This window comes from Phaethon aethereus (assembly GCF_964289735.1).
Source record: "Phaethon aethereus genome assembly, chromosome: 4".
NCBI lineage: Eukaryota > Metazoa > Chordata > Aves > Phaethontiformes > Phaethontidae > Phaethon > Phaethon aethereus.
Window position 1 is genome coordinate 19271900 of NC_138578.1, and position 142567 is coordinate 19414466.

Here is a 142567-nt window from a genome sequence, read left to right on the forward strand (position 1 = left end):
AGAGGCACGTTTCTGTTGAGAGGTCATTCCCGAAGTAATCGGTGTAATTTGTCCTACTTTACTTTGAGATGAACATGTGAAAATGTGGCTTCAATGGTGTCTGAAGCACCATTTTTATACAAAACGGAAACACATAATAAAGTTTGCAGTGTTCTGTAAAGACCTTTAAATGCAACTCTAGGAGATGACATGTCCAATTTCAGTATCCAGTAGCAACTCTGTGGTAACTCTAGAGGTACTGGCTCTTTAAAGACAGTTAAGCCAGGAAGATCTAGCCTCAAAACAGGTAGAAGACTTAAAACTTACATAAACCAAAGTGAATCAGCAACAAAAAGAATTGGAAATAAACCAGTACTTACACCAAAAATTGAAATAGCGACTTGACAGTGCTGTGTACAGAGTCAGAAACCCTGAATTCCAAGTAAAATCCAGCTGGAAAGACTGCAGATTCCTGTCCCTGCATCACCTTGAACAGACCAACAACAAACAATCCTTTGTGACCGAAGTTTCACATTACCAGGTTGTTTCAAGTGACCAGGGAGAGCAGCAAACTTCTCTGCATTTAGTACCAGGGAAGAGGCAGCACAGTAGGAGCATAAGGCACGGTCATATTTTGCTGTTGAGTTACCATCATTTAGCTTTTCTGTTTCAAATGTCTTGCACTTTGGTAGCACCAAAGTGAATGGTACTGCAAATAATGAAATGTTGCAATAAAACACTTCTTGTACTTCAAAGCGCCTTGTTTGTAGTATGACTGGAGCATGCTCTTGTGGGGAAATGTTAACACATCGAGTATTTTTTGGTTTCCACAGAGGATAACTCTCAACAGGAAACCTTTGTCAGCAGGGAAAATCCTGCGTTACAGCCGTGAGCTGTACCACCTACCATCCGCGCAAAGATGTGGTCACCCTTGTGGCTCTTGGTCTGGCTAGGAGGAGGGGTGTAAAGAAGAGGTGCAGGTTCCCTCTTTGGAACCAAACAGGTTCTTCTATGGATGTCCTGGCTAACAAGAAAACTTAAGAAAAAGGCAAAAGGCAAGTTTTCCACAAAGTAACAGTAATCGTGAAACCAAGTAGCCTGGCAATGCTGCTTGCCAGCTGATACATGTCTCCTCTTGGTGGGAAAGTGCTCACACCCATGGGTGCTGCCTGTGAGTAACTCACACGGATCTGGACCACACTGACAGCAATTGCCTTCCAGGCACCAAAGGGAGAGGTGAGGGTTCAGCAGGGAAATAAGGTTATAGCAAACGCACTGGCACACTGTACGGTGCAGGAGGAGCTCTACTGTCAACGCTGTAGCTGAAAGTCAAATGGTACCAGGTCTGAACACGATTGTAAGGCAGATGTTGTATTTTGTTTCACACCCCGCCCCCAACATTATTTGTGCTCAGGCTTCTGGAGGCTGGCAGGAAAACTGCAAAAAAGGTTTACAAGGAACAACGTTCTTGCCAGTACAGTGGTGTCCACATTATTAATTTTAGATGGCACCAGAACTACAAATACTTTGTGCAGAACTGTTTTTAGAAACACTATTGCTGGAAACATGATGTCAAAGTATAATAAAATGTATAGGGTCACTGTGGCAACAAACTGTAATGACTTACCCGCCTATAAAGCTGTTGTGATTTAACACCAAAAAACTCGTTTTTCTTCTTCCAGTACTTGGCAACAGGGTAATGATGACAAAGAGGCAGCCGCACTCCGGCTGAGGGAACTGCACCGCCCACCCTGGCTCCCCGTGGTGAGGCAGCCCTCCAGTGGCAGCAGGCCCCAACTCCCACACAGCTTCTGATTCAAAACTTCAACTCAGGGTTTGTGTAGCGAAGTCTAAACATTCAGGATCATGAAATCATTGCATCTAAACATGATGCGCGTCGGATCCCAAATGTAGAATTGTTACTGCTTCTGTTAATGATATTTTTCCTGCATTTTGACCTCACCCATAAAAATCATAAACCCAAAGATGTCTATTAGTACACCCTTTAAACACAAAGAAAAAAAATCATTTTGGAAGAATCACAGAATCACTAGGTTGGAAAGGACCTTCAAGATCATCAAGTCCAACCACTAATCCAGCGCCACCATGTTCCCTAAACCATGTCCTGAAGCGCCACATCCACATGTTTTTTGAACACTTCCAGAGATGGCGACTCCATCATCTCCCTGGGCAGCCTGTTCCAACGCCTGACCACCCTCTCAGTGAAGAAATTTTTCCTAATATCCAATCTAAACCTCCCCTGGCACAACTTGAGGCCATTTCCTCTTGTCCTATCGCTAGTTACTTGGGAGAAGAGACCAACACCCACCTCACCACAACCCCCTTTCAGGTAGTTGTAGAGAGCGATAAGGTCTCCCCTCAGCCTCCTCTTCTCCAGACTGAACAACCCCAGTTCCCTCAGCCACTCCTCATAAGACTTGTGCTCCAGACCCCTCACCAGCTTCGTTGCCCTTCTCTGGACACGCTCCAGCACCTCAGCATCCTTCTTGTAGTGAGGGGCCCAAAACTGAACACAGGATTCAAGGTGCGGCCTCACCAGTGCCGAGTACAGGGGCACGATCACTTCCCTACTCCTGCGGGCCACACTATTCCTGATACAGGCCAGGATGCTGTTGGCCTTCTTGGCCACCTGGGCACACTGCCGGCTCATGTTCATCCGGCTGTCAACCAGCACCCCCAGGTCCCTTTCCACCGGGCTGCTCTCTAGCCACTCCTCCCCAAGCCTGTAGCATTGCATGGGGTTGTTGTGGCCAAAGTGCAGGACCCTGCACTTGGCCTTATTAAACCTCATACAGTTGACCTCTGCCCATCGATCCAGCCTCTCCAGATCCCTCTGCAGAGCCTTCCTACCCTCCAGCAGATCAACAGTCCCATCCAACTTGGTGTCATCTGCAAACTTACTGAGAGAGCACTCAATTCCCTCATCCAGATCATCAATAAAGATATTGAACAAGACCGGCCCCAGAACCGAGCCCTGGGGAACACCGCTGCCAGCCGGATTTAACGCCGTTCACCACAACTCTCTGGGCTCAGCCATCCAGCCAGTTCCTCACCCAGCGAAGAGTAAACCTGTCTAAGCCACGAGCCGCCAGTTTCTCCAGGAGAAAATCAATCAAGTGTGGTCAGTTACTAACATCAGAGTTTCCAGCCTCCTGACTTTAACCACGTCATGGGCTTCTAGGAGGAGCAAGACCAGACTCTGGACCACTCTTGATCAGCCCCCTTGGCCACGTACCTCCAGCCACGTATGTGCAGCCAGTGCCTAGGAGTCACCCACTGTCTGCCCATCCCAGCTTCTGGGACACGCCACCTCCCCATCTCAGCTCTCCTGGTGCCCCACAGCAGCCCTCGTGCATGATGCTGGTCCTCACCTCAGGACTTGGACTGTGGCTTCCCAGTTCCTCCCCCAAACCATACCACTGCCAAGAGCAGCATGTCATCTGCTGTGGCACCCACAGCCATGCTTGTCTTCAGGAAATTTTAGTCTGACCACTTTTATGCATGGAAGATCAACACAAAGGTTTCCCTTTAAGTTAGATTTCTGATCGCTACATTAAAATAGTAATTTCTGATTGTATTTTTTTTCTGGGCATGCCATAATACCACAATGATGCAAAGATCTTGCATGTATAAGTGTTTATTTCAATTTTGTTAAGTATGTCCTTTCAAAAAAAAAATCTTTAAATTCATACCTTATTATTTATATTCAAAGGAGGTTGTGAGGATTTGGTTATACTTTCACAGCTTTGAATACTTTTTGATATTGCTCTTCCCCAAAGGCATCTCATTCCTAACAGAGCCATGGTTGCAGCAAAACTATTTGGATTAGATATCCTGCTAAAATATTCACATGTGGACAGAAGACTTTAGAAGGTGATGCATGTGCTGCTTGCATATTTTGAAACGTAAACAAAATATATGCATGCACTCTTAGTCCCATCAGAAAGACTACAGACTTTCCTCCTGTTTGAACCTGGGCTGACAGAAACGGCTGCCTGCAGAGGGGGATGCAGCCCTGCAAATAACCAAGCCTTCGCAGGGGGCTTTGTGCACACCCTGTATTTACGCAACATAACCAGCAGGCAATCAGCCAGTGGCCTCGGGCTGCCGCAGGGAAGCAGGAGGTACCAGAGATCCCAGCCAGGCGCTGGAGAGATCCCGTGTCAGTCTCCAGGATCTTCTCTCGGATGCGGTGGGATCTGGGGGTAGCTATTCCAGCGTCAGTGCTGTTAACCCTTGTGCATGCATGCAGGGCAGACTGAATGCGTCAGAAGCAATTTATTCATCAGACCCAAGGAACTTGCCTTGCTCATGATCCGCTAAGATGCTGCTTTTTTTAGAGCAGTGGGAAGGTAATTAAATAAAAGCACAATTGCCGCCAGCATGACTGGCAGCAGATTTTGAAAACAGTGCTCGGGCTGAACAGCCTACTTCTCTATGCTCAATCCAACTAGTTGCTAGCAATAGGGATGCAGACAGTCCGGCAGCAATAAGGTTATCAAAGAAGTTTATGAGATCGCTTTGCTGCTCTGAACTTTTGTGTGCACTTACCTAAAATCAGGCTGCCTTCCTGTGTCCCAACTGCACGACCTCAGTTCTGTGTCTTACCTCCACTTGCAACAACATCTTGACTCTAAAGTGATTCCATCTCTTCTAGGAGCTGGAAACAAGCTGCGTAAGAAAATTCATGTCAACAGGCAAAAACACCTACAAACAGCAAACACTGAGGAATGGAGGCAGGTCTCGCCGACTCAGGGAAACTCCTGAGCAAATAAAGGTTTGTTAAAGATAAAAGGGAGTACTCAGAATGCCACGCTGATTGTGCAGCTCCCAACAACTCCAGCCCAACGTAACTGCCCTGAACCACAACGAGAAGAGGAAGCAGCTGCATTTACGTCACTTGCTGCCTGTCCGCTCTGCCTGCCGAGACGGCTGCAGGATGCTCAGCGTGATCTCGTGAGATGGGACCACGGCTCTGACACCAAATGACACTGAGATCCATTTTACAAACAAGATGCCATCAGGCGATCAAAATTCACCCAATTAACCTGTTCAAGCTTAATTAGAACAAATGCCTGGGAAGTCCATAACTCCAGATTACTCCCACAGTTAAATGGGGCTTTTATCTTCATTTAGGCTGAAACTCCTTTTAAAACTATTTTCAACATCGCTGCAGTGCACAGTTTTGCAAACCCAAGTACTTTATTCCAGATGTTCCACTTAAATTTTTTGCTGGCTGGTTTTACCACATCTCTGTTTTCTAAACCTTTGCATGCTCTCTCAACTGGAACTGGCAGCAAATAAAGCACTCCTAGCTAGGAGATGAAACTTATATTTGTAATTCTTTCTTGGCTCTGTCAGCAAGGTTGGTGTTGCTGCCACTTTGTGGCATTTCAGTGCAATTCCTTGGATTCCACACAGCTTCATTTTAAAGCTGTTCCAGCGCAAAAAAACCCAAAACCAAAAACCCAAACCAAAACAGTCAACAGGCAGCTATGTAATTTCTGCCATCTAACTTGTCTGGTCTGCAGGGGTTGTCGTGTTCCGTCATCACTTCAAGCAAAAAGGCCATGCAAATGCATACCTGCCCTAAGTTTTCCACCGAGATGGTGACTCGATCTTTCAATGAGCGCACACAACCTGCACCAGGTGCTGCGGCAGCCAGTGTCCTGATGGAGATATTAAGACATACGTGCACTGGGCTGCGACGAAGAGAATGTACATGTGGCTACGGCCGCCTGCCTGGCTTCTGAAGCGCCCCTGCTGCCTGGTAGTGTCCCACGGGATAATTTCTCTGATGCTTATTAAATTAATGGTCCTGAAAATTAACACTCTAAGCAGGCAACTATGCAGCTATAGCCATTTCTGGGAGTGGCAGTGAGGCTTGGCTCTCGTTACATAGCCAACAAGAAAAATTTTTGTGTCTTCATTTGCTTGACAGGTAAGACTTAACTCAGGCCAAGAATCACAAGCAAATTCTCTTTCCCTACACACATCTTCCAAGAAAGAAAAAAAAATAGGGCAGTGCAAGTCAGCACACCTAACTCAGCACGAGCCGCTGGGACAAAGTAGTTGCAAATTCACGCACTGTTCTGACACTGAGTCAGATCTCTGGCTGAACAGCCGCCAGATGAAACAAACAGCATGTTACAGCTGCCAATATGACTGCATTCAGATGTCACGTTGTCATCAGACATTATGCCACATGGCAACTTTCTCCTCCCGCTTCTCACTTTTCTTTTGCACAAGCGGCTGCCAGCTCCCCAGCCAAAATCTTGGTCAATGCAGGACAGAAAAGACAGGAATGGAAGAGCAGAGCCAAACAGCCCTTCTTTCTTCCTGTCCTCAGTGAACACCCTAGCTGCTCTCGCTACTGCCATCTGGTTCCCAAGGTCTTCCCCTTTACATCCAAGAGACCACCATGCCCCCCTCTCTCTCTACCTCTTCCTTTCCCAGCTCCTCACACCTGGCCCTGCTTCCCCCCAGCTGTCTCCTTGCTTTTTATCACTCCCCACCTGACATAGGTCAGCTAACCATAATCTGCCTTACCTAATTACCACCAACGATCTACAACTCCATGCACTCTTCTTTCCTGCTTGCAACGCCTGTACGCACACATACTTTGGCTTTCAGGCGAAGCCCATGTCACCTTGGCACAACACTGCTCCAAAGCATGGCAACACTCCCTCCACCCAAGCCTGTCAGAGGGGAAGAAAGGAAAGCCGATGCGGGCATACATTTGCGCTGCTCTGTAAAGCCCGCAGCCACAGAAACACACCGCACAGCCCTGCTGGAGTTACTTCCCAGGTGCTGCTATCTCCAACCCCTTGAGTCAGGCTGAGATTCATACCTCTGCATATGCGTGGTGCTGATTCACACTCACTGATGACTGGTTTTGATCAGGTTAGTTACTGCCCTTAATTAAAGTTTTCCTCACTGGAAGAAGGTCAAAGTTGCCAGACAAAACAAACCGGTAAAACAGAAGACTAATTCTGTATCCTTTCATGTTATCAACCAAAAGACAGAGGCAGCATTGGACTACTCTGCATGCAGTCATTAGGAGAGAGGAAAAAAGGAAAATAACATACGTACCAGGTATCCAGAGCTCCCGAGGACACTTGGTCCAGTAAAACATGCTCCAGTCTCAGGCAAAATAAATGGAATTTGGAAACACGCTTGAATATTTTGATGAAGTAGTACTTACAAATGAATCCCAGCATTGCAGATTCATCAGGATGGACACCTGAATTTCAAACTTCAAGGTTAAAAAACTTGAAACACATCATTTTGATATCTTCCTTCAAAAGGTGGCAATGAGGTGAAGACAGTGGCAAGTTCGTGCTGTTGAGTATTTCAAGAAATTCAGCCACATATCAAGAAAGATGTGTAGCACAATCACACACTGCATGGTCACATCAGCCCTCACCTCCGAGCGAAGCTGCACCCAGGGGCTGTGCGTGTGAGCACAGCACAGGGGAGGATGAGACATCTCGGCTTCAGATCAGGAAAAGAAGAAATTCCCCCTCCCCAGGCAGCTTGTTTTTCATTTAATCTTTACAATTTTGACCAACATCTCTTTCATCTAAAGAATTTGAAGACAAGCAAGTCAAAATTCATATTTTAATTATATATATATACACACACATATACACACACACGCAGCAATTCATCCTCAGTACAGAAGACAATCAAAAGATCTGCGGCACAATTTCTTTGGAGATTTTTTTTTTTTACCTTTTTTTTTAAGCTGTATCACAGATCTAGTTTTCGTCTTTTTCAAGGACTATAAAAGGCAGCTACTTCTAATTCACAGAAGCCTCAGAGTGCAGATTCAGTGCTGAAGTCAAACACATTAGTCTCCTCCCCTCACTTATTTGCACACCTTTTCCCACTGGAGACTGCATTTTGCAAGAGGTTTGGCATCCCCATTTCTCCATGGGGCTCTAAGACATCGCACCTCTCCCAAGCCCAGGCCACTGCTGTGTCCCAGCACCTGAAGAACTGCTGTGAGGGAGGACTGGTGTGTCACTCCCCACGGGACGAGGACCATTTAACAGATTTAAGACCAATGTTCTATCTTCAGGAAACCTGACAGTTACTTTTTAAGGACATTTTCAGTAAGAATTGCAGATTTTATTTATGCTCTAAGATGATGATTAAAGCAGAGTAAGAAAAAGAAAAAAACCAACCCTGTACGGTAACAGCTGAAATAGAAATCCCACAGAACTGACCCAGAAATGCATGGACAGGGTTGCTGGCAGCTCAACAGATGAGCAGTGGTTTGATTAGCATGCCACAATTCACGTGCTGCCTGGAAACCTGATGACACGAGCCCTGCTGGCGCCCACGGCACTACCGCACGGATTCATGTCGCAAAGAAAATGCCACCCATGAAACCTTTGAACTCTTGCCACAGACCACATACGGGCTGATACGTGCTTTCAAATATTCTGAGAGAACAGAAAAAAAAAAAAGCTATTCGTTTGTGATGCGGTTTTGCTGGCTCAACAGGAGAGGACAACGTTGCCACATTGCTATGATATGAAACACTGGACCCAAAGAAAACCTTAAGCTCAGCAGTATAGAGTAGGAGAGGAGAAAAACCCAGCGGGAATTCCAGGAACCCTGTACCTTGACAAAACACATTGCAAAACAGCAGCGATCGCACGCTGCCATTGTTACACATCAAGTCCTCATTTCAGGAACACAAAGTTTATGGAAACACATTCAGAAATGCTGATGATGGCCCAGGAACACTGTTGGGTTTGGGTAGTGACAGGGGTTACTAAAAGTGCAATTACAATAAAGAAAGCACAAGCTGCCAATGGGCTATTTTAGTGTTTGGAGAGCAGCACAGGGCTAAGAAACTGCAATCAACTTTAATGCAGCTGTTTTGCCAAAAATAACATTTGTCTTTGAAAAGGGTAAACCAAGCCAAAGAGAGAAAGCAAGCTAATCTATAATGTATTAAAAAAAATCTCAAAATAAATTAAACGTGGTTGCAAAATTAGGTTTGGTCAATAAAGGCTCAATAAATAAACAAACAACAATGAAATATTATTGGAAAATAACCCCAAAATATTTTTGGCTGTTTTAGCCCAGGGGGGCTGCTGCCCCCGGCAGAAAGCCAAGCAGGGCAGTCGATGCGTGCTGCAGACCCCCGGCCTCCTGCTCCCCATTCTCCCTCCCTGGCTTTTGGATGACCTCCCGGCTGGCACATCGCACCTCCTTCCTCCGCATCCCTCCTTCTGCTCCCCACCTCCATCACTAACCCTCCTTGCTTTTGCCCCAGGCAAGGAGTGTGGGCAACATACCTTTGGGAAGGAAATGGTGGGACAGAGGACGTGAGTGACCCAGGAAAAGCAGCTCCACCCCATCCAGCAGACAGGACAGCTCGTGTCCAACTACCCCTTGCACCTTACCGAAACCAGAACAAAATTCAGACGCTTAATGCATGTATGTACAGCCACAATGACAAGCTATCTTATCTTACCCTCCATGCATCTTGCAACCAACCTGGTTTCACGCCACTTGAAACACTAACTGATGGCAGTGAACCGAGTCCCCGTCCCACCTCGCCCGAGTAAGTGTACCACCAAGCTCCTCTTGTTTAGTCTGTAGCTAAAAATCCCACCAAATGCTCATCTGTGGATGTTTCACTTTTTTTTTTTTAGTAACTAGATATTTTTTCCTTTTATTCTTACTTCAATACCAATTTTGCCACTGTGATTTTAAGCGAGCAGTGAAAAAGTGCATTGACCCCCAAAAACATGTACATTTCTATATACAACATCTGTAACAGCAACATATCTAGCGGGTATTAAAACAGGTTTCAGTATCCTTTACAATTTACATACTACATTAGAAAACCACATCCATTATTAGCAAACATCTTAGGTGCAATGCCTGTTGCAGAAAGGACCTGAATTGTACACATGAATTATATCACAATAGTGCAGAGAGAGATGCAAAAATCATTCTTCCAGGAAACAGTTACATTGCCCAACATAAAACAAAAAGTGGGAAAATCCCCAAACAAGAAGCGTAAGGCCATTGCAAAGAGATCACCTTGTGCAACCAACAAGAAGCTGAGCTACCACGGGGCACAAAAGCCTGTGGGATTCCCCGAGGGAAATCCTCATCACAGCACTTCAAAAACGTACCCGTGAACTAGACCTGAGCAGATTCTCCTCCCAGCACCTGGCCCTGCAGCACCTTTGTGGAAAATGCAGAGCAGTATGCTTCAACCACCATTTCTGTGCCTTGTCTCCTTGTTTTCTTACTTAACTTGTTTGACTGCATGAAACCAACCCGTGGGATTTTCCTGCCAGCGAGCGCTCAGAGCCAGGCTCTGCTGGCTGTCAGCGGCTGACCCCAGCAGAGTCTTCCCTGAATCCGTTTCGGGAGGATAGGAGGCAGATGTCTTGAGTCATGACCCTCCTGCCACTCTGACCATCTGGATTTGCACCCATTCTTGTTCCTAAAGGAAAGGGCAAGGGGCAATAAACAGGGGAGCAATTGAAACAGAGACTTCTTGTACAGAAATTCATAGTCAAACCTCATTCGGAAGGGAAACACTAAGGCCATTCAGAGAGAAAAGGCAAATCACAATTTCTCTACAAGAAGCTGAGAACACAAGAACTCTTGCAACAACCCATAACAAATAGGCTACTTCATTTATTGTTTATTTCCCCATATTAATGAATCAACCATCTCGGAAACTCCATCACACACAGGGCAGAAAAAGTTATTTACAAGAGGGACATACATCCCCCAAATAAGTTTAAGATGTACAGATTTATAATGGGAACCAAGAGGGAGGGGAGAGGACAAAACCAAAAACAAGGACATTGGAGTCAGACTTTTGACTTTCTGTTACAGAAGAGATCTCTATCTCCATGTAAGTGGGGTTTTCCACTATTAAATAAAGGGCATCTTAAAAATAGAACATTTGACAATTTCAACACATGTATTATTTCTTCTAAATAAATATTGCATGGAAATGATGCTGCTTTGCCACCATAGCTGCCTCCTCTCCTTCTGGGACTCAACCATCACCTCCATTTTTCCTTGGATTCATGGTTTTGTTTCCTAATGGCAACTACTATTTCCTCCACTGTTACGTTTTGGTTTTTTTGGGGGGGTTGTTTTTTTTTTAAAAGGCCTGAACAGGCCCAAGTGAAAACAATGAGCATCTTTCCTAACCCTTTGCAGGCCTCTGACCTGGCTCGAGGTTGAAATATGATGGCTTTTTAAAAACTACCTATTATTTAAAGAGTCTTCTCCACAACCTGAAACAAAACATAGCTTCCTGCTATGTAGCTTGGTACTGATGCTTCCACAGACAGCTCTTGAAATGAGAGCCCCCAGATAGCCCCCCACAGGCCTGTGACACGAACTGCCTGTGATCTCATTTCCTCCGAAGCTTGGAGCAGTTTGCCATGGGAGCGGGAGCAGCACGACGGTAGCAGAGCACGTGCTGCCTTTTCCCAACTGTAAAGAAGCAAATGCCAGTAGTTCATCTGCCTTCGCTGGGTGTCTTCTTACCGACTTTGCTCGCCCGATGCCCTTGCATGATCTTTCCTAAGAGCCAGGCAACAGATTATCACTATCTGGGCAGTGAAATGCCTGAAGGGCGGGCGAGGACAGGACCTGCTGCACCCACGGGCTGCACCATGCAGGATGGCTCTGCCTCGTGGGTTGTAGCAGCTGGTCCCCCCAGGCGGGCAAGCTGCAAGCAAGCGGCTCTCCGACAGGAACCTGGCCGGGCAGCAGGGAGAGAGATGGGTGTACACAAAATGAAAGTGCCAGGGGGACAAGTGTCCCTGCTTCACCTTATGCATACCCCTAACACTCTGGTATGGTTTTTGCAGACTCCCACAGTGGCTTTCACGTTCAATAAAGCTTTCTTCCTTCCTTCCTCCTCCTCAGCTGTGATCCTAAAAACAGCTTTGCTTGAAGACAAAGTTAGAAGAAGGCATCGACCCACTAGTCTGGAATCGAGCTCCAAAGTGCATGTCAAGCCTTCAGGCAGGCTGGCCATCCCTGCGCTTCCTGAGAACAAAATAGTTAACGCTGAGCCTTTCTCTCTGTCCCTGGCCTACTCAGAGCAGTGGCTCCTCCAGGGAGGAGGAGCGCAAGTGAAGTTTGATAGGTAAAACAGCAAGGAGGGTACATGGACCTTCCTTCCACTGGTTAGGACAGCTTATCCCTGAAATGCACTAAGTCTTTTAATAAAGTGAACACAAAAGGACAGTCCCTTGAAGGTGCGGGAAGACCCAGCCAGGATCCCAGTGGTCCTGCACCGAGAGGAGAGAGCTCCCTTGTGCTCGGGAGTGGGCAGAGCCGCAGCACGCTCCTGCCAGCTCCTCCCAGAGGCATGATGAGTCCAGGCTTCCCTGTGGCAGGGGCCATGTCTACAGAAACTACTTTTGGAAATGCAGACCCTTTGCTGATATTTTTTTACTGTCTGTTTTCATCAGCCTCAAAATCACAAGCAGGTATTTTACAAAGGGGGTACTGCTACATGCATGCAGTCCTGTTCCTCCATCCTGAAATTATGTGGAAAAGGGAGCTAATTGTTTCCTGTAAACACAATTATTTTGGGATACTATCTTTCTCATTGCCACTCTCACGGGTCTGTCAGAGATAGGGCAAGGGATGCAAGAGGGGACCAGAGGGCTAAGGCACACTATTAGATACGAGGATGGCAGGACACTGCTGTCACACAACAGGAAATCTTTGGGTAGAGAAGGGTGTCATCTTACTGAATACATGAATGCCGTGGGTGCTGCCGTCAACTGTTACTGTCACCTGCAAAATTGCAATTTCAAAAATGCAGCTCCTGACAAGGAAAAAATGCTTGCAAACAGCTAATTACTCCCTTTTGTGTTCCCTTGACGGATTTCTAAGTCACTGGGCCTATCCTGTAGTTTGGTTGAGAAAGACAACATGAGTTATCTCCCACATGAAGGATGCCCTACTTTGGTACCAATTCCTGCTCTTAGATATTCACTGAGACCAGCAACAGTTGCAGGCAAATATCCAAACCGCAAAATTTGTCTTATGTTCCACATTCAGCCACTTAGTCCTTCCTTAAACAGAAGCAATTCCTCCCCATATAAGCTCTCAGAACAGTGTCCAAGCAATCACAGGGACCCAGTACACCTGTCCACCCCCACCCATCAAAACAACAAAAAGCAACCGGACAAGCAGTCCTCAGCGTGAGTGACGTCCCTCCACCACAGAAGAGAGGCAGAGCTGTTTCCAACCACACCTGGTCATTTTGCCACCCCAGCTGTGTCTGGTTTACACGGCTTAAACCAAGCAAGACTCTAAGTAACATAGTTCAAGTTCATAGTTCAAGCGATGACTTAAAAAGTGAACTTGCAGCACTGAAGGCAGTGGCATCCCCCGATTCTCAGGACAGCAGCTGGCTGACAAATGCTACAGAGTGAGGTTGGAAAGCAGGCAAGGCAGACCACTTCGTTGTTTTTATTGTAACGTAACGCTGTTCGGTGCTGACGAGGTTGCTACTTGCCATCTGAGGAACAAAAGACACCAAAGATTGCATCCGTGCTTGCAAAAACACTTCTCTGACGTCTCTGGGCACACAACTGTTGCAGACTGTGGGATGTTGCATAATAACCTCTGGAGGCAGATTTCCTTCTTGTCGGCACTTCTTCATGTGTGATTATTGTCCTGCTGGTTATTCGTAATAGAAATGTTTATAGACCATCAATACATTAAGCCATTCAGACAATTCATTGCACTTCGTCGTTTTAAAGGAAGGTGCCATCAACGCTGAGGCTTTCCTCCATCTCTTCTTTTTCAAGGCAGCAAAGTGCTACCCTAAAAACACAGTTCAAAGTTTTTCCAGTGTAACCAGATCCCTTCCTATTTTCCCTTGCAGGTGCTTTGTATCCAATGATTCAACAAGTCAGACTGTTTCTGAGGCTTCAAAAGTGCAAAAAAGTTCAAGGTACTTAACCACCTTGAGCACCAGTTAAGGCGTATTTGTTTCCAGTCTCAGCCACTGTAAACCCTGTCTAGTGTAGTGTATCAGTTCGGTCATGCTACTGTTCAGTGCCAGAGCGCAAGTCGCTGTGCTGAGTTCAGCAAAAAATTCTGGAAAAAGGGGAGGGAAAGAGAAAACATTTGGTTGGTTTCACACAACAGGCACATCTGACAGAGGGGGCAGTGAGGAGCGACAACAGCAGCACACTGTCAGTCGGCAAGTCCCATTAAACACGTTGTTAATGCAGAGAGGTCAGCAATATTAGAAGGCTGGGAAGTGTAACAAGCACACCAGGCAGAGCACATGAGAGAAAAACACACTCACACATACACACACTGAACCACCTCCCCAGGCACTGACTGTAAAAGGACATTGAGACTCCACGATAGATGGGCAAAAGTTTGGGTTTTCACACCTCAGTCCCTGCCACATGCTTCCCCCAGATTTTAAAAAGGCCAAATTTGAGTGTCTTTCTGAGCAATGTCCAGAAGCACACACAGCTGTCATCAGACTTGTCCCTTCCCTTCATTCCTCCTCAAATCTCAGGCACATCATGATTTCTCAACTGAACAGGTTTAAAAATTTGTATCACTTGCAAGGCTATACATCTCTGATTTGCGTTGCTTATAGCTGGGCATGTCAGGCAGATTTAACAGAGTTCTATCCTGTCCTGCCACCAACTTCAGGCACTGTGCTCTTCTTCCCACATGGGCAGGAGATGACTTTTGCAGCACACCTGAACCTGCCAGGAGGTGCCAGGAGGTGCCAGCAGGCTGCATGCACTGCTTTGTGCTGGCAATCGTCTGTGACAGCGAGTTATGGGAAATTAACACACCTATTCCTTTCCAGTCACTCTTCCAAGACATTCCTGCATGACTTGCCTTCCACTGACTTGGGCTCGTCCCAGTCCCTCCAGCCTCAGTTGTGTTGCCGGTATCTTTTCAGAAACTGGCCATTCTCAGCTCTCCTTTTTTACACACAAAGATTGAACCTGGAGGCTGAAAATTTCTGCTTGGCTGTGCAAGGAACTCTTCAGATGTAGACAGCACAAGTGCTTTCATGCTAATACTTTCCAGGTCAGAAGCAGAGAACATTTCCTCTGATTTTCCGGATTTTGTTTACAAAATGGGTATCCATTCCCTCCATGGGGAACAGAAGAGCTGCAAGCAGAGACAAGGAGTCCAAGCTCCCTGCCTGAGCAAAAAGAAGATAATCTGATCTGTGACCACAGCACTGTGTGAAAGGAGAGTGGCTTCACATGCACATATGCAACCTCAGCTTGTCCTTGCTGTGGGAGATCAGAGGCTGGAAGACAACCTGTTACAGCCTTGTGATCCACAGCGCTCCTCTGAATTATGGTGAGGATCTGGGTCCTGTGCTGGAAGCACCTGGTTGTGGACTCACCAGAAAGCTCTGCACAAGTGACTTGAACATCAGTTACAACTAACTGCTTTCCCTGCTTAAGGGAACTCAACAGCTCAAGACCACTGCTCTTTTCTCCTCTTGTTATGCCCTATGAATTGCATAAAAGAATCAAGGATGTGGCCTTTTTTCTAGTTTTATGTACTCATTCTCTGCTCCTCTTAGCATCTGTACATTACACCGAATATCAACAAGTTCCAGTTCTGAAACTTCTCCACCATCCTGAACAGTGACAACAACTGCCAAGCCTACATGAGTATTTACTGTTCTGCTACACAGATCCACTCCCTTGGGAGTATTTACTACCCCAGTCATTATTCCCCTACATTAAGATGGCAACACAGAGCAGGTTTTGAATTTAGTCTTGATTGATGCAAGATTGTGCTTGGGCTGCCCTCCCACAGGTTTTCTGCCATGACTCATTCCTCTGGCTTATAAGCAGCATCTACCACTTCTTCTATGTGACAGTCTTTTGAGGATATAATCGAAAATACTACACATGAATTGCTGCTACAAGCACAGATTTGCTCAAAGGACAACGAACAACTGGAGTTACTTTATTCAAAGGTGACTTGCAAAGCCTTTTGAATTTCAGCAACTGCCTCATTAGCATATTTTTAGAGCCTTCCAACAATTCAGCCAGGCACATCATGCTTATTTTCTTTTGCAATTTTGCCAACAGATCGTGGCAATACATCCCTTCACCCACAGTAGCTCACAAAACTCTGTGTTTTATGAAAAATTACACTGCAAATGCTACGTGGGATGGCAGGTCACAGACTGAACTGCACCCATGCTAGGGCTTTTGCTTGTATCACCGGACAATACAACATTTTTAACAAACCCCACCCTGTAAAATAAAACAAAGTAGCAGCAATTTTAGGAAATGCTGTTGGCAAATACTGGTCACACGCCCAGCAAGGACTCCAATTCAAGTGCTGCTCAGCTTCTCCATTACAGCGAGAAGCCAGATTCACTGTTTTCAAGACAAACACACCTGGAAGTTTGACAAACTAAAACACAAGGCTACAGGCCAAAAAGCTGTTTTTAAAGAAAATGAACCAACTCAGAAAAGCTAAGTGCCCCAAAGGAAAAAACCAAACAGCAAAAAACCCCTTATGCTTCTTGTGTTACCATGAAGTGAGTTGGCTGGTTTCCTGCACTTCATACCCTCATCCCTTAGCTCTGAGACATGTGAGGATGCCAAGACAACTTTTTAATTGGAACACTCAATGTAACACCATCAAGTATCTCTGCCAATAGCCTGCCAATATGCCACAGATGTCTACTTCAACATATTTAATGCTTTGATCTTTAGGTATGGTGTTTGCTACACTGAGTGTTAGGATTTAGACAAGTACATACACATAACCACAACTCATAAGGCAGAAAAGCCAGAGGGCAAAAACTTACCCTTATTCTTCCTGGCCAGTGCATCAGCCTGTTCCCAAATATCATACGCATAGAGGATATAGGAAGTGATGTTGACGTAGGAAGAGGTGATGCTTGGGATATTATAAGGGACAGTGACTGAAGAGCCAATGCTGTTGCCACTGCAGTTGCTAGTATTTGATCCTGGCTGAGAACTCGCAGAACCAGCAGGAGAGGGCATTGGAGAAAGAGGAGAAGGCATGCCTGTGCTTCTGCAGGAGGAAGAAACATCATCATGAACATTTCACTTTAGAACTGAAAGTCTTGCCACAAGACCATCTTATGCCAGGAGCTATCTGGTATCACCCAGGCCTGCAGTATGGAGTAGAGTGTTGAAAACTTGAGCTTACGTTGCTTGTTCAGCTACGTAACAAGTAATTGCCCTTTGAGTGCAAGGTTTTTGAAGTGATTTGCAACTCTGAGGACTCCTCTTGACAAAAGAAAATATGGGACTACACATCAGAAAGGGCCACCCATCCAACTTCCAAAATCTACATCTATTCATGGAAGCCTTCACCAGATTATCTAACTTTTTTCCTAACGACTTCCCCACCTATGGGGGCTGGAGCTTTCTGACAGTGAGTCAAAGCAGCCAAGTCGGCCTACACACACTTATTTATAGACCTAGGGAAGCTAAACGCGGTCAGCTGCCTGCCTTCTGGACATAGGCTGGCTTCATCACATTGCTTCACCCCCACCACTTCAACCAATGTAATTTTAGTCACTGGTACGAGAGGACTTCCATCACTCTTGGGAGACCATTTACTTCCCAATAAACTATACTGTCCAAGGTGGCAGAAAAATAACTGGAATTTCAGCATCACTATTAAAGACCAAACAACCCTCTCTCAACAGCACAGTTTAAAAGGGACAGACGTAGAGCTGAGTATCTATCTGCCAAATGCAATTACCGCAGCACACAGAAAAACTCTTTCTTACCCACTGTCATTAAAACACAGGCCCAGTCTGCTGGGTGTTCGGTCAAACACTGTTATGTGACAGCTTGCCTTTTACTTTTGCTGCTACATACACAGCAACACTGCTGCAGATGCACAGAAAGGACAAAATGCTCAGTAACTCATGAATGAGAAAATTAGTTTCTTTTTCTTAATTGGTGACGGAGCTAAAGAGAAAAATATTAAAGCATCACCTCGAAGTTATGCTACCACAGGGTGAAGGCGTAACCCTACTGGACAGTGGCTAGGGAGATGGGGATCTTATCCCATTAAGTCTCAAAGGACTTCTAACAGAACAAAGATGACAACAACAAGGGCTTTGAAACAGCGTAGTGATGATACTGCCCTCGCTCCTCTGACCTGCTTCTCTGGTGGAGAATTCCACTGCTTGATACGCAGTAACTTTGAACCTCGTAATAAAAAACAAAGCAAATCTTTGCAACGAGAAAAGACAGGAAAGAGGGAAGAAACATACTCATGGCCCTAACAGTATGATTTCAGGTGGCAAGAAAGAGTGAGTGGTGAGGCACTCTTAAATGCAGCTTACAACTCAAATACTCCGGCTACTGTTTTCACTCACACCCTCATAGGCATGTTACAACATATGTATTTTTAAATCTTACCTTGCAACACATGGAGAAGGTGCTTGTGTTACTCTGGAAGAACTCTGCAGCAAGGAACAGAACTCTTTGTTAGGTTTGGGCTATTCAGCCAACACCAGTAACTACTGCAGCTATCCAGCTGGCAGCGTAGTAATATGTGTGTCCTACCTTGAAGTGGTCATTCAGGATCCTGGAATACTTTACTGCAGTGTCTTTTTTGTAACGAAACATTGCCATGTGCAGAACAGACTGGCAGCGCATGCTGTGAACAGAAACACACGCAAGCGTCAGTGTTCACGCTCACTGCTGCCTGCTCAGCAGTCACCAGCCTTGTGGATGGAGGCAGGCACACATCAGCTGTACAGCAAAGTCAAGAAAGCTCAGAATTTCTCCTCCTTCTGCTCATCATAAAAAAAGACACTGTGGAAAAAATCACAAGGGGAAAAAAAAAACCAAACGAGGAAGGCCCATAAGGGCCATGTCTGGTCTGTTATATAAGCCAGTACTGAGACTCTTATTGGTGCCACAGGCTGAGTAAGCCCCTGTCCAAAAGTGTCTCAGCTATGTTCAGCTACAGCTACAGTTACACGGCTCAAACATGGGCAGCCAAACTGCATTCTTTCACCTTAGGTGAAAGCCCTTACATGCTCTCAAGTTACCAAATTTTAGAGCCTCTGCCTTCCACGTGTGGTCCCTTGTGATATCCCAGTTCACTTTAGAGATGTTCCAGTTCATTCTGGTTTTTATATTGTGTGGTTTTTTTCTTGCAGAACTCCAATTCCCACTTAGATCATTCCTTTGCCCCTGAAAGTACTGGGTTTTTCATTCTATCAAGTCTAACAACAGAATGTGAGTTACACACCATAACACGGCAAAGATTTTTTCATGAGATGATGCTGAGGAGTCCATAAAGGATTTCAATGTCATGATGAACCTAAGGAAACAAAATAAAGAGAGCCTTGTCAGCCATCAGTACTCTGAAGTCCTACTGTTTATGAAAAACCAGTGCATGCTGTTACCTCAAACACTGGTCCAAAAGTCAGGAAACCTGCCCTGAGTTCTTAGTCCTGGCATCAGGTGCTTTATCTGATCTTGAGCAGAGGACTCTGTCTCAAAATGCCTTGTTTTCCATGCAGCGGGAACAGATGTGGCCCCTTATGCAACTCACTCTCCTCCTAAGACTGATTAATGGGCAACATCGCTACAAGTCGATGCCCCCCATGGGCTACCTACAAGCCCGGGGCCCAGAAGAGATGGTCCAGCTACTGAAGGTAAACTATTAATTCAAGTGTTTCTGGACAAGCCAGACATCTTAGTGGAAATGCTTCCTTTGGCAAAAAACAAACAAGCAAATCTCCTTTTTGAAAACAAAGCAACAACAGTATCTTGGAAATACAGTCCATCAAGAGTAGAAAGCAAACAATGTAATTTCAAAAGTCTGAAGTCTACTACCAAAAGAAATCTGGCAGCTGTTTCAGCTTGAAGGCAAGAAGTCAAATCAGCTCTGAAAAACACTCACATAACCTGTAATTTCAATATGAATAAACTGATACCCGTCTCTCTTCTATCCAATGCATGGTTCATTGGGTTGTGCTGCATGTATATGTCATACTATCTACTATCTACATACATCTACTATGACTGGGAAACTAAATGGGGAAAGTTGGTAAAAGAAACCCCAATAAAGTGTACTGGTAGGAAGACACATGGAAGAAACCAGTAAAATCTGCCTTCAGTCAAGCTGCAAGACCTTGGGGCGCAAACTGTTCTTCCACACACCATCTCGTTGCTTTGCCTTAACTGAAATACTACTGAGCTCACATGCAAAAGCAAGTTCAGATCTGGATAAAGTAAAAACTCCTTCATGTCTTTGATTGTCATAACCAGTGTCCTCTGGTGTACCTCAGCAGCAAGGCTCAATTGCTGAGGACGACATGGTGCCTACTTCTTCTGATAAGTAATGCTGAAGCATTTCAAAGGATTTGTCTCTGGTGCCTCTGGATGGTCTGTCTCATACTTGTAGCACAACCTGAACTCCGCTCCATGGTGGGAATCCAGAGCCACCACAGTTGCAAACACATAATGCAACTAACCCCTCCCTTCCAAACATGCTGCCTAACCATCACACTTTGAAAACCGCTTACTTGATGAGATCTATGGTGTCGCTGAATATGCTGTAAGCTGATTTTGGTACTGGTGCATCCGATTCCAAGGCAATCCCATATTCAATGAAGGAAAGGGCAGCATCTAGGTACTGAAAGGCCTTTCCAGTCCTGTCGGTCTATTGGGAAGAAAATTCTCATTTTTAGACTAAGCCAAAAACTACTACCCTCAAGTGTACCTGAATATTTTTTCTCCCTAGTTAGGCAGGATTTGAAGAAAGAAAAATATGCAAGTCAGGCCTCTGAGTGGTAATTTCAGCGTTCTCAGGAGAACCCGTAATATGGTCCCAGTCATCAGCTTTGTGTGCTCTGGCTATTTGTATCTCTTCCTCTTGCTCAATGTTTTTCTCAAGTAATTTATTATCTTCACATTTTTTCAATATCACTGTCAGGACTTGGAGGCTTGCCTCGTGGGAGGCAAGATGGGGCTTTCCAGCTGCAGTATTCCCTCGCTTAATTTTCATAGGTAAAGGGCAAGCAGCAAATGTATGTTATCTGACTGAGCCATTATTAGCAAAAAATATGTTCATTCATGCATGCTGTTAAACTGCACATAGTAGAGAATGCCCGTTATATCGGCAAAGGGCACTTCCAAGGCTTGCTCACCAGCAACACAATTACTGTCAGGATCCTGACATTTCACAGTAAACTGTCTTAAAACTAACTGTTCGATCTATCTTCCAAGGACTTTTTGATAGCTCTGCAAAGCAAACAGGCCTGCTAACCTCACACAAGGTCAGTTCTGAATCCTATTCTCTAGGCATATTCTCTAGATGTGTTTGTAACAACGTGAATTGCCTGAACATTTGGCAAATAAAGACAGCCTCCCCACATACGACTTGAAGATACTCTAAATAGGGAGCATGGGAGTAATGTTAGCCAGTGAATCTTATTCACATGCACACAGGTATCAGGTCCAAATCCAAGAGCTGGTTAACATTTCTAGCACAGGGCCAAGACTTACCATTGCATCAGCTTTGTGCTTCATTCTCTTGGCCTCTTCTATGTAGTATTCTATTGGATGCTGTCTGAATTGAGGACAGAGAAAGGAAAAACAGAAAAAGGGTAAGGGTAATTATCAATTTTACCCTCATATGTAGGGGATGCTATGAGTCCAAACATCCTGTTTTGGTAAGCCTGTTACAGCCTTATCAAACACGTTACAATTATGACAGTTACTAAATGAATGTTGTCTGCATGTTCAGATGCACAGCAGCTGAATGCCCAGATAAAGTGAATTGATTTCTTTAAAAAAAAGTATGTTAGAATAACATTGAAAATGTACGTTTCAAAATAAAAAAAAAAAACCACTGGAGGTTAGGCTACTTCTTCGCTCCTATGGAAAGACAGTAGTTATGCGATCTCCTCACTCCTCAAGTACAATACCACAAATACATTTTGATCGAAACATACAGTAAACTTTGCAGTACTACACACTCATCTCAGACCAAAAGAGCTTGTATTCAAGTTATCTGCTTACAAGAGATATGGTCACCAACGCTTCTACAGGTCTTGGTCTCAATCAATACATAAATGATGATAAAGTTGGACCACACACATTTCTGTGCACTGGGATAATCTATTCACTGTGCAAGTGGCACACAGCAATCTGTGCACTAACAAAATGAGCAAGTAAAGAGTCATGCCCTCTCAGAAAAAGTCTATTGCCTGCCCAGCACCTTGTCACAGAAGAGTTTGCCACTTGACAAGAGTCAGAGAAATCAAAACCCATCACTTGTAGGCAGACACAAGAGACATCTCCTCTCAGAGTTTAAAAAGTACCTAATTTGCAGTGTAGCTTCCCTCAAACCAAGAACTGTTGTAATGACACCTTTGCTTTTTGGTGGATGGGGTAAGTCCCAGACACGAGAAGGCAGTACAGGGCAACACCTCTCCCTCTCTCCTTCTTCCCAAAAGAAGTGCTCATTAAGAAGCAGAAGCCAGGGTCACTGCAGGGCCAGACTTGCCTGGTGTCTTCAGAAAGCACAGATGAAGGGCGTAAAACAAAAACTTACTTTTCAAACTTGAGTTGAGGTCTCCTTGGCTTGGAGGTACCATTTGGCACAGAAGGCACTGGGAAAGGATTTGTGACATCCCCTGTAGATCCCTGAAAAACCACAGAGTAGAGATAAAGCTGGCTAGAGAGATACATCTAAACCAACTCCAAAGCCTGGCTTTCCTAAATTTCAGGAGAAAATGTTTATTTGTCCCAGGAACAGTCTATTCTCCAGGCTCTCCCCCTCTTCTTACCTTCTTCCCCAGCACCCCCTCCAATAATGGAAATGAAAACTTGGCTTCCTACAGTTAAAATTTTTCACAAGCATGCAGAAATTAAGTAGCAGGTTTCCTTGCACAATGGCTAAGACGGAAGTAAGGCTGCAAGCAGGACATTTTTTATGGCCACTAACCAAGGCAGGAATGGGTAATATCCATGCACACTTAATTCCACCTTAACCACACAGCAATTGCTGATTCTACGTTACTAACTACATTATCAGGAAAAAGCAAGCAGTTAGAAGCCAGCTAATACAGCGTGGAAAGTCTGGGTTAACACACATGACAACATCCTAGACCACACACATCCAGACACCAGTAAATAGCAACAGAATTGAATTTTATAACCCAAAAATGCAAAGATCCAGCTGCAAGGATCATTACCAATTTTGTAAGCAAGCTATAAAACCTTATACCCAGGTTGCAATCAAAAACACAGGTTGCTTGTTCCTTATTTTTAAGCAATCTGCTCTTTTTGTAAACACACTTATTTTTACAGCAATATTGTACTTGCAGTTGCCTACAGTCAGAAACAGTTACTACCATAATGATTATTCTCTTGCCTTTGGTTTTCACATGGTCACCCCTCTTCACTATGTTTCACTGGTGAGATGAAAACAGATGATGGAAAATCAGCAGAGAAGTTACAATGCAGGCTTTTGGGCTACCAACATGCGGTCACAGACAGCCATTAAAGGGGCAAAGCCATTAAAGGGACAAAAATGCTTCAATGAGCTTTCGCTGGTAGCTGGTTTATCTTCTTTCCTTTTTAATATCCTCAGAGTATGTTCCTAAAGAAAATCACACAGCACCCCATGGGTTGTGGGAAACAGCCTGCCAGTTATAACAGATACCTACTTTGATACCCTTCGACAGTTCAGCGTGACTTCTCTCCACTTTCTTGTGCTTGGAGAACACAGGATCCTTGTGGTTGCTCTTGTTCCTGGCAGTGCTATCCACGGCAGGCAGCTCACTGCTCTCACTTCTGGGTCTCTTTTGGGCCATCTTGGTTGACTTTGGTGCAGGAGATGTGGGTGGCAGTGGCGGAGGTAGCAGGAGATCTTTCTTCTGGGTTTCAAATGAAGCTTTTGATGCTCTGGAGATGGGAAGTGAATTCAGCAATTGGGATGAATATGGTGCAAGGATTTTTTAAAAACTTAGTTACATCATGTACCAATTCTGTTTAAATTTCTCTGGAAGTGTGAGATGACTTTTTAACATGAAGAATCCAACAAAAGCAAAATGAAACTTCAGGGACTTAATCATGCATTAGATACCACATCTTCAGCTGCCAAAATACAGGCAAGTTGCTTTTCAAGTAGCAATAAGCCTCAGGACTTGTCCTTGGAGTAAAAACTTGCAACCAGAAGGGGGGGAGAGGTAATTACAGTGACTAAAATCCCTGGCACAAATCACCCAACAAGGCAAATGAACTGCAGCATTGCCTCTCTCTCCCCATTATGTTAGAAGATATCTTCCATGGTCAGAGATACTCACCCTGACACTGATCCTGTACGTGCTTTGACAGAACTAAACTGAGTTGTTCTTTTAAGACTTGCCAGCTCAACTAGACAACACTTAAAAAGGTGAGAGGATTTGAGTGAGAGAGACTTAAAATCCTGCGCTTTTAAGTGGCAGAGACTATCACATTTAATAATATGGTGGCATATCAGATTTCTGATCATCTGAAGTTAGGATTACCAGGCAACTCCAGCAGCTCTAAGCAGCACCAAATAGCTTTAAACCTTGTTTTTACTACTACTCATGTACATCGCTTTTATTCAGCTTCTCAAAGTTTCCAAGAAAACACTGAGCAGTGAATCCTAACTCATGGACTGCAATATCAGAAGAGGAAGAAATTAAGTCAAACCCAGTGAGAAGACTGAACTGTGACACTGCACATCTTGCTTTGTTCTGCTGTGCATGGGACAGTCCTCTCCCCTCTTCCACAACACACTTTTCCCATGGTACAGTCCCAACTCACTGCACACATGCTCCCCAGCTTCACTACCTTGGTACAGCTGATGCTCCAGGGAGGACTATTTTACAGAGCACAGCAGCATCCCTCAACCAGAGCGCTCTCTCCTCCGAAAGGTACCCTATCCTTCCCACTCTGAAAGCCAGAACATGGCTAAAAGGGGTGCTTGTTTTCACTGAGAAAAAGAGAGGAATGAATCCCAGAATTAAAGCCCTTCCATTATTACCACAGCTGAAATATCCCTTTACCCAACTAAATGTTAGCCCCAACATCTCAGTGCTTTAAGAGTACGTCAATGTTTTCTCTGCAGAAAAGCAGTTTACTCATATTGTCAGGACACAAACCTCAATGCTACATACCAATCCAAGTCAATATCTCAAATTCAAGCCACAAGCAAGCAGGAACTGAACGCAGTAGCCCATGACTGACGCACAGGCCTCCCCTCTCAGGAACACTGCCCATTTGAAGACATGCTCTTGGAAGCATTCACTCTAGCAAAGACCTAGCCAAAATGCTGGCAGTACACTGGTATGCAAATTATGGGGTAAGTTTCAGCAGATCTACCAGAAGCACTGCAAATGCTATGCTGGAATAAATGAGAAATTCCTGGCCATAAAAGCCACCTGAAATTCCAGACAGTCATGATTCAAAAGACACACTGGTTGTGTGTCTGTGAGGTCACATACAAAAAAGACAAAGACAACAAGATGATTTTAGTGGAGAAGGGAAATGTTTACTACTGTTACCCACTTATATATACAGTCTATTTTCTGGACTGGGCTTTGCACATTTCACCCCTATACAAATTTGGGCCAGTCACAGTGAAAAGCCTTTGGCACTGCTGCATCATGGTTTTGTTAGAGAAAGGGGGAGCTGCATATCCACATGCTTCTGGACCATCCCAGTTCAGCAGCCTTGCACAGCAGCAAGGTGAGGAAACAGAGCTCTGCAACAGCCATCACATCCACCTCTGTATTCTCAGCTGAGAGAAGACAGGTCCCACCTAGCACAGACACTGTGTGCACCAGCAGCCAGCTACTAAGTGCTATTCAAAGCCAGTAACCTGTGACAGCAAACACAGCTGAGGGAGCAGACTACCAGCATTAACACTTGACTTTATTCTTTCATCAGGACCTGTCCAATTAAGAAAACAGCAATGATCACCAAGTCAAAATTTATGGACATATAGTTACACTTAGTACAATATCCTTTTCCAAGAGGCTGCCAGAACTCTCCCTGCTGTGGACATGATTGCTCAGTTGCTCAGTCACAGGAACGAGTCATGACTTCCAGGCCACATGTTTCACCTGTTTGCAGCACAGGAGCCTGAGCAAGTAACTCAATTTGTCTGGTCCTCAGTTTCTCCATATGCAAAATGTCTTTGCATCATCTTCTCACCTTACAAAGACCAAGAGTTTTAAATGCATGCAAAGTATCATGAATCTGATAAAAAGCCTTCTGCTGCTTCCCATGCAGTGAGACCACAAACTTCCCCAAAACAAGTATGACAGCAGAACCCAGAATGAGGAAGACATGGACAAAGAAAAAGAAATTCATAGAATCATAGAATGGTTTGGGTTGGAAGGGACCTTTAAAGATCAACTAGTCCAACTCCCTTTTAAAAAGCATTTTAAGGCTAGTTCCATTTCTCATGAAAGCAGAAATAATTGATACTTGAACTCTCAAGTCTCACACCTAGAATCCTAGAACAGAATCATAGAATAGTTTGGGTTGGAAAGAATCTTTAAAGGTCATCTAGTGCAACCCTCCTGGAACGAACAGGGACATCTTCAACTTAGATGGCAGGTTCTCTTGCCATTCCTTGAAACCCTTGGACTACTGTGCAGAACAAGCATACGCTACTCCCTGCAGAACAGCTGCCACCTCCCATATTATCTAGGACAATCACTGACAGATTACCACCACTGTAGTTTGGAGAAGTGGAAACGACTCCTGCATCCCAGCAGACAGGCAGTCTACCACACCGTTTGCGACTCAAACAACATACAATTTTTTTTGCACAAATCTGTTTTCTGCCTCTGGTCTGAAAGACAGCAGTGCAAATGGTTGCCTACCAGCTTAGAAGGAAAAGTAGTACGGACACAACTGGCAATTAAATTTCTTGCAGCATAAACTTTTATTTTGAGCTACATGTAATATATGGAGCAGAGCACACAGCAACGTAAGCTGCAGGATGGACAAGTTCATGTTTAAAATGGCGAAGTCTTCATTCCCATCTCACCTGTTAGAAATCAGGACAAAGGCCACAACATTCAATGCTGTTGCAGCAGTGTAAACCAAGTATGGGAGGATGACCAGCCACTGAAACATCAGTTTATGCTTGAATGGTAAGAACCATAATCCTCAGCATTAAGAAGGGACAGGAAGATAGGTGACACCCAAGTATCACTTCACATTTGCAACAAATAAAAATGCAAATAAATTACATTCCCATAGCCACATAGTTGATTCCAGGATGTAATGACAAATCTGCAGCAGAAGTTTCAGAAGGCACATTATGTTATAAGCAAATTCACAGGTATAAGCACAGGAGATACAGTTCCTTGCCTTAACCTTTTTAAGAAGATTCACTTTTATGCATCTTTCTGCCATCCCAGCACTGTATACTCACTTCAATTTATTGGAGTCTTTGTTAGTTGAAGACTGCAAAGATTTTGTTTCTTTTTCTGATTTCATTTTCTTCCTATCAATCTCCTTCTCCACTTCCCTCTAACAGAAAGAAAAAGAAAAAAAAAATCACTCAGGTTTTGAAAGTTCATGTAGAGACCAACACAGCTAAGTTTGATCAATTCTGGTTAAAAAAAGAAAAGATATTGGAGCTGACAAAGCAGAAACCCAGAGCACAATGGATATAGATTTCAGGCTCACTGACAAGTATCCTAAAATGGCATTTTATCTACTTTTGCTTGGATAGATTAATTATTTTGTAATGGCCGAGATGGAACTGCTAAACCTTTTGTTGCCAATAGTAATCAAAATTAAGGCACTTCCATTGCTGAAAAGAAGCATTTCATCTGTTCTGGATGGGCTTTTTTCCTCCTACTCAGTATGAACTGTACAGAAATGTATTCAGATTCCTCCTGGCAAAGTCATGAACTGCAAGCAATTGTGTTTTGCAATATGCCTTATCAAAGGGAAGGAAGAAACTGCATTCACAGGACAGTCAGGTCACCCAGATTCCCCAGATTACAGGGGTTTTTGGTTTTATTAACAGAAGTCTGATATAGGTGAAATTTTAAACAAGTCAGTTAAAATCACTGCCGCTGTCTTCAAGAAGAACAGGAACCATTAAGGCAGAGATGTCATAAAGAATACTTTTTAAATGCACTCCATAGATCTTACAATACAAATTGTGCAAATCATCAACTCACCTGACTGAAAAACTTCAGAATAATTTGCTACAAGCCAAGAAAATGTGAAGGAAACTGCACTTATATCAGGGATTCCCATAGTGTGCCTGGTGGCAGTCAAAAGCATTCCAGGACTTTCTGTCTCTCTCCCAAGAGTACACGCAGGTTTATGTCACTGTGATGGAGTTCAGTGGGTTGTGCTCAGCACAGAGTCTACCTCTGGCAGTGTGCTCAGGGCAAGGCTCCAGCACCTAAATCATGTCCTTAAACTGTTTCTCAGGCTGAGCTCCACACTGCCACAGAAGGTGTCTGACAGCTGTACCTGACCTAGCTGGCTGCAATGAAGCCTGAGCCTCCAAGGACACCGAGGCGCACTGACATAATACAGATGGCAAGACTCTGAAGTGGGTTTCCCTGCAATCAGGCACTCAGACTGCAAGGGAAGACATGTCTAACATCAAATTAGCTCCTCTCTTGGTCTTTGAGACAACAGGAGAAGCAACCGATTTACTGCCTATTTACCTTTCTCCCACTACTCTGCAAGAGGGGGTCTGCCGGGGTCTCTCAAGTTTCTCCACCATTTCCCTGCTCTTCTCGATTCTCTCCCACAACTATGGGAAGTTCAGAAAATGACAAGACTAAACAAAACCCACGCAGGAACCAAGGTTATTCACCCACACATGCTAAGCCACCTGGTCGTGACGAGGACCAAAAAGGTACACAGGCACTGAAATATCCACAGTGAATACCGAATTCACCATAAGGCCTGCAGGCAACTCTTTGTGCAGCTGAACCAGCTGGCTTGAAGTATATTCACAGTTCCCTTTGGGAGCCGGCTTTCCAAAAAACACTTGTGAGCAACCACCCCTCAGTTAAATATCGGGCTGTCTTATAATTCAAGGGAAAGCAACTGTTACAGCTGAAGGACTCTGCAAAGGGGTCTCTGGAAAGCCCCCTGCTGGACACATAAATCTTTTAAGCATTAGCGTTGCTGCTAGCACCACAGCAGCTCCAGGGAAAACCAAAGAAGTTTTCTATGCATTTATCCAAGCACTGAGATCCAAAGCAGGGTTTAGTGATGGTTGTTACTATCAGTGAACCTGGTTAAGTCCAAAGTTTGCACTTATGGAAAAGCAAAAGGCACAGGGCTGCTGCCATCACCCCTAGTAATAAGGGAGTTCACACCTGCAGAATTTGTTCCTCTTTGCATAAGCAAGCAATCACAACTGTTTCATGGAAATAAATAACTCCACACTACAGGAAAAGACTACACTACTCAGACTGAGGTTGCATGGCTGAAGACAGCAGAAGGTACACAGATGGACAAAATCAAAAACAACAGACCAGAGTGGAGAGGGCCGGTTCTCCCTCTGGGCACCCCCACAAACTGCAGGCAAGGTGCTGATCCACAACAGACATTAAATGGATAGCGCAGGTGACTGCAGCCTGGGAGGTGGTTCAGGTACCATGCTGCTTTTAAAAGGGCTGCAGGGGGAAGAGATACTGCAGCCCTACAAAGCTCTGCTGGGGTTGAAAGCCAGAGAAACCCACAAATGCTACCAGGTGGCTGGCCAGCCACAGCCTACTGCCGAAAGCTCCTCTGACATAGGAAGGCTGGGGTTTTCTTGTCTGAGAAAACTAGTGTTTTGAGAAAACACAGAAAAAAATGTTTTAAAACACCAAAGCATTTGTTAGACAGCTTACAGGGCTTTTAGTTTGCTCAGCAGGGTATTTGTGACAAACAAGAAACATCTGTGGAGAGTTTTGATACACATTCCCTTCAGAAGTTTGATAACAACTTTATAGGAGGAGCATAATGGGTCCACTCCCAACCTATGAAGCAGAAATAAACTCTCTGCATGGGTTTTTTCAAACACCACCTTGGTCCCTGTATAAACCCACCTCCACCTCTCACCTTCCTCTTTTGAAGGGACTTGTCACGAGTGTCCGTGGTTTTCCTTTCCAAGTCCTGCTTCCTTGCACCAGGGAGTTCCTTGGCCTCTGTTCTCTTCTGGTGACTGCCTTTCCCAGGGGGCTGGGGGACTCTTGACAGGAGAGGGAGATCTATTTTTACCATGAGGGACTGAGGTGTGTGGGAGTCCCTCACTGGCGAGAGCAATTTCTCCCTAAGAGGCAAGGCAGGCTTCTCCTTGTGAAAATCCTCTCTGGCCACCACAGCAGGCCTGTGGCCACTAGTCCTGGTGGGTGTTGTGCCTTGGCCTTGAGAAATGGGACTGAGAGCGAGATGCTCCTGAGCAGTGCCAAGCACAACATCTCTCATGAGCTTGGGGTCCAAGAAAGGTTTGGTGTTGGCCTGGTGGGAGCTCTTGTGCTTTCTCTTCTCAGGGGGCTCTTGCAGTGCTGGCTTCAGGTCTTTTCTGTCACTGGATTTTGGCTTCCCTTTCGTTTTGACTTTTGGCTTGTCTCTGGAAGACTGGTCTCTGACCTCAAAAGGACCAGGGTCACTCTCCACCTTCAGGCCTCCCTTGGGCCCCTCGTGCACTGAGGCCTTGCCGGGTCCTTTGATACCCACAGTCTGCCTGGGTGAGGGCTCCTCGGTGTGCACAGGAGACTTCTGGCAGTTGCGCTTGGTCGGAAGGTGAGTGTCCTGAGGAGTCTTGGCTGCTCGGCCAGAGCTCTTGTGATGAGGCTCCCTCGGCTCGGCATGCTGGTGGGAGGAATCGCTGCTGATGCCCTGCCCCTGCTCCTTGCCTTCCTCATGTCCATCCCCCTGGGCAATTTCACTGAGACTCTCTGTTGGCACTGCTGGTGGGTTCACCTTGGTTAGCCAATTGTCAAGCTGCCACTTATTAGAAGTTGATGGGTCAGGCTGCAGACAAAAAGAGAAAGGAAGGATGCAAGACTGATGCTTTTATGGGCTATTTCCACCCTGGCACAGCTTACCAGAACCCAGTAAAATTTCTTCTTACTGTTAGAAGAGCTTGAAAGTGAAAGACTATGAGACAGTAGGGATGCTATAGCTTGGGCACATCAACACTTACTTCAGAAACACAGACCTTGTTTTTGCACAGGATCAGTCAAATGTGTTGCACAGCACTCCTGGATCTCTACTAGCCCCACCTGTCACTCAGTAGGAGACCAGTCTACAGGAAAGCTTCACCTTAGTTTGCTAATAACAAAGGTCGTTACACAATCAGACAACATACAAAAAAAGCAGCAATTGTAAAAATGGTTTAGGTGCTGTCCTCGCAACGCTTCTGGAAAGTTATTTGCATACAGCACTGCTTTCAAAATGGATGAAGAACTGTGTCAGCTATCACATCTCATTGAAGTCTGACAGGTAGGCTCTCAGGCTCCTGTGGTTTAACCAAAAGAAAACCATTTACCAAAAGGAATTTTATGGCTAGCACATCAAGCCCACTCTTTTCCAAGTCCTCTGCCTACACAACCCAACACTTGCTTCCCTCTAGGTCAAGCAAGGCATAAGCAACAACCAGGGTCTGAAGGTCTCTCGAGTCATGGTCAGATAACATGTGGTTGCTATAAGCCCTGCCTAATCTAACAGTAGTCTGACAAGTTATGAGAAAACCAAACCAAATTAACCCTAAAATAGACAACAGAAGCTGCAAATCAGGGACATGATTCTCTGGAGACCATTTTGAAAATATCACGTGTGTGTCAGCATCACTCAAATTTGTAGCTCATCGTCTGGGCACCATCAGCTCACAGCTACAGTCCCACTCTCACTGATTCTTCCCGGTCACAAGTCTCATTTCTGAGAAGAGCCGCAACTCTTCCTTGAAAAGAGAAAGTCTACTACATGAAAGGTTTTCCAAGACTAATTAATCCCTTCTGTCATAATTTTCTTCTCTATCCACTCAACTTGCTGTATAACACGTGGATAAACAAGACATGTATTCAACTGTGTTTGAGTCAATCTAGAAACCTGGTTTAAAAACCAGTTTTGTTTTACCATGGGTTTGTAAGTAAAATTAAACTGCATATTCCATTATACTGTTCTGATAACACAAGTCTGATTTATTTTCATTAGAATTTTAACTGAAGAGCTTCTTTTTTTCTGTCAAACTCTGTGAAAACATGGCCAAAAGACTTAATAAACCTTGCTTTATAATGTAGGTAGCTATCAGACAGTGGCATACTCTGATCCTTTTCTAGCACTTCTACCAGCGGTTATCGTTTGTGATCTACACCATCATACGAGTTTTCATTAGGTTTTCCAAACAGAAGGGATAGTAACAGACTTTTTTGAAAAACAAACACACACAAAACAAAACAAAAAATCAACCCACCAAAAAACCCCCCAATGGAACTACTGCCTATAGCTCTTAAAGTATATTCTTCTGCATGTGAAGAAGTGACTATAAACAAACAGGCCATGTGCATTAACTTGTCCCTTGAGCACCACGGATGAACAGTTTGCTGAATAAAAAAGGGTAAAATGGTCAATAGCAAATAGCTAGGACTTCACTAGAGTGAGAAGGATCTTACAATGCAGTATTTTCAGGACAAACCAGGCAGGATTTGGTAAAAGACAAGAAGTATAACATCTATTTCCTTCCAAAGACACCCACATTGCAGAAGGCAAAGTCTGTAACTGAACTGCTGGAGGGTAAAGTGTATTAGATGTGAGATGAAAAGATATGCCTTCTCAAAGCTTGTTTTCTGCACATAGAGTTCTCCCTGTTCATGTGCTTCTGAGGCAAAAGAAAGGAAATCTAAGGCTGGGGGAAGGGAGGAGAAATAAATTACAAGGTTTCTGGGCTTTGTGAGAGTACCTCAAAACTGTCAGTGGATAGGTTTGCATCAGCTGTGGTCTGTACGATATAACCATGCACTTCCCACTGGCCTGAGAATGTTTTGTAAGCTGGAAGAACTGTTTGAAATCATGGAACATGAGCACTTCTGCAGCAGATTTTTAAAAAATGCATGGTCTCAATTATGAAACTTTAAGGCACCAAGTTCTGTTTGTTTGCTTTTCCCAATAAAAGCCTCAGAAATGCCAGTGCAGCACTACCCGAGCCAAATTCAACAGAAGCAAGTCTAAGCACATTCCAGCCCTTCCTGCAGGTCTGATCACTTCAGCTGTGATCTGGGAGAAGCTGAATCTGTCACTCACACACAGGAGCTGCAGGGAGGCAGCAGCTCCTCTTAACATATCAGGAAACTGGTCTCACCCTGAAGCAGCCCATAGCCTTGGCGCCCAGAAAAAGATGTACAGGCAGAGGTGGGCCCCAAACACCCCAGAGAAGCCATGCTTCTCATTTGCACCTTGCTTGTGTCTTGCCAGTGAAGGCACTAATTCCTCCAGGAGTGCTAGACAATGATGCCAAAGGAGAAGGGGGAACACTTCAAGATTAGGCATTTAAGAGTCTAATTATGCTGTTACTAAGGGTTATTTAATTGACAAACTCTAGAAGGGAAGCAAAGGGCAAGAAAAGTCTGATGATGCAGCAAAAATGTCAAGGGGACACCTGAACAATGACGGTATTTCAGGTCTCCTGTCCTGACTGCATTCAGACAGCAGAGAGTCTGAGGCAAAAGGCTGTATTAAGCAGCCTCTAGATTTTATTTGCATTCACCTCAGGTGCTGATGCTCTTCGAGGGTCATTTGCTTCACTGTCACTCGAGTTGCTTTCCGTCTCCGAGTCTGAAGAGCTGTCTGAGTCACTGGTGCTCCCTGATTCCGGGCTGCTGGAATGTGCTGATGCCACACTCTTGGGCTGGGACTGTAGGGCACTGCAAGGCCATCGTGAGATAAAATTAGAAAGCAGCATGGGTGAAGGTTACTTACTTATTATATTGACATTATATTGACATGGCAGGATTAAAAAATAAAACCAAAACCCTGTGTTCTGGCACAAAGAGGAGAGAGGAAAAGGCCAAAGGAATACATTGCCATACTCAAAAGATAAAGCACCAGAATAAAGAACCTCTGGAAATGGTAACACCTTTAACTCCAAGCCAGTCAGACAAACACATAAGCAGGACATCACTGCTACAACACAAAGCTGCATTTAGCCAATCAAAGTTTTAAAAACAACTGAAGCTGACAAGTGCTTTTCTGAAAGCCCCAACCCTCAAAAGAAAAAATTTCCAATAAAGGCTAACAAGACAGAAACAGACATTCCAGGATGGTTTATCTTTTTTGTATTGTCCCCTTTAAGTTTTCACTTCTTCATCTGTATTACTTGGTCAAGGTGCTGTAACAGTTTCATTAACAGCCATGTCAAGCAGCAGCATTTTTTGCAACACCCTCCCCTACTCAAAAGTGTTTTCCTCCAGCACTGACAATGGGAGTGGATGGAACTGAGGGAGAGCCAGGACTTTTATGCACAGCTTCTTTTTGTTTCGAAATGAGCTTATGAAATCAAAATGTTGAATTTTTTGCTTTGAAAACTGTTCCCCACATCAGTATCAAGACATTTGTGTGATTTGGAGACAAGCTCCTTGCTGATCCAGACTGATATCATGAGAACACTCTATTCCAAGAGCTTGCAGACGCATACCATGCCAAGAATTGGCATACCCTTCTGCAAGTCTGACTTTGTAGACCACTACCCTGTGCTTGAAGAATATAGATATCAAGCCAAAAATGTATGTTAGTGCTCTCCTATAGGAAAAATTCTGGGATTCTCCACCTTTCTTCCTCTAATGCTAGCACACGGCTGTTCGGTCTACCTTGAATATTGCTTCTGACTAACAACACATGGCAGGAACTGGTTACAATCAGCTGCCTTATCACCAGGAGCTGAAACAGCCTTAAGACTTCCTAACCCTCTTCCGTTCTTCACCCACTTGGCTGTTTTGAGCTTCCTTCTGAACTAAAACTGGACTCACACCTCACCCATCACTACTACAACTGAAAATCCCATTAGCTCCAGTGTGATCTACATATACACAGACGGGAACAGTTGAGGAAATACAATTCTGGTTCATAGGCAAAATCCAGCATGCCTGGATTACTCATTTCTAACGAGAGCTTTCTGTAAAACCCCACACAACTAAAGCCAATTTTCAACGGCAGCTTCAGGCAGCTAGAAACCAAAGTTTGTATCTACAAGGAAAACCAGGAACCCTTACCCATCTACCCCATATATAAAAAGTAGTTTTGTTTTTCCTCCTTATTTGGTCTATCTAGTAGTTTGGGAACAAATCTGTACCTTGGAGGAGCAGGTGAAGAAGGTGGCTTTTCAACAACCTGTTTTGTTCACAAACAAAAAAACAAAGAGGAGAGGGGGAGGAAAGGTTAGCTTAAGGAACTCAGAACAACACAAGAAGTCATGATAATTTAAAGGGATGTCTGTGTGCCTAGTGTATAAAACATCTAAAACTGACTTGGTCGTCACCACTCTCTTCACTATCACTGAGCTGCAGGTCGTCCTGGAGCATTCTGAAAGACAACCAGAAGATAAATATCAGCCAAGGCAGACACATTTTCAAGCAGCAGACACTGAAAAAGACTTGGCTTGCACTTGCCAAAACAAACCAACCTCCCACATCCTTTTTGAACATTCAGCATGCTCAATCCGCTAAACCCTGACATTACCTGAACGACTGATAAAACAGTAACGCACAACCTAGGCATTTTACTGTGCTTTCCAACTGATCTCAGGACATTTTGCAATGGAGGTCAGTATCATTGGCTGCTATCTACAGACAACAAAAATGAAGTTCTGTGAGGGGAGTGCTCCTCAGCAAAGGTTACCTAGCACACTAACACAGCAGGGAGGAGTGGAAGAAATCTGATCCTTGCACAGAAAGAGATTAGCACACTATTAACCTGCACAGGCTCCCCAAGGGGAAGAAAGCATAGTCTTTGCACCAGAAGCCGTGCATATAGACGCCCTCTGCTCTCAGGGGCTGCAAATATTTCTTCTGTCACAGGGGTTCTCTTTTTGCTGCTGAAGTCTCCTATCACAGATACGTAAGTAAATGCTAAGGTCAAGCCTATCTCCTGTTTCTTCTCTACACAATGAACTTCATGCTCCTGTACATCTCAGCGGTAACTGTTAACATGGAGCAGCTCAGATACTCAAAGCAGTTTACAAGTGGGGAGGCCAAACTCTGTTTTACTATTGCTAGAGAGCAGGCTGCCTGCAAACATTTCCAAAAGCATAATTTAGTCCTCTGCCTGCAGGTGGTAACTACTGCTTGCAATTTCAATGCATTACCGAGATCCTCAAAAGGCTGGAAAGGAAGGATTTGTAGGGAGGGACCCAGAGTTCTTCCGAATTGTTACCCCCATCTTTGGCAATCATACAGGCATCCCAAAAGGGAGTTGGAAAACATGCAACAGAAGTATAGTGATTCAAATCTTGAAACTAGCTAGAGACCAACTCCTCAACCCAGAGAATTACACAAGTGTTGTTCCAAAAATGGGATAAAAAGCTTGGGAACTGAGACAGGGATTTTAATCAATAAGCTCAAAACTCTGTTTATTTCAACCTCATTTCAAACTAAGGGGTCTGTGAGAAATTTTTCTCAGGCCCAAATAAGAAACATAAGCCTCCAACCCCTCATGACAACACATTTTATAGCAAGAAAACAAATATGAAAGATCCCCAGTGAACCACATCATCTTAAAAAAGTGAGGAGTGAGTGTTCCTGATGCTTGTTAGGAAAGGGAAAACTACACAAACCTTCACACTCTTTCAAGCCTTCGTGTCAAATTATGAACAAAGCGAAAAAGATTTACGGCTCTGTGGGTCATCTCTAACGACCCTGAGCACTTTGCTTTTATGATTCCGTGACAACAGAGGAGTAAAAACCTTGAATAAAAAAGTGATTCCCTTATTTAAACACTATCCCCACTAACTAGACAAATTATTTTACACCCATACCAAAACAACTGACATGCCTGAAGATACTTTCATTGAAACAGGATCATGTTTACTGCTGAAGTTGGCCACGGTCTCACAACGAACAATTCCACAAAGCAAAAGTGACGAATCTGCTCTTGTCCATGCAGCAGGACAACATGAAGAAACCCCAAAGGCTTCCTGTGGCTACCAGTACAGAGCCAAGCCCTCCTGCACAGGTGACACCACCTGCAAAGGTACTGATCCCACAGCCCCTGAGGACCTCTCATGGATGCAGAAGCAGCTCTCACAAAGGCTCTGTCTGATTACACTCGCAAAGACCTACATGCTTTCTTTGTTCAGGCATTTTGACTTTGCCATTCCTCTGTGACTATCTTCCTCCATCTCCCAGCCTCAACTGCCTCATTTCCTCACACACCTTTCTCAGTGGAAATCAACTCTTGCCTCTTCTTTTAGAGTAAACACTGAGGGGAAGCGCTATGAGATACCACCCTGGAAAATGAGGCCCCCGAATTTCCTACAGAAGGCAAACAGCACGCAGTCTGCAGCAATCCTGCACGTGTCAACTTGGCATGTGGGCTAGAGCCTAACTCACTGCCAGTTCACTGAGATACAAAAAGGAAAAAAGAAGAATAGCAACAATACAGCCACTCTCCACACTCCTGGGCAGTTTGGCCAAATGTCTACCAGCATCTCAATGAATTCTGTTTTTTTTTCCAACCTGTTAGGGGAAGTAGTCCTTCAAAGGTGATAATGAACAAACTTCCAGAGATGCTACAAAGTTCTGAAAATGTTTTCAGATTTTTGTTTTGTTATGCTTTAAGAATTGTGGACTACAAATGCATTTCTGTTAGACGTAAGAGTGTAACGCAAGGAAACACTACCTAGATCTTCTTTTAAGTCTGATTTAACTGTTTCTAATAAAAAGCACTGTCTTTTTCACCTGAGCTGCTGGTAAATAAAATACTTCAGCATAAAAGAACATTGCAACTACTTAAGTTCAATGTGAGATAAAGGAAGAACAACAACACTTTAAATAAGTCATACTTCTGCAAGGACAGACAAAGCCAGTTTCCTCAAAACAAGGCTTCAACAAATCGTTAAATAGCCTAGTCAAAGAAAATAAATGTGCTGTAATAATTTTAATGCTTTAATCAGCTCAGGAGTTAATAGATGTCAAGTTTTCATTTGCAGGACCTGTCCATTTGCAGCTTATATACACACCATCAATCTCCCTGTAAAGCTATTTAAATAAGAGCTCTTTTAGCGAGAGAAGCAGCTCTAAAATTAATATTGCTTTCCAAACAACCCCACTGAAAGTGCAGGCTGGTCCCTCTCTGCCAGCTGGGTTAAAGATGCATCACGAAGAATGAGCTTGGCATCCCCCCTTTTAAAAGAAGGGCTACTTCCATTCCAGCACAGCCAGGTGCTAACTTCAGGGCTGTATTCAAGAATGAAAGCCATCTGGGAAACACTTGCATGCTCTGTAAAGCTGAATGCTTAATTTGGGCACACAGATGCACTGGGATTTCAACTTCTAATTAACCAGCACAAATACTGTTTGTTTTCAGCCAGCTACACTCTGTAACGCGAGCTACTCTAGGCAGCTGCATTTTCAGACAGTCACGTGCATTTTGAACAGCAAAGAAAGGAAGCCCTGTTGTGCAAATGAAAACGAAAACAAAACAGAAGGGATGCATCAGGTCAAGGGAAGGATGTAGAGGAAGTCCTTGGACAAATCTTGCTTGACTCCATTTTGGACATAAACCTAAGCCACCCTGTTCCTCCTGCTTCAACTGCCTTCATCAATTGTGGGCACGCACGTCCCTCGTAGATGAGCGCTGGCTCTGAAGTGCCCGCGAGGTCACTGAGCGGAGAGGGGATGTTAGATAAGGACAGAGCTACGTACCATGCCAAATTTACAACTTACTTTTGGGCTAAGAAAGAAGTATTTTCAGATTCTTAGCTACAGTGAAAGTCTCCCCTCTCTCTGCCACCTGCACAAATGACTAAAGTGCTGGAAGGCTTTTTACAAGCAGCTGACAAGAGTTGAAATAAAGATGATGGTTGCAGGGTAGCTTAGGAGGAAGGCAGGGCCTGCAGCAGTTGGAACTAGTATTTTTAATAGTGCAATGAGAATTTCCAGAAATAGTTCAGGAGGAGCAAGCTGGGGTGGAAGAAAGAGAAGCAAAACAAAGAATGGATTAAGTGAGTTGCTGACTGCTCAGCAAGACACTATCCCACACTCCCTGCCAGTGAGGGCTCCTCTGCATGATGCTGGAACAATATGAAAAGGGTTGTTTTACAGATCTTAGAGAGTTTGAGTGCAAGATTCTACAATCTCAACCAAGATGGAGAGATGCTCTTCCTCTTACTTGTGACTAGCCAGGTTTTTGCGTGTTTTTTTGTTTGGGTTTTTTTTGTTCGGTTGGTTTTGGGTTGTTTTTTTTAAAATTGTTCATGATGAGGAAAAGGAAAACAAGTTGAGTGTAAGCTTTGCAGTCTGTAGTTTGCAGCCTTCCATGGAAAAACATATCACAGAGTAACATGAGATCTTTATATATCACATGAACTGGTAGTCTGGTTACTTACGATGTTCTTGGTTGAGAACTAGGCAACGTTTTTGAAGGTGCGTCATACTGTTCTGTAAATCAAAAATGAATCGGTTGGTTTTATTTGCCTCACTTGTAACGTACTTTACCCTATGGTCTCTGAGCACCTGACTAGAAAGTCACTTTCTTCCAGGACATAATTGTTTGCCATTGAGATTATTCATCACTCCAAATGGGGTTTCCTAATGTAAAACTGTTTGTTCTCTGCTGAACTGCTGCCTTAATTTCTAGGTAATGAATGTACAGAGTCTCAAGCATTTTCTAAATTTGTCACTGTTCAACAAAGCACAGGAAATCATGCTCCTTAATCAATATAAACATTTGACGTTCTCCTCAACATATAACACACAACACACAAAACTATCTGTCAATACATACATAACTGTGTTTTCTTTGGATTTCTACTTACTCTGATTCTGTGCTACAGATCCAACGTGCTGCGATTCCTAGAAAGAAAGGACAAAGTGCAAATTGAGAATAAAATACATCAGCTCTCTTAACAGCAGCATATCGATGATTTGCTTTCCATGTGTTACTGTAATAAATACTTTGACTAACTTGTCAAGTTATGACTTTGAAGTCTCCAATAGTTTAAGCTGGCCTGATGTAGCTTAGCATGGGCAGAAATGATATGTGCTACTGCCACCAAAAATGTGTTGCTAGCACATTAGTGACACAGGCATTTTAAAAGAAATATTTAAAAAATTTTATAAGACCTGCCAAATACTTCTGTTTAACACAGTCAGCAAATATTTTTGTTGACAGTAAAGGTGTAACGTCTTTTTGTGCTGCAACAAAGATGCTTAAAATGTTTCTGAAAAGTAGTTACATTTGAAGCCCACCGTTAGAACAAATGTGTAAGTCATTGAAACATTATTCATTCTTCCCCCACCCCGGCTCAAAACATCTTACAACTCTAAAAATTAAAGCTTGCTTAAAAAATAAAAAAAAAAAAAAAAATTATGCTACCATATAGCCCACTCAAAAACAATTACTCATAAGCACAACCTGATCTAATTCTCAGTAAAACGATGTGTTGCAAGCAGCTGTTATACAACTCGAGATCCATTGTGCTGCAACTCATCTGACTTCTAAAGATAATCTCTCCTAACAGCCTTTTTCTATGAAAGGGGGACAAAAATCAGATGAAAATGCATGCAAGAGCCAGAAAGCTCTCTCCCAATTTATCAAAAGCCCTGGCAAAAAGAGGGTGCTTTACCTTTGTTGGGAACGGAAATTTGGAAGGCTCTGCTGTACTAGGTGTATGAATAGCTGTCAGGGGAGGTGGCCATGAGTGGGTCATTTCCTGCAAAAACATTGAAAGAAGCGGCTTACAGTATTTCTGCTGATACACACAGGTGAAGTTTTACACTTAAGAGATTCATATGGATCTACCAAAAAAGTCCTTCTCAACCTGATTGTAAACCCAAGAGATGGTACCACAGATAGAAGCCCTCCGAGCACAGCAGCCAGACCATGGTGAGGACTTGCTCCTTTTCTGTGAGCATACTGGCATTACCCAAGTAACAGCCATCTCAGTGAAGCTTGTAGACAGTTAAGTACTTACTGTGTTTGCAGGATTATGCCTCAGCCTTACAGCTATCACACTTTATAAAGGGAAAAGTAAACAAAACCTGTATATGAGTAGTTCTGGGGTTTTTCAAAGTGCAGGACTTTCCTGTTACGGAAGTTCTTATATTTCCTTACAGCAACACTCCAAAAGGCTTTTCATAACTCAAGGAGGTCAGCCAGAGAGCTCTGACTGCCAGCCACTCCCCATGCTGTTCTGCCTGCAACACTGGCTTTTGCTCTGACCAAGACATCTTTGACGCACAGCTCCAGGACATGGTTTCAAACCAAAGAAAGAGACTGCCCTATGTGCTATGTCTTTAAGAATCCTATTGCCCTGTTCCCCTGCCCTTATTTTCACCCACCATCACAACCAGGTACTGGCTTTTTGGGCTCAGTCAGGTGAAAGCAAAGCACAAACACCATGGCTATGGGATAGGGGTCAGCAGGCAAGACCAGCCTCCAACCTGCCTCTTCTGACACCACAGCTGTGCCCAGATGAGCATGCTAAAACCTTGGCTTGCACTGCAACGAACACACATGAAAAGCCTACCACAGACAAGGATCTTTGTCTTGAACATATGCTAAAATATCTTAATGGGGGTTAATCTAGAAGAGGCCTTTGAGAAAGTTAGGGCTCAAAAATTTAGAACCACCTTGTTCAAATCATACAAAACAATTTTTGTCTCCTGATCCTCAAGTTTTAAATCCTGAAGAGCGTAATAGTTTCTCCAAGTAAGTGAATTCATATGGCCTGCCACCCTCACTGCCTTTCCAGGAATAGTTATCTCAGGATTTCCCCCCCAGCCCAACATCACCTCTGTACTCAAGGTGTGCATCCACCATCCCCATCCAGAGTGGCTGTCATCACAGTCGTTTCCTGCCAACTTCCCAAAGAGAGCAGCATGCAGAGTAACACAATACTGACACTTTGATCAGCTCAGAAAGTTAGAATTTATGTTCATGCTGAATGCATCTCATGACGAGCATGCACCATGCGGTTTGCTCAGGGGCTTAGAAGAAATTAATGAGGAACCTGTCAGTGCAAAGAACATGTTTGTACTTTTGGCAGCAAATAGACTGAACTGTGAAAATCTCTACTATTTCATAATTTACAAGTGCCGCTTTTTTCATCACGGCACAAATGAAAGTTCAGAAGTATCCCTAGTTTCTTTATCTATTAGGAATAATATGAAATGCAAAGATTTACAGGGAATTAAACCACATTGCTATCTTTGGCTCTATAAGCAGGGATCAGAGCAATCTACAAGGGTTTCTGTGCAAGAACTAGAAGCAGCCTACAACTAACCTGGGTAACTATTTCATCCCATTGTTATCTCTCTTGCCTTCTCTTTTCTCCTCTCCCACTGTTCAGTTCATTGCTCACTTCACTCACTAGACATGCAATCTTTCAGTAGATGATGAACTCCTCAATATACTACGCTATAGCTCTTCCTATACTTGTACATGCTTCCCTGTGGTTGCTACAAAGAGAGTTATGCATTACTAACAGGCAAGAAAACAGACTGTCTTTGTGAAACATGAAACGATGTAGTACTCATGCTGCAACACCAACCAGCACACAGCAGCTAGTGAGCCTCTGTGCACAACTACCTTTCAGTTAAAATGCTGCCCCAACAACAGCTTCTTGAGAGCAATAAAGGCATCAGGATTTTGCACTTGAAGCAACAGTAAGGGAAGTGAATCACAGAAACCAAACACCTCTGTTAGGACTTCAGTGTCTCAGTATTTGACGTCAAGGAACTGTCTTCTCAGTATCAGCATGACTGGCTTGCAGATCACAGTACATTTTCAAATCGTGCACAGTGAGCAGGTGACACGTACTCAGACCCAGCTACTGGGAGCCTGACACAAGGTTACACAGACAGTTTTGCACCAGAGCTGGCTTAGCTTTGCACAAATGGACTAGAATTACAGTGAAGGAGAAATAGCCCAGCAGCAGTGCTGTGCACAGGTGGGTGGGAAGGACAGAGCTGCATGCTCCCATTCAGGGCCACGCTATTGGGGCTGGCAGCATGGACAGGAGGCAGCATGTCCAGCCCCTTTGGAGGATGTGTGCTCAGTAATGGCTACCCCCTGACTTGATGAAGGAGCAGCTCTGGCTGTTTCAGATGACTTGTCAGTCTTGCTCTTGGACTGCACGAGACTGTATTACACTTATATATTGATAGAAAGACTGGTCTTACAACTCCAGCTGTATCCGAGGCTAACTTTTACATTTACTTCTTCACAGAGTACCCCAAAACACACTTTTAGTGATTACAACATCTGCTGGCAGAAGCAGAGCACTGTTTTTTCCCCACGAACTACTTTAATGCATGCAAAATATAAGCAAACACAGAGATCTATTATTTAAGAGCACCTACCTTCAAAATTTCTTCAATGGAGTGGACATCACTGGGGAAGGTTTGCTACAACAAAAAAAGAGGGAAGCAGCATGAGTTTGTTTTGTTTTTACTAACTGATATGAGACAAACAGATCCTCTCCTCAAACATTTGCTTATTAACGGTTCTAAAAATTTAATGGAAGTCCATTAATAATAAAATGCTAGGAAGAATTAAAAGCCCCATCAGTTAACAATGCACATCTACAACACCCATTGTTTTCAAGTCTTTAGTAGAAGATATATTCTAAGAAAGATGAGAGAGAAGGAAAGCAAAACAGAGCTTATTAAACAATTACATTTGTTAAGCTGACAGGATTCCCCTTGCTTCATGACCTGCGTACTTCTATGCACTCATGTGCACTCAGCAGAAGAAGAAGCCAGTATAAAGCCCTAAGCTTGGAGAAGGAAAAGCACAGGTGGTTTTAAGTGGAGGAATCATGCACCAGGCCCTCAAATGCCAGCTCTTGGAGTCATGGGAACATCAACTACCATTAAAAAACAGAAAAGCAATAAAATTGTAACTTCCGCAGTTCAGAAGAAAACCTTTAACATACTGCCAGATAGGAGCTTTCTGGAAAAGCCTGCAGGTGACCTGGATCTGGATTGAGGGATTGCCCTTGTACATCCTCTATGCGTTTCGCTGGAGCCCAGGCAGTGACCACCACATGCCCACCTGGCAGGGGCTGGGGCTCCCTAGCGCAAGCATGGTGAGGACCTCTGAAATGAGGCCCACTCCCTGGTGGTGCCTTGGCACTCCACCAATGCCACCTGAAGGGGACCAGGGAACAGCCACAGCAGCACCTGCACCTGCCTTCAACCAGGCTCATGAGCCCAGGCACAACAATGCTCTGGGAAAGAGTACAACGCAAAAGTAACACTAACATTCTCCAGTTATATAACAAACAGCAGACACTGCAGCTCGTGCAAACACATAAATCTGGTTTTAATGTATCAGCAAAACCACTCAGCAGCTCCTGGCAGGACATATGCCTGTACGCACACGACACTATGCACTGACAGCATGAGTACTGCTGCGCAAGGCAGGGGCTGGGACAAGCACTGTGAACGCCTCCTGCTCTCCAGGTGTGTGGGGATGAGGGTAACCAGACAGCCAGGAGCCCACCTGCCCCATGCCCGGGCCGTGCACGGCAGGAGAGGATGCAACAGCAGTGTCCTCCTTCCAGTGCCACCAGCAGCTGCTCTGCAGCCGGATCTGGACTGCTACCACACACTGACCCGCTACCTGGCCATGGGGAACACCACTTCGACAGATTGGCTTCTCATCTACTAGCAAGGCATTGTTTTGAAAGTACCTGTCATTTACACATCCTTTCCTAACTGATACCATTAAAGGAAACTGAAATTAAAAACAACCAAAGAGCTGAGTAGTTAAAACAAACAGAGTGCATATCCAAGACCTGCTTCTTGCCTATAAACAAGAGATTCAATGGAAACGTCCAGTGATCAGCATAATTGCTTAAAGGGAAAGGCCAGGAAGATGTTCCTCACATTAAAGGAAGAGGGCAGTGAGCTACAGTGCCAGATCAGAAGGATCTTCCCCAGAACAAGGTAAACAGCAAAGCAAGCAAACACTTTACTAAAGTCAAAAAGCATCGTCCTTAGCACTCTCACAGAAAGGTCATTCATCTGTTTCCCACATGCTGCACTATTTACACTGGAGGGAGAAGAGGAAATGAAGAATCTCTTCTCCCTGCAACATCATTTGTCTGTATCTACATAAAGCTCTCATCGAGGCAGGGCTCATTTGACAAAGATTTGACTTTTCTTCAGAAAATCACACATGGATAGCTGCTTCTGACCTTACTCACCCCAAGACAAATGGAAACTGAGGCATGGCCAGATGATTCATACAAATAAAAGCAAGGCTTGCAGGAACGCCTCACAGCAGGCAGGAGGGAGGGCAAACAGCAGGGAACTTATACCACGTGGCAAGCGACTGGGATGCTTCATAACTCATGGTGCCAAAAAGGGATCCCTCTTTTCCTCTTTTTCTTCCCAACAAGCTTAACCTGGTAGATCAACCACCTAATTTACTTCAAGTGGTGAAGAGCAGACACAGAAACTTGCATCTTGCTGTACAGAAAAGCAGCATGCAACTAGCACATTGCTTCAGAAAGCTCCTGAGACATCCCATTAGAGTACCACAGCAAAAACCCTTCCCACAAAACAAATAAGGAATCAAGATCCTGCCTGGATGAAGTACTCAAAAACTCTCCCTACAATGGATCGATTGCAACAAATCAAAATCAGTTTGATTCTCCTATTCCAGAAACTTAAGTTTTATGAGGTGGTAACTGATGACAAAAGTGGAGTTCAATTAACCTGAGGATCAGAGAATATCTGCAACAGCCAGTTTGGACCTCTCTTATCCTTGCCAAAGAACTCACACCCCTTCCTGAAGTTCTTTCAGATAAGCCTGAAAGAGGCTTTGAAATTGATACAGGTTTATGGTCAGGAGGATTTATTGTAACCTGGAAAGGCACTCTTCAGTGACTGTCTGCTGTTCTTCACAGGTCTTGGTGGCTTAGCAGAAACCACTTTCTTCTTTGTGGCACAAAATTTAAAGGAAAGCAAACCCATGACACTGAACAAGTACTGCAAAAGTCTGCATTGGCAGCACAAGGACCTCTATTTTCGCTTTTTTAAGACACAAGGTTTAAGTATGTGCCCCCAAAATACCTTATGCTCTGTATCTCCAGAGCTGCATGTATCAGGGATGCTCAGGATTGCTTTCATCTTTGGCTATCAGTTTACTCCCAAAGCCACTAAGACAGGACACACTAGGAAACCCATGCCCCTGACAGACATTCTCCCTGAAGAGCATAGGTTTTCAGGCACCTTTTGTCTTTGTTCTGCTATCCTGCTGCACCCTAAGACTGAAAAACTGAACAACACTTTCACCAGCAGTAAAAGGTGCAATGGCCAAACAAAACTGTTGACCACTAACACGCTTGCAACACCCATGTTAAATACATGGTGAAACATTTGCTCTAGAGATTAACGTCACAGACGGTTTGGGACATGCACGGAAAATTTGTTTCCAGTGCCAAAAACACAGCAAAACTGGTCAGAGCCATTTGACTGCACCGGGAACCCTCCTGCCTCTCAGGCAGGACTGAGACTGTCATTCCTACTGTGGGTCTGCAGCTGGTCGCAGTCCCTGTGCGCCAAACTTGCTGGCCCCGGAGAGGGTGGGCACGTACCCTTTTACTCGATCCCAGCTGCAGTGTCTGAGGACTCCTCGTCTTTTACAAAGCTACACGGCCAGTGCCTGAGGGAGCTGGGCTTTTCTGCATGATGAATAATTTTTGCCCCTTTTTTTTCTTCAAGTCACGTCAGCCCTGTTTCAGCCTGTACGCTACCATTAAACCACAATTACCACCGAGCTGCAAGGGCTATCCTTGCCAGTTTTAAAAGAAGAGTTTAGGGAAAAGGAAAAACACAATGTTGCTTGAAGAAAGTTAAAAAGCCATAAAGCCAAAGAAGTCACTGAAACGAGATTGGCTCCACTAAGGACTGTGGGTGTAGAAGATCAAATATTACATGTTGCTGTCTATCCCCGCTAGCAGTTTTACAGCCTTTACTGGGAACACTGTAACATACTTCCCCCAGACAACTCGATTTAAGCCCTGTGCATATTTGCTGGCTGACACTGACAGATGAATAATCTCCAGCTAGGATTTCCTCATGACACATTCATACTCCCTGTCAGTTTGGGAATGACGCAGACACCTCGCAGTGCCACTCACAAAACATTTTGATGGCCAAGATCAAGCTCAATCATGGGACATCCAGAACCATTGGGTTGAACCATTTGTTTTGGTTTTGCTTTTTAATGACAATGTTCCCATCCAAACTGATGCTGCGCTTCAATAATAGCCACCCCCCCTCACCCCCCCCCCCCATCAGTAATACTAATTTAAGTTCCAAAAAGTCTGGTTTTGCTCAAGCAAAGACCCACTCCCAGTGATCCTGCAGCCTCCAAAAAGGTCTGCAGGGCAGTATGCTTCTCCATTTACCATCTCCCCTGGCAGAAGGCACCACCAGAACCACATGTGCACATCCAACCACAAGCAATTACTGATACTTGACCCAAGACTCCAGCCCAATTCCTCTACTGATGCAGACCCACAGACTCTGGAGAGGTTAAATAAATGGATGTAACTTGGAAAGAGATCTTGTTAAGAAAGACAGAAAACTACTTTAAGAGAGCAGGTAAAAGAAACTGCCACCTTTGTAATTTGCAGTGCTTATCCACACAAATCTCAGGGAACAGCTGGACACAGAACATGTGTAACACGGTTCATGCCTGTTACGTGACCGATAATTTAAGGGACAAATTTAAAATTATACTCATATGAGAACATACAATGGGAGCAGAATCTGGACTAATGAATTTCCATAATAAGTTTTGTAAGGCTAATTTAATAGATGACTTCCTTACTTGCAAGCTTAAAAAGCAAAGAGAAAGGTTTGAAAAGGTCATCAAGACAGAATCAAGTATCTCTTTGATGAGTATTCACAGACTTAATTGGCATAACAGACATTTCACAATGTCAAGGATAAGTTTGGTTTTAAGGTTTTTGGAACAAAAAGCTGGATAAACATAAAGCCAAAGCCACTATATAAATTTTGACTACAGAAAAATGCAGAGAGTACCATTAACGTGGCTCTTAAGCCTCTCTTAGTTACTAAAGAAGTAGCGACATACTATTAAAATGGTGAGACACTGCCACATTCTCTCCTTTTTGTGATTTTTTGCCATTTATACATTTTTCCAATCCACCAACCTGCACAACTGGCTGATGAAGCCAAGTAATATTTTGCAAAGACATATCACGCCAAAGTTAACAAAAGACAGTGCTACATGGCAATATGCCTGAAGTTAAGTATAGCTGAAGTTGTCTGAAAAGGACTTCACTCAACTTCAACATAATGGTTCAGAGCATGACCTAAATCCCACATCCACTCTATCCCCTTGGTAGCTGCATAAAATCACTCACTTCCTTTTTCCTCACTATGAGTGACCTCAGCCAACAAAAAATCTCTATGCAGGTACCTGTGAAAGTTTAAATAAATAATAAAAAAAAGGTACCAAGTATTTTCAGGATATTGTTTTGATATGGTTTTTTTTGACAAAGAAGTTATGCACTTTCATTTAGCATCTACTGTAGGTACAACACTGGAAATCTCCAGTATACACAACTGCATTGCCCAGATAATGATCTGGGGAAGGACATGCAATTCAGAGTAATTTCAGACAGCATTGCTATACTTGTCTTCCTTCTGGGAACATGCAGTTGAGGAGGTTGCTTCAGAGAGATGAATTGATCAATCCCTACAGATTCCAGCAACTCCCTTCTGCTCCCTCACATGCACACAGCATGACATAACAATGTATCCAGAAAGCCAATGCATGGTTACAGAAAGCAAAAATGTATCACTCTCATGCTTGGTGATACATTTTAAAGCAATTTCTTTACCGGAGTAATAAAGACATTAATGCTTTCACTTTATCAAAGCATAAACAACTCAAAGACCTGCAGGAATTACCATCTGCATGATAACCTACTGCAGCTGACCAGATAAAGAGTATTTTGCTTTGCTCTATAGCATCATGCTCCCCCTGAGGAAGTTAAATGTTCATCTCCTGTGCCATAAGGCATTCAGTCACATGAAAAGTAGCTTTCCTTATGCTAAAGGAGGTGAAAAGAAGTGGAATTAACAGTTGAAGCATCTATTAGAAATTTGGCTGTGAAAGATTTTGTGTGGTCCCCTCCCCATACGTACTAGGGTAGCATATGATCTGCCAATTTGACTACGAGATGGGATTTACCCTTGCCCGGTGAAGTAAAAAAGAAACAGCCACAAAAGGATTCTATACCACTTTGATACCGACCTGAAAAGGACTTCGGGATTGCGGTCAATATAATTTCAAGCATCTATATAACCATAATAAGCCCTAGAAGCTATATGAGGAAGCAGTCTGCCTTTACTACAAGAGGCTTGCAAAAATGCACAGATCCACGTACCCGCAAATGAAGAGAGGGAGCTCTTAATTTAGAAAACAATTTAAAATCTGCACAGGCACCCAATTCAAGCTGCATAGCAACTGTGTGATGAAACTCTCAGAAATACCTCCAAGTCTTCTCTCTGTGAGCAATTCCAAAAGCCACGTGCTTCCATGAGCGCAAAGCTCTGCTCGTGCCCCAAGCCTTGCACAACTCTGTTAGACATGCTAAAGAGAGATGAACAAGGAAATGAGGATAATAAGAACCACCCAAAACCAGACTAAGCTGCTTGAGGATCCACTTGGTACACAAACAAGATGCCCCAAAGGCCATGATAATATGTGGGCCAGACACCTGACCATCAACCAGAAGCGGTGCCGTGCCCCAACCATCGAGTAACACAAGAAAGGGACAGCATCAACCCCCTTGGCACTGCGCTCTTTTCCTGCTGACACAGTTATGCCCGCTAGATTGTCACAGCAGGAGGGACCTGCAGCCTGCTCCTCAGTCTCAGTGTTGATGGATAGAGGGGGAAGGGGAAAATGAGAGAGATGTTGAAAGGATCCTTGCAAAATCCCAGCTTTCTTCTCTCTGACACAACACAGCCAACACCGGCCAAAGCTGGGAAACTAAAAAATAAAGTTTTGCCACAGATACTACAAGGAATAAGCAGTGGTGTTTTTTGTAATGAAGACAGCGTTGAAGAGCTTCTGAGGTTGCTTCTTTTTATAAAAGGTACTCCATTAAAAATTACAGCACACATTTTTATCCCGCTCTGCCACATGTGCCAAATGGAGCTGAAGGACTGTATGGCTTTTGTGCATGGAAGTGGGGGGCTGAAGTTTTCTCCCTGGTTTTTAAATAGCTTGCCTTGTCAGGAGGCTGTGGCAGAATAGTTTCAAGCAGGCTGTCAAAAAAATCGTCTCCAAGAGAGAGCTGGCTATGCATTATATCAGAAGCCACCGAGTGGCACCGCTGAGATGTGTGGGCTCAAACAAGGCCACCGGCGGCAACAGCGTATAGATTGCGCAAAGATGAGGACAGGAGGTCTAGAAGGAGATACTAACTGGAACAGATACAGGCTGCGTTTCAGGCAAGCATTAGGGTGTTGCAGACCTTTCTGTTCCTTCTCATCTCAGTAATTTCCACCTGACTGCTTATTTGCATGCCTCTGCTGTCACAGCTCATTTAGAGCTGCCCCTCTGACACCCTGTGCACAAATAAGCCCCGTGCTTCTCCGTCTCCTTCATCTCAGGTGAAACTGGTGCCTGTAGATACCCAGGCAGCATAGGTGAAGAACAGCTACAGCATGCGTTTCCTATGCTGCCTGGTATCTCCTCCTAATCAAAATGGATTTGCAATGTGTGTGTGTAGCTCAAGTATGCCAGCTATTGCACTTTGCCTGATTTCAAACTAAATTATTAGTGCTGAGAAAACCCAAGCAAGCAGTGCAGCAAGGATGAGAAAAGCCAATTATGAGTTCCATGCCCTTCATTGTGTTGTCCTTTGTTTCCTAATGAGAGCCTTGCCACTGCAACTATCAGCAGAGAGGGTCACCTGTTCATGTTAAAAAAAAAAAAAGTTCACATTTACAACTGCTTCCCATTTAGTATTATATTTTAATACGAATATTTAGTTTTCACAGTGGCACAGGCTTTTGCCACTTGAATGCAATGAAGATCACAAAACTGCACATACGTGAAGGGTTAGTTTGAAAACAACAGGCAGGACAAAAATCAGACCAAAACCTACCATCCTGTCCTCACTTCACCCATACATGCTTAACCAGCTCGAAGCAGGAGAAGATCTTGCATATTAGATGGACTCTCCTACGTGCACTCAAGACACGCTAGGGATAGCACGCTAACTTACTCTTCAAAGCAACTTTCCACCTGCATTTTTGTGTAGTTAAAAATCCGCCCTCTCCATACTATAGATAGATGCGAGATGCACACACACACAGAGACCACATTGCCAAAATGATCCAGACAACAAAAGAGACAATACGTATTTTAACCAAGCCTCTACCGATCTTGGTTACAGAGGCAATGATGTTCTGCCATGTATTGAAAAAGGCTGCCAAAATTTGAAGCTTAAATTACCTTATTGATCAAAACAAACACATAAACACACAAATTCACAAAGGTTTTCACATGCTATCTTGAGGAACACCAGACACCAAGCAGAGTCTCTGCCAAGGATATTTAAATGTTCCATATCACAAAACACATTAAAATACATCTATGATATAAAGACAGGTCCAATGCTCTGAAAACCTGGCTTACTCCATCCCCCTTTTTTTAGAGGATGTGGTGACAAAGCTGCTTTCAGGGAAAGTTGAAGCAGAATTCTTAGTTTTCTATTCAGGAGAGCATTTATCAGAACAAATATGAAGATTGTGTGAATACATTTGTGATTAAAATAATTTCTAGTCAAATAGGCACCATCCTGTGAGCAAACTATCAGCATGGGTGGTCATTAAACGTGATTTTAAAAGATGTTTATATTTTGCTGCAGACACAGTGCACTTGTTCAACAAATCTCTTTCTTTCATGCACTTACTGATTCCCAAAAGTGTCTGATGCACAGGGAACCCTTTCATAAGAGGGCAAACAAAAGGTTTTTCCAACTCAATCAACTAGAGGTTTATTTTGCAGATAGACAGGTTCCCTAACAATCCTTCAAACAGTATGCACTCAATTCGACAAAATTTTCTTACATGAGTAACAATTATTAAGATATAACATGCTTTAAAAGGGGAGGGGGGGGGCAGAAGTGCAAACCAAGACTAATTAGACAGCAATGCTAACATCATCATCATGCTGCTGAGGTTCACATTTTGATTTGTCTCGTATGGGTCTCAGCCAGCATTAAGCACAAACCTTACAGTAAACAATATTTGGTTTAGCAGTAATGAATCTCAGACAGAAGACACAAAAGGAAGTGCTATAAAGTAATCCCACCACCTAAAACAGTAGCCTTGAGGCAAAAAATCAGCCCTGCAAGTCTTTTGGGCAGGCGAGTCAGCCACCAGCAGAGTCACCAAAAGCTCTGCTTTTTGAGGTTTTTGCCTTGAGTGGGAGCCAGGGAGGAGAAGGGAAGACAAAGCAAAAATAATTTTGAAGCAGAAACAGCTCTGAGGCTCAAGGGTGAGGTTTGATGGCACAGGGAAGGCAATGCAGCCCTCAGTGGCTGCCAGGACAAGTGATTGCACGGTCCCTGGCCACATGCACCCCTCTGCTTCCCTTCCCTTCCCCTGGCACTGGCCTGAGCCTGCACTGAGACAGTTCAGGACTTAACCTGGCAGACAATCATTCCCTTTCTGTTGATTCAGCTCCTTTGATCACCTGGCCACAGCACCAGATGAATACCAGAAGTGGTGCAGCTGAGGGGGAAGGAGAATGCATTCCCACAAACGCTCAGCACACCTGGAGGGAGCCAAGGTCTTAACTTTACACAGCTTCCAATGTTTGGTAAACCCTTTGGATCCAGAGTCAACCACCTATGGTCAAAATTATTTCTGGAAGCTCACAGTTCACAGCTTAACCCTGCTCCTACAGGGGTAAAACTCCCATGAATGATGGTGGAAGGAGAGTTACAATTCTTCGCATTTTACAGATCTGAAGTGCCTCTTATATTGCACTTGGTACTTGCATAACTTGAAAATAATAATTTTTCAAACTTTATGGACTGGGTATTTTAGATTTAAAAAAAAACCACAAAGAAAACCTCCCATGCAATCAATGTATGTTTTGCTAGCAGCAAATTTCCTTTTCCCTAGAAAGCATGCAAATAGGTAAAATCGTGTCATGATGCTCCATTTTCTTGCATGCACTAACCTAGTCCAAGGCACTGTTTTTGCCTCAGTACTCTGAGCTACAGATCAGGGGGGTTTTAATTGCTTGTAGCTAAACAAATTGGAAACAAAAGAAAGTGATGACTTGCTTTTGAAGTGCAGGAGATGCTGGTGAAACTTATTAACCTCAACAGCTCTCTGGGGCATAAACCCACATTTTCATTTCCAACCCATGGGCTTTATCAGCATCCACCCCTTCTAATATAACTAACTTGTTCCGATCTGGCACCACCAACCACTTAGGTGAACCTGATTTCACCTACTGAGGGAGAAACCAAACAGCTACCGTCTGCTACCATGCCAACTTTCCCTGCCTGTAGGTGGGTTCCTCAACTTCTCAGAGCAATCTGAAGTCAAAAGCAAATCCTGCACCTACGTCACTGGTGAAGTATCGAGATCAGCAAAGAGCCCACACACAAGGAGCAGAGATTTTTAAGCCAGCTGGCTCCTCTTCACAGGGCTGTGGGGTTGCAGGGCCCACAGGGCTGGGAACAGTACAGAACAAGCCCTGGGCGCTCTGCAGGGCTTCACTAAGCGCAGCTCAGGGCAGCAGCATCCCGCATTCTCTACCGCATTCCTGTACCATCTGCAACGCTGCGGGGATTCAGGAGCAGCAGCAGGAGAAGCCAATTCAAAGGGCAGGTGGTTAACCCAAAACACACATGTGTAAAAGTCAAAATTATTCAGATATGTAACCTGCATTTATAAACATGTGTGTTCTTGCAAGAATATACGAAGGGAAAACATCGCTGTCACAGCTGCTGCAGTAAAAGACCCCTACAAACCACAGGAAAACTGACTACACTGGGGAAACAGCAACGCTGATGAAGAGAAAATGAAAGCAGCAAAACTGCATCAAATAAGAGAGAGGTGCAGGCAGGTAGTTATTACAAGGTTTTCTTCTAATTTCTTTCAGGTTCAGGAATTGTAGGTGTTAATTTTTTTGTTTGTTTCTTTTTTAAAGTTCATACAAAAAAGTATTAGCATTTTTAAAAGGAAAAATAGGGAATTTGAGCTAAAATTTACTGAGATGGGTAAGATTTTGCACTGTTGCCGCTGAGATTTGGATTAAGTCCATAGCAAATCAGATAAAAGAGTGTGCAGAGACTTTGAAAAAAGCTGTATTTTAAGGATGGGACCATCCTTTCCCTGACTTCAGTGTGGGAATACTTGCATACATTTAGGTTTTCCTTGGTGCTATTTTTGTATTATGCTCAAAAAAGTTTATTTTGGGGACTTACAATAAAAAGGGACTTTTATTATCTCGTTGTGAAATCTTTGTTGATATAATTCAAAATCTCAAATTGTGCAGAGCTAAATATGTCCTTAATGACTGGCTTCATAAATTATAGCTACAGATTTCAAAGGCCATTTTGTTATGCAGAATATTGCCTGAGGTTTCATTATTACTGTAAAATAATGTACAGATACTACTTGGCAGCAGAGTCCCTGTAACAGCAGCTTGAGCTGTTCTAGGAAATTCAAAGCTGCTGTCAGAGAACAACAAAACCATGAGAAGGGAAAGCAATTTTCTCAGCGGGTTGCCTAACACTAGGATTAATTTTCACGGCAGGTTAAAAATTACCGCAAGACCCATCATTTTTAGCACAGAAGAAGTAAGCTCACCTCATTTCAACAAAAACACAACAGACACAACAAGTTAGAAGAGAGAGGGACAAAAAGAGGACAAAGAAAGCTGAAATAGAAAACCAATTTTATAAAAACCTTGTTATCAGACTATTTTTGTGGAAAGAGAGGAAACTTGGTTCTAGTGCAGTACTAACAAGGCACTGCACACCACAGCAGCTGTGAAAAATAATGTTTAGGGATGCACTTGTTTGAATTTTGTTCTAGCTTCAGGTAACCAGCTGGGTGGATTTAGCAATGAAGGACGAGCAGAAACAAGCAACACATCCTATGCCTCCCCTCTCACCGACTTAGTTCTTCAACGTAATGGAGCGAGACTGGAATAATTCCAGCAAATCAAAGCAAAGCTAAAGGAGATCTGCTTGCTATTGCTTACAGCATTAAGTTTCACTTCTATATTTCATGAAGAAGAAAAACCATGTCATACTTTTTGCTTTATGCACACTAAAACAACTCTGAGGCACCACAGAAATGTACAGAAGGGTTCTGCCTCACCCAGTGAGACAAAATCTTCAAAATTACATCATAAATGTATTTGTTTTCACATTTGTGTTTATGCTGCTTGCTTGTTTTTGACACACAAGACTTCATTGTAGACTACAAATCTAATCCACCAGTCCCAAAGTCCACGGGAGCTTTCTAAAATCATTTCTCTGGGTGCTGTTTCAGGTCCTCTGTGGGCACTAGCATTTAACCAGCAGTTTGCATGCAGCCAAGTCCCCTGTGGACAGTTTCACAAGTGCACTTAACCCATTTGAGTCCACTCCTCTCCTTTCCAAGGCAACCTCAAAGTTATTCCACCGAAACAATGCCACACCACCAGGCACTCTCCTGCTTCTGCCCCAACGTCAGCTCAGCAGCCCAGCTCACAAGAGAAGACTGCAGCTCCAGCCTGCCACTGCCCTCATCACAGGTTTGAAAACAAATCAAACCATTTCCATGAACTTCTACTCATGCTTTCTTCAGCTGACACTGAATGATCCTAGCAATTTAAGCATTTTACATCAAAATGCTCAGTAAACAATGGTTGTACTGTCATGTTCCTGCGTGGGCGCCTGGAGGAAATAAACCATTCTTTAAAGATTTTACACGCTTTTCTAACTCTGAGATGGATTATTTTGCTCAATCTAAAAATAAATGCATGGGCCTCCTTCTTGTGTTCAAACAGCGTAAGAAAAAAGAAAAATCACTATTTTGTCTTCCTTTGTCTGAAGGAGCGAAGGGGTTTGTGTTCTGGGGGAATGGACTGTTGGTATGTTTTCATAAAGGATTCTTTAAAAATCTTGAGTCAATGAAAGCAATTCATGCATTCCTTGTTAGCCTTCATCTAATATAATTCAAATCCAAACTAAACATGAAAAATTAAGTGCAGCATCAACCAAATTATAGCCATGTAGACCAGAACTCCAGCCTAGGCTGATTATTTCACTAGTAAATTGCTCTACATAAAGAACCTTTGGACAAAAGCACCTCCCCGTTGTAACTACCATTTGTATAGTACCTCTCAATAATCTAATTTTAACCCTTTGATCCTGCAAAACTTTCTTACCTACTGCCCCCTTAAAGTCTTAAATAATTTTTAATAATGCTTAACATGAATCTAGTCAAGTACTGTGTCCGTAACAGGCTGGGTTTGTGTCCTCTTGTTCCCTTCAGAACAAACACAAAGTATCTTTCAATTAAGTGTTGAAGGTATGAAAAGCATTTGAGTAAGAGCAGCAAGCCATGATTTCAGGTATTTTCTCATTTCCAATACCACCTTGTCACAGTTTATGTTATTAGATAAACTTTTTACAATATTTTGAGTAGCCTAACTCCTAGCCTACTCTAGAAAAAGAGCTGGTCACTGCAGCTGATACAGATAAAGCTGTACAAGTAGCAGAGCTAAACAGAACTCATGTCACAAGAGACTTTTGTTGATAATACCTGTCAGATGAATAAAGTAAATCTGTACTCTGCTGACATAACTAAATTTACATATGATTTTTTGCTAATCTAAATAGTCACAGGAAAGGAGCAGGCCAGGAGGAGAAATCACAGCTTTGATATGATTATTCTGGTGGCTGAAGGGGATAACAGCTCAGACCTCATTGAAGGATAATTATTTTTAACCTTTTTCTAAAGAAAAATAGCATGAAATCATGCATTGGGGTGCATCAATGTTATCTGCAAAATTTAATACATGATCATTAGTAGGAATGTTGTATCAAGGCTAATACATATATCTGCATAAGTGATATGTATCAGCTGTAGGAAAGCTAGTTGAAAACCACAAAGTGCCATAATTAAACAAATACGCAGCACAAGTTAAGAAATTCAAAAGATGGGGTATATATTTCAAAGGCTTCAAGTCTCTCAGAAGCTCTAGCTTTACTTCCTAAAGTGATTTAACCATTTAAGGATCCATGTTTTGCTGAAGGCCAGCAGGAATTAGGCTTTTAAAAGCAAACAGCATTTTGCAAATAAATTCTATTCACTTAGATCAGAGTCGAGCAAAGCTACTTTTTGGTTCTCTTAAAAAAATTTAAAAAAAGTCTGTGCATTAAGATACTTGTTAACAACGTGAGTGAGTACAAAGGATGCACTTCGCTTCTCAAATGAACTGCTTTAACAAAAAAAAATCTAGCAACACTTGAAAATCTACACATGCTTCCCAAACTTCCATTCTTTCCCATCAACCCATTCTTGACCACTACTGTATGTCTTATGGATGCTCAATGCCAGTATCACAAAACCCTAGGTATTCATACTGAAAGTAACTTTGAATCACATAGGAACTACAGCTGTCAAGCAGGCTGACATCTGATGACTTCTGATGCCAACAATAACTTTCGCACTAGGATGGTTTCCCTTGCATGGAAACAGTAATGTAGTAGGCATTATTTTACACAGCTAGTACACTTCATTTTCAAACCCCTTAATGTGAGCTTGAGAAATTATTTGATGTAAATCCTGATCTTCTTTTGAGTTCAATGAAAAGGTAAGAAAACAGTAACTACATTTCTTAAGACCATCAAGGAAATTGGGGGTTTTAGTGGTGACAGGTGTCCTGTGGTTCCGGGGACCACCCCAGATAATTAACTGCTGCCACCTCTCAGAAGTTTTTTCCCTTTTCCCACTTTCCCCTTGGAAAAGGGGCCAGATTTATGATGGCGGAGGTGACACTTGGTGCACTTCCCCTTAATGACTCAGTAAACAAGACTTAGAGATGCAGGCTTTTAATACCTTTTTAATACTTAACAGGACTGCTTTTCCGAACCAAGACCTTTCATTTTTCTGTCTCTTTTGAAGACCCCATGCCACCTCTTTGCATTGCCACCACTGCAAATAAAAATCTGGAAAACAAAGGAACTGGAGAGGCAGGCTGGAGCCCTGGAGCAGCATCACCAGTCCCAGGCCAGCACCCGGCACAGCTCTGTGCTGCTGCCTGAGACAGACCACACAACTTGGAGGGGAGCTGGAAGGCATCAGCCACCAAGCGCTAGTGCATCAATACAGAAGGCAAGTGAATAAAGGGATGCTTGTTAGTGGGTCCAAGGATAGTATTCCCAAAGGACAAAAAGAAGAAAACACGTGTGTCCACAAGATAGGAGTTTTATCTCTCTCCTTAAGAAAGCAAAGTTCTTAACTCAGAAAGAGCCTAGGTGCTATTTTTAAACCTTACCAGAAGTTTAAGAAATATTTTTAAATGCTTCCAAACCAAGGAACTTAACCTGTGGGAAAAAAATAGCAGGATATCCTTTTGCTTGTAAAGGCAACTTTCGCCATTGTTTTACAACTGCCCTAAATGCAAACAGAATATTTCTAAACTTGATGTTTTGGTGTTGGGACAGCAAAGTGCCTTATTATTATTAAGTCATGTATACACAGATTAAATGAGTACTGGACAAGTCTCTCAGAAAGTTCCCCTATCTTGCTATAGAAGACTGGAAGCTACCGCAAGTCCTGTCCACCAGTTACCTGTTCACCCTTTCCAGTATACAAAACTATCTGTTGAAGTAGCTTAACTTAAACTTTCACCTGTAAAAGCAGTGTCCACAGCTGACAAGGCCTGCTCCTGGAAGATGATTATTATTACTCGACTGAACATGTACACAGACACTTTTATGCCCTCCCCAGCAAACAGCTTTGCCCACTCAGTGTAAAGCTCACAGCATGCTGAGCTTGCTTGCCAGGTGAGTAGAGAGGCCAGGGCTGGACACAGCCTTCGAGGGCCTGCTTTGCTCATGCTGTGCCTAGAACTGGTCTACAACTAGTATTTAAAATCTCTATATAGAAGATACTTACCTCTGTTATGATTCAAATCATAAGCTTCCTTAAAAGACATTTTTATCATCCCCTAAACTCTGCATTAAAGACTGCAGATGGTGTTTCCCAAGTCCCAGAAATTCTTTATAGCCAGGCTTATGTGCTGCAGAGCTGCCACATACAATTTTTATCTGCAGCTAAGTAAAGCAGGAGGTGCTGAGCTTATGTACCTGGCTGGCATTTTAGAAGTAATCCCTCTAAGTCAGGTGTATTTGGAAGGCTACGGGCCATCAGCCTCCCAGGCTCACATAGCTGTCAGAAAACAAAGCGATGCTGAGAGGACAGGAAAGGGTCAGTTCACTCTTTCTTTCCTTGTCTGTCTAATTTGGAGATAAGCAGAGGCTTTTTTGCTTATTTGACATACCATCTGAATGGCTTATAATGAAAATCCAACCAAGGTGAGATGGTTACAAGAGTTACCAAGACACCAGCCAATCTCTGCCTAAGGAAAAGCTTTCTGCACCTTTCCCTGAAGCAGCTTTTGAGGACAGCAAACTAGGGAAGACTTAATTACTTGTGGCTCTCATCCACTATGCTCATTTCCAGATTTTCTGTATTACTGTTTCACTGCCTATACTTTCCTTCATACATAAATGCTCATATGATGGCAATATCTGTCTGAAATGTTCCCATGAACCAGTGGCAAAATACTCACAAACCATTTGAAATACTTCAGAGATGTGAGCGGGCAGGTTAAAAATTTATAGTCACACAATGGATTGGGCTCAACACCTTTGTATACTTCAATTTGTTCTTTTATGTCCTCTCAGGCAAAGTCTCTACATTGTGATAGTTTCACATGCAATCCCCAAACAACCTCCAGCAAGCTACATGCGCACCACAGAAGGCTGTGGGCTGTAGGACTCCGAGGAAATGTCTAAGGAAAGGGTAGGACATACCCAAGGGGTTACTGCTGCCATAGCAAACAGAAAAATAAATACCACACTGCTTCTCTTCTTGCTTTCATTATGGAAACGTGTAGTATTACCGTGGTAACACGACTGCTGCATTAGCAGAGAGGGGAGGGAACAGAGCTGACCCTGCTCTGCAGTACACCAAGCCAAGGAGGCAAGGGAAGTCAGCCTGTCCTCTGCATCGGTAAAGCACAGATGGTACCCTTTCAGCACATCCAGCCAAGGATTAAGAAAACAAAACTGCAAATAGACAATCAAGACAGCCAAGAGCATCTTTAGTAAAATGCTTGCTTCAAGTGAAAACATTCAGCTGAAAATACTGCACCTTTCACCTGGCGTGAAACCAAGTCTGAATTACAACTTGGTCTGAACAGCAGTGAGCTGACAGACTGATGAAAGAAACCAAAATATTCCTTGTATAAGGAGGATTAGGTTGACAGGATCCAAATCTAACATGACTTTGTCTCCTGCTACAGGAATTCACCCTCCATTTTCCAAAACCTATAGCATTCTTCATAAGCCACAGCTACTCAAAATTCGATGTGTATAAGGCATATATAAAAAAAACCTAGTGTTTTTACGCCATGTTAAAAAAAAAAAAAAACAACACTACAAGCTTTAAAAGAAAAATATACCACAGCGTTAATAAGGAATCATTCCACACATTGTTTATTTTACAATAGCCTTCTAAAATGTGCAGTCACCCTGCCAGTGTGTTCATTCTAGAGACACAGAAAAATAGTTGTAAATACATAAAGCCGTTAGCCTTAAAAATCATGGGGAAGCACTCACTCAAAATTTTCCTGCTTTTCTGTGGGTTTGAGCTCTAAACTTTAGGAATTTCTCCTTTTGGGGGTGCTTTGTTTATTGAATTCAATAGTTCAATATTCAAATATTTGAATTTAGGCTCTAATTCAAGAGGAGTAAGTTCTCTCAAAATTCTGCTAATACAGAAACTTAATTTTCTCAACGTCTCTCAAGAAGACAAAAAAGTAAGTATTGATATGTTGTCACTATTCTTTCTAAATTCAAACATTGAAAGAGGAAGAGAGATCTGAAAATTTTAAGTTGTTTTTAATGGACACTGTTTTCTTTTGACTTAATGAAGCTTAATAAGCCAGGCGAGATAATATTTCTGACTCTGGCATAATCTAAGCTATAAAGCAATAGTTGCTACTTATCTTGAATAGCAATAGTTGCTACTTATCTTGAAAGGAAAGTGCACATCTGGATAAGTTACCCAAACTGGAGTTTCTGTAAGTAATGAGAGTTTAGATAAAGTTTCATTTTTCTACTAGTATCGAAGGTGACTAACCAGTTAAAAATTAGTCCATGAGTCCAGTACTATTGAGCTCTATTTCCTTAGCAGCCAAAGCAAACATCACACTTGTTCCTTCCTCCTTTGATTCAAGAAAAGCTCCATCGCTCCATTAAAGAATAGGCAGAAAGGCCAAAGTGATTAAATTCAGTATCCCAGAGAAGCAAGACTCATAGAAAGCAGTAATGTCTTTTATTAGATGAAGGTAGCCACAGGGAAGGGTGGGGGCAGAGGACACTTTCGAGCACCAAGCCCTTGCCGGGTCTGAAACAAACGCTAAGTCATGTCTATGGGCAACAAACTGCAGTTTGTTTTCCGTGTGGTTGGGTTATATGCAAAGGCAGCTGGGCTGATGGCAGAGCCTCTCTGGGAAATGCACTCAGACCTTTTGCCTGGAGCAGGATGGACTGCCAAGATCACGTCTCACACTATTTGCTACACCTGACTGCATGCAAAAAGAGCACCTCAATATCTAATGACATTTATGAACCCTTTGACCATTTAAACAATTTGGCAACAAAATGTAACACTGCTAACACAGCTTAGAGAGAGAAATTACTGTGTTGAAAAGCAGATCTAAAAGGTAGGACTATCACCTTTTCCAACTGGGAATTAAAATAATCTGCTGCTTAAAACAATTAAACACTGATTTATTGTCTAAGTAATAAATGTTCATCATTACGATGATGAAAACTGGCAGCTAAAGCTTGGGAGGGATCTGGATATTAAACATAATTCAAACAGTGACATCGTTAGACATCAGTGAAAATGAAAAATGAGACCTGTAACTTCAAAGCACAGAATAACCACACAAGGAAACAGAGGCATAACTGATAGAAAACAGACTACGCCGAGTGGTATGCCAGGGCAAGAATACTGCTACTTTCTGAATGTCATTTCAAAAATTAACATGTTGGTATAATCAAGCTTTGGAAACAGTACAGCATGTCAGCAAGAGATGTTGAAATTCAGGATTGATGTATCACCGGTTTGGCACCAGCCATCAGTTTCAGAAGCAGCCAGTACTGGAGACTGCAGAGGCCAGGTCCCCACACACAGGGCTGCTCACAGAGAGCCGGACCCCCACTCTGCGCCCATCCCTGTCAAGGATAACTAGAGCTGTGCTCTAACCAATATCGCTGCCCCTAAGGTGGCAGGGGGTACTTGCTGCCTTCTTCGGTGAGCTCTGGCAATCTCACACCCTACTGGGTAACATCGGGAACCACTTCTGCGACACAGGACTATACCAGCTGCCCTCTCAAGTTACTCTTCATCAAAAGAGCAGGAAAACTTTTCTCCCCTTAATACTTGTGCTCATTGAAAACCAGAGAGCAGACCAATACTTCAGTGTAGCAACTTCTTGCTGCAGCACCTGTGCAGGGCAAGAGCGCTGCAATCATAAGAAAGTCCAAGAAGCAAGAGCAGTACCACCAGACTTGTCATAACATGCGTCACTGTGCTGATGCAAACGATGCCTATGGAGCACCCTTAAACTGCAAAACGCCACTTCCACTGTGGTTCACCGGTACCCAGTTAAAATCCCATGAAGTAAGAAATAAAACACAAAGCGTGTTCCCTTCACTCAAACAATGCAAAGAATCAGATAAAAGACCAGAAGGTGCTCAGAACAGCATTAGGAGAGTATCAATGTGATGCCTAATATAGGAAGACAAACCTGTGTTTTATTCCTGAAAATACATCTCTTGAACAAGACACCGGAGGTATATCGCCAAAATAATTCAGAGGCTTGAAAGAGGCAAATTCACTCTCTGAGGAAACATCTCCAGTGGTATTCAGAACCACCAGAAGAATGCCCAAGCCTGGCAGTGCTGCTTGGCTGGGGAGCAGCACAACTATACACGGGTGTTTTAAGACTTGCCCTGTTTATAAGCTCTTTCATCCTTCAGTAACTAGAGAAGTAACTTGATTTACATGCGGCAGCCTGCAATTACAAGACTCACTGAAAACAGCCCCCTCTCCCTGCCAGCCCATCCATTCAACAACCTGCTCCCAGCCAGACACGAAAGCCGGACCCAGGCAAGGCCCCCATGGACTTCATGGGGCTTGGCCCGACTGCCTGGGTTTCACCTCCTCCCGCTGAAGCCAACGCCTGACATCGCCGCCCTGGCAGAGGCGGCTTAGTACCGAGCCATGTCTGTGTGGTACACTTACCTCCGTGAACATGTCTTACTGCCTTCCCACATGGCAAGGGAGATTTCCTGTTTTCATACATTCCCTTGTCAGCCCTAATCAGTGTCAATAGGTTATGGTGTCTTTTGTGCTGGCGGCGTCAGCCCTGACAGGAAAGAACTTTTAATCTCTTCCCTCGCACCGAGCCATGAGAAGCTGTGAGTTCTCCCAGGCATAACTCCCCTGGCTCCTCTCCGAAAAACGCTCTCTCAAGCACACTGTTGCTTAGCAATATTTGCCTTCCCCCTATACAGTTCAAATTGGCAACATCTGTCCCTTTGGCACTTTCCACTTGTGCAAGAAATGGTGCAGAGAGTTTCAAAAATCTACAGACAGGTTGGTGGAGGGCGTTTCACATGAGCTATTAGAGTGCTTTGGCATTTTATTGCTGGTTTATTTCCAGCCTGGATAAAACATGTGGCTTCTTCCAAAGGAGAGGCACACAAGGGAAAAAAGTCTTTTGCATCCAGTGGGACTCACCTGTTAAATCAAATACAACAAGTAGCTTTTTCTGTTTACATAATTACACCTGCATGCTATGGCTTAGTTTAGGGGAAAAAAAAAAACCCCAAAACATAGCACTGCCATATACAATTCTCCCCGTCCACTGGGACTGACTTCAATTTCTCCTAAGATACTGTATACACATCAAGTGAGAGAGAACAAGAGAAGTCAAAATCTCTTTATGTATTTAAAAACGCAAAAGCTGTATGCAATCCTGACCGCTGTCAAACCCCAAAACTGCTTGTGTCTATGAAACCAGCCCAAGGAGCCGTGATCAGGGTCAGTGCCCCTGGATGTACCTGAATACTGCTGCTACAGCAAATGAGCGGAAAGAGAAATTAATGTAAGAGCATAAATGGTACCAACTGCTTTCACTTCTGAGAGCAAAAAAGAGCCATGGAGAAGACTCAAGTAAAAAGATACATCTTTGGCCACTTGGTACTACAACAAGCAGCAGAGAATCCTGTAGTTAACCTTTCTCTGGCTGCAATGCATTTCAGCTCACGCTTACCACAATGTCTAAGGGTTACAAGAAAGGCCTTGGACCACACAGCTTTGGCTATTTGCATGCAAGTTATTAGAGGTGTTTACTGGGAATGATGTAGCTCAGTTTCAGCCCTTATAGTGAAGTAGAGGTTTTATTTTCTTTTCTTTTTTGAAAATTTATTTTACTTATACAAAAAAAAGTCAGAAAGATAAAATGGTGTTGATCAGACTAAGCACTATTAAAACAAGCCTGAGTAATGAAGTATCATTATACACACACTTGAAGAAACTATAAAAATACATAGTTTTGTCAAGTGATTTTTAAAAAAGTAATTAAAACCTCCAATCCTTCTAGAAACACATACAATCCATCCTCTTACAAAGATGCATGTGAACATCCCTAATGCCTTCCAAGGTGCCAACCACTATGCCCACTAAGAGGATAGTGGTGGAATCAAAGTTCAGTTTCTTCCAAGCAAATGACTTGTGTCATGTTTAAGAGCAAGTGCCATCTCAGATCTAGGCATTTTATGCCACAACATAAACCCCAATGACAAACTCCATCCTGGTTATTAAGAGATGCTTATAATGGGAAGGCTGATGAATGGGTAGCTAGCCATGTATTGTGAAAAGCTGACCTATAATCTATGGAAAAATAACTTTGGGAGCTGCCACCATGTTCAACCCCCCTCATCTTGCACACTGCACCCACTGCCCCCTGGTTTGGTACAGCAGGAAAGGGGGTAGGAGAGAAAACACTGGGAAAATCCAATACAACATAAATGCAGCAGAAGAGGAGGGAAAGAGGTGAAGGAATTGTGATTTGCAGTCTCCGATGAGCTGTTTATCCTTTTTTTTCCCCGTTGCATTTTACTGTATTAGAGGGTAAGATCCTGCAGCATTGAGGCTCCACTGAAGCATGAAGTTTTCCATAAAGGTTTCCAAAATATGCCCCAACCAATGCAGTCTGTGTGGCAGAGGACTGATGGATTACGTGAGCCATGACCAGGACAGAAAAATTTTCTATTTCAAACTCCAAAGGAATTCTTAAATAAATCATAAATCATTTTTAAACATACCTTAGACACAACTCACATTTAAACAGATATCAGGTCAGAAATAAAGCTACTCCTCAGCTTTTCATTTTAACAAGCTTATCACCCCAGGCTAAAAGAAAATTGTCTGTCGGTGCTGCCTAACATCAAGCGCAACATGGATTTTCAAAAGACCATGGGTTTGTGCTTTTGTTTTTGTGTGTTCCCCCACCCCCGAATAACATCTAAAATTAAGAAAAAAAAAAAATTATATCTCTTACAACTGCAGGATGATGGAGTCTGGAGACCAGGCAGAGAAACAATTGAGGCCACCACAGTCACCTCCTCCTCCTCTTCCTCTGAGATAAATGTCTGCCTTTAGTTTTGAAACTGGCAGTGATAAGCTGTCAGGGGCTGTGTTTTGTTTTGAGCTCATTAACATGCACATCACCTGCCACCTCTCCTTGCCTTCAGTGATTGCTTTGAAGTTGCCTTGTTGGAAGGTTTGGCTGTCATCTGCTCTTAGCCTTCTCCTCAGGCTTTCCAGGTCACTTTTCTTGTTTATTAGTTGTAATATTGGGCAGTAACATCATTATATTAGCAGTATGAAATACCTCTTGCGATTCTTCTGCTGCTACTCACAGCCGCCTTGAACTTCATTCATCACATGCACCCACAAGCAAGGAACCCAAGTTCTATTTTCACTTGCTGTCACTTCCCCACAACAATTCCCTCTGAGATGCCACTACATGAGGACATACTGCTCTGGATAACAGTTTTGCATGCCAGCAGTAACCACTGGAGACTCAGATGAACAATAACCAAAGATAAGGTTGATACGAAGTTTTCTTGTTTTCACATAGATTTTTAGTGAGAGTGTTAGACAATTACTGCAAACTATTACTATCCACACAAGGTTTGAAAACAACCACTTCAGCTTAACAAAACAGTTAAAACCAACCAAACAAACAATTCCTCCCTAACATGCCACCCCAGCAGCTCATAGTTCATTTCCACCCTTGCAAGCTTACTACCCCAAAAGAGCTGCTTTGCAAACCAGTAATGCTGATGCAACTGCAGTCCCCACCTGACAGTTGGGGAACACTGTTTCCATTCCAAAATTACTTTTTTTTTTAAATAATTAATAATTTTTTTCTGCAGTCTGCTCCCTTCATTGAATTTTGCTTTCCTTAAGTTGCTATTGAAGTAGCTAAGCTTTCTCAGCAAAGGCACAGACTGCCCCTGCATTTAAAAGATTTGTGCAGAAAACATCATTAGTAAAAAAAAAGTTAGAAATAATATTATAATAAATAATTACAATAAATAATATAAAGAATTTCCCAATTATTCTAAGTCAGATCTAGAGAAGCAGTAACATTTGTCATTCACCCAGCTAAAATTAGACACCTTGCTGTTCAGAAGCAAATAAAGCTGGCTATAATGCAACTACCTGCAAGGTACAGCTTGATGCTTGGCTTCAAATTCAGAGTACTCTTCAGGGTCAGGTAATTCATGCTGGTCTCCAAGCTGGGTCCTTCTGTCAAAATTTAACTTTCACTAAGTAGCTCTAGCAAAGGACTTTACCATCATCACGGGGGGCGGGAGGGGGTGGATGATGGGGGATGACAGGATACATGGGGAGGGACAGCACAGGTTTAAGTAATGACAGCAATGGTTAAGCCTTCAAGGTAGAAGATGGGACTCTTCTGGAAAAACCCTCCCAAAAAATATTTCAGAGGAAGGAAAATACCTCTTTTGTGTTCTGTCAATATAACTATTACAATCAGTGAAAGTGAAGCAATGGTATTTCTCAAGACACGTGATTCCAGGTTCACAGAAAGTGATACTACTCTTAGTAGACAAAGCGCTTTAGCAGAAAAAACAAGTCAGGCCTTCAGGCACACAAGCTTTTCTGAAGGACTAAAATAGAGACCACAAACTTCAAATGAAGCACAGCCTGCAGACAAGTTCTGCAAGTTTGATTTGGTTTTGTTTAGCAATTATATCACAAGGAAAGCATCATCATCTGAAATTCCTGCAAGATAGAACGACACTTAATCTGTTTTCAGCTGCCTTCAAATGATGCTTCCTTCCTTGCTTCCTTCCCCAGGACTCAGAGGCACCACCAAAGCCCACAAACTCCATGCTGTTCCTCAAACCACAGCTACCCTAACATAACTCCAGCCCCAGTGGCACATATTACCTTCCCCTCGCTCTCTCTAGCATGTACTAACTCACATGGCTGGCACTAGACAATCACGGCTTGAAGAAGAGTTAGGAAACCTGAGGGATCCAGCAAAATCGTCTCACTGACATTTTCCGTGCTCGCTCACAAGTCAGCCACTCATTCCTGCTGCCCTGCATTTCCAGAATATTAGCCTGACAATGTCAAGTGCTCGGGAGAAATGTGAGAATGTGTGTCATATAGATGTTTTGCCATTTGCTGTGTTAGACAGACAGAACTTTACAGAGCAGTTTACAGCACTTGCTAGTTTTCCCCTGACTTCCAAACTGGTTCTTGTTTGACTTACCAGAGCCCACTACTAAAACCATGCTTTCAAGACAGGGTTACCAATTTCATTTTGATACCTTGTCAGCATTACTACATCTGAATGTTTCTACGCATGTTTATTTACTCACCTTCAGAAAACTTGTGTGTGTTAGTCCCCATTGTACAGATGAAGGTTTGGAAAAGTACTCATACCCACAATTGCAGGATATTCATTTTACTTATTAACATACATCCATTGACACAAAATGGGTTATTACAGAGAAAAAAAAGTATTTGTTTACATACACAATATTTAACAAAAACTGATTTTGTTCTGCACAGCAACGGCAACTAACAACAGAAGTGCTCTTGAGTTCTCCTTAAGTTCAGCTTGTTGGCTCCCAACTTTGCAAACTGCAGAGGACTACAGGTTTTCTTTCGTTGGTGTTTTTGGGGTTTTTTTGGTCCCTCCTTTTTAAACACAGCACTCTTTACAGTTGCCAATGAGAAAGGCAATGGTCTAAATGTTGTGCTGGAATCATAACTGATTCCAGTAAGGATAGCTGATCACATGCCCTTCATAGAAAGAACAACAACCTAAAAAACCTCAGCCAAATAACTTCCCATTAATATGCTATGGCAGCTCTTTTAAGCCTGAGGTTCTCACAGAAATCTGGACGAGACACTGACTTCTGAGTCATCTGGAAAGATGCAATGCAGTTTATGGAAATTCTTGCCTGACCTTATCTATACTGCTCTTGTTTTCTGCAGGATTCACAAATCCCCATCTAACTACTCTTTCTCAGTCTCCCATTGCTTTGCAAACTGATGGATTTGGCAACCGAATTTGGACAAATATTCTGCAATGGTGCCCAGAGACACTCCATGGAGAGAAGTTTGGTGTAAGGCAAAGAGCTAAGTCCACCCATACGTGATGGGAGAAGCTAGCAAGGACTTAAAGGCTCTCTCAGAAACACTGTTTCTTGGCACACACCTCCTTCCCCTCCGCACTACACACTCCAGGCAGGTGGAGTATCTTCACACTGATACTCCTTGGGCTTCTGATCAGCAAGAACAAACACTGCCCGTTTTTGGTGACCTGATGGCTGGATGCAGCACTATGCATTCTTTTCCTTTTTTTTTTTTTTTTTTTTTTTTTTTTTAATTCCCCTATTATTTGGTATTTTACATAAAAGGCAAGCCCAGACCTTGGAGCCAAGTGAACAAGCAAGGATCTCAAACTTGAAAAGCCTTGCAGCTGAGACTTGGTAGTTTAACACTGGACCTTGAGTGTACCTTCTCCAAGCATCAAAGATGAACAAGACTACTTCCAATTTAGGACTTCTGCAGTCTGACACATGAACTTTGAATATCAGAATCTGGTTAAACAGAAGAAACAATACATGATGCCCTTCTGGCTTTTGAACCAACAACCTGCTCCTTGTGCCACACGCCTTCACCCTCCAAGCTCTTCCAGAGCACTCTGTTCTGGAGACCATAAGCAAACATTAAAAATCTAGTAGGAACAATTGTCATTTGTGTTTGATCTGCTTCTTTAGCAGTCACACACCAACAAAAAGACAAATTTACACAGTGCTTGTGGTGAAGCAAGGAAACTCTTCTCCAATTACACAAGGCACTTCTGACTATAAAGAGGGCAGCAGTGGAGACACAGAAGTAACACCTTATTACCTCTCTTGGTGCAAAGCACGGGAAAAAAATAAAAAAATTTAAAAAATTAAAAAAAAGAATACAAAGGGGAGAGAGGTGAAAACAGTCCAATCTCCCTTCTCTTCAGTAAATGATAAATAGATATAAGGTTGGTAGAAAGACAACAACAGTTGCTTAATGCTAAGTACTCTGGTACTCTGTATTCATTAGGTAAGACCAAATGAGAGTGCTATATATATATTTTTTTAAAGATTTTCATTTTTAAAGGATGCAGGATTAAAAGCAATATATTTATTTTTAGTTTATAGGGTTCACCTGTCTGACCATTCATGCCAGTAGAAAAGCTCAGTTGCCACAGAGAGTGAAAAATTATTTATCTAGAATGGACTTTTTTATTTCTGTCATTCAAACTTCTTTCTAGGTATTTAGTCATTACTATATACTATGCAACAACCATGTTTTAACTGGTGACCATTCATAAATGTTTACTGACATGAAGAGAGCTCTAAGACAGCAATCCCATTTTGAACAGAGAGATCTTTGTGTGCACCCTGTGCTTCACGGATAATACAGTGTTACTAAAAAGACTTAACATGTCTGGGCTCCTTCATTGTTTGTTGTTTTGGTTTTTAAAATTGGTTGCTTCCCTATTTGCTTCCCAGTTTGTAGGTGAAAGAGGAGATTCTGATGAGGTCTCATTACATGAGATAAAAGGAGCTACTGCCTAACATTTACGAAACTGCCAAGAAAACAAAGCCAAATCTTCAGTAAGCATCAAGTGCTACACATTCCTCCAGACACTATGCACTTAATAGGGCTCGAGGATTTATAAACACTCTCTCTGAAAACAGCCCCACTGCTTCTTGGCCCCGTCAAGCCAATTCCCTTTAAGACATCACAGTCTTTGTCAATGGAGGTAATACAAGGGTCTCTGTTGGCGCTTTGGCTCTCCTAAAGATGTGAAAAGAGAGAATGGCTTTAAAAGCATCTTTGTTTAGGTTCTGGGGGCAGAGGTAAAACCTGGCACACAAGACAAGGGATACATCTGAGCTTCACGTATTCTATGTTTTTAAGTCTTCTCGCAATAAATCTGGAAAGATGCCTTAAAGAGACAGGGATGACATCTGAAAGCAATGGTTTTTATTTGGGGAAAGAGCTGTTCAGCTTCTTTATGTGAATGCAAAGTGAGTCACTGCACAGTTATCCACTGTGGATTAATTCACTCTACAGTGAATCTGCTTGTCTATTCAGACTGAAAGGCTTAACTTGTCAGTGTTGCCATGAACAGAAGCTGTCAATAATGAATTCACAGCTGCAGGTGACACACGACTTAGAAATTCAATTAGCCAAAAAACATGTGGTAGAAGAAATGGCTTTCCTAAATGATGTCAAGGGAGATCACGGGAAAAACTGTATTTGGCATGTGGCTGTTCAGTACAACTGGGACGAAACAGTTCAAATAAAATCTGTAAAACCATGTAAAACCATGCTCCCAGTGGCTGGGAAGAAGCGGGACGAACAACCGAATTTCTGCTGGTCTAGACCTATTCACTCTCAGGGTCATGGGAGGGCAGGAGCCTCTCTGCAGCTCCTGTTTCACCAAAAACAAAAGGGAGGGCCAGCCTTTCAGCTGAAGGACTCCCCCCGCCACACACACCGCCCCCCCCCGCCTTAGCCTTCCAAGATCCTTTCTTTGGGTGAATCTTTCACCTGCATGGAACATACCTCACTGGATGTTTCCTAAAAGCCAGCCCACCCCTGTTCCCCAATCAACTCTCTCGCATTGTACATCCAGCACACGGGGAATATATCCATGTGTGCAAGGGAATATATCCAGGTGTACAACCACACTGTTTCTGCCTCATCACTCTCCAGGCTTTAGCACTGAAAGATCGTATCATGAAATATATGTTAATCATTGAAAGCAAACAGAATTAAGTAAATATGATAATGACAAGCCTGAAACAAGCAGAAAATGAAGTAATGGATTTTTCACTAGAGCTTAGAGCGCCGTTATCCAAAACTCCTATGCATAGCAAAGAGCCAGAGGTCACAGCCTAAAGATACCTACCTCAAATGAGGATCATTCAGCATATTCATAAAAGGTTTCATCTATCAGCTTCAAAATGTACTAAGCATATAATTAAACCCAGGGTTTTGGTTTGTGCAAAGCCATTTCTTTCATTATATTCCATTGCCTTTTTATTATGTTCTTACTCTGCCACAGATCTAATAGCGCTCCCGCACCAGCATTGGGTAACACTACTCATACTCTGGCAGCTGTAGGATTTTTATGGGCATTTGGATTCAGAGTTACGTGCTCAATGGAAAGTGAGAAAGAAGTTTCATTCAGCACACAGCACCATAGCTAACACTGCCCTATATAAAATTATATTAAACCAGAGATACATGAGATGACACAAAAAGCATAGGGATGGGAAAGGGGTAAAATGAAAATAGAAATGGGACCAGGAGTTGGGAGAGAACAGGGAATTCTCATTTCTGAAAAATAAGCATGACCTCTCAAACAACACCACCAAAAAAATTGCAAGAAGTTTTAAACCCTGAAATGCCCTTTATCTTTTTGGCAATGGATAATGAAGAATGATTAATGCAGAAAGAAGGTAAGACCCTGCACTGCTTTACTTCACCCCGAGGAGTAAAATACCCGGTCAAGCAAACAACGAAATACAGACCACAATGCACTTCCTATTTTGAGGTATGATGTGCAATGTCAAACCTACTTTGAAGCAAATAAAGTCTCTCAGCATGAAAATATTTTCACAACTTCTCAACAATGTCATTTTGCCAGCTTCCTCTCATTTTCCATCAGAAATTGCCTACAGCCATTTGCAGCTGATCAACAGCTTTTCCATGAAAAGCAGACCGCACCCACACTCTCCCTTTTTATTACAAAGGCAAAATATAATTTTAAAACTATCTCACTATCTCTCCTTGCCCAGCTGCCTTTGGTCAGCACTGTGGAATCCTACATCCCATAGGACATAGCAATATTCTCAGTGCTAAGATAGGCATGGTAAAACTGTCAAGTGTACCTGGGAACCAAGTGCCTTTGAGCTTGCAGGGAAGCTGTGCCACAAGGCAGGCAGAATCAGTGTGCTGGTCTCTTAGGAAAGCTGAAACAATGGGCTCTGAAGGGCACAGTGAAAAAGAGCATGCGTTTGCTGAACAACACATGTACAACAACACTGCCCCTCCTCTCCCACTGCTTTAGCAGTGCAAGCCTCAAGCCACTTTGACCTACAGCACACATCTAAAATCCAAGGCTTCTGCCTCCATCACACATGACAAATTGGTCTTAGGGTCAGTAAAAACAAGATGGACTACAACAAGGAATCTTCCTGCATCAAAATAATTATAAAGGAAAGAACCACTTCTTAACTGCCTGGTTAAGAAGCAACTATAATTCCAGCCATCCCCATCCCCTAAAGTTTCCTCATAGTCTCCTAAACAACACTCCTGCTCCTTGTGAAGCCACTGGACTTCAGGGCAGGGCGAAATTCTTTCTGAAGTCTTTGGAAAAGCCTTCCCAACCACTCTGACCACTACCCTTTTGTTTTTCTCTCAAGTGAAAGCTAGAACAGACTAACCCAGCTCAACTGTGCCAGTCTCTACCACACACTGCATATGATCTCTAACCAACTCAAGATGCAGGGAGAGCTATACCAAAAAAATCCATATTCTCACAAGTTTTCTTCCCTCTGGAAAGAGGGACACTTAAGTAGTACAAGAGCAACAGCATTATGTTCTGAATTGCACCTGCTAATCTGCAATACGCTGAACTCAACCCTTGCCGCAATCAATTGAAATGTCTCAACCTGGAAAAGAGCAATCCATGAAAATGGCCAAAAGAGCAAAATAAAAGATGAAAGAGCACCTGAAGACAGAAATCCAACTGCAGGTTGAAACTGCAGATTCTAACTAAAGATTGAAACCTAAACCCCAAAACACTATTCGTTTTTAAAGGGGGGCAAATGAAGAAGGTAGTGTTTTGCTCTCAAGAAAATAATACATATTAGAAAGAAGCGGTTCTCAGATTAGCAGGAATAACCAAAGGTTTACATGCAATACATTGTGGTCTTTGGATCAACTGCCATCTCTTCACTGCAACAACTGCAGCTTCTCACCCCACGTCTTTTGCAACATCCCTTTCAGTCCTTGGCAGAGGAAGGACAAGTGACTAGAACGAAAGTGTGCTCAAGCTTATTGCCCAGGCTGCCTTCTGTTGATAAGAACACATACACAGCAGAGTTCTGCTCATTTTGCTCGTAGTTGGGACAAGAAAGAGGATATCATCTTTGCTAGAATGCAAAATTTTACAGAACTTTTAGGATCTTGCTATCGTTGGGAATTCCACCACTGCACTAAACTTAACCTTTCAGAACTTGCTCAAAAGGCATTTCATGAAGCAGGAGACAGAACAGTGTCGTGCTTCCCAAGGAAGCTAGGCTAAATCCATCTGGCAGAAATCTACAGGATATTTTTTGTTCACATTAATACTTTCCTGAGGGTCTACAGTGAGGTCTTACATACTCACTTAGGAGAACCCTGTGGTGTTTGCAGTCACTTACACAAAGACCCAAAACCTTCAACCTACTAGTAAGAACTCACAGAACTCACTGCACAGTCAGCTGTCCCAATACTCAGTGAGGATTTGGCACTTCTACCCATCAGGCACTCAGACTGAGTACTGACACTCTGCATGTACTAACTGCAGGTGCATCACCACTTGACCTTCTCAGCATATCAAATCCCCCTTCTCCTTTTCAACAATCTTTATAGGCAAAACAAAAATTATAGCAACAGAAGCAGTCTCTCTAACCATAAAACCTGTTGCAGCCTCACTGAGAAAACCAAAGAATCATGGCAAGCATTGTATTTTCACAATCTGAACAGGCATCTCACCCACGTCAGCAAAAGCCAACCTTAAAGTGTACCTTCTAAACACGACAACATGTGCACAGCCATCATTGCTTCTGGTAGTCTCTGCCCTTTGATGACCTGTTCTCCCACAGCTGAACGTACCTTGCTGGCAACAAAGCCCACCAACAACTGCACTCACCTCTACGGGCTCAGAAGGGATTTCCAGTTTGGATAGTTTGGCTTTGGCATTTGCCTTCAAATCTGAGATTTTTTCATAGGGTTCTCCATGGTATTCCTCCAGAAGAGGTTTGAGCTCTGGTGATTCAACTGGTGCCTGATCTTGGCCATCCATTGGTCTGACATAGGCAGTTGGTTTCTGCTGCATTGCACTGGTTTTCGATGGCAAAGGTGGGGGAAAAGTCTGAGAAGAAGGCTGAGTGGTGCTGGTCAGGTTAATGGCTGAGCTGTCCCGACTTTCCTTCTCCTGTGATCCTGTCACTAGGTCCTGAGATGATTTTGTTTGACTGTAGGTCGGCCCATGACTTTTGCTGATGTTCTGTGACCTGGAATTGTTATGCTGGCTGGAATGTACAGGTGACAGGGGTGCCACTGGAGAAGACAAAGATGATAGCAATGGAGAAAGCGCCAAAAGGGAGGGCTGCAGTTCATTAGCACGACCTTCACCAACCACACGCCTGTCATTTCTCTTGTGGTGAAAACCTGCGTGACTTTCCTGGCCACCACGATCATGTTCTTGACCTTGGCTCTGACCATTGGATAAGCTGTGACTCTTGGTGTGCAAACCTGAAGCTGGTTCTGTTCTTGATTGTGCCTTTTGGTAGTGAATGGAGTGGCTTGGAGGGGGAGGAGCTACAACCATAGGTCCCATGGGTGGATGGCGGGTTGTGCAGTGGAATGAAGATGGTAATGTATGGCTGGTCTTTTCAGGGAAGTATGGGCGATCAGGCTTTCCTTGTGGGATCGGAGGAGCAACACTTTTTGGAATCCCTATGAGATTCTGATGGGATTTGTTGCTGATGAGCTCCTTGACCTCCTCATAATTGCCCAGCGTGTTCTGAATTCGGCTTGACAACTCATCTTCTTTATTAGTCTGCAACAGAAGAATAGAGAGGGGGAAATTTAAAAAGCATGGACCGCCCCACCCCAGGAGATCCAGCTCAAGAATATATATTCTTCAGGATCTTATTTTAATCACCATGCATCACCGTGAGTGAAGTTATGCAAGTTCATCTTGATCTTGTGTGCACTCTCTCCAAAGAGTTCTAGTTCTTCTAGAGAGTATTAGTTCTTCTAAGCCAAGACTGCATGTGCACCTGCAGTCTTCAGGAACACTAACATCAGACCAGTTTGTTTGAACCACACTGCAGACAGGCAGCCAAGCTGCCCTTCCGCACTCTCCCTCAAACTCCGAGACTACAGGAGGCCCCTAAGCGAATCTGCCCAACCCAAACGCTGCACTTGCACCATCTACAGAGCTTTAAGCACATATACTCTGATGGCTTAAGTTAAGCCAATGGGAAGATGCTATGTTTGAACGTATCATGCTCAAGTCTACTGTACCGTATGCAGAGGCCACAGCTCTCCTCTTCCATACCACCCCCTCCATTACCTTGTAGGGTTCTGCAAAGAGGGGAGTCTTCTCAGGGAACTTGTCTTTCTCCTGCAGAGCCTCCTGATTCCGTCTCTCTTTCTCTCGAATACGCAGCAAGTTTCTGTCCTCGTTGTACAAGCTTTAGGAAACAGCGAAAGAAATGATGGTTAACACTTTACACCGGTGCTATCAAATATGTACTTTGTGCAGAAACTGTGGTTTTTTCAGACAATAGTATAGGTCCAACATGAAACTAATTTTGAAATCCACGGGGTAGTTACAGCTGACAAATCAGTTATGTCAAGTATTTGCCATACCGCATAATGTAACATATAAGGTACAGCATGCATCCTTCTCATCTCTCATCCTTCTACTCTTTATATCATACATCAAGAAGGGTGGGAAAACTATCCATCCATTTAATTGTTAAACACAGATTGAGAAGTCAACACAGGTGATAAGCACATGAGCTGGCAAATCCAGTTGCAATGATGGATGTGAAAACTACCATTCTCATTCTCCTCCAGACTTCCACCCCCACTGTTCTGAGTTTTACTCTCTGTTTTACTGAGAGTAAAAAAGAATCCACTATTTTGAAGGTGTTGCCACTTTCAGAGATTGAATTTTGCCTACTTTATAAACAGGCTTGAAAACTTACTCTCTACTTTAAACAGACATTTGGAAAGCTGCTTACCTGTCAAACCATGTAGTGGCATTTAAAGCAATCACGTAAATGTATTTAAAGAGAAGGTCTCAGAAATTTGGAAGACATCAGGTTGAATGCCCCTGTTCCTCCTCAACCACATACACATGCACTCAGTTCCACCAGCGCCACATCAAAACAGCAATAAAGCTGTGTCACATGCATAGCAGGATGACTTCATGGAAAACCAGATCCTTTAAAATACACCTCCTCTGTGAAATTCTACTGCAAAATAAGGAAATCTACTGCTTTAATATTTATGGACATTTGGGAAGAAAAACCATGCAGGCACAGTACGTGGATGCAGGTCTTTCTCTCCTATTGTGCTACTGCATACTATTATGTCTACTGCGTACATACAATTCCTATATTCTTCTTAGTACACTCAACTTCTCAAGTGTCCCAGTTTGGAAGGGAAGAACCTTGTCTTTCCCACCACTGATTTGTTCTCAAATACCACACCAATATTCATCCCTAAAGGAGAGGTAGAGGACTGGCTTTGCTGCAACAGTTAACCAAGAGCTCTGACTACTGCAGAGGCGGTATCCTGACTCAATGTGAGCTCTGGAAAACGATGCTGTCTGATGGCAAATTTCCATATATGGAACTGCAGCAAGGATGTACTTGTGCCACTAAGACAGAAAAACACATATTCAGGGGTTAGACTATGCACATTTAAAATAGTTTCCAACTTTGTTAGTGCTGAATTGTTTCCAAACATAGCAAAACAGAAGTTTCCAGTAAGCCTGATGTACCCCACTTCTCCAAACAATGCAAGCAATTTTAAAAATTAGAAAAAAACAACCACACAGATCACCAATTCAGTAAATATGTACAATCATTCTGTTACAAGCAATATGTAATAGAAGCATTTCCTCTGTGCATCTGATGTCATTTTGCAAGTGAGCAATTTCATATGTATAATCAGTTAGTTGGTCAGTTGTCCTGCGTGTGCCAGGAAAGCTTTGTGCAGCCAGATATGGGAGATAGCAACTGCAGAAGACAAAAAATTGAGAGGAATTATAAGGCAAACTAGAAGCAATCTTGGCTACATCTACTACTTGAAATTGTATGCGTGCAAATGATTTTTTTAAGTGAATGCATTTCAAGTAGACAACATTTTTTAAACATATCTGTTCAAGTTAGCTGGAAAATTCTTCCTGAATGAAACACCATTTTCCAAACATTCCAGGAAGTAAAAACTTATTCTGTAAATATCCTTTATATAAACTTCAAAAAAAACTTGCTTAACAGCAAGCATGAAAAAAAACACAAAAGATGGTTTTAACAGCTAAGACGCTGGCTTTTAGCATGAAGGAGACCTCTGAAACCTCTTCACCAATGTGACACCATGGCCCAGTGTCAGGAACACTGACATCAACTGTAGAACAAAGTTTTGGGTTTTTTTTCATGGGAGTGATTTAACCTGGATCAATCAGCTACTTTTCCCCCACTGGTCCCCAGCCTATTTCCCCTGTGGCTGCACAAGCACGCAAGCCAACAGTAGGGACGACAAAGGAACAAAAACGCTGGCCTTGGTGGCAAGTCCTCATTTCTTGCCATTTCCCAACCTCTTTGCCTTGCAGTCATTATCTTCCCTTAACAAATTATACGACTCTTTTGCAAGGAGCTCTTCTGACGTGTTCGGACTGATCAAGACTCTTACTGCAACCAGGTGCTCAGCTCCATCTCTCCCACACCCACTTTGACTTTTCCCTTTTGAAAGCTACCACCAAGTATCTTTTTGAGCCTAACGACAGCATTCAGAGCAATGCTGAAGGTACAAAAGGACAGTTTTAAGTTGTGCTCCTTCAGCTGTTTTCCCAGTCATGTTTTTCCCTGTCAGTTCTTCTGCCATAGTTTTCATCATCCAACAGACAGAGACACACACAGGAAATTAAAAGACACAAAGGGGACCTACTTTTTACAAGTGTTACAGCTGTGTTAAAAAGAGCAAAGCTCCTTCTTCCACTTCGTGTCTTTTGATACACGTACACGTTTTGGTCTGCACAATGCCGCTGACACTCAGCCCAACCTGTTATTTCTGTCTTGATCCACACCATGAGTGCCAAGCACTCAGACCTACACAGTACTTTTTAATACAACTGCAACATTAAATATACATACTTGGTTTTGTTTGTTTTCTCCCTAATACTTATTAAACTACTCATGGCATTGACTGAGTACACAGCACACACAGATAGTATGCTAGCTTTCCCCAAAACAGATTTTGCTACTGCGATTTACAGATTGTTGCAGCACTTCAGATCCAGGCCTCCCAGAGACAAGCTGTTGACCTGGCACAGCTCTTTGCTGAAGCCCCAGATGATAAGAAATGAAAGCGGTTTAAAACGTGCATCTAAACAATACATAAGGACAAAAGTCACAGCCAATTCATCTCTTTTTAAAAATGAGCCAATCTCATTTTATCTTCCCAGGTAAGATATTGTTTGCCTTTTCCAGAGGTGACAAAGACAGACATAAAAGCCATGAGGTTGAACACAAGTCTCTTGGGGAACACTGTCAAGACTAAAAGAGTAACTTCTCTTCTAACAGACCTGTTCCCAACCTAACAACCCCAGTTACCTTTCAAAAACTCTAACGTCACTACTAGAGCATAACACATCACTTTATGATCTGCATTATTATTTAGTATGGCACATGCAGTAGTATTTGAATATTTGAGACCTTTCAAGGTGCACTACTGTAGGAGTGGCCATTCCTGTAAAGCACTGAGGACTTTGAGTAACAGCCTCCACATGCTACTACAGTCAAGTATCCTATCTTGTGATGACTTCAATACCCCCTGCTTGTCTAGCTTTCAACAATAAACTAAAATTTGATCCCTGATCAGCTTCTTCACATAGATTTTATTAGCAAGGAGATGACCCACTTAGTGGATGAGGGAAAGGCTGTGGATGTTGTCCATCTGGACTTTAGTAAAGCCTTTGACAGCATCTCCCACAGCATTCTCCTAGAGAAACTGGTGGCTCACGGCTTAGACGGGTGTACTCTTTTCTGGGTAAAGAACTGGCTGGATGGCCAAGCCCAGAGAGTTGTGGTGAATGGAGTTAAATCCAGTTGATGGCCAGTCACAAGCGGTGTTCCCCAGAGCTCAGTTCTGGGTCCAAGTCTTGTTCGATATCTTTATTGATGACCTGGATGAGGGGATCAAGTGCCCCTTCAGTCAGTTTGCAGATGACACCAAGTTGAGTGGGAGTGTTGATCTGCTGGAGGGTAGGAGGGCTTTGCAGAGGGATCTGGACAGGCTGGATCGATGGGCAGAGGTCGACTGTATGAGGTTTAGTAAGGCCAAGTGCCAGGTCCTGCACTTGGGTCGCAACACCCCACGCAATGCTACAGGCTTGGGGAGTGGCTGGAGAGCTGCCCGGCAGAAAAGGACCTGGGGGTGCTGGTTGACACACAGCTGACCATGAGCCAGCAGTGTGCCCAGGTGACCAAGGTGGCCAACAGCATCCTGGCCTGTATCAGAAATCGTGTGGCCAGCAGGAGTAGGGAAGTGATTGTGCCCCTGTACTCAGCACTGGTGAGGCTGCACCTTTGAATCCTGTGTTCAGTTTTGGGCCCCTCACTACAAAAAGGATGTTGAGGTGCTTGAGCGTGTCCAAAGAAGGGCAACGAAGCTGGTGAGGGGGTCTGGAGCACAAGTCTTATGAAGAGTGGTTGAGGGAGCTGGGGTTGTTCAGTCTGGAGAAGAGGAGGCTGAGGGGAGACCTTATCGCTCTCTACAACTACCTGAAAGGGGGTTGTGGCAACATGGGTGTTGGCCTCTTCTCCCAAGTAACTAGCAATAGGAAGAGAGGAAATGGCCTCAAGTTGCACATGATGAGGTTTAGATTAGATATTAGGAAAAAATTCTTTACGGAGAGAGTAGTCAAGCATTGGAACAGGTTGCCCAGGGAGGTGGTGGACTACTGGAAATGTTCAAAAAATGTGTGGATGTGACATTTCAGGACATGGTTTAGTGGGCATGGTGATGTTGGGTTGATGGTTGGACTTGATGATCTTGAAGGTCTTTTCCAATCTTAATGATTCTGTGATTCTGTGAACTTTCTTAAACAAATGAAAAATACAGGCAGTACTTCAGATGAATAGAGTTAACATGCCCAGTATCATTTCCACACACCAGATGGCTGACATGGGGAGTCAGTGGGGATCCACATGTTCACCCATGTTCTTCCTTCGTATGATAAACCTATACAGAACATGACTTGGTATTAACATTTTTTTTTTCTATAGTTACTGGGTAAAAAGGGCAGGAGCTCTAAATTTTTCAGATTACTATTCTTGCAGGAAAATACAAAACAGCATGGCACTATCAGCAGTAAACCCAAGATCAAAAAGCATCAGAGATGATCCACAAATATCAGCATAAGCACATGTGTTACCTCCCCGGCTGGAAGAGCAACCTGGCTGGTTGAATCGCTCCACAGTGAGACTCTGTCGCTAAACAAGCAAGTAGAAATTGTAACCGAGAAGTTTTGTGTTTTGTTCGGTTGTTTCAACTTGCAGAGCAGGAGGGTGAGCCAAAGCCCACTGAAACAGGCAAAAAAATTCTTATCGGTTTCAACGGACCTTGTGTTGAGCAATGAGAGCACATTCTTCAGTCATGCAAAATAGGCCTGACCTTGGGCACCCATGAGCAAACCTCTAGCAAAATGACAGGAAGTTGTCATTTGGACATTATACACCAGCTCACAAGGTTCAGCTCCTGCACCTTACCAACAAAAAAAAAAAAACCCCAACCCAAAAAACAAACCAAACAAAACACCCACCCCCCAAGAAAACAAACAACCCTCAAATATTAAAAGTTTGAGTTCATAAATGTTATTCATAAACCAAAGCATTAGCACAATATTGTCACTCTCATATTTCATCCTCTTTATCACAAACTCTCTTAACAATAACATCAAGTCTTAATTATTAAGACAAAACAGAACATGTATATGGACACACATGCATGAGCAAAAATATACTGGAAAGGAGGCAAGCCGAACATCAGTCTGACATGTTGGAAGCACGGGGGAAAACCTCATGGGCTATTTTTATTTGTTCTCCCAGGATAAAATCTGCTGTCAGTGCTGCCCAATCAGAGTTCTTGTTTTACATTATGCCTTGCTGCAAACATCTCACTAGATCCCTCAACTTAGAGCAAGAGAAGCCCACAATTTGCAAGTAGTTTAAAGACTAACAGTAATAAAAAAATAATAATAATAATAAAAAAATTTAAAAAAAAATCCCAGGCCACATATTATGACCCTGCAAATTGCTTTCTACTAAAACAGTGTGCTACATCTATGTGGATTACGGATATCCTTCTATTCCTAGGCTGGAGAGCATCCAAATTCAGAGCAATCAAACTGTTTTGCTCAGAGGTTCTGATTACATTCAAACAAAAGGAAAACCCTAAACAACCATAACTTGTGTCTCTTGCAACAACAATATTTACGATGAGAAGTAGCTATCCTTCCTATATGTATCCCAACACTGAATGTAAAACATCTTACATGCCGCTTGCTGCAAAACCAGCAGCTGTAATACCTCTAAAGGCCTTTTCTTTCCCTGAACCTTCCTTGACCCCAAGCTCTCTTCCCAGCAGTAAATTCTTTTTAAAGAGTGTGTGAAGAGAGGAGGGACAGAGGGGAGGGGAAGGGACACCGCCTTTTTGCCATAATGCCAGTTCCTGCGGGTTTAGATGATGATGAACGTGCCTGCTCCGGGACAGCCCAGCAGACTCTGGTGCTCTCACACGTACAGCACTACTGGGCACTGCTCAGCGAAGTTAGTCATGCGTTGTTACTACTGCAGACCTCTTCATGCTGTCATGGTGACTAGTGGTCCAGGCTGCTGGCCAGGCACAGCTACCCATTCAGCCAGGCATGGGGTCATTGCCCTCCGTTTTGCTGCTGTTCAGGATCTCCATCCACCCTCTGCCTCTCTTTCTGAAATGGATCAAACCAACTTCCGTTCTCAGTTTTCCTCCAACTTCAGTGCACAGAAGGAGGTACAGTTTTAAAAGAAGGATAAGGGAATAAACACCAAGTAGCTACTTACTTGGTCATGCAGTTGAGAGCACCAGCCCTCTAAGTTAGAGACAAGCCCTTAAACTACCTGAAGACAACAGCTAAAACATTTTAATTCATACATTTTATCATGTAGCTGTCAAGTTTCTGTACATGCTGCCTCATCTCATACTGAGGGGCTTCTGTTTAAAAACAAGCTGTATTGCACTAGATGGTGTTCCTAATTCAGAGCAGAAGCCTCTGCTGTCTACTGAAGTGTCCACTTTTTTAATATAAACCTATAGTTATCCTAGATCTCCAAACATCTGTGGAGACACTGTTTCTGTCCACCATTAACCTGACCATTTAGGGTATTCATGAATATGCTCTTTAAAGCTTTTGAAAACCTGGGCTATGCTGTAACTCATAACACTGCACAGTTTCCCCAAAGTCAGCGTTAGGAAGCCAGGCAGAAAGCATCTGAGAACCACAGTCAGCTCAGGCCCTGTGTGGACCCGTGCCAAGAGGAGAGGAGGTCTCCACGGCCTGCCAGGCGCCACCAGAGGAAACCTGTGCGGCAAAGCCGCCTGCCCAGCTCCAGCAGGATGTCCCCTCGCACATGCACAGACGGGGCCCTAACCTCGCTGTAGCCAAAGCTGCACGGTGAACCCCAGCTCCTGTTCTTCAGGAACTTCCCCAGATTAGCAGCTTTCATGCTTATATTTTCCTAGAATGAGAACTCAAAAAACCTCAGAATCACCCCCAAGCTCTTTTTTACCAATTTGTGGAAATGCTTTGTGAAACTGGACCTCCAGGCTTAGTACCAACATGCCAAGCACATGGGAGCCTGGGACCTGGGGGATTCCACAGTCCCACCCTGTCTGTCTTCAGGGGCAAAACAGCTCAAAATTGGAGAGTTAAAAAGGGCTGGGCTGCAGCTGGGCTACACTCGACGTGTCACCAGGAAAACCCAAAAACACTGTATGTTCAAAACAGGCAAATGAGACTAGACTGAACATCTGAAACATTAGTTCAGTCCTGATCATCTTCAAACGTGCTTTACAAGAAGTAAACACATCCACAAATCCCACCCCTGCCGTGCCACAAAAAACCCAAATCATGCTTTGCTACACACTAATACAGTAAAACACTCATAGGCTTAAAGCAGTCCATGCTGGCGAAGGTAGACCACTGGCTCCAGTAATAAGAGATTTGGTTCAGAAAGTTCAAAGCATACAACCAGACCCACGACATCATCCAGGCTCGGGTCTGTAACTGAAACCGTGAAAATACCAACGTGCTCTGAAGCCACTCTCAGTGACACGACAATCCTTACTGCAGAGTTTCAAATGCTGATATGTGACAATCCAGCCCATGACAACATTTTCAAAAAATAGGCTGGTGCAGGAAGAAATTCTGCCTCTCCTCCTTTCCTGTGTGTACTCCAAATGAAAATGAAATGAAAATAAAAATCTGTTTTAGTTTTAATAGTAATAAGATCTGTTATTGGCTCCCAAAAGGAATTATTCCAGCAGCAGGGAAGGGGGTGGAGAAAGGCTAAAAGGCAAACACACAAACGACGCTCACTTCCTTCTGAATGCGCAGAACCTCTTCCTCCGAAACATTGAGAGAGAACATTTCCTTTTAGTACAACTGCAGGAAATCACAAATTTATTGAAGCTGTTTTGTCATTAAAATGGACTCTCTTTTTATCACAAGAAGCTGCTGACCAATATTTCTCAAGATTGAGACCTATTCTTGTTTAATTTCAAGGCAAGACACAACGCCCCCAAAAAAAGATTAAACACAAATCACACGGATGCACTGTAACATCCTTGCTGCAGTGCCCTGGCTCTGATGCTCCACAAGTCTCCACAGAAGACTCACCACCAATTTATACAGCCAGGATCACATCTACAAAGGTTAAATATGCAGTTTCATTCATCAGTCCATCAGCTTGAAAAGAAACATTGATAAACGCATGGCACAGAAAGTTACCAAGCATCACAGATGTGCTCAGCTCTCACACTGTATCACCTAAGCAGCTTGCCTGACAGTGACTGTAAGACAAACAGATGAAAGGATGACATTAAAGTTAATACCAAGCATCACCAAAAATGCCTCGACTCAACCTTTGCTTCCTTTCCTTTATGGAAACATCGTCAACTTGTGACTTGCTGGGTATTTTTAAGTTCTGTTTCACATCAAACACTATTTCACAGAACACACACTTTGAACAGAAACAAATGATAAGAGGAAAACATACGGCAGAAGCACAACAGATGGTGCAGTTAGTCAATTATTTTCTGCATCGTCATCAACCAGCTTTGGTATACCCTTTCCAAAAATACATATTTTCACACTGGAAAAAAATGAGTTGAAATCTGTTTTTCAAGTTTTGCTTCCTCTAGCTCCTTCAGCTCATCAAGTCTATCCAGCCCTGTTTACTGACTGAGCAAGAGATGAAGGCCCCACAGTCCATCCATACTTCCACGACGATTGCAAGAAACTCCTGGCAAATACTTTTGAACAAAAATAATGTTCCAAGAAAAATCCAGTACTGCTGCAAGCTTCCCTTCAACCACATGGAAAAATGATGCTGAATATACCTCTGTTTGAAATACACAGCCCTCTAGGTTACACCAAAGAAAACGCAGTGGAGAATGGCTGGGATGTTTTAACAGGCAGCAGGGAACTGCCAGTTTGCTTATGTAGAAGCTAAGTTGGCTTTTGCCAGAAAAAAATCAGTTCTACCTATATAACATTAAGCATCTTCTCACTCTGCCTCTTCCACGGTAATCTTTGGATTCAAGTCCTTACTTATTTGTTCCCTATTGCTGTTGCCAAGTTTAAAAATATATTCATTACTCAGCCATTAAAAGGTTTTTGCTTCCTTTCGGCATCAATAGGCCTTTCTTTGTCAAGCAGTTCCCAAGAGTAAGCCTGAACATTTCCTGAGAAGAGCTGAGCCCCTGCAGCGCCCAGTGACTTTGGCAGGAATTGGGAACTCACATGATCTTCAAACTTGGCAAACCCTTCACAGAACTGAGCCTAAAAACCCCAAATCCTTAAATGGCTTTGCACTTAAAAAACACATCCCAGGATTCAGATAAATATTTCTCAGCCTACAGTCTACAAACCACTGAAGGCTCCAAAGAGGAAGAAAAGGATTTGTGAAAAGATGCAAATAAATTATGGTAACAATCTCTTCTCTGCTTAGTCAAAAAAGGTAAACAAATGAAAGGTTTATTTCTTGGATTTTCCCTCACGCACCAGAATGTTTAAAATCTGACTTTTATGTAGTTGTAAATGAAAGCTACTATAGATATTGCACCAGACAGGCCTTGGATACTTTCAAAAAAGGTGTGTCACTCTCCAGCCAAAAATACTTCCGATAGGAGTGCTCTGAGCTGCAGTGCTCCCCTAGGAGCAGGGCATCCTATTCCTCCTCCCCTCCACTGTGACAGGAGCTCTCATACCCAAGTCGATCGTTCCTCAGTCTCCACAGTGATACCATTTACCACCCTACAAGCAGAAAGCTTTTGATTGCAAGAGGAAAGAAAGCCTCACAATGAATATATAACACAAATGACCCCCTCCCAGAGTGATGAACCCCCGAGAGTCCAGAATACAGCATGCAAACAGTCAGAGCCGGTTAGCAGAAAGATGCTCCCAACAAAAAACAGGAGTTCATGCTGAGGGCCAGCCTCACTAACAGCTGCATACAGCAGCAACTTAGAAAATTTGGAAAAATGTGACAATTATTTCAGTTTATACAATCTTCACTTAGTTGTCTTCAATAACAGCACTTAACTATGTTGCTGTAGTCTAAGCACCTGAACAAACCAAGAGGCATTCTCTCCACTAGTGATGCTGCAAAACTGAAGTCTCTAAAGAAACCCAGGCTTTCAACCTCACCCCATGTACGCTGATGTTAATAGAACGCTGTCAGAAAAGGTGTTAATTATAAGTTACACAGAGAACACGAAAGTTGTCATTCTCCATCTAAATGCAAATATACTAGGAGGGCTTCTCTAAGAAGGTGAGGATGTGTGAAGCGTAATTACAAGGAAAGCAGACAACGCGTTGGAACAATAATGAATTTAAGGCTTTCTTTGATCTGGATGTGGCAGGCAAAGGAGGAAATGTGAAAAATGTAAATCACCAGGTACTTGCAATGAAAAATATGGACCACTTCGCCACTTGGAGACAAGGCGTTCTCTATACAGCAGCCTAATTCATCAGGCACACATCTCAGGATTTCTGCAAGCCAAGTAAGTGGTCTGACTGCCTTTCGGCCCTGAAGGCACATATGACTTTTTTGGGTAGGTGAGTAAAGATCTGCAACTCAAATGCTATTTCAGTAATTGAATATGCACAGAAAAATTCAGACAAAGCTGCTGGTGCCTTTGCTGCAGCACTGACAGAACAACTCTAGATGTGCAGCGTAGGATGGGACCTGAGTGCAGGACTGCTCCTCAGGCTCCAAGAGCCCCCTGGCAGCTACACACCAAGCAGCCTTGGTTGTGGTGACCCAACTGTGACACGACTGAGCTTACATGTGAGTAGCTTTTGCAGGCAAGAGGATCCCATCCATGCCTCTTCTCACTTCATCAGCAAGGACCAAAAAGTTAGTGAGGATGCAGATAGATACATGCCCAAATGACTGAGGTTACTTTGTGAAGACAGTGAAGAATGAGTTACTCTAAACTTCATTCTTTGTATCAAAATGGGAAACTTCAATTTGCCACTAACAGTTACACTCCTCTGTTGCACCGCTGAGCAAACATTTTCACATAGACCCAAGTGCCTCTGGAGGCGCTCCCGCAGTGCACTCTCAGACCCAAGACCAAACTGGTTAAGCTCAAACTGGTACTTTGAGAAATGCACACTCCGATCCCTCTGACAGCATGCTACATCCTGTCTTTGTCTGAGAATCGGTCTGTTTAGAGAAATGGCATTCCCTGCTGAGCAGATCCTGCTCTAACAGGGAGGGGATGCTGAGTCACCCGCGATCACCCCAAGACCTGTCTGCAAAAAGGCCTGAGGAAATGATCACACAAACAGAAAAGACATTTACCCTTCAAAGGTACTTACATCATGCCTTCCTAGATCAAAGGCTGCTGAAAGTAAATAAAAGGCTTTGGCACTATCAACAAACATATGGGGTGTAGCCTTTCTACCAGAATGTAAACTTTGAGTCTGCTTGGAAGTTTAGCTCAAACAGAAAACATCTACGGTCAAAACACAGGAAAAACAGATTTCAAAGGCCAGCCACTCTGTTCCTCTTGCTGCTCCCACAATGGTCATGCAACTAATTCACATTCTTATTCCACTCCATTCTACTTGTCTTCTTTCAAGTGGTCCCACACTCACACCATTTCTAAGCACTTCCTGCACCCCCTCACAAAACCTGCTTCAGCGTGCAAGTTCATAAACTATTTAGAAAGGACTTTTTAGAAGACTCCTAGCATAGCCTTCAATAAGCACCATCCATCAGCAGAGTGACTGCAGGATCACATTTGAGTTTTCATCTATCGTTCTTCTTTCTTCTGGATTTGTCCTGGCATCATCTTGCATTAGCTTAGGCTCCATTCTGACAAGCCTTGCATGTTATCTTCCCGATGCCTGTGCTGAGGCAGTCATTCCATGTTAGCTTCTTTTCCAATGAGAACAGCCATGCTGCATAACACAGCCTAGAGCATCTGCATTCATACCACCATCTCAAGTGCCTCTACATGACAGAGCAAGCATTAGCAACATTTCATCTTCCTTCTAAGCGCCAGCAGGTACACCAAATGACCGAAAGACACAAGCTGTCTGGTTGAATCAAGTTAAGGGCAGCTGAGTCGAACCAATTAAGAAACATTGTTGGTTCAAGGCCACAAAACGCTTTTCATGTGAGCAGAACAGAATTTTTCACTGACATACCTGATGTCTGTAAACATCTTGGACATTGCTATGCACAGACTTACTGTAGTAACTCACCACTCCTTGCATATACTACATTGCCTACAAATTCATCTGGATTGCTTAAGAAACAGCCAGAAACAGGCAGATTCTGACATTAAGTGGACAAGCAAGTAGAAGACATCACTAAACAGGTTTGCTTAGTTTACAGAGGAGCATATACTTGGTGGATGGCTTTATATCCTTCCATTCTTCTCCTTTCCCTTCTCCTATCCTGAAAAGCATGCTTCCTGAGTTGACATTGTCTTTTTTTTTAATTGTAAAGAAACTCTAACTTAACATGTGCTCATTATTTTAAGATAACAAACACAAAACAAAGCAATAGTTTTTCCAGTAGAGCACAGTATGACAATCAACACAAGAATTCAATTTACTTTTTTTTTCCCTTCAAAAGAGTTCTGTGAAAAATGAGTGCAGAAAAAGGACTTTTACACAGAAGGTACAGTTAATTTTGCATTTAAAATACTGTCCATAGAGGGTCATTTCTGATCAAATACTTCATATGCACATACAGTGACATCTCACGTAAAGCTACGCCCCAGCAGCAAGCTTTCCCCAGTTACAAACAACATATTACCAGTGGCTATGGAAAAATACCCCTAAGAGCCTGTAAGGCACCTTTACCACAAAAACCAGCTATTCCTGTTTTTGTGTTTTTACCTACCAAGTGCCACACACGCTAGGATAGTAACTTTACTAGCACTTATAGCCATGAAGATGAACATATTTTTACCTGCCTTCCTAAAGCCAGAAGACGTTCCCACATAAGAACTGTGGCACACTTACAGATCAAATCCCAGACTTCTACCGAGTACTACACATGAAAAAAATTGTCACAAGGCCCTCACTGAGTGTCAAGTACGCCTCTACAGAATTAATGCAAAAATGATGTGAGAAAATAATACATAAACAATAGAGGAAAAAGACAGGGAGAAGTCACGGAATTTTCTCCAGGGTTGTTTCTTGCAGAATAATGCTAGATGTTGAGAAACCTGCCAAAAAAAAGTGTCAATGGGCAAGGGAGAAATTATCTCTGATGATGCACTCCCATTTTGATTTCCTCAGATAAGGAGGAGGAAGATAGAAACAGTTGAAAAACACATTTACACAAAGCACAGTCACTTTCCAGGGTTGATCAGGGCTGATCTTGCTCCACCCAGTCTAAACACTACAATACAACACAGATGCAAAGTAACTTTAAAAGGAAGTGACCTAGGATCAAACCTCACTAGGGAAAGTGTGTGTTTAAGTAACCACAGATGTACTGTAGTAACCCAAGGTTGCAAAAGAACTGTTTTCATAGTACACAGCCTTCTGAAAAAGTAGCCAGTCTCCTACATAAGTGTGCTACCTACAGTCTGATTTTGTTAAAAACTTACTGCAGTTAGATAAATCTTCCTGTAGCCAGAGTTCAGCTTTTAAACCAGCTGTTTCACATGCAAATCCATCCTGAACACAAGATCAAGATCTACTACTTCTCAGAAGTGACCTTTCCTCATTTTTATGGATTTAAAAGTCAAAGGTGGTCATACAGTCTCCCATCAACAAAAAGCAACCCTGTATTATTCCTAACTTGCCACAGGGCAAGCACAGGCATGCTGGCAGCAGGGTAATAACCTGCCGTGCGTCAGCTGCTTAAGTAACTACTTCAGTGGTACTTACCCTGCCTTCATAGCACCTGCAGCATGCTGCAAGGTGGGGTTTTTTTCCCCTCTTGATGAAAACAGAGGTAAAGCGCTTAGCAACTGCCATGAATTAACAATGTATAAATGAACTCATATTTGGCCATGTTAGAGCAGCACAGTGGCAATTTGTTTGGACAAGTCAGTGTTCAGACAGCATGAGGGCAATAAGAAAAATTAAGGTTAGTACACCAGTCAGAGACCCCGCTTGACATCATCTGCTCTCCACCAGGATTACAGCACCCAGAACAACTCTCAGCACTCAGGAACGGACTGCCCTGCAGCATTATCCACTCCCACAATGTTTCTCCCTCTTGATTATCTACGTGCCACTCATAATAAAAACAATCGTGCACTTCTCTCAGTCATTTAACCCAGCCTGAAACACATAAATAAAACTAACTCAAGCATTAGCTTACAAACCCCAGCTCCAGAAAATGAAGTGATTGAAGTAAATGATGTGATTGAAGTAAATGATGTGATTGAAGTAAAATCAGTGGAAGAGTGCCAAAACTCAAGTTTTGTTAAGCCCGGTTGGATCCTTTAGCACTCTGCACTTCAGTGCACCACTGAAGCTACTACTTCTATACCAAATCTTTCTGTTGACAGCTCTTTAAGTCCGTCACATGAGCAGAAGAACAGGGGAACTACTACATGGTAAGCAGCAAGACTTTCAGAGCAGGGATAGTCTTAAGCTGCATGCGTGTGCACAACTGCCCGGCACAATGAGATGGTGTTCCCCAGTGGAAATGCAGAGACCATGACTGTGGTGTTTTATCAGGTCACCCACCACTAGCAAAATATCACTGTTTCTAATGCTGATAAGGCATACTTGAATAGACAGAAGTGGCTATCAGATGCTGCCCGCTCAATCTGAAGACCTTCTTCAGTGAAATGCTGCATGACATCTCCCACCATACCCATCTGCCTCTCAATTCCTCCTCTCAGCAGCAGAAATCCAGCACCTCAGATGAACTGTTCCAGGTTTGCCTGGGCAAAAACATAGGGTAAAACCTACATTCTACCCTATATAAGATCTATCCTTCCTGTTCATTTGCTTTTGCTTTGATACATCTTTTTTATTGTTGTTGTTGTTCAGTACAACCAATTTATTGGGAGTAGGTTTAAAGGCAGCAAGAGAACCATACTTTCGCAGTAGCAATCTACAAAAAATGGAATGTAAAAATGAAATCAGGTTTCTATTTTTTTAAAATAGGCTCCAAAAGAATGTATATCACCGGCAAATCTTGGAGATCTGAGAGATTAGGTGAAAAGACTGTTGCAAACTAGTACTGGCTGAGAAAGAGCCAAATAATCACGTAAGGGATCAAGAAAAAGGTTTTGCCTTTAATATTGATTTCCCAGAACTATTTTAATTCATTTTTTCACACAATTACAAGATTTTGATTCACACACATTTCCATCTTACTGACTGTAGGAAATGAAACTGTGATTGCTTAGACTGTTTCTTCAGACCAACTGTCCAAATATTTTATTCCTGACCTAGCACAGAAGTATTCAGTAAAGCAAAGCCAAATGGTTCCCCCCAACCTGTGAAAAGCCTTTCAAAGAACTGTCTCTGTTAAAAGGTCTGAAGAAAAAAGTAGGTTACAGCAAAGTTAAAAAAAAAAAAATCTAGATGATATCAGCTATTATATCTCAGGAAAAAACTCAATGTTTAGTTTTCCATATGAAATCATTTTGCAAGTTAAATCAAGGATTCAGGTGTCTCAGTCTATTTTTCTACCCTAGTTCTTCAAGTATACATAAAAGCTTATTGCAAGTGCAGGAAGTCAAATGCAATAAATTTTCTACTTTAAGACTACATTAAAATTATTCAGGTGGATATGCCTTTTGTTCACCAATTTTATTGAACTGGTTTCCTAAATGCTATTAAAAAATCCCCAACATTATTGTTCTCCACTACACCAGAGAATTTTAACAAGATACATAGTTAGCAAAAAAGAAACTGAAATGTTTAGTGAGCAGCTGCTTCATGTGTCTGCATTTTAAATTTCTTCTCACATAGTACTCCTCCTCACATAGCTAACGAGCCTGTACCTCCAGCTGTGTGACTATCACTCGTTTTCTGTAGGAGCCTGATATCAGCTGACCTTGGCCATGCTCTGCCAAGCAGCTCTTAAGTCCATCAGCCACATTGCCATGCAGTCCACAGGTGTCACATCACACATTTATTGCCACACAGTGCATCACACCCTCATGTCACACACAGCTCAACTTCAGCACCATTTCTCCACAAAGAGCCCCTGAACACTCCCCACACCACATCATGTAGGTGGAGCACCAGTTTCAGCATTACTTTGTCTTGCTTTGCATGACACACAAATACATGCACGTACATCACAACCTATCTTTTGACAATCCTCCTCCTGAGGCAACAGAACCATCTCTACCATTGTAAAGCATGTAAGCCTGTTCCCTTAAACACTTCCAAAAAACTGCTACGTTTTTCAAAGACCTGATTCCACCCAGACTTTCCTAAATGCTATCAGACAGTTTGCAAGGCTGTCAGTGAGACTGCTGCAGAGCGCAAGAGCCTTTCACCTCATGTTTCCTGCACCACCAGAAGGGTCCTGCTTTCTACTCTCTGCTACCATCCCAGCGTTGGGCTAACGTGTACCCCTGAAGCCCTACAGCTTAATGCAAATAAAGCCCCATGTAAAAAGGAAGGTAACATCAGCCTTTACATTTGTTCCTGCAAAGCATTTGACTGCAAGCCTGAAGTTGTTTAAAGAATAAACTACACATCAAATGGTATCAGTACTTTAAATTGCTATGAAGCATAACAAAAGCAAAACCTACAAATATGAGCATTTAAAACTGTCTCAGAAATATGGTTTTGCGCAATTCTTTAACACCCTGCAACCTACTAAGCACATGAGCAAATCTGTAATTTTTTGGTGAAACGTACTCTCTGTGTATAACCCTTCCCCAATAATTGACTAAATCAGACCTAACTATGAACAGCAATAGGACAGTACTGTAACTAATTTGGGATTAAGAAAAAATTTAAGACTATCAAAGACGTAAATTCTTTCATACTTTCATAGGAATTAGCAGCAAAAAAAATCATGCATGAATGAAAAGGTTTCCTATTCTTTTGAGTTTTCCACTTACATAACAGCAGGTACCGAGTAACAGTTTGGACAAGTCTTATCTGTATAGCAAGGACTAAGTAGGAACAAAAAGAGATTAGCAATGTTTGTTGAAAAGATCTGTTTATATGCTGAAAAACCTATTTAAAAATCTTTCCTACAGTCTCTGCCAAACTATAATTATTCCAGAAGTATTTCCTAATTTTTCCATCTACACACACAAGCGCCTGCTAATTTTCCTATGGTTGTTGTTCAATTTTATTAAGGGGCACACATGCTCCAGTATCTGAGCACCTCTCTATGCTGGAGTTTCAAACTGCATTTAAATCATTAGCCTGATGTCTATATAACAAAGCATCTCATTGTCATTCAAAAGGACTTGGAAGGAGTTCAAACTATGCAAGAGCAATAATCCATGACAGGGTGCATTAGGCAGGTACCGATGCATGTCTAATGCCCATTGCAAAGCATATGCTGGTCCAATATACACTCTGAAGTATCTTATCTTTACTTTTTCCTGCTTTTTAAAAATATTTACATGCAGTTCATTTTAGACAAGCTATAACTTCTGGCAACTACAAAAATCCACTCCTTTAAGAGAATGATAATAAAAAAAGCTATAAATACTTTTTCCCTTCAATTCTGAACATATTTTTTCAAATTTTCTTTCTAATTTTCCAATTAAAAAAAAAAATTCCTTGCATCATCTGAACCTCTATTTGAAAAGCTCCTATCTTTCCCTCAGTATTGGAAGGTGGATGAGAAACGGCGAACTGCTCAGCTTTACCATCATTAGCAACACTTGCATGCAGGCAGTGGGAACATCACACACCGGCTCAGATCAAAAGCAACAGCTAGCTCCAGTTCCCACGGGACAGCAGTGTGGGTTTGGCATCGCCAAGACCCACTGCAAACACTGGAAATCTCCCCAACTTGCTTGGTGCGGGCATGGCACTTGGTCTGCATTTGTGTGCACCAGAGAGAGAAAGAGAGAGTCCAACAGGCACGAGGGATGACCCCAACACACGAAGAAAGGCTTCAGTGACAGAGGGGCTTCCGCAAGCAGGCGAAATCAGGCGTCCTTGTTCCTAGGCAGCATGGGGAAACCACACAGTAAATTGTGGGGAAAAGGGAGTGCTCGTGGGAACCGGCAAGGCCGCTTCCAGAACACTTACCTTGTCTCCCTGAGCAACATATGCTCTTGGAGCACACATTCCCCGATAACCATGCTCTGTTCTGGGGAGCACACAGCTGTACACCAAATCAACTGCCAGCTCAATACCAAGCTAATTTTTTATGTGCCGCTGCCTAACCTAGGTGAGATATCCGAAAGACAGACACAGCTTCTGTAAGGACTAATGTGTCTTGAAAGGCTTACAGCAATACCAAAAATTTATAATGTCAACGTGCCTTTAAGCACATCTCCTTCGCCGCTTAAAAACATGACGTATTTTTTGTGAACCACATAACACAGCAAAAGCCATGATTTTTATAGGGAGGCAGAGGAACAATGCATTTTCTAGCTGAAATGGCAAACTACTACATACCAGGAGTTATCTGCCAATAATTGGGCAATGTGCTGATTAATACTTTTTCTGGGTTGCCTAAGGACAGTGCATGCATGAGTATCTCGCCACTATTAATTAATCACGCTTTGTGCATTTATCCTGGTAGAATTTGTGTGTCCCACACAGTGAATACCGTGAATGAGGCAATTTCTACCTCCAAAGGCACTTACTATTGTCAGTTTATTTGCCCTGCTTAGCCTGATGCTCAGATTGGCAATAAATCATCATTCTTAGCAGCTGAAGTGTTTACTGTCTTTCATTCAATATTCTTTCCTCCCCACTGTCCCCCCTGCAAGTACAGTAATCATGTGCTGAATAGTCATTTACAGAACTGCAATTAAGAGATTATTCCATTAGGCTTTGTATTTCTATCCGGTTTCACATTTCCATTAAAAGCACTTTGTTAAACAACTGAGCAACAAACGTAATGCAACCACAGGTCTCATGAGCAGATGCCTGTCAGGCAGAGCCCCGGTGAAGCAGCCCACGAAGGGCAGGCAGTGCTCATGGGTCAACAAGAGACACCTTCCTCTCCCTGGTTTTGGGACCCCACAAGAGAGGACAGGTAGAATGACTACAGATGGGCCAATGTAGAGCAAGCAGTGGAGGAGCTGACAGCCTGCCAGGAGTTTTGGTGAAACTGGGGAAGAGTCACTGGCTCTGGATAGACGCCTATATGCGGGATGAGTTCCTCTAAGGGCCCCCCCCTTCCTTCTTTTGCTGCAGCATAGCTCTGCTACTCTTTCCCAACTCCTTGCCCTCCGCCTGATACTTTTAAGCCCATGAGAACTGGACGTTACTGGTGATGGCCCCCCACTTCGTCAACGTGCATGAAGTTTCAGCCCTTGGAAATGGTCAGTACCAGTAAAGCCCTTGCAAAGTAAAAAGGCTGTGAAAAATGAGGAATATGTTCTTCCTCAGAACTTGACAAGAAGCACATGGAGTGAACAGATGTTATATGGAACTGCTGCAAATCAAAATTAGAAAAGAAGCTCAACTTTAGTCGTATTAAAAATATGCCTGTCTCAGCTATGAGAACATAGTCACATCACAGCAACTTTTCTTTCCTTCTTCAAGGAGCAAAACTGACAGCCAACTGGTAAAAGGCAACCGGTCAAAGTACTTGCTGGTTACATTATAGCTCTTTTATTTCATTGGCCTCCAGACTCTGTATCATTTTTTTCCCAGTTTTAACCTTCTAAAGGATTGGTATCTTTCCAAGACTGTTCTCAACCGACTGTCCTTTTGTCTGAGGAAACTACCACTCTTGAAGGAAGTCACGTCTACCCAGACAATAATGGTGGTGATTTCGTGCCAAGCTTGCGACCAAGGCTGGAAAATTACACTAAAGTGCTGCAGGAATACATGGGAGGAGTTTCACCAGGCATATGCAGCATTTTGTCCACTCAACGGTGACTCAGGACATCTTCCAGGGGTACACTGCCTTCTCTGATAAAATCCATCAGAGCCTCTGCCTTTATGAGTATTTTCATGGTAACAACCAATGGCCTCTTCAAGTCCCTGTCCTCAATGTTGCGGTGGCGACACACAGTTTGGAAGGAGAATGAATCAGCACCACCTCTCCCTGGGGTTTCTCATCCCCTGCCCTCCCACACATGTTCCCAATGACACTTATTCATCGCCCTGAGCGCAAGGCAGGAAGTCTGTGCTTTGCTCTCTGAGGGACCAAGCAAATGCCCTACAGTAACCGTTGCATCAAACTACTGAAGAAGGTTTTAAATTCTTCCATGTAGGTTGCTGCATTTTTCCCTCCCCGCCTGACTCTGTCTAGAGCTACATCCAGCGTCAAGAGTGGTAAGCCTCTTGAACAACCTGCTTCCAACCAGACAGCTTCCTGCGTCACCACAGGGACGCGCTTCCTCTGGATTGCTTCATCTCTCTGTTGTCTCTCGCTGTCCCAGAGATTCATTAATGAAGCATCCACAAACATGATGAGTAACAACTCCAACACCAGCTAACACCCCAAATAACCCAAGTAACTTCCAGTCGTCATCTATAGAAAGCTAGGTATTTTCAAGAAAACACAAGCTTATCATAGGGATTTGGAAAAACTTTTTTTTTTTTTAAACCACTGGATAACTACATCTCCCTTAAATCTCAGTACACACTTTCAAATACATTCTGTATCTTTTCTGTCCTACTCAACTGCTTACTTGTTGCAGCTATTAAACATGCAACCACAAAAGAGTAGATGTTTTGCACAACAAACTTGTTATGCGTAAGTATTTCTGGAAGCCACTTGAAAAAGTGGAAAAAAGAGGAAGGAAAGAACAGAGTCGCTATTTCTGCATTTTCCTATTCCACCTGAATTTCCTTTTACCCATCCTTAGAACAACTCTTAGAATCACTCCCAGCCAGCATATTGTGCCTTAGCCCCACTTTTTTTTCACTTAACACAGTCCTGCTTAGAAATACGATGCTTGTAGCAATACACACAACAGAGAAAGAACAAAGGAAATGGTAAAGTTAATATCCCTGGCCTCTCTGACATCTCTTTTTCTCTCTGTCCTGCACACATGCAGAAGTCATTCCTCAGTTTCAAGCTGTGAATCAGGAACCCATTTTGAGCACCTGCTTATACATACACACGCACATGCAAAAACCATCCTCTGTGTAAAAGCTCCAGGTGAAGAATTCATTTTGAGCACAAGCTCGAGTACGGCTCTTTAACACGAACACTTTTTTGAATTGAACTTGAAAGCTTAAAGCCAAAGGAAACTAGAAAACCAGATACTGGTCTAAATTCCTCTTTTCACCAAAGTAGTTCATTGCCTTATAAGACACAGATTAAGGAACTAAGCATACATGCTGAAGGCTACGATTTGGCCCCGAATGAGACAGATGTAGAAAACCCCAGATAAACCCATGAAATTCAGAGCAGCAGCTGTAACAACACCTTGCACGTACACCCTGCTGAGCACTGGCATGCCGCCTCTCCCAGCCGCCTCAGCTTCCAGCACACCCTTGGCAGGCTGAACTCACACAAACCATTTCATCCCTCCTCTGGTTTCCTACTTTCCATCATGACTTTGCTACGCATCAGCAGGATCCAAGATCTGTATCTAGCCAGTGCCTGCACCTCACTTGCACTCCATCTATTTCCACTTACTCACCAAAGGAAAAGAGAAGAGGAAGGGGTGAAAGAATAGTTCAAGGACTTTCTTAGAAAACTGCATGACTTAATTAAAGACATTTTAAACATGTAATATTAACCCCAGCGACTGCTACTGGTTTTTCAGCCCTCACACGCTGGTTCTTGTGTGTTCAGGGATTTCTCCGGGGGAAATAAAGAAATACTGAACAAACAAAACCAAATCATTATTTGCTTGGCAGATTACTGTACATAAACGGTCTTTAAAGTTGTTACGCTCAAGTAAACATAGCTTATATCAATACCATCTGTACATTTCCGTCATTAGGCTGAGAGGGAGAATGATGGTCCATTTTCAAGGAAGCAATTTTTAAAAAAGGAAACCATTAACTTGATATTTAATCAATGTACAAAGGAACAGGGAAGTAAAGAAGTAATTTTCGCAGTATTTCCCCTGTCAATAAAAGTTGCATACTTTTTCATCTGCCCTCTGCATGATACCCTTCACCCACCAAATTAACAGCTAGAAAGCAATGGACTGTAGGAAAAAATGAAAGGATGGCTAATACAGAAATCCATCAAAAGAAAAGCAAAAGATGTGATTGCAATGCAGAAAGAAAAGTTTTCTTCACAATACCTTCTTTTATACGGCATTTCTATCAGACATATTTTTAAACATGACTTTTGAGGACTTTTTCTGCCCTTCCACTCTGTTTTGGCTAGCACAAATGATTACTGCTGAATCAGCAAGCTACAGGAATAAGCACTCTTAAGGGAGCTAAGTGGAAACTGGAATGAATGCAAGACCCTTGACTGAGACACTACATGCTCCATACACATGTGTCTATAATTAAGTACAGCAAGTCAGTACAAAAAATTAAGTACCAAGTCAGTTCTTAGAGTAAGGACTGAAACAACAGTATTTGGCCACAAAACAATGCAATGTTCAGCCCAAAGGACAAAATGCCAGCTAAATGCTCATTAACTTTAAAAATTAACCCAGATCACATCTGGCTTTACAAACATTACAGAACAGGAGGGTCTTCTTGTGTGTGGTTTTCTTTTTCTTTGTTCTGGGGTGTTTTGTTTGTTTTTAAATAGCACAGTTCCTAAATTTTCATGATAAATTCTCTCACAAGTTGTTCAAATAGCAAAACAACATCAACACCCACCAATACAGCTGCCAAAACAGGGCCCGAGAAGCTTTTGGTTGCAATTATCATATTATATTATAATTACAAAATGCTTTCATTTATTTAAGAATTACAGAAAGCAGTTTCTGGCTGCGAAACACAGCACTAGACTACATCAGCTGTCTACATTTTAAGAGAAAGGAACAGCAATAGGCTCCCTGCACGTGAATTCAGTCTGCCCCTCCAAAGACATATGGAAAAGGCACGTGTAATGAGAGAAACCTATCTACTGCAGGTCAGTTCATTCAATTTACTTAACTGACTTGGAAAGAAAACACTTTCCAAATCATTAGGAACCAGACTGATTCACATATTCAAGTAACAGAAGAACTGGCTTGGGAGCCAAGTGTTACTGTTATCATTTCTGCAGACTGACAATTTCATCCATCCACTTTAATCAGCTGTGGTCCTACTTCTGCAGAGTTGTACCAACCAGGCACCACAGCACCGAGCAACAGCACTACGCTATGCTCAGTGACATGCTAAGGTAGGTACAGAAACTCCACTTTGGGGCTGTTTCATTTTGGCTCGCCTAGAACCAAGATTGAGGTCATCCCATTTATGCACCAAGAGTTTGAAGCTGGTCTGGAAGGAGCTGGGAACATCATCAACAAAAAGTTAAGGGCATCTTCAGAGGGAAAGTCTAGGCTTTGCTGAAAAAGCAGCTGTTAACGTTTTTTCTTCTCCTTTCCCAAGTTAAATTCTTCATCCCAAACTGCACAGGCTGCCTTGAAGCACAATTCCATGTATCGCCATAGAAAGTCTTATGTAAAAAAAGAGATTCCAGCATAGTCTATTCTTGCACAAAAGGCTGCAGACTGTAGATAAAATGTATAGTTATATTCACAACCAAACCTTAAGCACACCTTTTACTCAGAGATAATTCATTTTTGTGAGAGATAAATTTAAGCTAGCAACTTTCCCTTCAGCTGTTATTAATGGCTCCCTAATAAGCTACAAAACTGCACAATACAAACACTGGTATCCTGCTAAGAAAGTCTAGAAAGTAAAGCTTTTCTTCTCCTCCCCCAATGAAACTTGCTGAATGATATGCTAAAAATAAGGTTTTTTTCCATAGGTAGCTTATAGAAAAAACACTCTAAAGCCTGTTACAGCTAGATGGCACATGTTAACAGTATTATTAGTGTCATCCGTGTTCTTTCAGCTTTCTTACTTGCTATTTCTTGATTACATTGTACCATGTAACCTACAAACTCTGGGTTTTCCCAGCAGGGAAGAATTTCTCGGCTCCTTCATATATCACATCATTTTTTCCTCTGATAGTTTGAGGCCATTAAAAATTCTCTATGCCTAGAATAACAAAAGCCATAAAGGTATTCCTTTATCAGCATATGCTTTTAACAGAAAACGCTGGGAGTACTGGTGCCATTTTTGTTACAAGTAAATAGAGATCAGCAAGGGAAAAACTTTGTGGCATTTAATTCACCAAATGACCAAAAGTCTTTTTTCAAAGGTAAAACACTGAGTTATAGAATTTTTCCAAGTTAGCCAATTTAGGATTTTTTTTTTTGGTCTATTATTTTTAATGCCTGTGTGTATGACTCAACTGCTTTTCACACAGAACGCAATGGGAAAAATCCCCCATGTCTCCGAATACCGCATCTCATTATTACGGTATTTCTAAAAGCAGATTAGACTTTCTCAAAGAACAACTTTCTTTCAAACAACAACTCTGCCTATTTTTCTGTCTCTCCCCAATTTGGGCAGTTACAGAGAATTTTCTTAAGCTCTAGACTAGTAGGGTTTTTTACTCTTGTAGTCCATTACACAGAACCAGGCATTTCCTTAGGAGGGTTCACAAACAGAGGCTAAGCAAAGAAAGCCTATTATCAGTTTGCTGAAGCCAGCCCATGTAAAAAGGACAGGGGCTTGCAAACAGATGAAGATCGTTAACGGTGTTCCAAAATCTCAGCAAAGTGATCATAAATAAACCTTTAAATATTAAGGGACTCGTTCATCTTGTTTCCAAAATGAAAGTTATAGACTACCATGTGTTAAATCAGAAACCCAAAATCAAACTGAAAAATTAATATATTTAAATATTTCTGAGACACAGCATCTAAACAAGCTGAAAATCATGAGCTTTCAGAAAAAAAAAAAACCAAAACCATATAAACTCCACATGCTTCTGAATCAACATTCTTAAAGCTTTAAAACTAGGTAACTATTTTTGAAGGGAGAAGCATTCCTGCGAGTACTGCCATAAGTTTCCTATCAGCCTGCACAAGAGACAACTGTGAGGAAAGCATCCTACAGCAAAGCTCCCTCTCCAGACTGGGATGCACCTCCAACCTGGGTGTCCATCAGCCAAGATTGCACAGCACAGACTGAGAATTAACCTCAAGCCAGGCTGCGACTGAAGAGTTTACAAGTGGGCTTGGCTTTCCGGTAGCAAATACTAAAGAGAGGCACACCGGGTATCAGAATGGTGAAGGCAGGCCCCAAAACAGCGTTCTCCAAGAAGGGCGACGAGTTTTATTTCTCATGTGCTAACTCAGGCAATAATCACAGTTTAGCACAAGAATCACAAGACACAACGTGGTACAAAGTCTCAAGTACCATCGCTTTATTTCTAGTGACTGCTTTCCATTCTCCCCACTTCTCCCCAACCAAATACCAGAACAAAATGCAATCACCTCACTCACGCACTGAAGACGCAACACAACAGTTTAAAAAAACAGGAAGAGTAGCTGTACAGATTATTTTTGCCAAAGGACACCCAGCAGGAACACAGAAGTAACTGCATTCCTCAGACTATATTATAGCTGTGGAAAAAGCAACTTTCTCCAGAAGAGGCACATATTATGAATCCCATGATTTACAGATGAGCCATTTTAATTTTTCGTTCTATATAAACAACAGGGGGTTTAGTGCTTTTTTAAATCTATATAGACAGACAATGCTAGATGAAACCTTAAAAACAACATTAAAAGCTGTACGTGACATTTCAGTAAAATTGCAGAGACTTTCAGGCTGGACTACAGGAAACATCGTGGTCCCACTGGACCAGATGGGTGTTTTCTTTCAGCAGTTAAGAGTTAACTGCTGGACAAAGTCAACTATCCCACTACAAGAGGTCTGCAGGGTCTCAGCAAAGAAGGGAGACATGGAGGTCCAGAAGAGCTCTTTAGCCAACACACCTTACATCCACCATTCCATACCCATGCTCCCAGAAGCCATATGCCAGAAAATGCAGCCTTATTCACCCGTATCATGGAGTCTACACTAAGCTTTGGCCAATGCAGTTCTCTCACCTCTGCAGTGTATTTGTTGCCTGTACTTTTAGCTATGCCAGCAAAACTTTTCATGGTAAACAAGGCCTCGAAGCTGCAGTGACAGATGTGGTAGCCATCAGGGATGAGGGCCTCCAGGTAATGACAATGCTAAGAGATTCTTTAAAAAAATAAGCAAACCTCCCTGCCCTACAGCACGGTTAGCCCATGCTATCTTTCTGTTAGGACACGTTATTTTAGCACAGGTATGAAGAAATAGGTCCCTAGACTGACAGCCTGTTCTCAGTAGAACCACAGGCTTACCGGCACCAGGAAAACAACTTTTACTAGAACAGCTTGTTCTGCCGAGGGCTGTGGGGACAAGGAAAAAGAGAGAAGCGTTTCACCAAAGCACTTCTAAACTGCCAGCATATTCCCTGTCTTCAAATTAGGATGATTTTTCCAAAACAGTCTACTGGGGGGAGAGGATTCTTCAGAAATAGCTGCAGATCAGTTATGAGGGAGAGTTTCTAAGCTGTGCTTGCAAAGATGAATTATCTCGATAATATCTTTTAAGCACAATCTAACAAATTGCAGAAGCACAAGAATATTGAAAGCAATTTCTTACCATATGTCTACAACTTTCCAAAGATGTAAATATTCCTTTACTGCTATACATTTTAATAATCCCTTTCAATTTCAGATGCTAGCAGATACCCATATTTTGAACTCTCATGCCAAAAACTCAGCTGAGGAAAGAGGCACGTACACTCATGCTCTCTCACATACCTCACATACACACACCAACTGCTAAACACTGCTGTGCCGTGAAGGAGCTGTTCATACATCAATGAACACATCATTTGCTGCTTATAGATTACACAATATATGGTATTCTAAGCAAAAAATGTATAGAATAAAAATACTACCATATGCTTGTGAGTTTGCTCTTTTGTTTCTTTTTAAAAAAGGCTTCTGCTGTACTCTTCCTGCTTAGGTTTTGGCGAATTGGGGGTAGGGGCATTTTTGTTGTTTGTTGTTCTTTGTTGCTTTTTTGTTGTTTTGTTGCCTTTTTTTACAAGTACAAAAAAGAAACTCATTTTTTACAGTTCTGAGAATGAGATTTACTGTTGTCTCTGAGGTTAAACATTAACAATTTGCTTGTTGAACTTTCTCTAAAAATTAAAGCGGGGACATTATTTTCTCTTAACCTGATGGGTAGCATTGCAAAAACAACACTAAAGGAAAACTTCAGGTCACTGGTACAATAAACACGCAGTACAACTAAAAATTACAACTCTACACACTAAACAATATCTAAGCCTAAACTAATCCAGAAGACAAACATCTTCATGAAGCATATGGCACCTGCGATGAAGGTTGCCTGTTCAAACCTGCCTAGACAGCTCAGCTTGACAATGCTGAAAACAATATTAACATTAGCAGAGCACCTCCTCAAATACAGTTTTGTGCCCACACACCTGCTTTTTCTTCCTGCCTGCCACCTCTCCCTTCCCTGACAAGAATAAGGCAGCAAAAGAAATACACTTTTAAAAACCTGTGCAGTGAAATAAGGTGATCAACAACTTCTGCGCCTCAGCAGTGTACGAGAGCGTCAGGGGCTACCTCTGCACAAAGCAGCCATCACAGCAGAGAGGAACGGCGGGTGGGAAGGATTCTGCCTCTCACCGCTTCCCACAGCCACTTGATTCTGTACAGATCTAGAATGCAATTGCTCTTCCCCAAATTGTCTGTGAATATGCCACTGTGGAAAATCTGCTCATAGCACACGCAGTAGCTCTTGTCTGTTCCCTGTAAAAGCATTCTGCTGGAGCAATGCAGCTCTATCTTAATCTGCCTATGATAACTGCATTTTGGAGTGATATCTGCCCCAGCCAGTTGCTCCACCCCAGTCAGTGCTACGTGTGTCTTCTCATTTTAATCATGGACAGAGATGAACTGCAGCAGCCAAAACTGCAAAACATAACATAGCCAGTACTTTTTTCAGTATAACATACCACAGGGAAAAAAAATCTCCATGCTGTGCTCAAGCCTGAACAGGATGAGTACTCTCCCATTTCTTTTTGAGGCTCAGGTATCTCTACATAAAAGGAACTCTTTCGTCATGTCGCTTAATGAGCTAAGCAGTAAACCAGCCTCTGCTGGTGGTATACCTGTGCTCGGTGCAGAACTCCTCCTCACTTCACTGTAGTACACCTCATGAAGAACAATGTCTTCGTAGCATTTCTATGTACCTTACTGAGACAGCTTTTCTATTATATTTTAAAGGCATTGAAAAGCTTCATGCCATCATTCACTATGACTACGCTCCAAAGGAAAGCACTGAGGAGAATTTTTACAGTTCATTAAAAGCTTGTTTCCTGCTATTCATGCTGCATCTTGCAGTTGAACTAGCAAATTATTTTCTCATAACAAGCAGTGAGAAGATGCCTCTCTCTACAATACAAATTCAGACCTAGGAAAATTACATGATCCAAGGAAACACTCCCTTCTATACCAGCTCAGGTATACCACCGTGACAATAGTATTTCAAAGTTTTCAAGGGCCTATTACAACTTGGAATCCCCACTGGAAAAAAAAACACAAACAACCAACCACCAAAACCAAAAACCACACCAAAAAAAAACCCACCACCAAAAACCAACCAACCAACCAACACCAAAAAAACCCACCAAAAAGCCCACAAAAACAAAAGCCAACGAACCTATTTGAAAAATCCACTTCCCTGTGAGCATCTCTTCTCTGTGGGGGGAGTTTCAGCTGCAGTCCTGCCTCAAAGCAATAGACTCCAGGCTCAGAAAGTCCAGGCAATAAGAACTGTGAACTGAAAATCCCCAGCAGCCCACAAAACATGCCATGGATCAAGTAGGCATTTTGTTCCTGAGAAAATACAGTTATATTTCTACAGGCAGGGCTAGTAGCAGTTTACGAGCAAAACCAACAGGGGTTCACAGGATGTTTTAGCTTTCAATAGACAGGTAAACTCCAACAAGACATTGTTTCAGCCCTTCACCTACATCAGCTGACTGGAATGCAGCATCACCAATACTGGCATTTGCCTGTATCAACAGGACCCACGAAATAAACAAGTTATGAAACATGTCTTTAGATCATGGTCTGGAAAGCCATGAAACGACACAGAACAAAATCAAGTTGCATCATTCTACATAGCTTCTCCTCACAAAAAAAGCCTCAGCATTATTCCTTTTAGAAGAAGCTGTTTTGCTGCATTTACCCTGTTTTAAATGCAGACATGGCCACATTTTATTTCTGCACAGCGTCACCTTCTTTTTCTACCAAAATGAGTGGTACAGCCTCATTTCAAGACTCTTCTGGGTTTAGCTGGTATGACTTGGCTTTAGGGGGTGGAAACAGAGGGCTTCCCAGGCTGCTGTCCATCATTACCCTTCCCTGCAAGGGCTGAAGGAGCAAGGTGAGCTCAGCAGGGATGACAGCACAACACTCGTATTTCATGTTGCTCTGACTGTGCTACTGTATTCACCTATGTACAAAGATTAGGAAATTGCATTTATTCTGCATACCTGCAATCATACTAATCATGACCACTTTGAAAGGCAAGTTATATGACAATTGGAAATTCTTAGCGTCCATAAGCACAAAAGTATCTAGAGATAATTTCAAGTGATCCCAACCAGCCTGAGAAAAGCAGCCTACATCTTCAGAACAGCAGCTATTCATCTAAAGATCCTCAGCGTGCAACTGCTGCAGTAGAGCACACATTTTAACAAAGAAGGAAGCAGAAGAGAGATGGGCTTTGCCACTCAGTGAAGGAGCAAATATCCTCATGGCTCACTGACCACTGGCAGTAGCTGGGAGTGAGCACAAGTGCCAGTCTATCCCACACACCTCCTACAGGTCCTGCCGTATCTCAGAGCAGCTGAATGGCATGTGAGGAATATCACACCACATTTAACAAGAAAGTAAACTTGTTCTCATTCAGGTTGATTCTGCTTCTGCTCACACATTCCTGAATATACCATAAAAACCTGACACAAGCCCTTGTTGCCCGGGGACGCTACAGGCATCAGATCATCCGCGTGTTCCAGAAGCGAGTGCATAGAAAGCTACAGCTGCAAACCTACGGCTCAGCTAGCAACTTAAAAAAAAAAAAAAAAAAAAAATCTACATTATACACAAACAACGCTAACTGGAGGATAGTTTCTCCACCTAACGGCTCTAGATATAAGCTATTTACAGCAGCTGTTGGTAGAAGCTGATCATTCTGAAACAGCCAAAACAAAAACATACCCAACTCACCACTTAATCATTTCTTAAGATTTACTATTTTAAAAAAAATGTTAGGGCATCCATCAGTTTCTCAGTCATCACTATTACAGTTTTTCAAATGCTGAAGAGCAGCAACAAGCACGCTTTATCACCTTGTTCTCCTTACCCTTCCACTCTTCAAAACAGTGAAACTCAAATGCTAGGTGAGCTGCCCAGGATCACAGCACTGAAGCTGAAGAAAGGATGCAGGATTTTCTTGTTACCAAGCAAGCATCACGCCAATTGTCACATCTGTTTCACTAGCTGAAACATACAGCATGTGAGAAATAGCAAACTCAAGCAGATGGAGAAGTGCCCAAAGGCCTCATACAGAGTGATACCCAAAACACTGCAGTGCTCTGTATCACACCACCTCATCGGTAATTTACTGAGCCCGCAGAAATTGTATTTTTTACAAAGGAGAAATGAATACAAAAAGCTCACACACCTCTTTTGTCAGCTACCCAGCAGAGTAAACATTCTGACATGTTTTGGCAAATGAATTCTGGAGACATGTGGCCTCTCAGTCCCATGCAGTGTAACTCCAATTATTTATCGTGAATATTAATTCATCCTTCACTGTTGAAAAGCTTCCATGCACCCACAAAGCACAAATTTCTTGGACTGAGATGGAGAGCCCTGCTGACCTGTGCCACCAAAACAGAAATACCACAAGCACGTGGCTTTCTGGCAAATGTAACCTCTCTCCTGCAAGAGATTAATTTCTGCTGCTCATATTCACTCCTATTCTCTTTGAAATGTCTTAAAATGTGCAGCAGAGACTTTAACATTGATCTTCAAGCATACAGAGGTTACCTTCTTACTCACTATGCTGAAATGCTCTGACGTAGTTTTACAGCTTGAGTGCCTCACAGCATCCTGACAAAAGCAAAAGACAACGCACACGATGGAGGAGAAGGAAGGGTTCAGAATGCAGGTGCACATTTTGTCTCCATGCCAGTCTCAAACAATAAGTGTGCGGCACAGCCCTTTCACCTACCCTGCAGTATTCAGCCCCATGGACCCAGGCCTTGGTCCATTTCCAGTTTGAACCACTCAATATATAAAACTTTGCTCTCTATGCTGTCCACCTTGCAGTTCGGGGATGTGGTTTGCCGACCCCAGTGCCAGCTTTGCCCTTTCTCAGCTAGTTTGCTGAGGCTGGGACCCTGCTCCCATATGCCCCACTGCCACCCAAGAAAATGGCTGTGCAGCCTCTGAGACATCAAGCGTGTCCCCGGCCTTGGAGCCAGGCCAAGCTTCTAGGCCAGCACTAAGATTTATGCTGTATCCTCTCTTAGCATGCAGGCCTATTAAAGCAACACGCTGGTAATGCAGGCCAGTAAATCATGTGAATAAGTGATCATATAAAGAAAAAAAGATGCTGAAAAATTAAACCTTTGCCTCTTTAAGTACTCCCAGTCTCCCCACACGTAGAGAGAGCAGGCAGTCAGAGCTAGAGAAGAGTTCAGCTGCTAACGAAGCAATCAATCTTCCTGTCCTTTCTCCCCAAACCTCAGGGCTCTGTCAGTCTGCAGTTTGCAATTTAAAGCCAGCTCTTGGCTTCAAACCCGCAGAAAAGCACCCCTGTGAAAATACACTGTGAGTGCCAAACTCCTATGTAGGATATGCCACCATTTTTAATTTTTTTTTTCCTGCCTGGAGGAAAGGGGAGAAAGGGTGGCTGTTTGGTAAGGGACTACAGAGAAAAAAAGAGTTTCTCTCTTCGGCGTTTCTGAAATGCCCATTAAAGCATCGTAAAAGCTAAAAGGCATTTAACAGGTACCTTAAATAGCACTGCTTCATCAAGTACCATGACTTAAGAAAAGCTGCCTCCCCCATGCTGAGTGTGAAATTTACTTTAGACAGAATCTCCCCACTCCCCGAAAGCAGGCAAGAAGTTGTTTCTTTAAAAATACATTTAGCTGAAAAGTATTTAACCAAGATTGCTATATTCGCTTGAATTTTGCTCCCTGACAGCAACTACATTGGATCATTCTTTTTCATACTCTTCTCTACAACCATTTCCTACCTTTCCACCTATCCAGCAGATTCGCACACAAGCAGCCACAACCTACTTCCATTTTATACAGCCAGCTCTCCAATCTAACCAAATATAAACCATTTACCTTTTAAAATATTGCTGTAAGCAATTACAGAAACCTGTTTACACTAGGTTGATTACGGAGGGGGGGGGGGGGTCGGGACGCGACACCAAAACAAATAATAGACAAGTCCACAAGGGAGAAAAAAATCAGTTTCAAAGAGCTGTTAACTTGTTGGATAGGGAGATATTTGACAGAAAGAAATTAAGACTTTGTTTTTCCTATTAAAAAAAAGTTTATGGTGAGAAGAGGTAAGTGGACACTTCAGTGAACGAGATACATGAACAAAATCTACCCAGGACGTGTCTCCAGACACATTTCTGTGAAACAGTGTAAAAATCAACACCAAACTGTGCCTGAAAAGGAACGAGAGCATCATTAACAACACCGGACTACGAAAAGCCCTCAGTGAAATCTACCAACAGCGATGAAAGTTATTTACTGCCATACCTCGACTGGGCAGCCATCGTGAAGTTTATACTGCCAAGCGTCCTATATCCATGAGCTCTTTCCCCAGCTGTCCAGGCTCTACCCCCCTGCCAAAATCTTCTCTTCCATTTGCCGGCTGCCCTCCTGCCCGGTTCTCCGGTTCCCGTGAATGCGCCCCTCTAAAATGTCACCGCGCCCCTGGCTCCCGGCGCCCGGGCTGCCTAGCGTAGGGTCGGATTACACTCATTTTGATCGACATCCGGGCACCCGGGCCCTCCCCCGGCCCGACGCATTCCCGGCCGGCAGGGAGGGTGAACCGGCCATCGCACTTTCAGCTGGGGGTGGGGGGGAGGCGGGACACCACGCAGCCCCGCCGAAAAGCCAAGGGCTTGGCTCGCAGCTTACGAGCGTCAGCGCCGCAAGGCCGCCGAGTCCCGCTGCTCTTTTATTCCTCCGCTCCCTTCTGGCGAGCGGCTCTTGCAGAAGCCCGCAGGCCCCAGGTGCCCGCACACCTACCCTTTTTTTTTTTTTTTTTGGCAGAGTTTTCATGGTACGACCCAACCTCCTTAAATGGCCATGCTCTGCTGTCAGGGCGGGAGAGCCGCGGGATTGGGCGAGAGGCGCGCGGGCGCTACCGCCGGAGCCTATGGCCGGGGCGGCGCCAGTGGGTGTTCCCTGCCCGCCACTGCGCCCGCGAGCGCGGCGCTGTGCGGGCGCTGCCTGCGTCGGTGGAAGGCAGGGTCTGCGGTGCGGTTTCGTTTGGTTTTGTGGCGAAACAAAAGAAAGTGGCTCACATAGTTTTCAAAAGTTTCAAAACAGATCTAGAACCCAGATGTAAACACGAATCCCATCTGGCGACGCAGATGTAGTAAGTGAAAACCTCAGTTTACTACTGAACTTGCAGGTGCCCATACTTGAAACTGCAGGCTAAGAAACTTAAAAAAAAAAAAAAAAGTTACGCAATTTCTTCTGGGCTCTAGTCCTGACTGCGGTTTGTAGACTCACTCAGAAAGCAGCAATACCTGTCCTTTGCTCTGGGTGTTCCTCGGCACAATTATAAAAACAAACTACTCCTGCAACTCCTTGCAACCAGTAATTAACTAAGCACTCAGCAGGCAAAAACATTTATCCAAGATCCTTTCAACAACTTCTCAGCAGACTATATATAGGTAAGATTTCTACCAACACTGCAACAACATTACGTTCCTCCCAATTCTGTTTTGAAGGGCAACTTGTGTCAAAGTACCCAGCAGATACCAGGGGAAGATTTTATACCCCATTCATGGCAAATGATAAATTATCATTTAAAAAGGCCATTTATATAAAGCTTCTTCAAGAGTGTAATTTTAAGTACCTAGTTTAAAAATACAAAAACAATCAGAAAACGTTGGGGTTTTTCCCATTCCTTGTCTTCACCCAAAAAAGGAAAGATTGTAAATAGAAAACCACAGAAGAACAAGTGGCTCCAATTATAAAGTAAGCAGATAATACCATTGTTGGATAATCACAGACTCAACTGCTCATAAGTGACTGGGGATTTGAGGTGTCACCTTGATAATGGACAATGTCTATTATGCACTCAAAAAAAACCTCCTCAAAACCCAACTGAAACAAATAAAAACACACCAACAAAACCAAAACCCAAACAATTTCGCAACATACTGGGTGTGAAGTCCTAAAAGTGCCAGTCAAACCACTATCATCTCTGAAGACAAGATGACAATTTCACAGCAATTCACAAATAATAAACCCACGAGGGCTGGACAAAATAATAAAAGAACAAGTTATCAAAGCAGCAGATACAGTCACTCTTTCCAGTGATGAGTTACACAAAACCAAGACTCTCAGAAAAGTGTTTCACACTCACAGAAACACTCATTCGCATACACATTTTTTAACTTAAACTAAGCTTGCAGACGTAGCTATTTAGTGCAAATTTCATATATAAATGAGTTAGTACAGAAGGCAGCAAGAGACAATTACTGTGTATGTCCTGTGATGTGGAGGTAACAAGATTAACATAAAATCCTCATTCAACACTTTTTAGTAAGGGCATCTCCAAAGAGACCAGTATCAATCTCATCGGGTTACACACAGGGTGCAGAAGACAGGTGCCATGGCTTGCCCAGCATCACCCAGGTGGCCAACAGCAAAGCCTAGAAGAGAAGACTAGCATCCCAGATTGCAGCAGGGGTCTTCAAAGAGGCAAACTACCTACCTGTATTAAAGTTGCTAACATTGGTAGCTAACACTTCTTATTTTATAGCATTTTATAAATTCAAAACACTGTAGAAATATTAGAGCTCTGTCAAGAAGGATGCAGAGCATCTCTCTTTTCCCTAGAAGCCTAATTCAGGCTCTTAATTCTGATAACTTGATATCAGTGACCACAAGATCTTTCAGCCAGGTCTTTCATATGCAGTTTACCTCACATGGTAAAAATTATAGTTTTGTCTTTTTTTTTTCTCCTTGGCTTTATTTGAAGAATAGCTCAAATCATCTTGACTCCAGGTCTGCAGTTCGCCACTCTGCCACTCACTGTATTGTATGTATTAAAACTCTTCTGCGAGGTACTACAGAAAAAAAAGCTAGAAAATTCCTGTCTACATCCTCTTGCTGTTGCCTTCAACTGTGTCATAACCTGGAAGGAGCTTTTTGCTTCTTTTATGTGTTTTTATTTTGTTGAAGCTGAAGTCATTGATTTTCTAATCAGGGGATTTTTATCATTTTCAGATAACACACAACCCCAAGGAAACACACCCTACCCTCAAGCCCCTTTTCTGCCAGGAAAGGGCCAAATGAACAAAGAAAGCAATAGCAAGGCAGGAATGCTATGCAGATACACATTGTGCAAGGTTTTGTCATTAGGAAAGCAGTTTAAGCAGGAGGATTTCAGCACTTTATAGTCAGGAAAAAAAAAACACCTCTGACACTGCTGTGGGTACTACCACTTCTTGAGCTGGATTCACAAATGGCTAACTGTTCTCAGGTGAAATATGTCCCCTCTCCCCAACCCTAAATAAAAAGTTTCAGATCCCAAATGAGTACCCCATTGGCCCATTGCTAGTCTTTTCTAATCAGCTGTCACATTTTGAGAAGTTAATTAGATAGCGATGAGGGAAGGAAGAGAGGCTGAGGATAGCCAGGCTGTCACTTGGCGGCACAAAAAAAAGTTGAAGCTTCTTAAATAAATATTTCTAAAGGTTTAATTTAAACAAAATATAAATTGACAACAGGTCTTAAAAAGTGTTTTTTTCTTCCATTTTTTATTTTGCAAGACAGAATCACAGAGTAATTTATGTGCCTGGGATATCCACACATCAGTTAATCCAATTTCTGCCCTCAAAGCGCAACCAACTTAGATCAAGTTGTAGTGAGGCTGGAGAACCTACAGCCTCTCTGGGCCTCTGCTCTTACTATCTAATTGTAATCTCCTGCGTTGCAAAATGCGTCTGTTGCCTCCTATCCTTTCATTGTTCACGTCTGGGAGAAGTCTGCTCCTGCAGACTTCTCTACCATCAATAGAGAGAAATAACCCCCCCCCCTTGTCCTTCTTTTGCCCAGGAAAACAAACTCAGCTCTCTTGGCCTGTCCTGCATTTTGTGCACTCCAGCCCGGTTGTCCTGCTGGCTTTGCACTGTGTTTCCTGTAGCATCTCAGTGTCTTTCCTCTACTAGGGAGTGTGGTCTCCCCAGCATTGGACAGAGGGGAAGAATCTCATCCCCTGTCCTACCAGCCACCCACCTGCTAACGCAGCCCAGGCAATCGTTTGGTACAAGGGCACACTGATGACTCCTGTTCATCTTGTTCACCAGGACACTCAGCGTGCCTTATATAGCAAAGGCTGGGATTCAGTGCAATGTACATTACAAAAAAGAAAACAAGGGTAACTGCAGCTTTCAAAATGTGTGCTTCTTTTCTTCTTAGGGCTTAATGATAGCATTAAATCATGACTTAAAAAAAAAAAATCCCACATCCTCTCTCAAGCTCACATGCCACTCCAAGGAACTTGATTCTTCTCCCTACGAAAAGCTGTGGAAAATAATAATGCTGAGAGTCTGACAGCTTCAGGAAAGAGAATATATTTAACTGCTGCTAGAAAGTTCTTAGTAAGTAGAACCGAAAGCACTGATAATTAAACATACTAATACCAGCACCAGAACTGCATATCCAGCCAACATTTTGGAGGGGGTTTCCAAACAAAAGCAAAGACCTTATTTGCCCTGGAGAGTTATGTATGTAATTATCTTCTACAATTTCAGCTGAAGATATTAGAAAACAGGGAAAAAGGAAAGGGAGACATTATTTAAGACTATCTACATATTTTTAAGTAAAGTAATTAAGAATTCATTTAGTCTTCTTCATGTATATCTTTCATACAAGCAATAACAGAACTCCCCTTTTTGAAAGAAGAGATATTATGCAAAGAAAGGAAATGAGTTGAAATCTATGCCTCTATCTCAAAGTTTCATCAAGTTTGGGGTGTTTTTCCCGGGGTGGGAGGGGTGGGCTGGGGGGGTGTCTATCTAGACCATTACAGTACTTTTGAAGATTTCTAAGCTATTGATAGGAAGAAAGCCCTAGCTAGTGAATTTAACATTCCTCCAACATACCATTCTGCTGTTTAAGTAATAAAAAAAAAAATGCACTGCTATACTAAATTGACCACTGTGCATATCCGGCACTGCAAATGCAGAATACCAACAGGGGGAATGACACTTTTGGCTACACCACAATTCCCAGATCTTGCTAAGACCTATGAAATCCACACCTCCCTGAGAACCTGCTAACTTGTGTTTTCCATGGCTACTCAAACACACAGGGTGTAACTGTTTTCTGTATAAGAGATTTTGCACTTGAATCAAAGCTGCTACAAAATATTGCTAAGCACAGCAAAATATTCCCATTGTATAGAAATATGTGTATGCACAAAGCAGGCAAATTATTTCATGTCTATGCTGCAGAAATCCTGTGACAGAGATGATATTCAGCATTTCTCTCTCCAAGACCTACACTTCAACTAGTTCCACCCCACCTCCCCCGGTGAAGGGAACGCTAAGTAGTCTAGGCTCCCAAAGCACTGAGGTAAATATCAAGACTTTGACCATACATCAAATCTTCTGCTTGACTAGAAATTAATTTGGACAAGGGCCTGCAGTCTAGACTACATTTCCAGATGTGTAACATCTGGAAAAATCATTAACTAAAAGGGTCAGTCTCCTTTCCATGAGATCAGTTTCCAACTTTCTGAAGGCATGCCCGGATGCTTCAGTCCAGTATGAAGAGACTAACAGCAGTACGGGATATCTTCAACCTTTTGCTTGCACTTAACCAGGCTGGAACCTGCTCTCTATTCAAGAAACCTTTGAAGATTATATACTTCTAGACTTCTCCCTCATCTCTAATACTAAAAAAAGCTTCTGTCTGTGCAAGACTGCACAGACAGACTGCTTAGGAAATTTTAAGGAATGTGATTTGTTTTCTTCTTCTTGCAGGTTCCATTGCTAGATGTGAAAATACATGCACCATCTAATATCATGGCATTTAAAAGTTTATGCAGTGAAACACAGTAAGCCACCTTTATATATACATATCTACACACACACTTGATGTATGCAGCAGTCTTGCATTTGCTATGTGCTCTGAGGTTTAAACACATTCTCTTAATGACTCAAAGTTTTAATAAGATATTTCACTGCATATACAGTCATGTAGTCATGGGAGCAGCCAGCATTTTGAACATGATATTGAATGCAATTAAATTTTTATGCTTTTATGCTTAAATTGGGCAGGAGGAGGAGGTTTTCTAGGTCTTATCAGCATTGTTGGAAAGAATTTGCAAGATGGTAACAAATGTAAGAAAAGATCTGAAAACACCACCCACTTCCCTTCTCTACGTCCTCCCATCTCTTCCATGACTCTGTGGTATCCAGTCTCTTTTAACAAAATGCATTTCCCCCCTCTTAAAGCATTATTCTGACCCATCACTAGCTTAATTTCTGCTATTTATTACAGTACAGTAGTGCTTAAGATGACACCAGTTACAAGTGTAGCTCCACTTGTCTCCATATGTACTAACATTGTCTTGTCCAGTAGCAAAAAAAGACCAAGGAAACGGCATAAACAAACAATAGACAGAGCTGCTTTCTGTTTTAAAACACTCTACAGCTGATCATATAAATGTTCTTAACCCAGATAGGTTCGGCTGGAGATTTCCATACAGGTTATCTCCCTGAAGATTAAATAAAAATCGTCTTGGCTCTTTTGGGCAGAAAAATAGATAACGGGAATAAAATATACAGACTTGGCAAAAGAGCTAAGGTTTCTCCAGGAAAAAATGTCAAGAACAACATACTTTGTTTGCATCAAAAGTTTCTAGCAGTTTTGTACCCCCCCTCCTTGAAAAGCACTTGTTCAAGTGCTTCTTGATTCCAGTATTCTGAAAAAGGATTGATGTTTAACAGGGTGTTGGCTTTATAGCAAGGCCTTCTGCATTGGTCCAAGGTATACAAGGCTGTGTGAAGGCGAAGCACCTGTAGTGGAAGCACAGAGGCTTTCCAAGAGAACAAAGGCTGTGAGGAAATGGGGCAGAAGACGACAAACCTCCATGTCATTATTCAACTTCTGGTATTTCAGTGCTCATCTCACAAAGGCCTATGAAACCCCCTGAGACGGTAAAAGGAAATCTAACCTCACTTCACACTGCTAGTGAAGACTGCCTACCATCAGTTTCTTCAAAGCGCACAGCAGGGACCTTTGCTGAGGCTCTGAAGAGACTGCAAACCTGCAGGTGAATCAAAATGATGACCAAATAAAACTGGGGTACAGAAATAGCTGCTGGGTTTGGTTGTTTTTTTTTTTTAATTTTACATACCACTTAAACATAGATACACTGTGATGAAAAGGAGAAAAGGATGCTATTGTTTTTGCAAAGGCAAGCACTCAAAAATTAAGAAATGTTAATATCACTGACACCCAGACAATGATGATACAGTCTTTCAAAACATGACCATGAACAACCTAGAAACCACTGTTAGTCCCCAGGACAAACCTATGCTGGGAGTGAAACACCTGCTTACAGAAGAAAGAGGGTTAATAACAAGCTCTTTGGGCCTTGTTCCTGAAGCCTCTACCTAACTCTCCTCAGTCCACAGCTCTGCTGGGCTTCTTGCAGCAGTAGCACCTCTATCCCGAGCGGGTCCTAGACACAGCCTTCCCAGAGCGTCAGTGCCATGAAAAGCACAGTGCTGGTCTGAGAGGCCCCTGCCTCAGTGACACGGTGCTACAGGCCCCGACATCTGGGCCTGTACCTGTCAGAAAGGATATTTTATTAGGCAGTATCCAAGCAACAAATTCAGCAGAAGTCATTACCTTCTACTCATCTCCAAATCTCTGTGCCTCATTGCTTGTGAACCCCTGACTTCTAGGGACCCTGCTGTATTTACTGAACAGCATTTAGTGGTGAAGCTGGGAGAGAAACTAAGGGATGGGCAAAGGCTAGCACCCTGGGAAACCTGCCTTTGTTAAAAAGTTGTTATCTGAACCTTACTTAAATCATCTAAATCTTGATATATGGTATTCTTTACCTAAAGGTCTCCTCCCTTTCTTAACTTCATGTCATGGTGAGTTTGGTTTAACAGTGAATTCAAATAAAAAGTGGATTAGTATCAACTGTTAAAAAAGATGAACAAGGTCACCATAACATCATGCTACACATACCCCCTGAAAAGAGCTTGTAAGTAAAATCAATATTCAAATCATTTGAAACATTAGCACACACACACAAAAAAAAAAATCACACAGTACAGGTGGGGAATATGAAGATCTTGCCGACTACTGAAAGAAAGGAAAAACAGTATCAGGAAAGCGGGAAAGGACTGGGAGTACTAGGACGCTAGGACTAGACTTCCAATAACAACATATTACTGGTGAATTGCAGGGCTTTTTTTGTTCTTCTTTCCTAGGAAGATATCTTCAGAGAAAGAAAAGGTAAAGAACACTGGAAGCACCTCAAGTTTGCTGAAGATATAAAAGGAATTTTAAAATAAAACTGAGCATTCTCAACATTGTATTACTTTCAGATTTTCTAAAATATCCCAACAATCCCACTTACTGGGGTTTTCCAAAGAGCCAAGGCAGGCAGGTGCCTGCTTTTTCCTAACAGAGATAAGTAATAATTCCTCAGCTGTGCTGGCAGACATTTTCAATTTTTAAGGGGGGGATGGGGGGAAGGCAGGGGCAGAGCGTTGAACATCCCACCCAGAATAAAGCCTCAGAAATCCTATGCCACAAACCTTTCACATGAAGCAAATGCCATTCTGATGCTTTTTTTAAAGTTTCAGACACACAACCAAGGGAATGGCCGAGAGGCCTCGCGTTCCTCGCCTCTGGTTTCTGGCTCATCAGCTGCCCTAAGAACAAAATTATGCCATTTTTGTTGGAAGATTTGATGAAAACTGGTAAGTTCCTGTGGAACATCTTGAGTCAGACAAATCAGTGTTTCCCCAAAGAAAACTTTTTGTTAGAATATATCCTGTCAGCTGTAGACCCCTCCCTTACATCTGTTTTTAGGATTAGCAGACTGCAGCTTTTCCCACCTGTTTTTTTATTCACTGATCAGTGATACAAGTTTCCCCTTTTTCAGCTCCTTGTCTCTGAAAGATGTATTGCAAATGAAGGAAACTGTCTCCATTAACTAAAATGCAAACAAAATGAGTCAATCAAATAAGCTTTTCATACCCTTCAGCTCATCATAAACTCAGAAATGCATTCCTGAGGTGAACAGGATTATCAAAGTAATACTTCTTAAAAAGGTAACAGGAAAAGCTTCCTACAGGTGATCATAATTCCAAACGTATTTAAGGTATTTATGAGCCTTTTAATTTTAGAAGACCCATTCTTATCTACCTATGTATTGAATAAGAATGGAGTTCTCCAGAGATGAAGCTTGTGATTCAAACACTGCACAGAAATGCAAATCTAACCGAAAAACAAATGAAGGTGTGCAGGCAACCTTGATGCCATGGTTTCTTCATTTTAAATTCCTGAAAACGCCAGACTGCTGACCTCAGGCATCAGTGGTAAAGCACAGGATGTGAGTCCATTATGTGCATTTTATGTACACAGCTCCATCTTGCCTGGCTGTATACCTACCTGTATCTGGACATTTTGACCAAAAGGAAGCTGAGATTTAAAAGGAAGAAAAAAAAAAAAAAAAAAGACTCAGAAGTTTCAAGCATAAAGCAATAACATTCTCAGATAAGGTGCAGATGCTGTTACATTGCCAAAAACAGCAATAGTACCTACAGCATCTACAAGAGGGTCTGGCACTCCTACAGGAGGAAGATCAATATCTCTTTGCTCACCACTAGTAATGCCTGCCATACCTGAGCGTTGGTTCAGTACCACTCAGTTCACACACCCATGGATTTTCAAAGTAATCACATGGTATTTTATCTCCATTCTTGTTCATCTATTCAACTTATTCCTCCTGAAGCCTCTGAAAGTTTTCCACATCTCCACAGAGCTTGAGGAAGCCATTCTTTAAGTTAATAATTTTTCACCTGCTATGGAATTTAGTTGCTTCTGGGCCTTTTCTGTTATAATGCTATTTAGAGGGTTGGGTGGGCATGCATGGTGGTGGTATTGTTAAAGAAATCTTTGTACGTCTTTATTTTATTTTATTTAACACTTCTTCAAAACAAACAACAGAAAAAGAAAAAGATGTTAACAGCAGCAATCAGCACCTAGCTTTTGTTGCAAGATTCCAACAAATTTGAATCAGGGACTGTTCAAAGGGGAATACAGCATCCCTTAACTCTGGGAAAAAAATGCAACATGACATTATACTAATAAACGTATGATAATCCATTAAGTTTGTGGGACAAATCCCAGAAGCTTACAATATTGTGAAACAATTAGTCAAACATAGAGTACCAATGAAGAAGGAATAGATACCAAGCTATATTAAAATCATTAGATTAAATACATGGCCAGTAAGCTTTCCTGAAATATATTTGCTACAAAACATGTATTTGTTTATACCCAGAAAGAGGTCAAATTCATGCCCTTACCAAGCTTTTCAAAACATCTTATTGCACTGTACCGCATCAGGTTTATTAAACAGACACACACCCTTACCTCCAGTCTGCAAGAGTCACTGCTGTCCTTTAATTAAAATGTGTTATTGCAGCTCTGTTGACAAGAAATCCATCTTACCACTGCCATTTATTGCCACTGATGAGTCCTTCGCATTTGGAGGTGAAAAGGGTCAAATGGATATTGTGATTCCTGGCCTGAAGCAGACATGGGTAGCCTTTTTATTTGCAAAGGGGACTTCTGCAACAGGTCGGAAGGCAAGAACCACACTCCATAAAGGCTCTGCTGCCCCAGACGAGCAGGACGATTCCTGGAGCCCTACAAGCCTCCCCAGCTGACAGCTCCCTTCTTCTTTGCATCTCCTCACTACCTCTACAGAAAACCAGAGGCTGCATACCTGCAGAGAGATTAATCCTTAAAGAGTTGCTTATGTTCTGGCAATCCCAAACCCTGTGCAAACCTGTCAAGGGCTTGATACTCTTGTGTCTTTCTCCACTAGTAGTTGAGGAACTAACCATGCAACAAATATTTATATTCCTACTATAAAGCACAGGCTACAACCATAAAACACAGAATTTCAAGGGTTCCACATATTTGGAGGAAAGGAGATAGATTAATCTTATCCCCAAACTCCTGCTGCCAAAATACAGTTGGAAGGCAAGTAAAATTCAGAAACCTATACATGCAAGCATATACAAAAACCAGTTTAACAAGGTGAAGGAAGCTGTGTGCTGTAAGCAATGGCAAGTCTGAAGAAGGCTGAGGCAGCAAAACTCTCTGTTCACCCTGATTCAGCAAAGCACTTCTCCAGAGGCTTGCTTTATAGCGTCTGATTAAACTTAGCACTTTCCAGAACCAAAGCTGACTGCCAGCAGCACATCCTTGCTGGGCAAATAATGAAAAGCACTTAGATTTCACTGGGTCTAACCCACACAGCATAGCAACAGTGAGGCTACAGAAGCAGCAGGGCAAAGGAAAGAAACTGAGCCGAGTACAACACTGAAAAAAGGGCAGGAAAGAATATAACCAAAAGGATATTTCAACTTTAACAACAGAAGACTAAGTTGGATGCAGCCCATTATGAAAGAAATTGTTCTACAGATGGTAGGAATCAAACATTTCTGAGGAAAATATTGAAGGATGAAGGGTTGTTTAAATTGAAGGAAACATTTAAAAAAGAAACCACTTTCTCCCAGGAACCAGACTGCACTAGAGGCTGCACCTTACTAGCTTTTGGCAGCCATCAGGAAGAATTTCCATCATCTTCCTTGGCATTACTCATCACTCTGAATGCTTTAGAATGTTCTATAACTAGTATGAACTTTCACAAACAGTTAAAAACAACAGATAGGAGTTTATAGACCTTGTTGGCTTTGGCAGTGGAGCTGTCAGAAACCACACTGTGAAGAGTGTTAAATATCCTGATTTATATTCCAATTGAATCAAGATAACATCTATGTACAGAACACAATGTACCCTTCAGATTCACTACAGCTGTCAGATTCATTTTGTGGCAATATCCAATCCCTAGATGAGGCAGAGGTATGTAGGACACTGAGCAAGTAAATGCCTGTGATTTTGGTTTGCTTTTTAATCAGGCTGCTATACACAGTATTCCAACCAGAAGCCATCCAGGAATTTTTTTTTTTTTTTTTTAAGGTCCATTCCTTGCAGATGTATTGCCAGAAAAAAAAAAAAAAGAAATTATAAAGTTAGATGTACTTTGGAGAGTGATAACAGAGGAGGTACAGTGGAGAGTTTGGATGTCTTCACAATACCTCTATCCACCCATGCCTCCCCCCTTAATGTGATTGTGCAATGATCACTGTCCTTTCATGACTCAGTATGGCATGTATAATAGGGAAAAAGAACACTGAGCTGTGGTATGAGAATAAAACACCCTGGCAGTTGTAAAGAGCTAAATGAGAAAGAAATGGAAACTGCAGAAAAATGACCCCCTCGAGGAAGGGTGTATGATCAATTTTGCAAGTTAGGTATCTAAGTCTAAAACCCTCACTGCCCAAGCTTCCAAAGATGTGTACCTGCAAGACTCAGAGCCCTGAGTCGGGTCAGTATTGACTTTCTCAATTCAAATGCATTAAGAGTGCAGAAATGCTTGTTTTAAGGACTGGGTTGCCTCACACAGATCACTGGAATGGCAATGTTGCCCCCTGCTACACTGAGGCTGTGAACAGGACAGGATATGAAGCACACTAGAGATCAAGGCATGACATGCTGTAAGCAAAGACCTTAACTCCATGGGACAAGTAGTTTCCACTGGACAAGGGCCACTCTCACCAGTGAGAATCATAGGATCATTTAGACTGGAAAAGATCCTTAAGATCATTGAGTCCATTAACCTAACACTACTGAGTCAACCAGTAAACCATGTCCCTAAGTGCCACATCTACGTGAGGGTCCCATTGTCAAACACTGTTTATTTCACAACAGATTCAAGTTACAAAAAGGCATAAATTATTTGGTAAAAGACAGCAGGTCAGATTTGAAACACCTCCTCTCCTACTCAGTCATTACGATTCTTTCATTGAAGGGGGGATTACTTTTTTTAAACCATCTCAAAATTTGTCACAGCACCTGGGAAGCTAGGATTACATCAAATTAATTCCTACCCATTGTTGCTGCTCTTGTTGTCTGTAGGTTCCATTATGATGTTTCCATTTGAGTCAGCTCATCTGGAAGAGAAAAAACCCAGATACTCAACATCTACTTTAAAAAAGAACAGTACATTGTACTCAGTAGATGCCACCCAAGGTTTGCTTCAACAGTCACAAAGACCAGCTCAGGAACATCCTTCCTCAGAGTCAGCAGAGGGGAAAAAAGGGAAAGTCAAGTAATCAAACATGAAAAATCTTCCGTTTCCAAAGTAGCAAGTCATTACAGTATAGTGATGCCTAGAATGTTTGTTACAGTGAACAAAAAAAAAAAGAAATCTAAATGTTTATGTGTGTCCGTGCATGCAGTCTGCATTTGGGCTTGTATGTGTGTTGCATCCAAAATCTCCATTTTAAATTAACTCTCCAAAATAATTTTGCATTGCAAAATTAAAAGATATACAATACTCACCCCCAACACTCTCCCACAGATATTTTCAGAGTTGTGTGAATCCCTCAATTCTCCCTAGCAGGCTAAATCATCTTTCAATTACGTTCAGGATGGTGGCGTGAAATACTACACAACACTAACCTGAAAAGGTGAGATGTAACCTAAGGAATAGATTGCTTACCCAAGGCAGCAAATAATTTGATTTTTTGTTGTTCACTAGGCTGACAGCTTTCTCCACCACACTCAATACTGATAGGCTGAGGCATGATCCCTGCATCAAACACACAGTTCAAGAAACTGAGTTCTGGAAAAGCTTGTAAATGCTGGGAATGCTCCTATAAACGCTTCTGTTGATTTCAAAGTGACCTTTTAGAGCCACAAAGACTCATTACTATATTGTAATTAGTTTTTGCAGAAATTGGCCTTAACTATCTAGAAACAACAAAATACATTTATTAATCATCTGTTTGGAACAGCAAGGCAGGAGGAGCCACCATGTGACATTGGCTTTCACAGCAGGTTTTTCAAAGGACTAGCAGCTACCTAAGCCAGCATCTGCCAATTTCTGCTGAACTCTTCAGCATTCAAAACAGGGAGCTAAACTGCAGCTGGATGAGTACCTGCCTAAGGCAGGGAGACTGGGTCCAGATCTCCAGGGACATGCTACGCACAGAGCCTGGGATGTCCGACTGGCAGTCGTTGCAGTGCTCCTAAATATACACAATCCAAACACATAGATCATATGTAGCTAAGAAAGGGAGAACCAAGATACCCATTTTCCCCTTTCTCCAGCAGTGATGCTGCATTTCAGGCTGGCTCTTAAAGAGAACTGCAGGCTTGGCCAAGAGCATGACAAACCAGGCTATTGCTACAGGCCCCAGGATATTCGGTTCAGTTTTAAGAATAAATATGTCATTAGGGCACTCCTGTCAGACAAGCAAGTAGCCCTCTGATGAATGGAAATATCTGTGGAAAGGGGAAGGAGAGAAGAGAAAAAACAAGTATTAAGAATACAGCTGTAGATTAAAAGGTAACACTGGATAAAAATTCAAAGCAACAGCATTCATGAAGCAAGGAGGAAACAGAAGGGGAAGGATGTTGCAGCAATTATTGCAAGAGAGCGAGCCCCTCATACTACTATAACAGCAGTTCCACCTAGCAGAGCCCTCAGAGACAGCTAAGTTTCAGCCACTACATAGCTAGCACCATTTTGGCTAATCACAGGAGAAAAAAAATTCCCCTTGCTTACATTCATACAAAAGGGATGAACTTGGAGCATACTGTGACACAAAGCTCTTCGCTCGCTCTATGTCCAACGCCTATTGCTCACCATTCCCTGTCTGCTCCAAACTTTAGTTCACAGTAGTGCAAAGCAAAGCATGTGCAGGACTGATGGCATCAAAATAGTTTTCAAGATGCCTGCCACATGGGTGCCCTGTGCAGCTCAGATGTCATCTACAAGGACTTATGGAGAAAAGAGACACGCCTGGAAACACAAAGACACAGTAAGCAAGCCTAGATTAATTAACGTGCAAGATCACCTCAGCAGAAGCAAAAAATCTCCAACAGGAAGAAATAGGACTGAAAATGTTTACGTTTTAATTTATGACATTCATTTGCATCTTACACTCCTGCGGGAGCAAAACGATCTATGTCTGGGGGCCAGCCTACACTAGCATTATATGAAGACCTGTGAGCCTGCTTAGAGCAACTGATATTAAACAGGAGCACGGATGCTTTGATGATTAGATGAAGCAGCTGACCTGTAGGTCATGATTTTAATCCTAAGTAAGATACCATCAGATAACCATTCTGCAAGCCACAGAAAGACTCCAGCTACTAAAGATGGGAATCCTGTCAGACACCCACCTCAACTTGCAGCTAGGAAGACTAAGTAAGACACACGTATACTAAGCTTAGAGTATATCTGAAAGAAAAAAAAAAAAACACCTTAATATATGTTCCCTCCTAAGAATCACGAAAACCATAACCTTTGCTGGTAAATAAACCACCTTAAAAGAACAAGGTGCCAACCTGAATTTAAAAATAAACAAAAGTGGGAGAAGTAGAAAGCACGTACTGGAAGAAGTCATTCCAACTTTCTTTCAACTTTTATTTATTTAATTCTACATTCCTGGTCTTCAAAAGTTCAGAGGAGTTTCCTCAACCAATGCATGGGCCTCACATTGTAATAACATAGAGATGCATGCACACATTTGACTAAACAGAGTGGTGGGGAAGCCTACTCTGTTACCAACTTATCCTTAACATGGCTATAAAGCAAGTGAGATTCCAACAGTAAAATCTAGGTTTCACTAAACAATCTACAAGTTTTGAAAATGCCTTTGACAGGACCAGGTTTTCAACCATACTGACACAGCATGGATTTGAAGTTGCGTGGGTGTTACTAATCTGACATATTTCAACAAGTTACAAATGCTTTGGCTTTTATTTTCTGCAACCAAGCAATGTTTATAAACACAAGCTTTCCTCTCTGATGTCAATTAGCCTAGCTGGCTAATTTAGTTTAGGATGCCCTTTCTTGTTCTAAAATCAACTGTTCTGTTATTAACAGTCCTTTTTGTTCAAAAAGCTTAAAATAGTTTCTTCCTTCACTCATTTTCAGTGACATGTGTTGTTTCTTGCCCTGCAGCCCCACACACAGCTCCCTGATGTTTCAGGGACTCTAGAATGTCAAGGTTTTCCTTCTGACTCAGTCAGTAAGCACCCTTGCAAGAGAGTGGTGGAAATCGTTTTTTAGATATGAAAAAATGTTACTTTTGTAAAGCTTGTTTCTTTAGTGTGTTTTCTTTGTTCATTTTTTCAAGAATTTCAGATTGAAAATAAAAATTAATACCTGTGTGCATTTATACAAGCTGCTAACTTGACCTCAAAAAATGTTGCTGCTAACAACCTGCAAAAATGAGGCAATGAGAAAGGAGACAGGAGTTTGCTGTATGGGAAATAGCTACACTTTTACTATTTTCTTTACTGAGGTCTTAGAAATAGCAATGCTAACACTACCTACGATACATCGTAACTCTTAAATGAGAAAGAGGAAAGATTCGCAGTACACATCAGAATCTAAGCAAAATACTATGGCACCTGGAGGATGAAAGAAAATCAACCTGCCTCTGTGGCCATACCGCATGAGGAGACGGTGCACTGCCTCCTGACCATGAGGCACAGCTCACAATCCACTGGCACTGCACCCTCGTGAGCCAAGCTCTGTTTTACACATTTAGGGTGCAGATTAATGAAGAAATTAGCTAAAACTGAGGAAGTGGAGAGCTGCCAGGTGAAGAAACTATCCATATCTGCCCCAGGTGAGCCAACAATGCCTCCTAATCCATGGGGCTGAGGGCAGCTGGGGGCTAATTACTGAAATGCCAACACCCAAGCTGCATACCACAGCAAAACAGCCATCAGAAACTAAAGACCAAGCAGTTTCTGTTCCAAAGACTCTCCTCAAAGTCGTGAAGAAGATACTCAGAAGCTTATAGATTCCTCATCACAACCTAACCAAGATATAAGACTGCTTTGTGACTGGCTAGATCATTAGCACTAAACTCACACAAAGGCAAAACAAAAACAAAACACACACCAGTACTGCCTTCAAAAGAGAAGCCTGCCCAAGTTAAAGATATAATCCAACAGGGAGATAGATCAAGTGTACCTTCTGCGTCTTCAACAGGTAAGACAGACATGGATTCAATAATTTAGCTGTGGAAGGTCATTTTATGTACTGAGAGGTGACAGAAATGCTCACAAACTGGCTCTGCAGGAGCTCAGACTTTTATGAAAGGAAGGCAACCTAGTTCTGCAAAATTTACGAATGCGTTGCAAAGCTCGTGGATGCAGGTGGACTTCTTAGCTGAATATTAGGTTCAGTTTGCCACCAAGTAATTTTCTACAAATCTACCAGAAAATGTATTCAAATTTAACGTTATTTTGTATTTCCCATCAAACTGTCTCAAAGCAAGTAAAACATACACATAGTACCATGGCTAAAAATTTACCAATAATGAAAAGCCAGGTGCAATGCACATGTACCTACCTTATAATCTAAAATAATTTGAACACTGCAACTAGCGTTCATGACCAGAAAAAAAAAAAAAAAATCAGTAAAATCTGGAAAGTTCTGACTCTGTATCCCAGGAATTGCAAAAAGTGTTGTCATGAGGAGTAGTAGGAATCGTTTGTTTCACTGGCTTTACCCGTGCATAGGCTGTTTGTAACTGTCAGTTATTCATTTCTACTTCACAGTTATCCTAAAAGGAGTTGGTGAAGTTGAACTCCTCATAATCACTGTTTCACATTTTTAAAAAGCTACTGTCATAGACAGACACAGCATACAATGGAGGTGAAAGCAGGCACCCAAGTGGCCTTTATCGGAATTTTTAAAAGTTTCTTACAGTGCTGTTTTGGGCAAAATTGATTTCTGTATCCCTTAGCTGGACATAGTTGTATTCCTCTTCTTTCTGCCTTTCTCCATCAAGCCACGGGCAAATAGCTGCTCTGATGGAATACAAAAGCTGCTTGGAAAGTTAAACCTTAGGTACCGATCTCAAGAGTTTCCCTTCCCTTCAACACTGTCGTTATTATTATAGATATATTATTATGGGCAAAACTTTATGTATTTGCATACGGAAAATTATTTGAAGGGTCATCTCAATGTAGGTCACAGAAAACTTTGGATTATTACGACTAAAAAATAAATAATTTTAAAAAATCGATAGTTTTGACTTCACTTGTCCAATTTGGGTTTTTCCACAGAAACCTTACCATCTTCCTCTAGTCACAGAGTGTTACAGCTCAGAAGACCGACTAATACCCACGCCCGAGTGAGAATAGTGATATTACTCACCTGAGTAAAAATACCCAGGATAAGCTCCTTGCCCACGCCGATCCCAAGCTAGTAAGATCCCACTTACACCAGGCGGGGAGGCGGGGCGGGGGGCGGACAGATAGAAAAAACGCTGCTGCAGCACCCAAGGAAAGCTGTCGGGGAACTTGGGCACAACCACCCTGATAAAACACGTTCCGGCAAGCAAGCCGGGTTTCAAGTTATCACCGCGTCCACCTCAGCGGATTCACCTCGCAGCGGCCCGCTGCTGCGCCGCAGGGCGCCGGAGCCTTGCAACGCCCGGCGAGGTGCCGCTGTTGGAAAACCGGTTGGAAACCGCCCTGACCCGCGCCTCGACACCACTCGCCTCGCGGCGGCTCCAGCCAGAAACGGCTGCGGGGAGCACCGGCGGCGGCGGCCGCTTGCCGGGGCGCCCCGCCGCCCCAACCGCCTCCCTCCCGCCAGCACCGGCCGCGTCTTTCTTCACGGGTAGTGACCGGCGAGGGAAGCCACCGCCCCCCGCCTAGCCCATCTCACCGCCCCGCCCCGGCGGGAGCCGTCCCTGCTCGCGCTCCGCCTCCCTGACCTGTTGGGCGGGGCCACCGCCTGCTGGCGCAGCGCGGGGAGCGCAGCAAGGTGAGCGGCCCCGCCCCGCCGAGCGGTTCCGGACGCGCCCGAAGGCCGCAGGCCCTTCGCGCTCGCCCCCGCGGTGCGTTTTGCCGACATCTGGGTGAAGAATGGATTTGAAGAACGACACAAAATCCAGGGAATATCAGAGACGAAATCCTAATGTCCTGCGCCGAAATAAAGGTCCCGACTTCTAGGCCTGTTCGGGACTTGAAAAGGCAAATTTCACACGTTGCCCTGTGGCTGTAGCAAAAGGCAAGACGAGAGCACAAATCCAGTGAACATGGCAGCAACCCCAGAGTAAGAAACCCTGCTTCTGCCAGAAATAACAACCTTACTTTTTCCTTCAGATCGTGAATCAATGTTTCTAATTTGACACTGAGGTTGACACACAAAAAAAAAAAAATGTTTATTTTCTGACAGAAATTGGATGGAGGCTGATTTTCCATCCTAGAGCAATGCAAGCCCCGCAGTACCTCACGCAACAGCTCTGCAGCCACTTGACGGGTGGTCATGCCACAGGGAGCACACCTTTGCAGGCTGAACCCTCGGGCACTGCCATTTCACCCCATCCACAGGGAGCTCTGCGCTTTACCAGGACTCCTGATCAGCTTCCAACCCACTGAAGTTGAAGGGACCTGCTTAAGGGCATTGCTTAGTAAAAGCACAGTGGAGCTGCTGCTGTAGGTCTTCTCACAGAAGAGGGTGCAAAGGTTGCTCCTTCCACAGGTCTGATTGTTTTCTCTCAACCATCTCTTTTTCAGCAGCGTGACCTTTTGGCAGCACAAAGACCTGAAAGAAGCGTGCTTTGCGCTGCCAGTATCGTTCCCCTTTTCTTTTATAGCCTGTTAATAGTGTAGTAAAGTTATAGCTCAGAAGGGCGTTACCTAGCTAAGAAATAAACCAAAGGAGGGGGACAGACGACTTGCTGTCCTCCCTGGGAAGAGAGATGTACTTGGTGGAAGGGAAATAAAAGGCCCCTTGGCATTGCTCTTTCATGCCACTGTAGGGTCAGGCAACGGGCCGCTGTGGAGTGCAAGGGCTGCTGATGCCTAGATCCTCCTTTGCCTCAAGGACTACCTATTACCTACATTAAAGGTTCAGCCATGCCAACCAATACTTTCCAATTAGCTAGTAAATTTTCATACACACAAGCAAGATGCAATTAAGTTACTTTATCAAAGAAGTGCTTTTCTACCATCACACAAGTACGTGTGCAAGACTTGTAAGTTCTTGTCTTGTATTTCTGCTCAAACTCCAGAAGCAAACGAGAAGGATCTTATCTTATCTTCAAAGACATTGTGCGTTCCTAAGGAGTTCATTAGTGTAGGAAGCAAAACAGTAGCAACAGAAACACTGAGGGAGCTGACTGATTGAGAACCCTCTTGGCCATAAATAGTCTCTTGCCAACTTCCTCTTTTTTCTTAACAAGCAAAGAAACATTTTCATCACATGACTTATATCGGACTACGAGAGAACTCCCTCAACATACACATGCAGGCTGAGAGATGTTCATAAAAGCTATGCCAGATCCTGCAGATAGATCTTTGGATGTATATACTTCCCACACACAGGAGAGAAACCTCACCAGAGAAACCACTTCTGCAATACTTCCTGCTTCACACAGCTTCCTGTAGGCCCTCTTGGTTTACTGAACAGGTCAAGCCAATAACTAAACAGTATGTGAAATTTCTCTCATCACAGAGCCTGCAGTAGACCTACCTCAGGCTGGAAAACACCAGGTGAAGGCATCGACCACTGCCTAGGCACTTGGCTCCTACAGTCATGTAACTACGAGCAAATAGCAACTTTCAGGAAATATACAATAGCAAAACACTACTGTGAGGTGTTACAGTTAGGAAGACAACACTTAACACAACCTTTGTTTCAGTAGGGAAATATTTCCTTAGCAGAAATTTTTTCCTAGCAACAGCAGCTATTTTAGTGGCAGCTATTTGTTTGGAATGTATAGAAGAGCAAGAACATAAGTAATTCATTTAGTAACATCTGTGTATCCTAGGACATTCCAAGTCTAAATTCAGACTCATTGGAGTTAAAATGTGAATTTAGTGCTAGTCAGTGTCTCAAAGCTGCTTTTTCCAACTTTATTTAAATATTGATTATATAACTCTCTCCTTTCTTCATTTTAAGTTCAAATTTGAAGTGTCAGCAGATTGTCTAGCAGGACTGTTAGACAGGTGCGTAATTTTGGGAACACATTTTAATTGTTCTAACTCTCAGGCTTGAAGTAATAAGGAGAAAAGGACAGATGCCCTCCACATCATACCACTTTGAAATGCCTTCTGTTTCTAAGAGTTTTGCAGAAAAATGGTGACTGGTGTGTGCAATGTCTGCATGCTGGTTTGCTGAGCCCGATACATTGCAACTGCTGCATCAGCTCATGTAGGTCCTCTGTCTGATCTTGTTTCAATTGCTTGCTGGGGGCAGCTGATTCAGAGGAAACTTCAAGAAATCCTCAAAAAGCTATTTTTAGAATTGGTAACTGCCTCAGTGGTAGCACTACTTCCTAACCACACACTAGCTCTTGGTCTCTGCTTTGATACACCTCTGCTCCGCTGGGTGTTGATCTTGGCTGACCTTGCTCAGAGCAGCCAGACAACTCTAGACAACTCTATAGACTCTTCCAAGATGGCAACCTAAGTTACAGGGGCAGTTTTATGGTGGAGATGTGTTCTTTCTGCCAAAAGTCACACCTCTGGAAATCTTTTTTGTGTACCCTTCCAGTAACAGAGAAGTATCATGCACACGACACAGAATTTGCACTTGGCCAGGCTGCTCGCTACACAGCAGAGACCTAGGGTTACAGCACAAAACTATGATTACAGACGACTCAAGAGGGATTACATTACTATACTACTCCTCAAAGGGACTTATGCTTAAAGCTGAATCAGCAGCAAACCCTCCTGGAACCTTACCCTCTCCACTTGAAATTAATTTGACACACTGCATGCTGTTAAATAATAATAATTTTTTTAAATCCATAAAAATGGCCTTACCCGCAATTTGCACGGTGAGGTGTCGTCTTGCAGAGAAAATGATTCACAGCATCCAGCTTGCAGAGCAAAGTATTAAGAATCGGGAGTTAAAGCTGCAGTAGCATTTTTCTTTCCTAAAAAGGAAATAAGAGAAATCCCGGAGTGACGAAAGAACAGCAAAGAGTCACCAGGTTCAGTGTCCCTTATCCTTTGTATTGTATGCACAGAGATCCAGGTCAAAGGTACTGTGTCTGTTTTCTGTGACTGACAGCTAAGGGACAGTACTGCAAAACTAAGCCTACAAGCATTTCCCAAGCCACCTGTAAAAGGAATATTCAAGAGGATGGATATAGCTGAACTTGAGGATGTTCTGTTTACAAGTTTTGAAATCTTCCAGAAGTTAATGCTGAACTGTTCTGGGGACAGGTCACAATTTTACCATATTTCTATGAAACACAACCCAAAATTTAAGTAGGCAAATACACCAAACCCAACATTTATGATTGTTTTTGCGGCCTTCATTTTCAAATGAGCTGCATGATTCTGATAGGCGGGTGGATGATGGCATGACTTTTAAAGGGGGTACTGATAAAGGGGTGCTTCACAGGGCACAATAAGGTAATAAAGCCTTTTCAAACCCTTGTATTCCCCAGTCACCACAGCCTTTCCACTTCTCATGGCAAATTTCTTCCTTTTCATTAGTCTCTACAAGAATGGAAACCAAGAAACCCAATTTCCTTCACCCTGCTAGCTTTCAACCCTGAAGGTAGCAGCAGCTGCTGACATATGCTTTCGTGTCATACCCACTATGCTGCGCACAGCAATTAATCCTAATTACAAGCCAAGGTAATGGACAGCTGTGGATGATCTTTCCTGAAGGTTCATGCCAGATTGTCCATGACCAAATACAGAGCGCCTGACTTTGAACTTGCAGGTGCTGCCCTGGCTGCACAGCTATCTTCTGGGTTCTTGTTGATTTACACTGATAGAAGGGAGAGGAGACTTCAGTGCCTGCTCTTTTTTTACTCTCCTTTCAACTACGCAGACAATTTCCTTGGAGTCCCTATTCCCTGATGCACAAATAGGCTTTCCAGACAAGGAATGCTTAAAAAAAATTAGAGAAAAGACCCTAATGAGAGACATACTGCCATGCATACCTTCTAGCTCTGCATGAAGGAACTGGTGCTACTGGCGTGCCTGGGAGCCAGGAGCCTGGATGTCACAAAGGCATCGCTGGAGCAGCACCCAGCTGCCTGGGGCCAGCGACCCAGGGACAGGTTGGCAAGGCTGGCCCGATCCACAAACCCAGCTGAAGCTGGGAGAACTCAGCACTTCTGAACATCAGGAAAAAAGCATGTTACTAAGGCAGTAATACAGTACAGACCTGTATGACAGAACTTCCCAGCCCCGTGCCCAGAAGCTGAGAAAAAGACTTTTAAGGAACCCTTAAGTACCAGGACCAGACATGCAGCTTCTTTTTCCAAAGGCTGCGGTCTCAGAGAGATTAAATGAAAAAAGAAAGGCAGCAAGAAATTAAATGATGTGACTTGCACATTTTGTGTAGGCCTGTGCACTGAAGGAAATGCAAGGAGGCTGTCTTTACCAATCTAGTCAGACTAAATACTGGACTGTGTCCTTTGCAACAGGAGCTTCATATATAAGTTCTTTGTTAATAATAAGAAATTATATTATATAATAATATTTTTATACAATAATATAATAATATATTATATATAATATATATTATAATATAATAATAGAATAATAATATAAAAGGATAGGAAAAACAAAACAACACTGGAATTCTGTAGCAACCCAACATTGAGCAGGTTTATGATTCACAAATTCTTTACATTTCCTTCAAGTACAGCTAATTGTTGAAAGACTTAATATGAGAAAAGGCTTCTGTACACCTTCCTGAGTAACCCCATCAGATTATGAATGCAGTATTAAATCATCTCAGTCAAATATACACAATTAATCTAAAAAAAACCAAAACACATCACTTGTAAGGTACAAATCATCAGTTCAAAGAATTCCTAATTTGCTGAATAAATCAAGACCAAGATTTGCTCACCTCTACACTGAAAAATCAGATTATTTTTTGAGAGCCGATTCATGCAGCTCAATTGCTCTAATTACCTGCCAGCTGCACAATCTTTTTTTTTACATTCAATTGCTACACCATAACTCTACATAAGAAAATTTTCTGTGGAAAGAGGGAATCCTATATCAAGTTCCTACTTAGGATATGTTTCAATCACAACAGTAACAGCACTTAAAGTCTGATCTCCTACAGCACAGCTTTGCTGGAAGAGGTCTCTGCGTGTTAGGTGATTAACTGGTCTCCAGAGGGAGCATTATCCTAATGCTCTGGAACCCAACAGGAGTGGAATGCTTTTATGTCATAAAAATGATACCATTTAAACAAATTAACAGGAATATTCTATGTCTTTCCCTCCATGAGCTGTACACACAATAAACTGAGCTGTCAGGCTTCCAGCCTTTTCCATGGGAGATTAGTGTAAGAAGTCTGGCTCAGGCACTGCACTCGGCTACCTCATTTTCAATCTCCTCACAACACAACTCGACATTCCTTTGCATTTTCTGAAGGAGCCAGAGTCATTACATTCTTTAAACAAAACATGCTGCCTGAATGATTTCATTGCGGTGCAGTTTAACCTGTAGTTGATTATGGAGCAGTTCATCTTCAATACACCACTTACTACAAGAGACCTAAGATCCATCAAACAGCACTGAATTCAGAAGAAAAACTGCACCATCATTTCCAGCTTGAAAGCCCAAGGCACCTTTTTGCTGCCCGTACTGATCAGAGACACAACAGCTTTGCCCTGCCTCTTTCTGCCTAACCTAGTTTCCCAGCCTGAACTTCTACAGTCACTGGAAATAAAATCAGGCATTTAATTTCACTTCACATTTTTTTTAGTTTTGTTATAAAATTTTCTACTTTCTCAGCTTTAAGTGTGCAATTTTGTTTTAAAGGACATAAGCTCCTGTGTCCCATTTTCCCACACAATGCTGGAGTTACAAGGAGAATTAAGAGGTGTTTCCTTTTGCCCTTGCAGTATTAAAAAAAAATAAAATCTACATTTATTTCTTCACAAATGTTCTTGCAAAGAAACTTGCCATTTCCAAGTGATCATTGCACACTTAGACTGCACGGTCTCTCCTCTTCCTCTTCAGTGATTCCTTTAGGGAATCGCTGTTTAACAACACGCAGTTTATGCGCCAGTAAGATGTCCGCACTGCACCACGTCAGTTCTAGCTATCAAATTGCAGTGTGTGATTTTCATTTTTTCCAGGGCAAATCTTGCTCTCACACAAAACAGCAGCAGCAGGAAGTAATGCTTCTGTGTGTAGTGCTTCTTTTTCTCCACTAGCAACATAAACACTATGAACTGTTTGCTTTTATGAACTATTCGACTCTTGTTTAATAATCATCATAGAAAACCCACTAGGTGTCAAGAAGCAGATTTAGTGTGTCAAAATAAATGCTGTGTCTGTGATCTGCAGATTTTTCTCTTCACCTTTTAACTGAGACAGGCTGTTTAACTTACTACCTGCACTCAGCTTACTATTCCAATTAACACAAGAGCCTCATTTCTGCTAGCTGTGTGGGTTAGAAAGGTTTCATGCAATGACTTCAAGATATATACCCCTAATGCATCTCCAGCTCTGATCTGCATGCACTGTATTTCACACACTGGTCTGTAGCCCAACTGCTTTTTGTCCACCACCTCTTCTGTGGTCCGAAAGATTCCAGCTACTCCCAAGGCACTACGTTGTCTATATAATGAATACTTTATAATCATTAATCCATCAGTATTTTCTGATTCTTTCAAATAAAAATTAAAAAAAGACTTTAATTTACCATAGGTATAATTTCCAAGTGAAAAGGGACAGCAGGCATCTGGGGAAAAAACACCCACATGTGATAAGTGAAAAACAGATGCATTTTATTGTTGGAAACTGAAAAAAAAAAAAATTCTGAACTATTTTTTCCATTTACAAATATTTCTCCAAATGCTCTATTGAGGTCAATGCCAGGAAAAGACAGGACAGCAAATGGATTTCAATTTAAGGAGCCTAAGAAAACTCTCTCCTGGTGTCTTTCACGCAATTTTCCATTTTGTTCTGTTCTCCCTGCTGTAACCTAAACATTCTAGATCAAAAGAGCCTGATGCAGGCCCACTGGATTTAAAGATCTGGAGAAAAGATTTTCATTGACTCTCCTAGCCTTTCATCAAGCATAAAAGTCAGTTTTCCTTTTACGTATACAGAAAATATATGAGAAAAATTGAAGTTGGGATTAGAAAGTTCGTTCATTCTTCTCTTGATGGTGTGTTCAGAATCAGGTAATTAAAAAAAAAAGAGCTAAGTAAGATAGCAGGCAGAATGGGTCTTCAAAGCTAATAGGAGCTCATTTTGTAGGTGGGCACTGAGGAAAAGAAGGCAGTTTTCTTTAGCTTTTCCCACATCTACAGAAGTGAATTTCATTAGTTGCAGACTATGGAATACAATTTACACAAGAAAGAGGATATTCAGAGCAGCACAGCATTAATCTTTATACTGCTCTATTACATTAATCACTAGTTATTAAGAGACTGTGACTCAAAAGTCTTGAGCAGCATCCAAACACATGACAAAAGAGAGTTCAAGTAGCCTAATGCATACACAAAAATACTGCACCAAAACAGGGAAAGGCAGGGAGCTGATTTTCCCTCACCTGGGCAGAAAGACAGCAATACTACTAAGACAAGAACATGAATGGTGGCAGCTACTTGCTCACAATTCCTGGTGACCTTTCACACTCTGAGTGTCAGAATCATGGAAAGGGAATTTTTGGCTTGCTAATGCCAGGAAGCTAGCTAGCTAAGAGTGCTAGAACAAGCTCCAACACATGTAAGATATAATGGCAAATCATATGTAATAGCAAATCATATGTAATAGCAAACACTAAAAAAAAAACCCACCAAGCACATAAGCCCATCAAGAATAAAGGTAGATGAAACATATATAAAAAGTAGAAGAAAAAAGTAATGAAATTCTGTATCATTTCAATCAACTGCATGATTCCTCAACCTACAAGTTCTTATTATAGAGACTTAATTGTAGTTGTCTTAATTTTCTGTTACTTCACTGATGCGACTAGACCTCCAGTGACTGTAACATAATCACAGACATCAGGCTCACATAATTGAGAAACAAAGTGGGTTTCATCATCAGGAATCCTGCGTCCTATCCTCAAAAAGGGCATGTTAGTGAAAGTGAGTGGGAGACCGGAGTTGACCTTGAGAACACACACTGAGAGGATCCCAATGCCTCTGTTCCCTATATTAGCAAATAGGGTGATGGGAGGGGGCCTGGGACTGGAAGAATTCCATAAGCCTCTGGAGCCAGTCCCTCACCATCACTGCTAAGCCAGCAGCTGTGTTCCAAGAATATTTAAATGAACAGTAGCATTGGGGAGACATAACAGTGCCCAAGATGTGTATGAAGACAAATCAACCTTCTCCAAGTCCTGCAGCATGCATATGAGCAGGGGCTCTTGTGCACGTAATTAAGTTAGTTTCCCCAAATCTTTTCCAGGAGCCTTCAAGCTGGAAAAGGAGCCAGAAAGATAAGCAAGAATGTATCTAGGAAAATTATTTATGTTCTCAGAGTTTAACAATGAAACAAAATAGGGTTAAGTACTGTTAGTGACTCTAAGTGTGATTCTAATTCAAACCTCCCTCTAATTCAAGCCTCCCAAAGGAGCCAGAAAGATAACAGAGAATATACGTAGGAAAATTATTTATGTTCTTAGAGTTTAACAATGCAATAAAATAGGCTTAAGTACTGTTAGTGATTCTAAGATCTGAGTTACAGCTCTATGTCTCAAGCTCTGCTTTATGGTAATTTGGATATGAATTGGGTTTTTTTGGACTAATTTACTGTTACATGAGTCTTACTAAGCACCTTTCTCCCAAGACAATACTTATGGAGAAGATAAGCCACAAAGTTGCATCATCTGGAATGGCTGCAAATTCAGAAGACAGATACTGAAAATTTTCTTCACAGAATGTAAAGACTCCCCAGATTTCATGTTTTCATTTTTATAAAATCTGTTCTTTCTATTCTACTGGAAATGTCACAGGCTTGATGCCATGCAATGAGCTTTGCAAGAACTGGGAAAGCATCCAACAACTGCTAGTCAAGACATCCCCAAGAGACATGCTGTCACATTGCAGAGAGTCATAACCATTGAGAAAAGTCTGATACCATCAAAAGAAGGTATTGTTTGTTTTCTGAAGCAGCACAGGACCTTTCTGATTAGGAACTTATGTTCTCAAAGATGTGCCTTCAAATCTGGTTGACTTGGAGAGACGTTACTATATTGGTCTCTCAGACCTGTGACAGTGACACTGAGCACAGCCTTGAAATAATCACTTGGGATGTGTAAAATATGGATACTAACAATTAGCTCCAGTTGTGTCTTCAGAAACAGGACTAATTACTTAATGTTCAAGTAAAACATGTCGTAAATTGAAACAGCAAAAGAGAACTCCCACAGGGCTTTCCACCAGAAAATCTCAGGGTGCTATCAACAAAATGAATTCTGGCATCACTATTTTACAAAAGGGAAACCAAAATACAGCATGGTTTTATGACTTGTAAGTTGGAATCTGACACAGGTTTACACAAATCCTATCAGAAGCCCCATGCAGAATGCAGAGATACAGTATAGGAATAAAAATGGATATGGACATGACACCATAAAGTTCAGAAGTACTTGCGCTTGCCTTATTTTTTAAGTGCTTGATTCCCAGTTATGCAACCTCATGCTGACTCTACAAAAAATCCCCCCACAAACCACAACATGCAGGCACATCTCAGCTTCTTGCCTAGTAAAAGTTCTGGGTGGCCTGAAGCCTGAGCTAGCCCCTGGCAGGTATGGAGATAGCTTCTGAATGCTCTTTCAGTGGAACTGAGGAGTGGAGAATTCAACTTACCAATTTTGTCTCCCACAGGAAATCCCCTCTGGAAGTGTTTCTAATGCTAGTTGCCACTCAAGAGCAGTGCTAAAGAGCATGAAAACCGAATTGAATCTGGGCAAGATTCTAGCTCAAAACTCCTACTGTAATCATTTAAATCAAGAGGAAAAAGCAAACCCACTTCTCCAAATCATGCACTAAAGCACTGACTCTTCATTCTGTGGCTTAACTTTTAAAAAAGACATTTAAAAAAAAAACCCCAAACTTTATTTTTAACTTCTGATGGCAGCAGTTTCTTGGAGGAATTTCATAACCCCAACAATACTATCAGGATTAATGACAGCATTGAGACAGACTCCAGAATATAAATGCTAAGCTGTATTGCTTCCTGTAGAGTTTAATTCAGAGATGTCAGATGAAATAGGCCTATTACTGATAGAATTGGCCTAAACCAGTTGCTTGTGTATTCTTACACTTGAGCCTCTTTATGTGTTTTTGTGAACATAAAGAGAAAGTTTCTTTGCAACATTAAGCTGTAAATCGAATCTGATGGGACTTCAACATGTTTGGCAAAAGCTCATCATTAAAGTCAGACTAAAAAATATGCCAGTAGAAGAGTTTCTTTTAATATGCACAACAATTATTTATGCAGAAGATGGTGAAGAAAAGGGTAAGAGGAAAAAATCTTGTGTTTCCTCTATCTTTTTTTCCTTTTGAGACCTCCTGTCCTGGTGAAATAGATGAACACCAAAATCACATTTGCCGTAGATAGCGTTTTCCTTAATCATACCATGAACAAAACAAGTTTCCAGTCTTGGGGAAAAAAAAACAACCCAAGCAATTATTGGAAATCACCTTCTCCTTTTCCTGGGAGAATCCTAACATTACAGTTTATATTGAGCATACTGTATAGGAATGCTGAAAAGATTTCAGTATTTTTACTTTTTCTCTCTTTTCCCTTTATTGCCATAGAGGCTGAAATTACTTCTGAATTTAAAAGATTAGCCAAAATGGAATTCCTCTATCTTTACCAGCACTGTTGGGCCCTGGGCCTTGGGAACAAATATCCAGGTTGATGCAAATGCAGACCCACTATCAGTGAAGGAAGAGTTGGTGTGTGAACTATTACAGGAGCTTGACCCTTGCAAATCAATAGGCCATGACATACCTGCTTGGTTGATTTGGTACAAGCAGTGGACATTGTCTACCTGGATTTCTCCAAGGCTTTTTATATGGTTTCCCACAGCCTCTCCGTAGAGAAACCGATGCGTTACGGTCTAGACAAGTAGTCCATGTGGTGGGTGGGGAACTGGCTGACAGGCTGCACCCAGAGGATGCTCCTTTTCAAACTGCCAACCTGTTAAGAGTGAGGTCCCCCAGCGATAGATATTGCCAATGCTGTTTAATATCTTCATAAGTGATCTGGATGATGGGATCAATTGTACCATGATGAAGTTTGCCGATGATACCAAACTCTGAGTGGGGAAGTGGGCACTTTGGAAGGGAGGGCCACCCTGCAGGAAGACCCGGGTAGGCTGGAAGAGCGGGCTAACAAGAACCTTACGAAGTTCAACAACAACAAATGTAAGGTCTTGCACCTGGGAAAACATAATCCAGGAGTGCAGCACAGGCTGGGATCTACCAGGTGGGGAGCAGCTCTATGGAAAGGGACCTGGGGGTCCTGGTGGACAACAGGCTCCATATGAGTGAACAGTGTGCTGCTGTGGCAAAGCAAACCGACAGGATGCTGGGTTGCATCAACAAGGGCATCACCAGTAGAGATAAAGAAGTCATTATCCCACTCTACTCAGCACTTGTCAGGCCACACCTGGAACACTGTATTCAGTTTTGGTCCCCACTATAGAAAAAGATGCAGACAGGCTGGAGAGGATCCAGAGAAGGGCCACAAAGATGATCAAAGGACTGGGAAGCCTGCCGTGTGAGGAAAGGCTGAGAGAACTGTGTTTGTTCAGCCTTGAGAAAAGGCGGCTTAGGGGAGACCTTGTCACCAAGTTCTAGTATATAAAGGGTGGTTACAAAGAAGATGGAGACTCCCTTTTTACGAGGAGTCGCTTGAAAAAGACAAGGGGTAACGGGTACAAGTTACTCCTGAGGAGATTCTGACTGGGCACAAGAGGAAAATTTTTCGCAATGAGAACAATCAGCCATTGGAATAATCTCGCCAGGGATGTGGTGGATTCCCCAACATTGGACACTTTTAAGATTCGGCTGGACAGGGTGTTGGGCCACCTTGTCTAGCCAGTGCTCTTGCCAAGATGGCAAAAGATGATGGACCAGATGATCCTTGAGGTCCCTTCCAACCTGAAGAAGAATCCATAGAATCCAATTCTGTGATTCTATGAATAAGCTTACACAGCAAACTACATCTGATCTGCAAGGCACAACAATTGGTGCAAGACAACCCTTCCTACCCTCCAAGCTCAAGTGGAACCCAAACCCTTGAAGTCCTGACTCCAGCTTTATCACACTTTACTCAGACCTGTTAACCAGGCCAGGCCCCCAGTTCCCATTTACACCAACCTAACTCAGACATTCCTACTTCTGCTCTGAACAGGCACAGGAGTGCAGAAACACTGCAAGCTGCCTGAAGTCTTCTCACGCAACACGCACTACTCACAAAAGCTGCTTGAAAGACTAAGGCAAGAGCTGGACAGAGGAGGAAACTTTTGAAATAACATTACCTTTTGACCAGACCCTTCATAAGGACTTTGTTACAATTATGATTGCTTGGCACATTTCCCTCTCGGATCCCTCTCCTGGAGGAGCTGATTCATACACAGCGAGTGAGGCAACTTTATGTTCCATAGGAAGGGGGAGATTCTATACTTTTAAAATGCCATTTATAAAACCCACTTCTTTCCATTCTAGCCTTTCAGCTCTGCTTTCACACGACGGCTCCTTTGGGCCTGAAGGTGACTTTTTACAAAAAGAAATTGACTGGAGTGTAATATAATCCATCTCTCCGCACATGTAAGACGATAAATTTCTCTTGTCAGACACTGATTTGTGTTTTTGTCTAGTACCGAGAACACTGGCAAATATCAACAAATTAAGCGAATGACACAACTGGACAACATGAAACAGTAAGACTGCACAATAAATTGTGTTAGGGGAGCCAGGAGATCTTGAATGATAAGATACCTATGTGCTTCCCTTGGTTGTACTTGTTTTCTGCCCAGTTCCATAACCTTGGAGTGCAGAAGGTTATTGCATCTCTAGGAGCCTCTGATACCATGCCTGAATCCAGAAAAAACAACAGAAAACTCTTCTCAAAATTGCATTATCCATATGTGCTCTAACCCATCAAGTCGTTCGTCACACAAGAGACATGTAAATAACGTCTCTCTCACAAGAGAACCTTAATAATAAAAAGAAGGTGATTTTGAGGCTAACCAGGTAAATGTTCTTAAAGTAAACAAGGCAAACATTACTGCTAGTACATCCATGTGGCTAGACACACAAATCCCACTCAGGCAAATGTTTCTGTTGAATCTTACCCTAAGATAATTGTCATTTCTAAAGCAACCGTCACCATGCCAGTGCTACAAATCACTAGACAAGCAGTTTTTATCTAAAGTCCACAGACCTGAAGGCCCAGGGAAGTATCCTGGGCTGCTCGGAGAACAAAACAGTCATGGTAAGGACATAGCACACGAGAATTGCTGAATGCTTGCAGTGATCCAGGGTTTCAAAACAAAAACATTTAGGCTCTGCTGGGAAGAAAAAGCAGCTGTGCGTGAAAAAGCAGGTTACAGAAAGGGGATGAATGCAGAATTAATTATCATACAAATGGACAACCTTGCTTGCTTAACTGTATGCTTGGCTCACACAGCTCCTGCATAAATCTAACCTTGCTTGCTAATGTTTTATGATTCACTGAGAAAAGCTAAGCAAAGCAGGTAGCTGTGCTTCAGGAATCGATTCCATTA

The 142567-nt window shown here is 42.6% G+C and overlaps 1 protein-coding gene across 1 annotated transcript; it reads right to left on the reverse strand.

Moving 5' to 3' along the window:
* Positions 1 to 14005: 14005 nt before the first annotated feature.
* Positions 14006 to 95258, reverse strand: AFF1 (ALF transcription elongation factor 1; the record flags this gene model as incomplete). Its single annotated transcript, XM_081999616.1, has 22 exons — positions 14006 to 14127; positions 16853 to 17082; positions 18450 to 18493; positions 18597 to 18690; positions 19291 to 19362; positions 20573 to 20709; positions 21555 to 21618; positions 22606 to 22697; positions 23723 to 23960; positions 27475 to 27572; positions 30129 to 31043; positions 33775 to 33931; positions 35356 to 35393; positions 35531 to 35585; positions 39607 to 39658; positions 40036 to 40072; positions 40846 to 40932; positions 43583 to 43627; positions 75138 to 76049; positions 76569 to 76689; positions 77716 to 77885; positions 95220 to 95258. The coding sequence occupies 22 exons, from the start codon at positions 95256 to 95258 to the stop codon at positions 14006 to 14008; spliced, it is 3819 nt and encodes a 1272-aa protein (XP_081855742.1).
* Between the last annotated feature and the right edge of the window lie 47309 nt (positions 95259 to 142567).